This window comes from Drosophila pseudoobscura, chromosome 2 (assembly GCF_009870125.1).
Source record: "Drosophila pseudoobscura strain MV-25-SWS-2005 chromosome 2, UCI_Dpse_MV25, whole genome shotgun sequence".
In the NCBI taxonomy this organism is placed as follows: Eukaryota; Metazoa; Arthropoda; class Insecta; order Diptera; family Drosophilidae; genus Drosophila; species Drosophila pseudoobscura.
In genome coordinates this window covers 27,467,178-27,583,120 of record NC_046679.1, presented here as the reverse complement: position 1 = coordinate 27,583,120, position 115,943 = coordinate 27,467,178, and the positions used below count along the sequence as shown (strand labels likewise).

Here is a 115,943-nt window from a genome sequence, read left to right as displayed (position 1 = left end):
GTACAATTATATTCTCTTTTCTATTAATTTTCTATAATCTCACGCATCATGCGGCAGTGCCCCTCGGTCGCTTTTCTGTGGCTCTTCCGTTTTTAATGAGGTTTTTACGCCCAAATTTCCCCAGTAAAGTCCTTAAATTGCATTCATTTTTCCCTTCCATTTCTAAACCCCATCCCCATCCCCCTTTTAAGGCGCCCTTCAATCGCATTCGGCGCCCCCTCTCCCCCCTGCCCCCTATCAAACACAAAAACGAAAAACATTGAATATTGCAGCTAGAACCTTCCACTTTGAGCGGCAGTTAAGGCGATGAATGGTTGCACATATGAGAGTGTACACACAGATACAGATACAGATACAGGGATGGAAATTGAGAGTTTCTCAGCGACGGCTTCAAGCTGAAACACACCAAAGGATGGGGGCGGGGTGGGTGTGTCTTTGGCTTTAAAGGACGCAACGAAAATCCATTGAAAATAGATTTATTATGCAAATTTGCTTCCTCCACACAAAGCGTCTTTCCTTCTCTCTCAATAAAGCAAGGACTTACAGCTTAATTTCAAACGAAATATAAACGAATAAATGTCTGCTCTTGCATCCTGCAGTATCCTTTTCCATATGCGCAATAATTGAATCAAAACATTTCACAAACTGTAGTTTCCCCCCCCCCCCCGCTCCTTATCCCTCCCCCCCTCTGGCGTAAGATTCATTTGATTTTTATTAGCAATGACGAAAATCCAATTGAAAAACTCACAGAAAAAAGGGAAAATCTTTTGGCACTTAATCCCCCTTTTTTCCCTCTTTTTTTTGCATATGTGCTTGAAGAGTGGGCGTGGCTGGCCCCCTGCTGTGTTTAATTTATTAGCACGAAAAGTTTTCAGAGTTAAATTAAATAATAAAAGTCTTGCTTCCTTCTCGTTTCTCGAGGGAGAATTATCACTCTTAATGCTGCCAAAAAGGTCACGAGTCAGGGGCTTAAAGGGTGCCAACACTTCCCTACCCCCCTTGAGTTTTACCACCCCTCTAAGCTCGCTGGCAGGTTGATAATTTATGTTGGCAAAAATCTGTCGGAAATTGCTTTAGACGCTAATAAAAGTATTTTTGTAATTGGGCTTTAAAATCCACAAACATTTCACGTTTTTCCTTGATCTTCCAACGAAAGAAAATCTGTTCTAGGAAAAGCTTCATAAAGTGGAAAACTTTTCCGCAACATCCAGGGCTAATCCCAAACAAAATTGAGTTTCCAAAAAGAACACATTTCGTTGCAGAATTGGTGGAAAAAATTCGAATCGAAAAAAAAAATCCAGGAAAAATTTCCAGTAAAAAGTTGAGCCTTTTCTCTGTGTGGAAAACTTTCATAGAAATGAAATCGAAGTAGGAAAAACCCAGTATATTTTTATACCCGATACTCAAAATGAGTATTGGGGTATATTAGATTTGTGGTAAAAGTGGATGTGTGTAACGCCCAGAAGGAATCGTTTCCGACCCCATAAAGTATATATATTCTTGATCAGCATCAATAGCCGAGTCGATTGAGCCATGTCTGTCTGTCCGTCTGTCCGTCTGTCCGTCCCTTTCAGCGCCTAATGCTCAAAGACTATAAGAGCTAGAGCAACGATGTTTTGGATCCAGACTTCTGTGATATGTCACTGCTCCAAAAATATTTCAAAACTTTGCCCCGCCCACTTCCGCCCCCACAAAGGGCGAAAATCTGTGGCATCCACAATTTCGACGATAAGATAAAACAAAAAACGCAGAATCGTAGAGAATGACCATATCTTTTAGACTGCAGAATCTGAATTGGATCGTATTATTATTATAGCCAGCATCAAGAAAACAATTTCATTTTTTCTCGCCCTGTCTCTCTCTAACACACACGTAGCATAGGCGGCTTTGCTTAGGGTAAAACATTAGCGCCTAGATCTCAGAGACTATAAAAGCTAGAGCAACCAAATTTGGTATCCACACTCCTAATATATCGGACCGAGACGAGTTTGTTTCAAAATTTCGCCACACCCCCTTCCGCCCCCGCAAAGGATGCAAATCTGGGGATCTTCACATATCTCAGAGACTATTAAAGCTAGAGTAACCAAATTTGGTATCCGCACTTCTGTTAGATCTCACTATAAAACCTTTATCTCAAAATTTCGCCCCACCCCCTTCCGCCCACACAAAGGACGAAAATCTGTTGAATCCACAATATTGCAGATTCGAGAAAACTAAAAACGCAGAATCATAGAGAATGACCATATCTATCCGGTTGCTGAATCTGGATCAGATCAGATCACTTTTATAGCCAAAAGGAACAAATCAATTTGCAGTGGTTACGCAGCGCCCGACGTCACGCTCAGACTGATTTTCTGTCTCTCTCGCACGCACTCTTTGTCGTGTCGTTCAATATTAGCGGCGTCTGCCGGAGGAGAGCCATACTGACTTAGTATCGGGTATAACTCTAGAGTTGCGGTGTCCGCAGCAACTCACAACGTTCCCCCTCGTTTTTTTATAGTTTTTCTCATTTGTTAAAGTTTTTATTTTTTGTGGTCCTGCAATTAGTTTTTTTTTTAGTTTACTTTTTGACCTGCTGTTCTGTCTTCTCTCTTTCCCAGTGTGGCTTAGCGGCTAATTTAAATATTTATTAAATCTTTTTTTAAGGCCTTGCAAAAAAAGGAAAACTTTTTCGAGGAATAAAATAAAAGTTTATCCACTCTCCAGAGGGAAAACCCCCGTTTTTTTCTCTCATTAAAGCTTAATCCTGGATTCTTCCCATTACGAGTGCATAAATCCCCCACTAATTAGGCGCCCACTCGAAATCTATTCCATTATGGGAATTTTAATACCATTCATTCATTGTGGGGGAAATCATATTTTGAAACGCCTGAAAATGTGGGAGGGGGGGGGGGCATCAGTAGATGCGGGGGGGGAAATGGGGGTGCAGATAATATTGCACTAATATTTTTGGTCCAAAGCCATCAGCAGCAGCCCTTGTACGCTACAATCTCCAACTAACCTAGATTTCCCATACGATATAGATATGGGATACAGGGCAGGGGGAGGGGGGAGGGGGGGTTGGGGGGGGGGGAAAGACCATAATCTATCCATTCAGCCAAATCAAATCGAATCACAAATGCAACGGCAATGAAGAGGCAGCAGAAGGCAGCGGGGATTCGAGTGCAGCACTGAAGGAGCTTACATCCGATGCAGCAGCAGCAGCAGCACACGATTACAGGGGGGGAGCAGAAGGGGAAGGGGGCGGGAACAGTGAAGAGTAGGTCAGCCCTCTATCTATCTATCTATATATATCTCCCTCTCTCTCTCTGCCTCTCGTTCCCCCCTGCCTTTCTCTCGCTCTCCCTTGGTGGGTCACACTCGTTGGCTGTCAATGACGGCTGCTGCTGCCGCTGCTGCTGCTGCTGCAGCAAGGAAAGCCACGGCACTGAACTGCCCGACAAGTGTCGTATGTCGTCCTGTCTAATGTTAAGCTACTTTTCATGTATAACCCCCGTAACCTCTAACCTCCCCCACAGTGCCTGTGCTCCCCTCAACTGTGGGCAAACTTCGAACTTGCGCACGAACGCACATGGGGCGCCTGAAAAGGGGTCGAATCAAGGGATACCCTTTGCTAAAACGATACAAAAATCTAGTGGAAGCCAAAGAAGGCTAAAAGCTTCACGCGTCGTGCAGCAGTGCCCCTCGGTTTAGTGTTTTTTGAGTGGGAAACGATATAAACACATTTTAGAAGCGATTTTGAAGCCTAAAAAACATTTAAATATATCTCGCGTCATGCAGCAGTGCCACTCGGTTGAGACTTTTTGCCTGGGATGATGGCACATGGAATGGCAAAGCCTGGAAGCAGCAGAAACCACTAGAAACATTTTTGAAGCCTAAAGAGATAGGTCCCTCAGTTCTAAGCTTTTGCCTGGCAAACGGGGAACAACTCCCCTCCAAACCATCATACCCTCAGCAATCCAGGGTAGGCACAGCAAAGACACAAGCACTACGGAAGGATGGACCTACCTACTTCTCTGTTTCACATCTCAAGTCTCCAGAGCTTTCAACGCCCGTTAAGCATCGCAATTATTCATGTTTATGATGCGATGACGTTCGCCCAGCACACTGCCAACCCACCAACGCCCGCCCGCCCGCCCTCCAACCCACCCCATTTAGACGTTTTTCCACCTCAGCCATCCGCTTGGAGCCCCCCTTTTGACTTTTACACTTCCGAATCAAACAAGAATCCTATAGACAGGGAGAGACACAGAGAGAGAGAGAGAAATGATCGTTAAAGGTGCCCTTTGGGCCTCGCGTGTCATGCGGCAGGGCTCATCGGCTGAGTGGAAGCCAAGTCTCTATTTGGGCTCCACTACAAAGCCACTAATTAGTCAATGAGAGTCGTTATCGTTAACCAAAATGCATTATGCGTGTCCGTGTTCCAGAGTCGGCAATGGCAATGGATGGCATACAGTGCGTTTCATGGGTATAAAAGAGACCATTCCGAAAAGTTTCAAATGATTTTAAGACTCATTTTACGCGATGGATATACCTTTTCTATCTTTTATTCCATATAGGAAATCAGATATACCAGGATTAAACATGGAATAACATCCCAGAAATGTGAAATATCATCCTGAAACTATTTTGTATCCATTGTTCAGCTCTTAAATACTCCTATCATCCAATATCATCCACATTTCATGCATTAAACACTTCCCTCTGGAATTTTTTCTAAGAACCATGGCAAACACGCGTCATGCAGCAGCTTTTCTCGGTTAGTTATTGCCTTTATTCTGGAAACCCGCCTGTAACGAGCTTCCCCTGTGCCTGCCTTGGGCTCCATACACTTTTGTAACGCACTGTCTGCTCCTCCGTTAGGGACAAAACCACCTTTCAAATCCTCTCTGTCTCTCGAAAACCTAATCGTATGTTCGGTGCAAGATTATGAACATGAAATTAAATCGAATAACAAGAAACTTCAATTAGAGGCGAAACACTTTGATTAAGGGCATGGCCGCCCAAAAGGACGCTGGACAACACTCGTATTCGAAAGGGAGACAAAGTTTATCCCCTTGGAGGCCCAAAGTGCAATTCCGACAATAAAACAGGCGGAAAAACTCAGCAACGGCATAACTTTGGGGCCAATCAATTTATTTGAGGGAAAACTTAAGTGTAAAAATGGTTTGAAACAAAAAATAAAAAATGGTCTGTACGTTTAATGGAAAAAGTTTCTGGCGCCAATGGAGAAATGCTCCGCTAATTTGATTGTCATTAGAGGGCGAGAGGAATTCGTTCAACCTTCGTGTTCCCGGATATAATTTCTATATGGGGGAAAAGGTAATGCTCATAATTGAATATTCCAACTAAAAAACAGTAGAGAGAGAGCCAAGAGAGAGGCCTATCCATTCGACAAATGCTTTTGTTGCTAGATAAAGCGTTGAGAAGATTTACCAAGAGACAGAGAGAGAGAGAGAGAGAGCGGAGCGGATCGGGGAGAATGGAGAGCGAAATGGCGGCGAAATTAAAGTGAAATTGAAAAAGTTTTATGAGCTTTTTCCCCTTCATGCAGGCAGCGGCAAGTGGAACAAAGAAGGCAGCGAGAAAAAGAAAATGTGGCGGCGAAAAGCGCAAGGATACCCTTTGGATACCCTTAGAAAAATCTATGGAAAATATATACCCAGAGACAAAATTTCAGAAATTTTAATAATTACAAAACACTTAAATTTTATACAAAAAAAAAAAAAAATTATTTAAAAAATACTTATATTTTTATATAATTTGAAATAATAATTTATATAATTTTAAATAATAATTTAAATAATTTTAAATAATGTAAATAATTTTCAGATTTAAATTAAATATTTAAAAAAAAAAGAAATATAAGAAATATAAATTAAATGTTTTGTATCAACTAAATTTTTTGTAGAAATAATAATTTTATATAAAACAAATATTTTCATTACGAAATTAAATATTTAAAAAAATATAAATTACATTTTTTGTATAAATTATATTTTTATATAAATTATATTTTTTATATTTAAACTAAATATTTTCATATTTAAATTAAATATTTAAAAATATATAAATTACATTTTTTATATAAATTACATTTTTTATATAAATTAAATTTCATATATAAATTAAATATTTTCATATTCAGATGAAATATATTTCCTATCAATTTAAATTCGGAGATTTACTTAATTATTTTAATTGTGTTTTAATACATTTAATACATACAAATATATTTAGATTTTTATTTAATATCTAATAAAAACCGATGAGGGTCTTAGGGTAGAAAAATGGCTTCAATCTTTAATTTTCAATTTAAAAAAAATTGTTTTCAACCGATTTTGACTGAAAACTATTTGATATAAAGGTATTACCTCCTTTAAGACCCTTAAGAAGGACGATTCGGACGTATAAAGACCCTTTTTTGGGTCGAACTGAGCTTAAAAGTCATTATACCCTCTCCAAAGAGTATAATTATTACTCCGACAAGCCATAAAAAAGACAAAAAAGAGAAAGGAGAAAAGAGACAAAGTAAGAGAGACTGACTGTTCTACCGCTAAATTGCCTTCCTGCTGCCACGAGTGGGGGCACAACTTTATGCAGCAGGTTGCTTAGGTAACAGTTTTATGTAGTTATGCCTCCTGTCTCCTCCCCCCTCCCCCCTGTAATTGCATAATAATTGCAGAAGGAGCAGCAGCAACGGAGGCACTACCACCGGGCCACGGGGCAAGTGGCAGCATGGCAGTGGCATCGCGGCAATCCACACTCTGACAGCTCTGAATCAGCCACCGAGACGCGAGGAGAGGCGACGCGACGCGACGCGACGAGACGGCTCAGAGCCTTCGCTTAAACTAATTTTCCCATAGAATTACTTTCGGATGAGTTTGGTAATTAATGGCAGCGCCAAGCGGGAGAGGGGCCAACGGAAGAGCCGGGAGGAAGAGCCTCAGGAGGAGCCTTTCTCCATCCATCAAGCCAGACAGACAGACGCCCAGGTAACTTCTTTCATAAATATTTCAAGAAAGACAAAAAATACACCGTGAAAGCGATGATGGCATCAGGGGATACCCTTCCAGATTCCAGATTCACTCGAAAGGAAACATAAGGCAGCGCTTTCCAAAGATCTTTTGATCACTCATCCTCTCTCTCTACCCTCTCTCTCTTTCTCCCTCCAACGCTGCAGCCTTTCTATGCGCTTCTCATAAGCAATACTTAAGGGGTTTTAACAACATTTTTTATTAATTTTTTTGGGGATTTTAGGGTACATTTTGGGACACATTTATAAGACCTTCTTCCAGTAGATTCTTCTTACTTTCTTGATCACTTTTTTGAAATTTTGGGTACCAGAATGGATACAAAAATCGCCTCTCAACGGCGATTTAACTCGACATTTATCATTTCCTGCCTTTTTTTTAGTTTTTCTGTCCCCATTTTCTCCTCCAAATCTCCTCCAATTCGTATTTCCTCTCACATTTATGGCCCTTTTATTCCCTAATGAACAAAAATCTAAGAAAAATTAAATGGAATCGTTTCAAAGGCAGACGACGGCAGCAACCCATTGAGAAATCAAAGCAAAGTCTCATTGCAAATTAATTGAAAAATCAAACAATTTTCGGGGCAGCCTCCCTCTCTTTGCTTTTGCTCATTTTTGCAATGTAATTAAAGACACTAAGGGGCGGACCCGGAGGGACCTTGAGAGAGTGTGAAATACAAAACGAATCTAGGGATATTTTGTCAAACATTTTCTTGAGTGAAAGCATGTGAAGAAAAGCCGCAAGGAAAAGCCAGAGAGCACTAAGAGTCTTAGTAAAATCTACCTAAAAGCCAAGGCCACACTCGAGTGTCCTCCCCCTCTCTCTCTCTCGCTCTCTCCCCTTCTGAGAGGACAGCCAGCTGCTGCCATTAGCTACAAAAGGATTTGGACACATTCTTTTCCTCGGTTTGTGGCAGTCGGACATTCGAATTCGAATTTAAATCTGCAACTAATGCATTTCGCACTTCTCGTGACAAATAAAACCAAACAAAAGGCACAAATTGACTTTTTTCTCGCCTTAAATGGGGAAAATTCCAAAAGGAATTTGCCAGAAAAATTACTTCTTGGCTCTGGGCACTGCGCACAAAGGCATAAATAAACTGCATTGCGGCTATAAATCACACAAATACATTCTCACACCCGATAAAGGGGAATTTTTCAATTAAAATTATGAAAGAAAATTATTAAAAATGAACACAAATTTCCTTAGAAATGCACGAAAACACAAGGCAAGGACTTTTGGAGTTTTTATTTTTACAATTAATTTTTTTCTGTGAAATTTATTTAAATTATTATTTATTCTATATGAATTTATTATTTAAAAAAGGAAAAAAAAATGTTTGTCGTTCAAAAATTTACTTACATTGCAAAAAAAAAAATTATAAGAATTTTGGTAGAAAATTTGTATTGAAAATTTTTCTTTAAAATTTAAAAAAATAAAAACTAAAAACCGAAAGGATATTGTCAAACGAAAGAAAATGCAGAAACTGATGAAAAAATGCTAAGCTTTTTAACGGATTTTTAATGTTATTATATGTCATTGAATTATTTTTAAATTTTTAAAACAAAAAAAAACCTTTTCTTTGAGGCACAAAATAATTTCAATGATGATAATTTAATGATTAAAAAAAGAGAAAAAGTGCGCGAATGTTAATAAGCTATTCATCGAGATTTAGTTGTTGTAGATTAAATCTTTTGGATTTAAGATTTAAATTTTAAAGTAATAAAAAAAATAATAAAAAAATATAAAATTAAAAACATTTTAAATCCTTGAGTCTCTATTTTAATATTTATTTGAATCGTAGCCTCTAAATGCACTAAACTAAAATTTAAACAGAAAATAAAAACTAATAAATAAACACTAAATTTTTCTTAAAGATTTAAGCCCTTAAATATTTCGATAAATATTTGATGCAATGCAAAATTTCTACACCGCACTGTTTGCCATTTAATTATGTGTGCTGTGGGTTTTTCCTTCCTTCCGTATCTTTCACAGTTTTTCCCCAATCGACTCGACGCTTGATTTCACAATTTTCGCATTAGATTTCTATGCTCTCTGTGGCAATGTTTATTTTGTAATGTTTGTTTAATGTTAATTTAATATAATCAATTATGTGGGCTCCAGATACGCAATCCCTTCTGCTCCTCCTCTATTTTTTTGGTATTTTTTTTCGGTGTGGTTTATTGCAATGCAAACAATGCAAATTGTTTGATGCGATAATACAAAATAATAATATATATTTTATGTAGGAAAATGAGGGGATTATCGCCCGCTTTTTGTGTTGCAACAATGCAGATTTTCCTTCCTTCTGTGATACATTTTTAATTAAAGTTAACCGCGTGACTAGCATTTTTCAAAACCAAGTAGTTTTAGCCACCAAAAAAAAAAAACAACAACAATTAATTTTCATTGACTTTTGTTTGGCGGTTTTGCAGTTTTCCACTCGATTGATTGTAGCTATAGTTCCTCCCATAAGTATGCCACCGCCTGCCAGTTGCTATTATTTTTGATGTGGGGGAAAATGTTATAATACCCCGGACACACATTCGATGGATCGTTCGGATGCTTTTAATTAATGCAAAAAGCAGTAGGAGCCTCCCAACCAAACAACCAACCAACCAACCATTTTTAATGTGACATTTGAACATGTTTTTCCATGCAAAAAGGAAAATGCCCATCGATTGGGGAGTGCCATTTAATTGGCAATTGGAGAGAGGGAGTGGGGGCGGGGCAGAGTTGTCTTTAAGGATTGGGCCATATGGAATATGCAACGCATTTTGTTCCTTATTTTTCTGTTTGTTTTTGTGCATAAATTTTAATGCATCGCCTGACTAAATATTTATGCTATACACAACGCCCCATTGCACATTTCTCTCTCTCTCTCTGTGTGGGGGGGGGGGGGATTTTTCATTGGTTTCGCTTGCCTGGATCGTTGTTTCCCTCTGTCTCTCTCTCTCTCTCTCTCTCCGATGCCGTATAGTATTTATGCAATTTTCCACGAAAAAGCGGAAAACATTTTCGCGTAAAACCGAACGACCGTGCCTCAAAGCGACTTTCGAATGAGCTTTTAAGGGAAGGCTAATTGTTCGAAAGGGAAATATAATAACCCATGCTGGGGAAATAGTTACAAATTGGGTTTTATTATATAAAATAAAATATTTGCACAGATATGTGCCTAGACAAAATCGTTTTCAGGTACAAAAATACATCAGTTGATAGATTCCTTGACAAACCCCTTCTAAAAAGAAAAACCTCTAGTAACTTCCACAATAAAACCCTATTTTCCAGGTCTTTCATTGCCCTATGGATGGTCCTATATGCCCTACGCTCCAGTGGCGGAGTTTTCCTTCAACAAACCAGAATTTTCGCTGCTCCATTATTCAGTTGGGTTTGCTTTTACATATTTTCAAGTTAATGCTATTAAATGGTAATACTCACACGTTCCACGCATTGCTGGGGCTGGGGTGGGGGGCTCATTGACCTGTAAACCAGAGTCCTGCAAAGGAACTCCCCCCTCCCCCACCCCCCTTTGGCGCACAGGTGCTTTGGTCTGTGCTCTGCCCTCCTCCTCCCCCTTTTCCCCCGTTTTGTTTGCATTTAGTTGGGCGAAAATTGTGTCGTTAAAAATTTGTTTTTAGGTTTATATTATTTATGCCTTTTGGAAATTACAGTACGCGGAAATTCGCGTTGGTTTTCGGGGGCTAATGGAAAGGGATACAACTTCATTACCTGGCTATAATTATTCTGTATTTCTGTAACCTTCTGGGGGAAAACCACGCTGCAAAATGTTGGCATTCACTTGTAAACGTAAAAGGGGTCTATGTGAGTATCGCTGTGAATGGCAAATTTAAGCGACGACAAAAGCTTGCGTTTAAAATCCCATTCATGCGATATGAATTGTATCAACCGCTGTGAATGGCAAAATTAAACGACATTCAATCTTCGTCGGTGAAAAAGTTACCATTTAGCATCACTTTTTATTCTTTTTCTTTGTTCCGTTTTCATCTGTTCCTTGATACACCGACTGTTCATACATTCCCATTCCCCATGTGAATGGCAAAATTAAACGACGACAAAAGCTTGCATTAAAAATCCCATTCATACGTTATGGAATGTGTCGACCGATGTGAATGGCAAAATTAAACGACATTAAATCTTTGTCGGCCATCTAGCATCACTTTTAATCTCTTTCCATGTTCCGTTTTCATCTATTCCTTGATACACCGACTGTTCATGCATTCCCATTCCCCATGTGAATGGCAAAATTAAACGACGTTGAAGAATCATCGGTGGAAAAAGTTACCTTCTAGCATCACTTTTTATTCTCTTTCCTTGTTCCGTTTTACCTTGTTCTTCGTCCCCATGTGAATGGCAAAATTCCTGGCATCGGTGAAAAAGTTATGCCTTTCCATGACTCCTTTTTCGTGAAAATAATTATCCCCCACACTTTCGCATTTAGAAATTAGATAAAACGAAACAAAAACCACAACAACAAAAATTGAAAATGTTAAATAATAAAGTGTGGAATATGAATACAATACTTCTTTTCGACAAGCAAACAATAAAATTGCAATAAACCCTCTACACTCCCTCCCCCCCTTGGAAAAAACAACAACACAAAATGTTATTAACACAAATAGAAAATAAACAAAAACACTACAAAAAAAAGGACATAGAGGGGCTATTTTGGATTTCGTGTGTGTTTTTTTGTGGGTGGAAAAATAAGCAACAAAAAGGGAATTTGCATAATGAGGCCATTATAATTTCAATTAAAATTTCTCTTTGCCAGGTTTTTCCCTGCCCCACCCCCTGCCTAGGGTCCGGTGTCCTGTCCGATCCCTCACCAAATCGCTTTAATTACATTATAAAATATGCAAACAAAAAATACACACAAAGTTTTATAACAGAGTTGGGTTTTTTTTTTTTTTTGAGGAAGTGTGATTCAAAATTTTTGGAATGAATTTGATGGCTGGAATTTTCTCGCATGAAAGTGAAGCTGAAGGAAAAAACCTTTTCTTCTTTTAGTTCCATCTACAGATCAGATCTCCTCCTCTCTCCTCGGCTCGGGGGAACCGCAACATTTGCATAACGAAATGTTTGCCTTTCCCCCAAAGCCCCCCCAACTCCAAAAAAGGATACGACTGGTGCGTTCGAGGCCTGCTGCCAGTGTCAATGCAGGCAAATGTCATAAATTCTGCATGCCAGCCGCCAGACGACCAAGAAGATGCAGGACTCCCGGACTCCCTGCAACTCTGCAGCGCGGCATAAATTTGGTTCCAATAAATTTAAATTAGCAGAAATGTCATGCAAGAAGCGACAGGACAGCGCACTGTACACCGGAATGCAGTGCAGAGAGAGAGGGGGTGGGGGTGGGGGTGTGTGTAGGCTGGCTGCCAACTCGGTTGCACTCAGTATTTATGGCAGAGCAGCCAGAGAGGCAGCAGCCACAAGGAAGAGAGAGGTGGCGGTGGAGTAGAAGCGACAGAGCGAATGACACTGAAATGTGTGTGGTTGTGGGTGGCACCAGTGTGACCACACCTAAGCCCATTATACCGTTCCTAATTAGAGTTGTCTTCGGGCGGAGACCGAGTACAGTCTCGCCTCTAATTGGCAGCGGAAGAGCAGAAAAGAGCAGAGCGAATGAGTGGAAAATATACACAAATCTAAATCAACATTTATTTATTCATCAAAATGGATGTCAGATGCCAGTGGAAATTTGCAGATTGAAATTCGTGAGACAGAGAAAAAGGAAATGTGCCAGACAGCCAGACTTTAAATATTCATAAACAAAGGGAGTAATTTCAAAAATTAAAAAAATGATTTGCAAAATATCGCCAAGAAAAGTTTGGAGAAATATTTGGGGGTAAGGAAAAGTGACCCCCGTGATCAATCCAAAAGCCGCAGTACAACTAATGAACAGAACAGAACGAAATGTAGTCCCAAATGTCCATGGAGCGAGGCCACAGTGGCACACCAGTGGACCAGAACGCAGCACAGCAGTTTATCATTGTGGCCGAAAGGACGCTGCCCCGTCCATCTCCTACATCTTCCTATTTCTTTCCAGCAGCAGCAGAAGCAGCAGTAAAGGACGTAACGGATGTCAGCAACAGGAACAAAGGCCATTCCATTTATAAACCACCAAAATGAGACAATGACCAGAGAATGACTCAGAGGAAGAGTCTGCAAAAGAGAGACAGAGAGAGGGGGGCGATGGTGGAAACATCAGATAGATTCCGGCAAAAGCACAAGAAAAGACCACAAAACTGTTGGGGTCTTCGTGTCCTTGCATTCTGCAGGCAGGCTCCAGGCTCCAGCCGAAAAACAACACCAAGGAAGGAGGCCCCGACAGCCTGTCATCGTGCAGCAGAACCGAAAAGTATTCAAAGTCCACTGTGGCCCCCACATTTCGAAAGTAAAAGTTTGCCAGTCAATCCGTGTACTTGACAATTGTGCCACGCCCCTTTCTACTTGCTGCCCAAAATAAAACATAACTGAGGAGAGCATAATATGTGAAAATCTGCTGGAAAATGTTTACGGAATCTGGAAATTTATGTAGAAATGTTGGAAGTACAGCAAAATGAAGAATATTTTGTAGACTTACCCTTTTCACATATTCTCAAAAGCTGCTTGCTACTGATATTCCTCTCTTTCGCTCTTTCCGTACTGGTGCTTACGCTCTTTATATAGTTCATTTTATTCCTCTCTTTCGCTCTTTCCGTACTGGTGTTTACGCTCTTTGTATAGTTCTTTCGTTTCATTTTATTGTTTTTCGGACTTGCACTTGCACTGCATTCTCACTCGACGCACTTTCACTCACTTGCCGCTCCTTTTTATAGTTCTTGCGGTACATTTGATTCATCTTTTTGTTCACAATATCGCCTTCTACTGCTTGCCGCCTGGCACCCCTTGCCGTCTTATTGACCATCCACCACTTGCTCTCACAGAAAAAAAAAGAGAACACTTTCACTTACATTTTTGGCTTTGCACTTTTTGCCGCTCCTTTATATGTATAGTTCTTGCGGTACATTTTATTTCACTCACTTTTTGCTCATATCGTCGCAGTGCACTCCTTCTTCGCCTTTGCGCATTGCACTTTCACTCACTTTTTGCAAATATCGCCTTGTACTGCTTGCCGCCTGGAACCTCTCGCCATCCTGAACTCAATAGAAAAAAAAAACACTCATTTGGTGCTGTTACTTTTACTTTTCTGCCATGCATTAGGCTCAATATTGCCGCTCTTTATTTATTTCTTTCGCCTTGTACTGCTTGCCGCCTGGCACCCCTTGCCGTCTTATTGACTAACCACCACTTGCTCTCACAGAAAAAAATTAACACTTGATCTCACTTTAACACTTTCACTCATTTTTTGGCGTATAGCTTTGCACTTTTTGCCGCTCCTTTATATAGTTCTTGCGGTACATTTTATTTCACTGACTTTATGCACATATCGCCGCATTTGACTCCTTCCTCGCCTTTTACTCCCTTCCATCCTGCAGACACTGACGCACTTGATCGCAGCATTTTATTCTATTCTCACTCTCATAGAAAAGAAAACCAAACAAAAAACTCAAACGGCAAGCAGACTCGTGGCTTGGCTCCGTTGCTTTTGCTGTTCTTTCTTTCCATACATTCCCACCGCGTAAAACGTACACCAAAAACTGCAACGCAATAGAATTTTCGAACAGAAAAAAAAGCAATGAACACATGCAGCGATCATTTTTTACACTTTTCCGGCTTTTCACCATACAATTGGTCAATTTACCGGCTTTTCCCAACACTTTTTCGAAAGATTTTCCTTTTAAACACTGCTACACTTATTGCACGCGTTTTTGTATAGCATTCCGAACATATTCCGCTATTCTGGCAGATTAAATGGGACTTATGTATGCATGCATTTTGTTCTCTTCCGTCAACCACCGAATGCAGTGGAATCGAAGGCGGGGAGAGTTTTTAAGAGCGGATTTGTTTCAATCGTTTTGTGAGAGTATTTGAGAGCGGATTTGCTTGCATTGCACTGTGTGGGTGTATGTTTCGATCGTTGTGGTAGTGGAGTGGGTGTAGAACAAGAACTTAATGCGAGGTGAGGCTTTTTCGGCGTTTTGTTACACGAGCTTTCGATGCGATTCTCATGGGCAGCACCTGTTTACCCTGTTGTACCCTGATCTCGGGTCGTATCGAATTTATCACACACACACACATGCAATCACTGCGCCGCCTGCTGTTGTGTTTGCTTTTAGTGAAGCCCAGAAAAAAGCGCGTTGTGCGTGGGGGGGTGGACGAGAGAATGAGCCTAGCAAAAGGTGTATTAATTAAAGGTGAGGTCTTCTGAGTTGCGTATTTTCCGTAACTATTCGGCATTTAAGATTAAGTTTTCCACCATTTTCCCTTTCTGAACCTACAATAATTCCATTGTATTTCCCTTTTACCTTTCCTCTTTTATTTAATTGCCTAAAATCTGCATTCAAATCTACCTTTTGGGGATACATTTTCACTGAGAACACAGGCATAACGCAACAAAGCGTGAAATTTCAATTTAAAACATTAATAAACCCCACTGTTGGTAGAAAATTCCCAACGAATGCAATCAAGACACCGCCAGAAATGGGAGATGACACACACAGTGAAAAATACAGAGACAATAGTCAAAGGACGACGAGCGATAGAGAGAGAGAGAGCGAGAGAATGCGAGGATCCAAAAGTGTGGTTTAGTCAGGGGGCTATCTTTTGAGGCGGCCACAAAACAACTTTTGGACTATATTTCACAAAAGCCCAAACCAGCACAGAGAAAGCCAGAGCCACGCCCACAATTTAGACAAATTCACACAACAGAGAAAGGGGAGAGTGGCGTGGCGTGGGGGTTGGGGGTTAGGGGGGGGTTACACTTCCGTTTCCGCTGGCTTGCACTGATTGTTTTATATCCTGTCAGAGGACACGCCGTTGCCGTTGCCGTTGCCTCCGTTGCCGAAAATTTCACAAACTTGTTTTGCGCTTTCTTGGCGACTGACTAAAGGACCTCCCACTCCTGCTGCCACTGCTTGGGGGGTGGTCTGGACTCTCGTCATGGTCCCAGTGTCCCTTGACTGTCGTCGTTGCATTGTTGCGGCATTTGAATGCGGTCCTCGTCTGGCAGTCAGGCAGGCAGGCAGGCAGTCACAGTCAGTCCATAGAGCATCCCCTTGCATATTTAATCAAAGTGAATTACAAATGCCACCACAGACAATGACAGTGGAAACTTGGCAAATGACGACTATGCCAGAGCAGAGCTGTGGATGAAGATGGCGCTGGGGATGGCTATGCCGCTGGCTAGGGGGCATCCCCCGCAGTCAGGCTGCTTATCAAATTGAAAGTGTTATATATAACACCAAGTGGAGGACGACACTGGATAATGTTTCATTGTTGCTGGAGGGAGCCAGGGGGCAAGGGCAAGGGGGGGGGCACTGAATGCCGGGTGTCTTGTAGCTTGTAATTTGCCATCGTAAGATCAAAAAGCATTCACTTAATAATACAACGCGGAGGTAGTTCATTATTCAACCATTGATGGGGCACAAACTCCTTCAGCGGAGTCCATCTAAGAAATCCTCAACAAAAGTTAATTTCAACCTTTTCCACCTTTTCTTTTGGGTACTTTCTCTTCGCCCCCCCCCCCCACCCTCTCGAGGGCCCATCTTTACTTTGTAAAAACGGTTTTTCCATTTTCCTACTCGCTATATTAAAACCCTTCAGATGCAGGAGCCATTTTTTTCTAAGATTTTTCAATTGTTTTCGCATGAGGTTTCATTTTAGTTTAATTAAAAGACTTCAATGGAAGGGATTTCCCACCAAAAGGGGTACTTTTCCAATGGATCTTTGAAATGGTTTTCCAATCTACACAAATGTACAATCAAAAATACAATTTCCCCCAAAAAGCGGCATAATTTTTCTTTGACGCATACAAATTTGTCTGCATTTCAAATTCTCTAAATAGTTGAGAGGAAAGGGAGGGGGAGGGCAGGAAAGGGACATAGGGATATATTTTTATGGTCTAAGGGTAAATCCCAGGGGTTGCAATAAGCAAAATGGGGAAAAAACTTTATTTTTTATGGACTGCGGTGGGTCGGTGTCTCTCTGGGTCTCCGGTTTATGGACTTTGATTTTTATGACTACTGCATACACCCTGCCCCATGTGGGGGCTACCCCCCTGTCCCTCTCTACTCTCTCTCTCTGGGGTTACTCTCCTGTCGTGTCCTCCAGCTCCTGTGACTCCTCCAATTTCCTGGCACTTTCAATTAACCCTTTTGACATTGAATTCACTTGATACAGGAGCAGCAGCCTGTGCCTGATACTTGGCTTAAATCGAGATTAGGAGTGTTGGAAATTCAAGACCACATCCCACACCCCACGGCAAACCCCCCCGCCCCTCATCTCGCGAGTATAATTTAATAAGCTGCTGTGCCATGGAGCTTCTGGAGGAGAAGGAAGCCTTGTCTTGCCGTGCCTTTTCTTTTAAGCCTATAATTTACAATGTTTCGGCTCTCGCCTTGACTTTTCTTCTTTCAAAGGGATGGGGGGGGGGGGGGAGGCAACAAAAATTTACATTTTCTTTTTGGGTGGGCAATTTTTTTCTTAAATGGAAATTAAAGTGCGCGCAAGTGTAATTAAGTAGCTGTGGGTGGGGTGGGGTGGGGGTGGCTGTGGGGGGAATCCCTTTCTTTTCGGCCATTTCTCAACAGACCAGTCGACTGTAAATGGGTTAAACTCTGGGGGATTTATGACAATTTTTTAATTAGCTGAGGGCCCTCCCTACTCCCTCGCTTCCCGTTTTTTAGGGCCTTCCTCTTTGGGGAATTAATCAAAATCGTTTATGCGTAAATAAACTTTTTTTTGTACTTTTTTTTTGCCTATGAAGCAAAATCATAATTGCATATGGAAGATGTTTTTTTTGCCGCTTGTAAAAGTTATAGCTTTTGCCTTTTAATTTTGAATTGTTGAAAGTTTTCACGAGTTTTATATCCACTTTTTTATTGATTGAAAATTGTCCCAAAAATCAAATATAATTGAGGAAAAGTTTGAGGACTTTCGTTAATCGAATTTGGAGGGCAAACGAAATTTGCTGATGTGATCAAGAATTTTTGATTTGGGATTTCTAAAGCATAAAATATTCTACCTGCAGCACAGACACACCTTGGCTTGGTTGTGACGTCACGCAAGGCGCTCCCATGCACCATGGAAGAGAAGTCTTTTTGAGTGCAAGGTTTTAGATGTTTTCTAAATTTTTTACCACCAAGTTGACACCCAAGTCTCAGACTGATAGCAAAAATGATCCCCATAAAGAATAAACCAAAATTAATTACGTCTAATAAACAAAAGTCTATGTAAACAAAAAAGCACGGCACTGCCGCGACGCGTCGGCTTCAAGTCTTCCTTCAAGCCACAAAAATGCATATAATTACACAATTTGATCAGCATTCGATAAGAGACGGCAATGGCTGGAGTTTAGCATTGAATTTCCGCATCTTATTAAGAAAAAAAACTTTAGCAAGCCACTAAAAATACGTAAAAACCAAGGAGATCACCGCAAGGTGTGTGAGCTAGAGAGGATGTTTCAAAGAAAGAGTTGCATTTGCAGCGCCAACAGCTTGCGCAGGTGGACTTGCAAGCAGTGCACTGCCGCATGCAAGCAGTTCAGGCTAGTAGCGCGCGCAGCTTTCACTTTTGAACGTCGCAACATTCGCAGCATGTCAAGGGTTTCATTAAAGTAATAACAATACACTTTTGTGCGAGTGTCAATTATGGAATTACTGAATAAGCATCTCAGTAGCTTATGCCTGAACCTTGACTGCTGCTCGATCGTAAATGGAGGGGCTTCAGCTCCGACACTCTGCCAGATAAAAACCGACTTTGTACTACTCTGGGATCATTAAAAAGTAATTACAAATTGTACATGAAAACAGCTGGCACTGCTCTGCTTGTCTTCCAGAACAGAGCAACACCCGCTCTCTCTATATCTCTCTGTCTCCCTCCCTCTCTGTGGTGGCGTCTTATCAATCGAGGCATATTCTCCCCCCCAACAAGTGCCACCATATGTTTCGCTTGTACATTCGCGATAAGCGTCGGTCGGGCGTGATTAAACCCCACAAACTGAATTGAGGCTGCACTCTGAGCTACACTCAGACGTGTAGTCGCAGTCGAACTGATAGATTGGGATCGGACGGGTCTGGTCTGGTCTGGTTCTATCGTGGCAGTGTGTACTTTCAGTATTTCCTCGTTGATTGCAAGCGACGGAAGTTAAACCCTAAAATTACCACAAATTAATAACTAAATAAGTACGAAACGCACGCAAGATATGGAAATACGTGTGGGCGTAGGCGATCTGATGAAAATGGGCACCAAGTAGGTCAATCGGCTCCCCCCCTCCGGGGGTGGGGGCTCATCATCCCAGTCGATACACCAATTACACCCTCTGATTGCTTCGAGTGGATTTCGAAACGCGTGGAACCGGCGAAATTCCCTCTGAGTGATAAGATAAGAACCAAAAACACTCATTAATAAAAACCAAATTCTCTCTCTCTCTCTCTCGCTGCCTTAACCCTCTGCAGGCTGGTGGGCCACAAGATCGTACAATACCGGCTGGCCACCAAGCAGACGAGGGTCATCAGTACTAGGAACGGCCAGGTGAAAGGTCTGCGCCGGAAGACCCTCTACGACGAGGAGCTGTACTATGCCTTCGAGGGCATACCGTTTGCCCAGCCCCCGCTGGGGGAGCTGCGTTTCCGAGCCCCGGAGCCGGCAGAGCCCTGGCAGGGGATACGCGACTGCACGTATCCTCGGGCCAAGCCCATGCAGAAGCATTTCGTGCTGAGCATCGTCGAGGGTTCCGAGGATTGTCTGTATCTGAATGTTTACGCCAAGAAGTTGGACACGGAGCAGCCGCTGCCGGTTTTGGTGTGGATCTACGGCGGTGGCTTTCAGATCGGCGAAGCCTCCAGGGATTTCTACAGTCCGGATTACTTTATGAAGCAGGATGTGATCCTGGTCACGTTTAACTACCGCGTGGGTGCCTTAGGTGAGTCCAATTAGTCGAAAATCGAATTAGAAATCAATAATTGCGGATCTTTCAATGCAAATGCTGCCAACTTATTGCCGGGCTGCCAACGTGTCGAAAAACCAATATTTATTTTATTTTATTCATTTAAATAACATGAAATGGCTTTGCCCTAGGGACTTATCATATTTTATTTGCCTAATGTCAATTAATTTTTAAATGAAAACAACATAAATGTCCATTTGCCTTCTGCACCTGCAGCTTTTATGACGTCATGCCAATTAAGATTTCCATGTTCTCCCCCCGGCCGCCTTTTTGTGACGTCATGCCAGGGTCCACCCTCTAATTAATTGCAATGGCATGAGACATGCCAACTTAATTTCAAGCAAAAAGATTTCACAGTGCAGCAAGATTAATTGCATATTACGGGCACTATCTCAATCGAGCAGAAAGTACCGTTGATTATATATGTACATATATAGAGGCCACAAACGATTTTATAATCATTAAAACTGCTTGCGGCCATTGTTGCCGTCATAACAAGCAATTAATTTCCCCAAGTTGGCAGCCCGTCAAACAATAATTGTAAACAAAATGATTAGACTTCCCATTAACCTCTATTTATAGGTTTCCTGAGCCTTGCCGATCGCGATTTGGACGTGCCCGGCAATGCGGGACTCAAGGATCAGGTGTTGGCCCTGCGCTGGGTGCGGGAAAACATCTCGCAATTCAATGGCGATGCAAATAATATCACGCTGATGGGCGAGAGTGCTGGGGCCGCCTCCACGCACATGATGATGACCACGGAACAGACGCGCGGACTCTTCCACAAGGCCATCATGCAGTCGGGTTCCATGTACAGCGAGTGGGCCAGCGAGCCACGTGGGAACTGGGCCTATCGGCTCGCCTGCTCCATCGGGTATTCAGGCAGCGAGAATGAAAAGGAAGTCTTCCGGTACTTGCAACGCGCCTCCGCCAGTGACTTGGCGACGCACTGCATTGCTTTGATCACGCAGGAGGAGAAGCGCAACTATGTCCTGTTTGCCTTTACGCCCGTGGTGGAGCCTTATGTGACCAGCGCTTGTGTGATGCCCAAGCCACATCGCGAGATGGTCGCCGATGCCTGGGGCAATGATATCCCCCTGATCATTGGCGCCAACTCGTTTGAGGGTCTGTTCTCCTACCAGTCCACCATGCAGGACGCGGATCACATGCTCAGCGCCTTTGAGGCGCTGATACCACGGGAGGTCCGCCACCAGGTGACTCCCGCAGAGCTCAAGGATCTGATAAGGGAATTTAAGATCTCGAACTTCGATGATGCCACGCGCGGACGGATGGAGTTCAACGAGTGCCTCCACCTGCTGTCCATCAAGCACTTCTGGCATGGAATACACCGCACGGTGCTCTCCCGCCTGGCCCTGGCCCCCACCACGCCCACCTACCTGTACCGCTTCGACTTTGACTCCCCGCACTTTAATCACTTCCGAACGGTGATGTGTGGCCGCCATGTACGCGGCGTTAGCCATGGCGACGACGTCTCCTACCTGTTCTACTTGCTGCTGGCCACCAAGCTGGACAAGTCTTCGATGGAGTACCGCACCATTGAGCGGATGATTGGAATGTGGACAGCCTTTGCCGCGAATGATAATCCCAGTTGTCCGCAAATATCCCCCGTGATGTGGGATGCTTTGGACACCAATGGTCCACAGATGTGCCTCAACATTGGACACAATTTGGAGTTCTTTGAGCTGCCCGAAACGAAGCAGCTTCGTATGTGGGATAGACTTTACGATAAGCAGAACAATAATGAAATGTAATAATAAGTAGTTCTAAAAGTGGCCAGTGCCATTCGCGTGGATGTATCTCTGATGATTTGTGTGGATATTACGCTGGAATACATATCTTGTACAACGAAGTCTGTTTAACTTGTGAAAAATACAAGTTTTATTGCATTAAAAATTAGTCCAGACATCTAGATTGGTCCCACTGTAGTTAGCCTAGTCCCAGAACTGGTTTCGAATTCCGGGGGCTGGCGGCTCCGACAAGTAGTTTTCCATCGAGTCACCTTAAACTTGACACTCGCTTGTCGTGTGTGGAGGTCTGGCCTCCTGACCGCTGAAATGTCTATAATGTATAACTGGATGGGGGTAATTAAGTAAATAAATGTGGATTAATTAAGGCACGCAGTGAAAAATGTTTCATAAGCCAGAGAGTGGGGCACTGTCACTGGGAGGAGGAGGGGAAGGAAAAGCTTTTTGTAAAAAAATATATAAAATAAAGTGTTTAAATCTTATCGCCTTACAGTTCTTATATGAAAATCACTTTAATTCTTATTTACACTCGAAATACAAATATTTTTGTACACTAAAATTTTGGTAACAATCTTTGGGACTACAGGAAAACCTTATAATATACACACACTAAATTTATGAAGCCTAATAGAGCGCCTCTTTGGGATAGAAACTGTCCCACACGGCCAGTGCTTCCGCCTCGGGAAGCTCGATCATCTCCAGCTTTTGGCTGATGTTCAAGCAATGCTCTACACCGTTTTCGGTCCGCTCAACGGGCAGCCATTCGGCGGGGGCAATGGCCGGGCAATTGGGATCTCCGGTGGCTGCAAATGCCGTCCACATGCCCACCATACGTTCAATTGTATGGTATTCCTGCGAGGATTTGCTGATCTTTGGCGATATGATGTTGTAGAACATGTAGGAGAGCTCATCGGCATGGGACACACCACGGATTCGATCGCCGCAGACCAAGCGACGGAACTGGTTGAAGTGCGGCGAATCAAAGTCAAAGCGATAGAGGTAGGTGGGCTGTGTGGGGGCGTAGGCAAGGCGGGACATGACCACGCGATGCAGATCGTGCCAGATCTGGCGATGCGAGAATATGTTCAAGGCCTCAAAGAACCCCATTTTATCGCGCTTCTCGTCGTCGAAGTAGACCTTCTTGAGGCGTCGCACCAGCTCGTCGCGCTGCTCTTCGGTGGCCGCCTCGCTCACCTCGCGTGGAATGATGTTGTGGAAATGGCTCTGTGCCCAGGGATCGCCGCGCAGGAGCTGATACGAGAAGAGGCCCTCGAAAGAGTTGCCTCCCACAATCACGGGAATGTCATTGCTCCAGGCATGGGGCAGCATGTCCTTGTGCCTGACCGGCACCACACAATGTGACGTCTCGTACGGCTCCACCACTGGCCCAAAGGCGAACAGCAAGAAACTGCGTATCTCCTCCCTGGTGATGATGTCCTGGTCCGTGTTTGCTATCTGGCGGGCCGATATTTTGGTCAGATATTTCAGGACATCCGCATCCTTTTCGCCGCCCTTGTAGCCCATCTGCTGGGCCAACCGATACGCCCACTGGTGGTCGGGGCTCTCCACCCATTCGCTCAGAGCACAGCCCGACTGAAGGATGGCCTTGTGGAAGAGGCCACGCGTCTGTTCGGTGGTCATCATGATGTGCGTGGAGGCGGCCCCAGCACTCTCGCCCATTAGTGTGATGTTGTCGGGGTCGCCATTGAAGTGTGCAATGTTGTCGCTGATCCAGCGCAGGGCCATCACCTGATCCTTGAGCCCTGCATTGCCGGGCACATTCAGTTTGGGGTCCTTAAGGCTAAGAAAACCTACAAAATATAAAATTTCTTTAGTGGAACTGCGAAAAAAGGATTCATTCGACGGGTTACCCAAAGCTCCAAGCCTGTAGTTGATGCAAACAAAGACTACTGGCTGCTTCATGAAATAGTCAGGGCTGTAGATGTCCCTGGAGGCCTCGCCCTTCTGAAAACCACCGCCATAGATCCACACGATGACGGGCAGTGGCTGCTCCGACTGCAGCGTCTTTGCATACACATTCAAATGCAGGCAGTCCTCGGAACCCTCGATTATCCCCATCACCATATTCCTTTGCATGGGCTTCGATCGATAGGTGGTGCAGTTGAGCACACCCTTCCAGGGCTCTGCCGGCTCGGGGGCACGGAAACGCAGCTCTCCAATGGGTGCCTTTGCATACGGTATGCCCTCGAAGGCATAGTACAGCTCCTCGTCGTAGAGGGTCTTGCGTTGCAGCCCCATCACCTGGCCATTTTCCGTGTCCAGCACGACGGTGTTGTTGGTGGCCAGCCTGTACTGCTGGTACTTGTGCCCAACGAGCCTATTGGGGGGTTGGAGAAGGACTGTGATTAGTGATTAGACGGCGACTGACACGATGGCAAAGGTGATATTGTAAGCGATAAGGAAACTGGATGATAGCCCCCACATTGCCCAGTCGGGTGCAGGTCGCGCGAGGTGCAAAGTCTCCCACGCGACCCTGACCTTCGCAATGGACTTGTGGACTCCTGGCCGCCGGTCGCCCGCTGCACTCTTGTACTCACTTGGCCCCCATTTTGAGCAATTTCTGCCAGCCTACTTGGACTTCCATCTTTTCGTGTTGCTGCGAATTTTGTTGTGTACGGAATGATGTTCTCCAAAATACGGTATTGGATTTTCCAATTCTATGAGGTAAAGGCGCGGACCGCTGGATCCAATAAGGCTGGCTGGCCAGATGCGACTGAAATCGCATAGGTTTGGATGGGATCCGTGATGCGACTGCGATTGCCGGCGCATTTTGGCGCTCCGGGTAAGATAGACGTCTCGCGACGTAGTCAGCCAGCCGGTCCGGCCGCGGCAGCGCACGTGAATACATTCACACGACCCAGCTGTTTGGTGATCTCTACGTGTGCATGCGTGTACATAATTATGCATGTATTCAGCACCGCTACGATTTTGCGTCATTGTATTTAAGCGAAATGCGCAATAAAAATAGAATTGCGCTCAAACGGTGCCCTGCTCTGACATTCGCACTATAATAAACCTAATTTTAGCACTGAAAACGCTTATATTTAGATGCAGCAAAGCTCTCACTTTGTTTCTTTCAGTGTAGTAACGTATGTTTGTTTGTTTTGACAATGCAGGGCTGCAGTACAATACCAAGAAAGCCAACTAGAAATGTGTTTTTGTTTCCAATTAAATGTAATTTAAAAATTTGTTGATAATTTTTCCACAAAAAACTAATTAAAGTTTTTGGAAATTGACAAAGACTACTGTTGCAGGCTCCCTGGTATGGCCAGCACAAAGCAGCACAGCAAGAGAGACTGCTGATAACGGCCGAATTTTTGTTTTAGCGAAAAGCTGTACCAGGGCTGGCACATCAATGAAATGTATAAAATGTATCAATGTATTTTAAATTGGTTCAGGACTATCAAATCTCCTAATAAAAGTATTTATAAGAGTTCTAGTTATAAATATTTAAAACACATAAAAATATTCCCGTGTCACTGCAGCCCTCACCAAGAAACGCATTTCGCAGCGCTGTCATGAGCGACTTGTTGTTGTTGGAGCGCTGTGATAACTCTGTTAATTGCAGCAAAGCCCATGTTAATTACGAGGGCTGCAGTATTAAAAAAAAAAAACTAATACAAGTAGCTTGGCAAAACATTTTGAAAATACAGATTTTCTTTTAAATTATATGTAAACAAAGTGAGGTGCAAAGTGGAAACAATCATATGCATTTTATGGTACAATTGTTGATCACAGAATCTCTACAGAAGGCGTGGTTTGTAACTGCTGACCAGGCAGCACCGCACCGAAGTCTACAGCTCGGGTTTTTCGGGCAGAAAAATTTAAAACAAAGCGTCAACCGTCGTGCTTAACGAAATGAATAAAATGAAATACAATAGTGCTTTTATTCCGCCCATTCAGGTGCAGACAGAGAGTGGCCCTGTGGTGGGCCGACGCCGCACAGCCGTCTATGGCGACGAGTATGTGAGCTTCGAAAGAATTCCCTATGCCCTTCCGCCAGTGGGGTGTTTACGTTTCATGGCGCCGTTGCCGGTGACACCCTGGACGGAGCCCTTGGATTGCACGGAGAAGGGCCCGAAGCCGTTGCAAATGCATGAAAAGAAGTTTATAGAGGGTGCTGAGGATTGCCTGTATTTGAATGTGTATGCCAGGAAGGTGTGTACATAGGTCACGGAGCTGATTGATCATGATTATCCTTGTTGCAGCTCCATTCACCGAAACCACTGCCGCTGCTCGTCTACTTCTTTGGAGGCGGCTTTGAAATCGGCGATGCCACGACCGACGTGAACGGTCCCGACTACTTTATGATGCGCGATGTGGTTGTGGTCACGATATCCTATCGAGTCGGGGCCTTGGGCTTTCTCAGTCTCAATGATCCCGCCGTGGGCGTGCCCGGCAATGCTGGGCTCAAGGATCAGCTACTGGGCCTCCAATGGATCTCCGCGAATGCGGCCAGTTTCAATGCAGATCCCAATAATGTGACGGCGTTTGGCGATAGTGCCGGGGCAGCCTCTGTCCATTATCTGATGCTGAACCCCAAGGCGGAGGGACTGTTCCATAAGGCCATTCTGCAGTCGGGCAATGCGCTATGTCCGTGGGCTGTTTGTCCGAAAGCAACCCAAATGGCGAGGCGGCTGGCCGACCAGCTGGGAATGGACAATGTGGATGCCGCCACCGATGCCATGATCTTGGACTATTTGCAAGTCCAGCCGGGCCATAGGCTGATGGAGAACCGTCAGATAAATGTTTCTGAGCTCCTGGATGGTTTTATAATCCAGTTGGGGCCAACTGTGGAGCCCTACGAAACTGATCACTGTGTGCTGGCCAAGAATCCCTCTGATCTGCTGGCCACTGCCTGGGGCAACAAGATTCCCGTTCTTATGGGTGGCACCTCCTTCGAGGGTCTAATGGTATTCGGCGTAATGATCTCGAAAGACTTGAAAAGCGTATTGAAAATTCTTAAAAATCAGCCTCAGCGTTTGCTGCCGTTTGATCTCCAGCGGGTCCTGCCACGTGTCACGGCCCGAAAGTTGGGCCTGTCCGTGCAGGCGATGTATTTCGGGACGACCGCACCGATGGAGTCGATGGAGGGAGAGGTGAACTTCTGCGAAGTAAGAATTGCCCTCATTCCTGTTTGTTAGCCAAGATCTCTCAACTATCTCTATGTATCTGTATAGTACATCAGCGACAAGCACTTCTGGTTACCCATTATGGATGTAGTCCGGTCACGCCAAGACCCTAGCCTGGCCCCCACGTATCTCTATTGCTTCGACTATGACTCGCCGACGTTTAATCATGTACGTATCAAGTGTTGCGGGAAAGACTCGGTTGGCACATGCCATTACGACGACCATTCGTATCTGTGGTTTGGCAACTTCTCATGGAAGCTGCAAAAAGATATGCCTGAATATCTGACCATCGAACGCATGATTGATATTGTGACCACCTTCGCCGAGACCTCTGATCCCAACTGCCAGAGTGTCCTCACGCAGCTTCATCCTACGATAAAATGGAAGCCTATAGTGGATGATTTCGAGTGCCTCAACATTTCGGACACTATTAAAGTGATGGAGGTGCCGAATTTGAAAAAGCTGAAGATGTGGGAGAAGATCATCAAGACGAAATATTTATTGTAAAGTGCAAATGTAAGGGCATTGAAGTGTTTAATTTATATATTTATATATAGTTAGCCGAAAGAGAATGATTATAAAATAAATTATATGTTTTGTATTTTCTTCTGTCTGCTTGCCAGGGCTGCAGTATTACAAAAATGGTAAAACATTATAATTATATTGTAAGTAGTTATTCTTGTATTATTTAATGGTTCTTGAATCCAAGATTTATGTACAATAATTTTGTATTTTTTAAAATAATAATACAAATAGTATAACAGTAGCCCTGGCTTAGGCCTGCCAGCCCATCAATCCACCTCGCAGTTGGCAGCTCTGTTTATAACGGCACCGGTCGTCAGCGTCCGCGTCGCAGTCGCTGGCCGCTCGCTCAACAAAATAATAAACAAATACTATGAAAACAGCCGTAAAAGTATAGTATTAGTATATGTACAAAGCTTTTGTGAGAAAGCAAGCAAAGCAAAACTGAAATATCAGCTGTCTCAGTGAATTCGTGCGGTCATCGTTCATGTTGTTGTTTTCCTAACCAGCCCTCTCTCGCATTGCGCGATAAAACGAAGTGCCATAAATGTGTGCATTTTGTTAGATAAAAAGCGCTAAAGTGTAAAGTTTTTTATTCAACCGCCAGACATGGAGAGGTGAGTACTATTCCACTAGTTCTCTTCCGATTGAACAGCCGTTTATATCTAGATCTGATGATAGCATTCAGGTGCAGACACAGAGCGGCCCTGTGGTGGGGCGACGCTGCACGGGCGTCTATGGCGACGAGTACGTGAGTTTCGAGGGCATTCCGTATGCCCAGCCGCCGGTGGGACGTCTACGTTTCATGGCCCCGTTGCCGGTGATACCCTGGACGGAGCCCCTGGATTGCAGGGAGAAGGGCCCGAAACCGCTGCAGTTCAATCACTACAGCAAGCAGCTGGAGGGCGTCGAGGATTCCCTGCATTTGAATGTGTATGCCAAAGAGGTAGGGCTATACTTTATACTCTATACTTTTGCTGTAGATAATGAGTCACTCTTATTGCAGCTCCATTCAGCGAATCCACTGCCGATGATTGTATTCTTTTTTGGCGGCGGCTTTGAGAAGGGTGACCCCACCACTGACCTGCACAGTCCCGACTATTTTATGATGCGCGATGTGGTTGTGGTCACAATCTCCTATCGAGTTGGGCCCTTGGGCTTTCTCAGTCTGAACGATCCCGCCGTGGGCGTGCCCGGCAATGCTGGTCTCAAGGACCAACTGCTGGGCCTCCAATGGATCACGGCGAATGCGGCCCACTTCAATGCGGATCCCAATAATGTGACGGCGTTTGGGGAGAGTGCCGGGGCGGCCTCTGTCCATTATCTGATGTTGAATCCCAAGGCGGACGGACTGTTCCAGAAGGCCATTCTGCAGTCGGGAAATGTGCTGTGCACGTGGGCCCAATTTCCGATAACCGACATGCCGCAGCGGCTGGCTGAAAATCTGGGAATGGAGAATGCGCATGCCGCCACCGATGCCATGATCCTGGACTATCTGCAAGCCATGCCGGGGGAGAAGCTGGTGAAGCCGTATCTCCTGAGTCAGGCCGAGCACATGGACGACTGTGTGTTCCAGTTCGGGCCCATGGTGGAGCCCTACAAAACGGATCACTGTGTGCTGCCCAAGCAGCCCGCTGAACTGCTGGCCACTGCCTGGGGCAACAAGATTCCCCTGCTGATGGGTGGCACCTCGTTTGAGGGGCTCCTGATGTATGCTCGCGTGTTTGTGGCACCCTATCTGCTGACCAGCCTGAAGGATCAGCCGGAGCATATGCTGCCGCTGGATGTGAAGCGTGCCCTGCCACAGGCTCTCGCCCGAAGCTTGGGCCAGCGTCTGCAGGCGACGCATTTCGGAGAGAACGCTCTAGCCATGTCGCCAGAGGGTGTTTTGGCCTACTGCGAGGTAAGGGAGTCTCTTATATTGTTGATCTCTCAACTATTCCCATATATTGTTGTAGTACGCCAGCTACAAGGTCTTCTGGCTGCCCATTGTGAGGCTGCTCCGTTCACGTCTGCGCCACAGTACGGCCCCTACCTACCTGTACCGCTTTGATTTCGATTCGCCGACATTTAATCATCAGCGCATCAAGTATGTGGGGGACAAGCTGCGGGGCGTGGCCCATGTGGATGATCATTCGTATCTGTGGTTCGGCAACTTCGCCTGGAAACTGGACAAACATACGCCAGAATTTCTAACCATAGAACGGATGATTGATATTTTCACAAGCTTCGCTCGTAGCTCGAATCCCAATTGCCCGAAAGTCGCAGAGCAGCTGCCGCGAACCAAACAATGGATGCCCTTGGACAACCGACAATTGACCGTGGAGTGCCTTAATATTTCGGAAAGCATCAAACTGATTGAGTTGCCGGAACTACAGAAGGTGCGGGTGTGGGAGAATGTTTGCAAAATCAAGGACTAGCACTTCAAAAAAATGCCTTTTCAATGTTTTGTCGAAATTCCAAGTGCATTAAAAAATTTCCAAATAGTGGGCACCCACGATAGCCTCTTGTCTCTGCTTTGTTTGTGCTGTTTTGAGATACGACAGAGAGAACGATCAGTATATTTTAAGGTTGATAAGCTGCTGCTATCTCAATCCGTTTGCTCGATAATGTTATGGACGCTGAAGAGGGGGTTTCAGTCTATGTTTGAGGCTGTTGGCGTACAGATACGATGGCCGACTAGTGAGTATATTCATTAGCCATCGAATTGTTCTGCTAGTTGCACTTTTCTTTCCACTTTTGCAGCAGTGAAGCCACCTCCCCAGTGGTGGAGACAACGCATGGCCGAGTGCGTGGTGTGCTGCTAAAAACCCTATACGATGAGGAGTTTTATGGTTTCGATGGCATACCATATGCTGTTCCCCCGTTGGGTACACTACGATTTAAGGAGCCTCATGCTCTGAAGCCCTGGCATGGGATACGGGACTGCAGCAAGCCGCAGGACAAGTGCATCCAAGTGAGCAGCTATACGAAGCAAGTGGAGGGCTCCGAGGATTGTCTTTATCTGAATATCTCTATGAAAACGGTGAGAAATTTTGGGTTTAACATGAGACGATTCTGTTTTACGGATTTCTTTCTTTAGTTGAAAAGCGAAGAGCCCTTGCCGCTGATGGTCTACGTCCATGGTGGAGGCTTCAAGGGCGGCGATGCTTCACGGCGCGCCTGGGGACCGGATTATTTCATGCGCGAGAATGTCATTCACATAAGCATTGGCCACCGATTGGGTCCTTTGGGTGAGTGGAGCTTGAAGAGGGGGCATCTCTTATATCTCTTATTTCTTAGGCTTCCTTTCCTTTGCGGATCCATCGCTGGAGATTCCCGGAAATGCTGGCCTCAAGGACCTCATTCTAGCCCTCAAATGGATCAAGGCCAATGCCCGGAATTTCAATGGCGATCCCGAAAGGATCACCCTATTTGGGCACAGCTCTGGCAGCATGGCCGTGCAACTGCTGCTGGTCACACCCCAAACAGAGGATCTCTTCCACAAGGCCGTGCTCATGGCTGGCGTCTCCCCAGAGCTGAATCGTCTGCCCGATATGGAATATCGTCTGGCTAAGCACTTGGGCTACGAGGGCGAGAATATTGACACGAATGTGTTTGAGTTCATAGCTGCCGCTGATCCAAAACTGTTGGTCTCTGCAGATTTCTGGACGCCCCTAGAAAAAGAGCTGGGTCGTATGATGCCCTTTGTGCCGTCAGTGGAGAGTTATGTGACGCCCCAGGCGGTGCTGTTGTCGGAACCCATTGTCCTGCAGCGTACGGCTTGGAGTAATCGCATACCCGTGATTATAGGCGCCAATAGCGGCGAAGGACTGACCTTTAATCCGATTTTAAGGAATGCTACAGCCCTGCAGCAGATACAAAAGCATCCAGAGTGTGTCCTGCCGCAGACGCTACTCAATCGCTGCGACCCCGGCCAGCGGCGACAGCTGGGCCAGTCGCTGCTCGATTATTTCTGTCAGGCACACGGTCATCGATTGGTCATGGAGCACACGGATGGATTGACAGATCTCTGGACCCACAACATGATGCACTCGCAGGAGCGTTTTATAATGGCACGATTGTCGTATGGACAGGCACCCACCTACGTCTATCGCTTCGACTTTGATTCCCCGGACTTTAATCTGTATCGCATTCGTTTTTTTGGTAAGGAGCAGCGCGGCGTGAGCCATGTGGATGAACTGGGCTACATCTATGTGATCCCCGCCACCTTTAAGCTGGAGAAATCCCGACCGGAATACGTCACCATCTGTCGCATGGTTGCGATGCTCGTGAGCTTTGCCGCCACCTCTGATCCCAATGCAGAGCTAACCAAACCTTTGGTGCAATGGAAGCCCGTCACACGATTCGGACCACGCATGATCCTCAATATAAATGAAGAACTGAAGTTCATAGCACAGCCAGAGCGACAGAAATTAATGTTCTACCAACGCCTGTACGAACAGGCGGGCGTGGCTCTGTTTTAAGTATAGCCTGGCACCCAATAAACCCCAAATCTAATCTGATGACCATCGATTGCTTATCAATCTTGTGTGCTTGTCTGGAAAGTTTTCAAAATCCAAATCATTGGGATTGACTCTTGAGCTTCTTTATAATTTGTCAAAGATAAGAGCTTTAGTTAGGTTTGGGGTTAGCTTTAAGAGATGCCAGATATTTGAGGTGTTTTTTCGAAAGATTTTATTAGCTTGTCTAAAAGATTATCTCTACTTTTTTGGTTTATATCCAACACTTTATGCATTGCGCAAGGCCTTAGACTTACTTTTTGATGTATAAAATTTGATGGATAAGATAGGAATACACGATTCAAAACTATTTTTGTACTCCGGTACTCACGTAGTACAGGGAAAGACAATATTATAGTCAAATACGTAACGCGCAGTGCTTCTGACATAAATTCATTAAAAGATACTTAGTAGCGGATATCTTGAAAAAAATTGTTCCCAGTAAATAGTTTTAATGTTTAGTTTATAGCTCCTTAAAAACTCTTTAATTTCACTTCAAACGTGTTCGGCGACATGCTGCAGCGCCCCTCGGTTGCGTTTCTGCAAATAAAAAGCTTTGGCTTGGAGTTTTTGATGCACACATATTCCGAAATTTGTAGCATTTAAAAGTTTATTGAATCGTTATAATTTCGAACATGTACGCGTAATGCAGCAGTGCCCCTCAGTCGGTTTTGCCTTCTGCCGTCAAACCTTCAAAGTTTAAGGAAATAGCCGCCTAATCTTTTTTTAACATTTAATTTAATACGATTTATAATTTAATTTGTATAAAACCCAGCATTATCTCCTGAACAACAACAAACCTATGTTAATTAACCCCTTAGCTTGATAAGAGATCTTCCATAGAACCATAACTAATTCCAGATAACTCTACAAACGGGAAAGCTCTATCAGTGGACATGTTTTACGCGACCCCTGTGTAGCTTTTTTTCAGTTTCAGTTGACAGAAAACACGCGCGGCGAACAGACCGTCACACCAGAGCTATGACTAAAGCGTGAGTGGCTTATGGAAATGAATTTGTGCTTTTCATTTGAGTAAATGTGATTTCCCCATTAGCAGAGCAGACGAATGTGTAATTACGTTGCCGCTGGGCAAGATCAAGGGCGTGAAGCGTGAAAGCCTGTACGATGATACGTACTACAGCTACGAGCGGCTGCCCTTTGCCAAGCCCCCGATTGGCGAGCTGCGTTTCAGGGCCCCCGTGTCCGTAGAGCCGTGGACTGGTGTGCTGGACTGCAGCCACTATGCGGAGAAGCCAGTGCAAAAGAATTTCATGACACAGGTGATCGAGGGCAACGAGGACTGCCTGTATCTGAATGTCTATGCCAAGCCGGTGAGAGCGATAGAGAGAGAGACCTACAATCAATCGGATTGATTATGATAATTGATGTTTTTGATTGTTTTCTTTTTGTAGAGCGAAAAACCTCTGCCGGTCATGGTCTACATTTACGGCGGGGCCTTCACCGTGGGCGAGGCCACACGCGAATTGTATGCTCCTGACTATTTTATGGCCAAAGATGTTCTGTTGGTGACTTTCAATTATCGTGTGGACTGCTTGGGTGAGTGAGTGGGTATCTTATCAATGATTAATGTTATCGTTAGGGTTCAAACTCTCACGCTGTTGTACGATTATGATATGATAGTGCAATATTTTTCATGATTGCTAATCAAAATTCGCAAGCCCCATCCATTCTACGGCAGAGAAAGGATCTTTTGCACACCAGAAGACGTAAACCGTAATATTCCTCTCAAAATTCTCTTTACAGGTTTTCTGTCCCTCACGGATCCCAGTCTCAAAGTTCCAGGCAATGCGGGGCTTAAGGATATGGTACTGGCTCTGCGATGGGTTAAGAAATACATTTCCCACTTTAATGGTGATGCCGAAAATATAACGGTCTTCGGCGAGAGTGCCGGCGGATGCTCCACACATTTCATGATGTGCACAGAGCAGACGCGAGGACTCTACCACAAAGCCATACCGATGTCGGGGACCGTCCACAACTACTGGTCGAATACCCCGAGGTCGGACTTTGCCTATCGTTTGGCCAAACACCATGGCTACACGGGTGAGAATGTGGATGCACAGGTGCTCGAGCATTTGCGAGGGGTGCCGGCATTGGAGCTAGTTCGCCACAGTTTGTTAACGCCCGAGGATCGCCGGAATGGTATGCTCTTCCCCTTTGGACCCACGATAGAGTCGTATGTGGGTGAGGACTGCGTGGTGCCCAAATCGCCAGTGGAAATGGCCCGCGAGGCGTGGACCAACGATCTGCCTGCAATGCTGGGTGGCACATCGTTTGAGGGTCTCTTTATGTATCCCGCTGTGGCGGCTAATCTCAAGGGTTTGGATACCTTAAGCCAGGATCCCCTGAAAATGGTCCCCCATGATGTGCGTTTGATTAGTACGGAGAAGGAGAATCTGGAGTACAGCGAGAGAATGCTCAAGATGACCTTTGGCGATGCTACACCAAGCTCTGAGCTTTTTATGAATATGCTGGATGTAAGTACAAATATTTCAGATATTTGTATCTTTATTAAACTTGTATCTATCTCCCCATTTAGTACTATTCCTATAAGGTCTTCTGGCATGGCTTGAATCGCACTTTGCAGGCCAGATTCGCCTATGCCCGTGCCCCAACATATTTCTATCGCTTTGACTTTGATTCCCCGAACTTTAATTTCTATCGTAAGAAATTCTGCGGCGACAACATACAGAAAGGCGTTGCCCATGCCGATGACCTGAGCTATTTGTTCCGTAACTCTGAATCCTGGAAACTGGAGAAAACATCAGGGGAATATCGAACCATTCAGAGAATGATTGGCATTTGGACGGCATTTGCTGCCAATTCCAACCCGAATTGTGCCGAAATTAGCGAAGTGGACTGGCAGCCAGCGAAAAAGTCGGCGCCCAAGCGTGTGGTCAACATAAGTGAGGATGTTAAGATTGTGGATCTGCCGGAGTATGCGAAACTTCTAGTGTGGGATAGCATTTATAAGCCAGAGAATTTAATCTAGGAATTCACAGTCCATTCATATTCTAGGGATCCATAAACAAAAACGGAAATTCTGTGAAAGTTGTTTTAAACAAAACAAATAGTGTTAAAAACGTTTGAAAATTCTATTTTCTAACTACTTTTGTGCATGTACGGGATGGTTTCGGTTACACTTTTACCGCGTCATGTGGTAACGCCCCTCTGTTGCCTGGCAATCGGGATATCGATAGACAGTCACACCATTATAGATCTAGTAAGCTTTGGATCATAAATCTATTAATTTTGAGTCACATACAATATCATTTTTTGGTTTTGGTTTCAAAATCAATAGTTGGCCTTGCAAAAATAGTTTTCCCTGAATACTAAAAGAATTCGTAGAACTTGAACGAGTGCGCTTTCTTTTTTCTCTGATTAATAAGAAATTTTACGAAATGGCTACGCAAAACGCTGTTGGCATTAATCCACGTCCTCTGGAGGATCAAGGCACTGGACAGCTGCTGATGGAACTGAAGAACCTGGTACTGTGGCGCAACTTTCTGCGAACACTGTTTGTTTTTACGATCATTCTGATCCTGTTGGTGGACACAATAAGCCATTCGGCAATCAGTGTGGTGAGCATGTTGGCCATCACCATCATCCTTGGCGCCATGGGGTATCGCTTCTTCGTGGAGGTCATGGAATTGTGGAACAGAAGGAACAACAATGAGGAATACTATTCGTATCGGTTCCATGTTTTGATGACATGCAACATACCAGAAGAGGAGACAATGCGTCTGGCCGGAGTGGCTGTCGTGAAGTTGAATGCATTCATTAACAAAATGATTGGGCTGCTGCTTGTGGAGGATCTGCAAGAATCGTTGAAGATGTTGGCCGGACTGTGTTTAATTAATATGCTTGGGGATTACTTGAATTTCATGAATCTGCTGTTGATGGGTGAGTTTTTTCCATCTCTATTTTATAGATTTTAAATCAGGATTCCATTCTTTTTTTTAAGGTCATATTTTGGTATTTACTTTGCCAAAGTTGTACGATCTAAAGAAGACAGACTTAGATAAGTTGCTGATCAAAATAGGAGTTATTCAAAGCCAAAAAGAAGATGAAGATGAAGTCCACTTCCAGGACGCTGAACCCCCGACTTGTGAATCCAACAAGCAAAACATTGAAGAACCTAAAGAGGACACCATTAAGGAACAAAATACAACTGCAAATTTTGAAAATATTCCACAGAAAGAACATGATTTGAAGCTCTTTGCGATGTTTGAGGAGGGGCATGACCCTGACTGCAGCTGTGCCGAGTGTAACGTCTTGGATGTGACACTGGTGGCCAACCAAGACATAGCCCCTAAGAAACAGAAGAAAGAAAAGAATGTGGACTTCTTGGATCATACCTACAGCCCTGACTGTAGCTGCGCCGACTGTGACGTCCTAAATGTGACACCGATTCCCAAACAAATGTAGTTCTTATTTGTTGTATTGAGATCGAAATCTTTACATTATAATTATAAGCAATACTGATCTCAGTTGGCCATCAAAAAAGGTTTAAGACTTCGTTCAAATGTTTCGATAAATTAGATTATATTATGTGGAAACCTTATGTGCCAGGTTGTAGCCACAAAAAGTATCTGCAGTTGGTGTGCAGGTCTCTCCGTCTTACTCCCAGACGTAGTTATGCTGAAACAAAGATCGTGGATCTGCCCATGGGCCGTGTGAAGGGTCGCCGACAGTGTGGCATTTATGGCGATCCGTTCTTCAGTTTTGAGGGCATTCCCTTTGGCAAACCACCGCTGGCTGATCTTCGTTTTGTGGCCCCAGAGCCTGCAGATCCATGGGAGGGTCAGGAGCTAGATGCCCAACAGGAAAGGGACATACCCCTGCAGATGGAGTTACTTGGAGGCAGCACCATTGGCAGTGAGGATTGCCTTTACCTGAATGTCTACACCAAGCACGTGAGTGAAGGATCAGGAGATCAAGTGGCGTCTTCAAATACTTATTTCTTTCTTTCAGTTTGATAAAACAAAGCCTCCTCTTCCCGTCATGGTCTATATCTATGGTGGTGCCTTTCGCACTGGCGGTGCCACGCGGAAGAAGTACGGCCCGGATTATTTGATGTCCAAGGACATTGTGTACGTGATCTTCAACTATCGGCTGTGCGCTCTCGGATTTCTCAGTTTGCCCAGCATCGAATCGAATGTCCCCGGCAATGCGGGACTGCACGATCAACTGCTGGCTCTCAAGTGGATCAAACAGCATATTCAGCACTTCAATGGCGATCCGGAGAACATCACGCTTTTCGGCGAGAGCGCAGGGGCTGTGGGGGTGCATTTCATGATGTGCCTGCCGCAGGCCAAGTGCCTCTTCCATAAGGCCATTATGATGTCTGGCTCGATGCTGAACCCGTGGGCACAGATCCCGGGTGGAGCCAGTTTGTACTGCCAATTGGCACTGGCTGCTGGCTATGTGGGACCACGCAGGGAGAAGGATATGCTGCGGTACCTTCGCTGGGTGGAGGCCAAGAAATTGGTGGAGTACGCTCTTAATGCCTACACCTTTCACGATCGATGCTCTGGCTTTCTCTATCCGTTTGTGCCGGGCGTGGAAGAGGCCAAGTGTGAGAGGGGTTTGGTCCAGCAGCCATATCTGGACATGATGAGGGATGCCTGGTCCACAGAGGTTCCCCTGCTGCTGGGCGGCACCTCCTTCGAAGGATTGGTCTTCTATCCCTTCTGCAAGCTGAGCAATGGCATTATGCTGGATTACCTCAAACAGGAACCATCAATGGTGCTGCCCTATGAACTGTTTCTCACGATGTCCGAAGAGGTGCGCAAGGCTAGTGCTAAGGAACTAGTCAAATATCACTATGGACCCCAAGGGATAACCAAAAAGAATGTGATGCAGACTCTGGATGTGAGTAGCCAATCATCTCTGGTTTAGATTTTCTAATAATTCCCCTTTTTTGTAGCTCTTCAGCTACAAACTCTTCTGGCATGGTATACATCGCGTTGTACGATCTCGATTGGCCCATGCCCAGGCCCCCACCTATCTGTACCGCTTCGACTTTGATTCCTCGAGTTTTAATCTAATGCGAAATCGTTTATGCGGCGATGACATTAAGCGGGGTGTCTGTCATGCCGATGACATGGGCTATGTGTTTCACAAGAAGGGCGTACAGAAACTGCCCTTGGACTCTGCTGAATATCTCACTATACAAAGGATGGTGGGCATTCTGACAGCCTTTGCGAAGACTGGAGATCCTAATTGTGCCGAAACGAAGTCGGAGCCCTGGTCACCCCTCACCGAAAAGATGCCCTACAAGGCTATGAATATAGGATATCAGCTAGAGTTTATAACGCAGTACGAAAAGGATGGCCTGGAGGTGTGGAATCGTCTATATGATAATAAGGCTAAACTTTATGGTGCCTAAAAACCCGAAATGAATAAATGTGTTCCTAAAAGTATTCTACTTCTGAGAGGCAATGCGGGCCACAATTTACCAACAATTTGTGCTGATATTCGTACTAACAAATTTCTGTGAAATGATCTATCAAAATTTCTTCATTTTAAAACCCATTCTATACGATTTCTAGATTATTTTTTATATACCATACACTTGCAGGCCATAACTGCTTTACAAGCTTTGGCTGTAAAGCTTATTCCAAAGCTGTGCAACAGCTTTTGCCCCTCTCCACATCTCCGAGCTTTTGTCCAAGCGATGCGTAAAACTGCCCGTAAAATTGTTTCGTTTTGTTTACAGTGTTTTTTTTTCGCAGGCACGATCACAGTGGTGTTTGGTGCTTAGTGCTGACGTCGACGTTGACCCACTCTTCGATAACCGGCTTTTCGCCTGACCTAAGCTAAGACTTGAGAACTTTGTCTACAGTGCTAAAAAAGGCTTCGCTTATAAAGATTTCATTTTGCGCAGTGTCGATTTATTATGCATTCGCCTAAGGCGCGTCTAAAGAGGTGTTGTGCGCTGCTCCAAAGCCCCCACAAAAACCAAAAGCTCTCTACACAGCCCACACGCTTCTCCATCTTCTCTACGTTCTCCACGGCTCAATGATCGGTTGTTGTTACTGTGATTTTTGTATACACTCATTAGCAGAGGTTATACTTGTTTTGGGAAGATATTTGCTACTCATTCGAGGAAATCATTTTTGGTTCTAAGAAATATATAATGTGCATACTCTTTGCTTTTGTAAAAATCTAATAAATTCTACTACTTTGAGATCCATTTAATTTCTTTGTTAAGTACACCATCAACTTTCACTGAGTGCCAACTTTTTTTGTTAATAAAACCAAACACAACAAACTTTATGGATAAACTCATAGAAATTTTGAACCTATCTTATTTATAAATTATTCATGTTTATCTCATAAAGCCAATCTAGTATATGTCAGGTTATCAAAGACTTTGACTGTCAGCTCTGTTCCACTTAAAAAAACTAGTATCCTACATTTTCACATACATCAAAGCCAAAGGTGACTCAACCATCTTGTATATGGTAGAGTATCTAAATATTCGACTCTGTGCTGTCTTCTTTTTCCAGTTCTGGTTTCTGTTGCTGCTGTTTTCTGTTTATCTCTCTGGCTCCGCACTTGGAAATACAATATCTGCTTTCTGCCATACATATTCCTCTCCTCTCTTTCTCCGCTCGCTAACCGCTGTCTTTCTCCCCTCTTTCTTCTGTGTGTGTGTGTTTTTTTTTTGTTTAATTTGTATTCCGATATTTGTGTTAATGTAGTATATTTTTAAATTTTTTTTTGCCACTTGTTTTCGCCTATTCTGCCTGCTGGCTCGCTCTCGTCGGCCGCCGGCTGGAATTCCATATGAAAAAGTTTGTTTTTAATTTCAGTTTCAGTTTGCCGCTGGAACGCAACGGAACGCATTTTGGAGATCGTGGGACATCTAATTATAGAAAAAATACTGATCGGTTCGTTTATGGTTAACTAGACCGTCCGTCCGTCGTCGAACATGAACAAGAACCTCGGCTTTGTGGAGCGCCTCCGATGGCGCCTCAAGTGAGTAGCAAATGTTTGACCTTAATCCAAATAACTTATTACTATATTTAATTATTCTTTATTAATGTCGGGAGAGTGTACATTTCACGTACTATTGTTGCGGTTAGCTTTTGTCAATTTTTTTTGTGCGGCTTCGTGTTCTTTTGTCCGATCGGCGCTTTTTAACAGTTTTCGTTATTCATTATTTGTCAGGCATGACTAACGCTGTAGGGTGGCAGGAATTAATAATATTTTAGTGATCTAATTGAGGTTTTTTTGTGCGGTTTTGAAAGATTAAACGTTGAAGCATGACGCAAACTTGGGAGCATATCGAATATAGAAAGTGACTTAGGTCATCATTTAGTATCATTTTATGGCTGGAAACATCAGTTAGATTTCGTTTACAAAAATGTTTGATTCAGTCTAAACATTTATTTTGTACGGAAAATACAAGAAACTGAATTTTTAATAAATAATGGTCCAGCAAACATCTAGGAAAGTTCACTTTGTCAAACAATTGTAAACAAATTTTGCCTGTAATATTCATTTTTATTCCCAAAATCATTCAGCAATAAATCCAAACCAATTCAATCCATAAATCCCACCATTTCAATATTATACGAAAACTTTCTCCAATAAATGCGAAAAAGTTTTTATGTCTACGGCTGTTAAAATGTCACATATTAGCATTAATTCACAAAATTGTTTTACTTATTGCCGGAATCAGAATAACGTGTAAGTTTTATGGCCATAAGGTCTTAACGTTAATTGCGCAACTGTTTCTATAATCGATATAGTAATGACTTTGCATAAACAAATGGGCTTATTATGTTCTATTTTTGGTTACTTTGTTTTGTAACTGAAGATGTTGTTTATCTGTAAATAGAATATCATTATAGGCTGCACCCAGAAAAATGGGTACTGTAGCCAAGTACAAAGCAAACATTTGATAACATGGTGAAATTAAAATGAATTCCAGTTTATTTTCCAGTGATTATTATTCAATTCTTCCAAACTTATCACAGTCCTACAGTCTTCTAAGTACAGCTCTTATCATTCTGTGACCTTGATATTGCAGTCGATTATCGCATTTGGAACATGTTTCCTCTCCCCCACCCACCATTTCGTTTGCCAATTAATTGGCAAATTAAAATTATATCACATTGACAGCTAAAAAGGTGTGATTTTATTTTGTAATGTAATTAACTCTGTCTGACGTGCGTATAATTATAAACTATTTTTCATAATATAATTTGTGTGCTGGGGACTAATAATTTGCAATTAATGTTTATTTTTATACATCACCCGGACCTCTGCACAGTACATTCGGATGATTGCAATTTTATATACGTGTTTTTTAAATTAAAAGTAAAGCAATTAAGTCTACTTAAGAGCTCTCTCTCTCTTTCTCTGTCCTTGTGGAGTGATAACACTGACAGCTGCTGATAAGAGAGTAGGAACAATGGCTTATGGCTATAATATATTCCCAAGATTACAGATTATTTTCTGGTGTGGTGTGGAGTCCAAAAGGATGGGCAGCATCTCCCGCAGAATGATTTAGGAACTCTGGAACTTCTCGGGCTTTAAATTTTGGGGCGAAACTAGTCAGCAGAAGAGAGTGTCTGTTAATTTATCACTGACAGACGTGCCTGGGTTAGCAGGTGGACCACAACACACACACAGTCGACTGAAACAGAGGCTGGGGAGCTGCTACTGTATCTGTAGCTGCCACTGGATCTGTGTATCTGTGTGTCTGAGGGATGGGCAGACAGGCAAAACAATTTAAATTTAATGCAATGCATGCAGTCTGTACCGACAGACAGAGAGACAGCCCCTGGAATGTGGGGCTTTGAGAACGAATTAAAATAATTGACTCTGTGACAAAAATATCAAATTATCTTCCCACCGGATCCAATATTGTTATGCTAATTATAGTACAACTCTGTCGTACATTTTGCAGAACCATCGAGCATAAAGTCCAGCAGTATCGCCAGACCACCAATGAGACCATTGTTGCCGACACCGAGTACGGCAAAGTGAGGGGTCTGAAGCGTCTGTCCATGTACGATGTGCCCTACTTCAGCTTCGAGGGCATCCCCTATGCCCAGCCACCCGTTGGCGAGCTGCGCTTCAGGGCCCCCCAGCGACCCACCCCGTGGGAGGGGGAAAGGGACTGTAGTCAGGCGAGGGATAAGTCCGTCCAGGTGCAATTCGTTCTCGATAAGGTAGAGGGCTCTGAGGATTGCCTCTATTTGAATGTCTATACCAATAATGTGAGTAGAAATTAATATTTGATTGGGTTTCCATGATTATTGCCCCACAAACAACTCACATACATGTATGTCTATGTGTATTTTTCTATCCCCTTAAGGTGACCCCCGATAAGCCACGCCCTGTTATGGTTTGGATACACGGCGGTGGCTTCATCGTTGGCGAAGCCAATAGGGATTGGTATGGACCGGACTACTTTATCAAGGAAGACGTTGTTCTGGTGACCATTCAATATCGCCTGGGAGCCTTAGGTAAGCGAAAACCAACTCCAAAGAGGATTTTAGGTAACTTTTCTGTATCCTTTTTCAGGTTTCCTTAGCTTAAAGTCCCCCGAGCTGAATGTCCCTGGCAATGCGGGCCTCAAGGATCAGGTGATGGCTCTCAAATGGATCAAAAACAATTGCGCCAACTTCGGTGGCGATCCCAATTGCATCACAGTGTTCGGCGAGAGTGCCGGAGCTGCCTCCACCCACTACATGATGATCACTGACCAAACGCAGGGTCTCTTCCATCGCGGCATCCTGCAGTCGGGCAGTGCCATCGCACCTTGGGCCTACAATGGAGACATCACCCATAACCCCTATAGAATAGCCAAACTGGCTGGCTACAAGGGCGAGGACAAAGACAAGGATGTGCTGGAGTTTTTGCAGAATGTAAAGGCCAAAGATCTGATACGTGTCGAGGAGAATGTTCTAACTTTGGAGGATCGCACGAATAAGATAATGTTTGCCTTTGGCCCATCGCTGGAGCCCTATACCACCCCCGATTGTGTGGTGCCTAAGGCCCCCATCGAAATGATGAAGACCGCCTGGAGCAATACCATACCCATGCTGATAGGAAATACATCGTACGAGGGTCTACTGTGGCTGCCAGGTAGGGATACTCTCTAAAGAGTTTACTTCTGGGAAATCTGTAATTTGTTTGCCATTTTTTATTTAGAGATAAAAATGCTGCCACAAACGGTGAAGCAGGTGGATGCTGGCACTCCTTTCATACCACGTGAATTGCTTGCCACGGAGCCCTCAAAGGAAGCGATAGAACTGTGGGGCTCGAAAATACGCGATGCACATCGTACCGGGGATGCCGCCACCGCCGATAACTATATGGATGTAAGTTTTTTTCCTATTTATATATCTGAATATTGATTAATTTCTCTCTTTTCCAGGTTTGTTCACTATTTTACTTTGTTTTTCCTGCATTGCGTGTGGTGCACTCTCGTCATGCCCATGCCGCTGGCGCCCCTGTGTACTTCTATCGGTATGATTTCGATTCCGAAGAGATTATATACCCTTATAGACTTATGCGCTTTGGTCGCGGGGTCAAGGGTGTGAGCCATGCCGACGATTTGGGCTATCAGTTCAGCAGCCTACTGGCCCGTCGTCTGCCCAAGGACAGCAGGGAATACCGGAACATCGAGAGAACCATCGGCATATGGACACAGTTCGCGGCCACGGGCAATCCGTATAGCGAAAAGATCAATGGAATGGATACGCTGACATGGGACCCAGTACGCAAATCCGATGAGGTCTTCAAGTGTCTGAATATTAGCGATGAGCTGAAGCATATTGAATTGCCCGAATGGCCTAAATTGAAGGTCTGGCAGAGTCTTTACGCGGATAATAAGCAGCTACTCTTCTGAGGAGCTGGAACTGGGAGGCGAGGGTATATCTTATAGCACTTCAGTATCTGATATAGACAGATATAATAAAGATAGTTAAATGGAATGTTTAATTTCCTTAAATTCACAACTTCTTTAAGATGAACACTGGATTTTCTGTCAGAAATCACAGCTATATTTCAGTCTCCGCCCAGTTCTGATTTATTCTCGGACTGGCAAACATCGTTTCGTTTTTTTTCGACTTTAGAAATTCTAAACTTTATTCCCTACAAACATTTTTTACCCTTGGAAAAATGAGTGCCACACGGCGTTTAACTCGGGAGCTCGCCGATCTGCTTGGATCTGTCGAAAAGAAGACTTGGTGCAACATTCAGGCCAGCGATGAATCGATTATGGTGTGGAAGATCCTGCTGGTGCCAGAGCGTCCACCCTACAACAAGGGTGCCTTTCGCATTGAGGTGACCTTCCCCGACGTGTATCCCTTCCAGCCACCCAAGGTCATGTTTAAAACGAAGATCTATCATCCCAACATCGATGAAACTGGTCTGGTGTGTCTGCCCATCATTAGCTCGGACAACTGGAAGCCCACAACCAGCACAGAAAAGGTACTGGAGGCTCTTGTGGGCATCCTTCATGAACCGGAGCCCGAACACTCGTTGCGGGCCGATGTGGCCGAGGAGTTTGTCACCAATCGCAAGAAGTTCATGAAGAATGCCGAGGAGTTTACCAAAAAGAATGCCGAGAAGCGCCCACACTAGGAGGGGGGGAAACAAAATCGTATTTGTTTTATTAAAATTCTAGAAGTTTTAAAAACCATTCTGTTGATCGTTTTGACCGCATCAGAAATCTACTAATCTTAAAGTCAAATATATGACTTTAAAGTACAGTTCACATTAATATCTTTTAATGCTGATTATCTTGCATCGGAGTGGTTTATTTACGAGTACCTACAGAGTGCATGCACATTGTTCTGCTGTCTGTTCTGGTAGGTTGCTTATTCCATAATTTATGACCGGCCTGGACACAGGTCTCGGGTCTCCACTCTCTTACTGCCACTGGCATTTGGGCCTATCATTTAACATTTAATGTCCTTGGCTGCCTCTGGCTGTTCCATGTGCAACTTATCTAATTGAAAATTCATTAAAATCAGGTGATGAGCCCTTAGGAGGAGCCCAAGAGCAGTGCCTATGAAGCTCTTAATAAATTATCAACGAAACAAGCCACCGGAAGGGTTCTGGACAGCAGGGCAATTCGATCGACTGCTAGACGAGTAATTGACCAATTAAGTACCTTATATACAAAAAAAAGGTTGCAATATATGTATATAGGAATATATAGTAAATATTGTTAGGTGATTATACTGTTAACTTGATTCAAACACGTTAGATCGCGTGGCAAAACCGGGAAATGGCGCAGTGACTATACATATATTTATGTCTATCTATAAAACTATATTATAATTTAGAAAATTCTTTACCAGTGATACTTTTTATTAAGTTGAGGTTCTAGCTGTTTGTCGAGTGTTTTTCCTCATGAATATAGATTAGAATACTGTTTTTCTAATTTTATTTTGCTTTAAGGTTGGTTGAGGGGCCTTGAATATTTTTTCTTTATTCCAAAACTAGTTCCAAAGACTTTTTTTAGGACTAATAGGAATATTACTTTTTAAAAAAACGCATTTATATTTTTCTAAAGACTATAATTTAGGGAAATTTCTTCTATCGATATTTCCACTAGTTTGAGCCCCCAATATTTTGTGGTCTATTCTGTGTTGGTCAACGCATTTTCCTCTATCCTGTTCGTATAATCCTATGGCCTATGACTATTAAACTCATTGACAATATCGGCAGTTACTTAGTTAATTGCATTATATATCAGTCGTGGAAATCCATCATGGTCAAGCTTAAGGGCAATCTATTTGTATCCTCAATGGCACTCAATGAAATAATTGTAATGGTCGAGTAATCTAGTTTAATTAAAGCCATGGAAACTATGCCTTTTGAGCTACAATATAGAATTCTTTGTTGCCAGCTGAGAAGTTCTGAATTCCCGCAAACATAAACACACAAGCAATTCGAAATTCGAGTAGAGCAAACAGACTAGCGAATAACAATAATTATAACAATAGCAGGCAATGCTGATAGGCAGGGACCGGCACCAGTGCATATGCTATAAACAATAAACAAAACCAGCAGCAACAAAAACGATAACGCTTAAACAAAAACACGGCGCCCAGCACGGACAGCAGGCGAATCCACTCGACCAGACACCAGGCATTCATTCTGAGTGCAAACACAGACATCGTCAGCGCCAGCGACAGCGACACACATGCAAAAGCCCTCACACATACCCTTGGAAAACCCTCACACATTCACACAGACACAATGCCAATGTGCACGCACACAAAGGCCAGAGCTAGAGCGCGAATATCACTCATACGACCCCATAGCCGGCATGAAATGAGCAAATGAGTGGAAAAATCATCAACAACAACAGCGACAGCGCGACTGCGGCGACGAAACACTAAACTTAGCCGGCGCTTACTTGAAATTGTTCAGTTGCCGACCAGCCCCTGAACAAAACGCAACGAAAGCCTTAGGCTACTCCCAGAGCTGGAATATACAAATTTTCAAGCCAGCCCCCAAGCCCAACGTCAATATGTGGCTGAGTTTTTCAATTAAAAAGAATAACTGAAAGTGGACCAACAACAACAACAAAAAACTCAACAAGTGATGTGACATTGTGCGTTTCTCTGTGTGTGTACGTGAAAAATAGAAACAAAAATTCTAAAACATAAAAAGTAAAATCAAAAAAGCATTTCGCGCCAAGGCATTCCTGTTGCGTGTTGTCCAGTCCTTTGCTTTATTGGGTTTTTTATTTATTTTTGCCCTGCGTTTATTTTCACTGGGATTTCCAACAGCTTGCGGATTGTATTTTATAGTTTGGCACGCTTTTACAAACAGATAGACATACATATACTATAAAATAGATATACCTACAATATACCCAGAAGGGAAATCGATTGGATATAGAGCAGCGTGAGACCACAGCAAGATGTCATTCGATATAGCCGTGGCCGATCAGATGCGCATTGCCCTGAAGTAAGTTGTTTTTAATTGAATTCCTATGTACGAGTACAGTCTCTCATACATTTCCTGATTTACCAGTTATAGATGCGAATAGATTTATGCATACCCATGTAAGCCAATCATCTGTTGTCATTGATTGAGTCAATCTATAAGTCGCGCTTCCCTTTCCACAGTCCATGACCATATGTACGTGGCTCAAGTAGAAACACACACTTTTTTTTGTTTGATAAGCCACCAAGTCCGGCCCTGCCGATGGAGCAATTTCTTATCAAGAGATTACAGGCTACTGCTTCTCTAGGCAGATGTACCGTCGACTGGGAGTCGAAAATCCGGTTCATCATTAGGGGTCTTATAAATAGGCAGCCATAAAGCTGTTGATAAGAGTTTTCATTTCAAATACCGTCATACTAATTCATTTTAATTATCCGCTTCTTCGGCTGCCTCTCAAAACGTCATTGCTTCAAAGTCTAGACGAGCTGATTGCCAAAAAAAAGAAAGAAATCTCAGAATGATCAGTAGACATTTGGTCGGGAAATGGACCTTGCACTTTGAGTGACCAAATCACCTCATTACACATCGATTTTAGATGTCAGCGACGGGCTCTTGAAGAGCTACCTAAACACGCTGATAGCTATGTATAAATTATCAGTATCAGACATTGAGGATCGATAAGATTTTAAACAGCCCTGGCTTAACATTTAAGTGACTTTCCGGGTGCGCCAGTCCATTGGGCTTGTTTAGCTGTTTTACCGTTTTACTGCCCAGTGATATAATCATTAGGTTAGGCCTTGCTGCTGCTGCTGACTTTATCAGCTACATTATTTGTGAAATTGAATAATTTTGTGTACATGTCCCACAAGTACTTGATGATAAAATATCATGGGGAAACTCTGGCGAAATTCTTTGCGGGCCAGAATCACGTTTTGGTAAATGTCAAGGCAATAATCACGAATTTTTGCAGACTCTGCAGAATAGTTGAATAATAAACAAAATATTTGGAAGAAGTCGAAATGAAGAAGTCAAAAGAAAAATGTATATAAAATGAAGAAGCAGAAATCTTAAGCAGAGAATTTCAGAGTTACTTCTTTAATACAATTTTGAAATATTTTTAAAAATAGTTTTTCTAATCGAAAAACTTCCACTCCTAAATTTTAGGATTTTCCTACCTGTTTTTCCCCTCTAAAAATATATTTAATTCCTCAATAACCCCAAACAATTACCAGAGTACTCGACTAGAAATGTTGTACAAATATTTTACTCAATTTTCAAAGAGTTTTATAAATAATCAAAATAAGTTTTTCGGCAGAAAAGAGATATCCCATGATACGAAAAATAAATAAACTACGAGTATACAGTGTGTGCTCTCTCGTATGTATTCGAACATGAATGGACGGCTATAATTTCTGCTGCTGCTCTTCTGCATCTCCTTACACATGGATGCATGAATTTGATAAATGGAAAAATATTGAATGTTATATTTTCTTGGTTTCTGTGATGCCGTGTTGGGAAAATACGAAATATTATATTGAATATATTGAATGCACTCAAGCAAAATGCCATTGACCTGCGCAACCCAAAAAGATGCCATGATGCATTGAGATATTGATTGATTTGCCGAATATTTCCATTTCCATTTCGATTTTCCTTTCAAATGGATTTTTATTTGTAAATATTTTGGGTATTCCACAGTGTACAGTTCCGCTGTTTGTTTTCCTAAATGTCTATAAAATGGTTCCAGAATTGTTTTAAGATTTCCTTAATATGTTAATTGTGATTCCGAAACAATTCCTGCTCTGACAAATTGCTTCTGTTATACGACCAGTCTCTCGTATGAAATGTATAATTTAATTCAATTCACAAACAAGAAAACTGGTTCTCAAGCTTCTAGAATTATGTGCCTATTACTCAACAACTGGAATCTTAGGGCTCGACCTCGATCAGCTTGGAAGCTTACAATTAGCACTGGATATCTAATAATTCACACCAATTGCAGTTCGTACACGTTGCCTGGAATTCCCCCTCAAGGTTGGCCCCCACAGACCACAGAAAATAGTCAGAAGACGCCGGGCAGCTGTTAATTAATTGTTTGGCCTCCCATGATTTGTGGTCATCACATAGGACGCGTCCACGTCCGCGTCTTCTTTTTAGAGATCTTCTAACATACAAAATATATTGTATTGTACATATTTTGTGGGCAACGTGAATTTTGTTGGTCTGTTGTGGATCGGCTCACGCGTCGTTCCGAGCGCACGTTTCTAAATGGAAACGCACTTGAAATTTAAATGGGGCACGCCTCCATTGGGAATACTTATGGTATTTTCTGATTTTACTTCCAATACCCATTAAGAATGGTGTTCCAATGGGGAGTGATGGTTTTTTGAAAGAAGATGGGTTGGCATCCCTTAAATGGGAACTATGCTAAGAATTCTTAAGGGGAAACGCCAGCTTTGACCATTATAAAATTGAAGTAAAACTTACTCGAAGATAGAAAAATGTCATTTACGATGCAGTTCTCCTAGTAATTTTGTAAGATTTCCTACCGCTTATAGAGCATTCCGGAAGTCCATAGCCTTTCCTAGGCCTTTCTATTTTCATTATTTGGCTATTTATATTTGGTTTTGTTTACGCGCTAATTGAAAATTCGCAAAAAATACTAGAAAATGTTCAAGTACTCGTATTTGTTTATAAACAAAAAAATAATATAAGGGATTCGAGACCCCGAAAGCACTTAGTATATATTCAACGAGAGTGTGAGAGGTGTTTCTGGGTATTAAAGTATCTGCGTGTGTTTATTTCCCCCACTTTCGTTGCAGCTATGTGAAGTTCAAGACGAACCAACAGCGCCTTCGCAGCAATGACAAGGTGATAGCCGACACGCTCTATGGCAAGGTGAAGGGCGTCAAGTGGCAGTCGATTTATGGAAACAATTACTACAGCTTCGAGGGAATACCGTTTGCCAAGCCCCCGGTGGGGGAGCTGCGATTCAAGGCACCCGTTGATCCTGACCATTGGACGGAGGTGAAGCGATGCACGCGGGTACGCTCCAAGCCGTGTCAGGTGAACATTGTGATGAAGTTGGTCCAAGGAAGCGAGGATTGTCTTTACCTAAATGTGTACACCAGAGAGGTAGGTGCAGATAATCGATATCTAAGCGATAAAATATCAAATTAACGCATCTTTTCCTTCTTCAGTTGCATCCAAATAAACCTGTGCCTGTGCTCGTTTGGATCTATGGCGGGGGCTTTCAAATGGGTGAAGCCTCCAGGGATCTGTACAGTCCCGACTACATCATGATGGAACATGTGGTCCTGGTTGTCATATCCTATCGCCTTGGAGCCCTGGGATTTCTTAGTCTCGACGATAAAGAGCTGGATGTGCCCGGCAATGCGGGCCTCAAGGACCAAGTGATGGCCCTGCGATGGGTCAAGCGGAATTGTCTGTTCTTTGGCGGTGATCCAGAGAATATCACAGTCTTTGGTGAGAGTGCAGGTGGAGCGTCCACCCACTACATGATGCTGACGGAACAGACCCGCAATCTCTTCCACAAGACTGTGATCATGTCGGGTGTGGCTTTGGCGCCGTGGGCCCAGACCCCAACGCACATCAATTGGACCTATCGTTTGGCCCAGGCCACGGGCTATTCGGGAGAGCTAAACGATCGGCAGGTGTTTGCTCATCTAAAGAAATGCAAGGCCAGCAGCCTGCTGAAGGTCGCCGACGATATCATTACCATGGAGGAGCGTCACCAGCGCCTGACCATGTTCTGCTTTGGCCCTACCATTGAACCCTACGAAACAGATCACTGTGTGATACCCAAGTCGCCGCTGGAGATGATGCGCAACTGTTGGGGCAACAGCATACCCATGGTGATTGGCGGCAACTCCTTTGAGGGTCTGCTGATGTTCCCCGAGGTGAACAAGTGGCCGGAGTTGCTGTGCCAGCTGGGAGATTGCGAGCATTTGGCTCCCAGGGATGCGCACTTGGACAAGGAGCAGCAGCGGGCCTTCGGCAAGCAGCTGAGGGAAGCCTATTTCGGCGATAGGAAGCCCAGTCGTGAGACTATTCTGGAGTACAGCGATGTAAGAATAATTACTGCACTTCAGCGATAAACTTCAATAATAATCTCCCCCTCCCTGTTTTGCAGCTCTTTTCGTACAAATATTTCTGGCATGGCATCCAAAGGACATTGCTATCGCGTGCCCACTACGCTCCAGAGGCGCCCACGTATCTGTATCGTTTTGACTTTGACTCGAAGCACTTCAACATCATGAGGATTATCACCTGTGGCCGCAAGGTGCGAGGCACATGTCATGCCGATGATTTGTCGTATTTGTTCTACAATGCGGCAGCAAAGAAACTAAAGCGCCGCACGGCCGAATTCAAGACGATAAAACGTCTGGTGTCCATGGTGGTGCAGTTTGCCATATCCGGGGATCCCAATATACCGCTGGTCACGCACGACGAGAAGCATCAGCCACAGGGCACAGGAACGGGCACACCCACATCCACCTGGTTGCCCATTTCACGTGAGGATGCGGTGTTCAAGTGCCTGAATATCTCGCATGATGTGCAAGTGATTGATTTGCCAGAGGCCGAAAAGTTGCGGCTCTGGGATAGCTGCTATGACAGACGACTCCTGTACTGAACACACACATTTTGGTTGGTTCCTGTCCCAGCACCACTCCCCTCAATCTCTCAGCGACTTTGCCGCTTATTTACCCTTAGCAATCCGTAGGCCTTAGCCAGTAGTCACAGCCGTAGCAGTAGCCCCTAAGCCCCGGCCCTGAGGCGGCCTTAAAAGCACATCAAATGTACACATGTAAATAGCGATTTTTTATAGCTTAGCCTTAAGGTAAATACACAAAAAGAAACAGAAAAGGAAAATAACAAGATTAGGCAAATATTTTGTTTGGCTACAAATTTTGCTGCATCAAAAGTGTTTTGGTAAGCGAAATATTAAAAACTCTATTTGGGCTGAAAAACTTTGTGAAAGAAAATTATTATGTTAAGGACTGATTTGATAGAAGCAAAACATGTGTTGAATGTATTTTTTAAATGGTAGTAATATTAATAAACTTTTTTGATAAATATTATATGGTGCTAAGCGTTTGATTTCGTCTGCTTTCAACTCAATAAATTAAAGATAATATGGATATATATTTTTAGTATTTTTCATATCGAAGAACTAAACCGATTACACCACTCAACGCTTTGGCCCAACAAAGGCAAACATTGATCTGATTATGCAGGGGGAGTATATACTCGAATACTCTTGCCAATACACGTGTAGGCCCTGCCCTGGTCTAATCACGCTTGTGTGAGTTTTTGGGTTAAGCCCGGGCCCCACCAAAGCCCCCGCCATAAAGTATGCAACGCGTTATGATATTAAAAATACTTAAATGCTCAAACATGACAATATTAACACCTGTCCCAACACACACACACACACACACACAATAGATACACACACAGGAGTGCTGTCAAGCGACAAAACCAAAAGCCTGGGAACACACCTGTCCCCCTTACTCTTGTCATACTGTATCGTGGATTTTGTGAGCTTGTGTCTATGGCAACTTCAAAGACCGCTAAAAACACACACACACACACACACACACACGCAGAGTCCACCTGCTCTCTCGCATCCCCCCCCTCCAACTTTGTCAACCATTAATTGTAATTAAAAACTTACACGTGCTTCACATTTAGGGAGCCACGCAGCAGCAGCTTGGTTGCGTTGGTTTCCGCTGACCTTTGGGCCCCAAACATGGCTTTTTTTTTTTTTAATTTTGTGTGGGTTTTTTTTGTTTTGTCATTTTATTTATGTTTTGTAATACGGTAATTATTATTTACAGGTGCTTAGCAAATTTGCTGGAAATTTGTGTTTTACTTGGCTGCTGTTTGCTTGTCGAGGCGGCGTTTCGGGGGATGACTGTATATTCAATTTCGAATTTCAGGGGCAGCCGCAAGGTATGCAACGGTTTTTGGTAAATATTTTGTGTGCGGTTAAAGATGGAAAATCCCTTCGACAAACAGGTTTTATGGAAAAGTTTTGTGAGTGCTTAATGCATTTTAAAGTAATTAATAATTAATGGTTGTCCAAAACATATAAATATGTGGAGAGTATAAGAAGAAATGGCAGTAATGTTAATGTTGCTCTTCCTAAACGAATAAAACACATTTCTTTCTGGATGTATCTGCTCACAAAGCAATGATCTATAAAAGTCATGCACTTGGAAAGGATTCAGAATATTTCCAGCTTTAAGTGGGTCTAAATGGTTCCAATCCCCAACTAAAGTGTTCTACACTTATAAACTCATGCAAGTTGTTCAAAAAAGTTAGCATTAAGCCTTTTCAGACCCCATTTTTCATATCAATACCCTTAAAAACAATACATTCTTCTGTGAGCCTTGTGTGTGTCAAAAGTTTCTTTTTTGTTTGTATTTCTAAAATCACAGACAAAAGTAGTTCTGTGTGTCACGTGCAGGAGTCAATGGAATGAGAATGGGGCTTTGATAGCCCCGTGAACTCTATATATGGGGAAAAATCCACCCCCAATTATCCCCAGGAAAACAACAACAGCGAGAACAACGAAAAGGAACAGGAGAAATGGCGGAGGCAACAACAAGGACGCATGTAATCAAGTCACGAAATGGCATGGAAAAGTCACGCGAGGAGCCGGAAAATTATGACTTCTTGCCAAAGGAGCGAACAGCGAACAGCGGAGGAGGAGTGTGGGGTGTGGGGTGTGTGGTGCGGGCATCCTGATGAGTATGGGGTGTGGCAGGCGTCCGTTTGATTTGATTTGCCTTTGAAAAATTCATGAGGCAATTGTTGCGCGCGCGGCGCGAAATGCTTATGATTATCATGTGCGCGCCTCGAAAGCCACCGAACAGGCACGGCTGGTTGTTCCTGTTACTGGTTTTCGGACATTTGATATTCCATTTACATTTTCTTAGACATGGTCCTTGGAGGTCCCTTGTTGTTGTTGTGGTGGAGAAAACGCAAGTTGTAAGAGTAACGGAAATGAATTTTTAATTTATCTGAATTGCTGATTTTTCGGGAAAAACATTTACTCACTGGCCCCAATTTTCCAGGGAATCAGATTGAAGCACGCAAATCTCGGACCCACAAAATATAAATTAGTTAAAGTTAAACAGTGGAAATGTTTTCGGGGGAAATTCGTGAAAAACTCACATGCCACCATATGGCAAAATGTAAATACATAAAACAATATTCTGAATTTGCAAAAATTTCTGTTATTATTAAAACGTTTTCTTTTGTGTGTTGGTTTTGCCGCTCGCTGATTGAAATCATTTTGGTTTAATCAAAATCATTTAATGCCTAACAATTGTGCGACTGAAATAGTCGCAATCGTCGCAGAAAAAGAACTCTATCTAAATTGATTTAAATGAATTAGAGGAACGTAAAGCAGAAAAACGTGCCAGAAGAGCCACCAGAGCACGCGATCGTGTGCGAGAGCAAGAGAGATCAAAAAAGCACATCCGAAATGAGAGCCGAAGCTCTCTCACTGAAAAGCGCATGGCAACATAAGCGCCCAAAGTCACGAGAGGGTAGACTAGTATTACCCCCCGGCCAAGGTTATTTATTTAATGTATCATAAATAAAAACAAAACTGTCCCGCCATACACAGCATTCGTTGGGTATAAACCATTCACACATACTCATATAATCGTATATTCGCATACTCACATACTCGTAGTTTCGCATTAAGTCCAATCAACTTTGATTCCAGATGCCAGACTAATCCAAACCGAACCAGAACTGACCATAACTTATGGTAATTACTTGGGGAAGAACAAAACTTAACATAAAACAAATCAAAATAAACGTTCGACTGCTAAAAGCTTGTTAAAAGCTATGGCAAAAGCTAGTGCTGGCTGAGCTTTGGCTCAGCGGAAAGCTTTTCAATAGCAACAGGAGGAAGCAGAAACAACAACAACAGCGGCAGCAGCTCCTTCCAATCAGCTGTGACTGTGCGTTGTGTTGACTTTCCTTTATTACTTTCCCTTATTTTGCTTTTTCCGCTTGATTTTGTTTGCTTTGCCTCAAGGGACCATTGGGCGCGTGTGGCAGCCGGAGACAAGCACAACAACATGCCCCACATATAATGAATGACTTTATCTGAGGTGATACAAAAATTTCCTGGTATACAGAAGGTCTAGAGTGGGAGACAGCAAGGCTAACTCGTGCGATGAAGTCATAAGAAGTTTCGGGCTTAAAATGAAAGAACTATGAGAGAAATCTAAGAACTTAAAGTAACAACAACGTGGGGTTTGTTTTTCCATTTTATAGAAATACAAACCACTTCTTATATAGAACTTCTCAATAGTCTATTGAAGTGCCCAAACGGTGCTTTCCCGCTTACTGAAAGTAGTTTCAAGCTTTAAGTGCAAGAAATATAAAGTAAATGTGTATTAAAAGTGTAAGAAAACACTCTTGCCATACAACATCTTGATTATTCCACCAAATTGCTGCCCCATCGAGTATTAGACACTACTTGTGGTATCGCGCCCCCGCACGAGTGGGTACTTTCCCGATTACCGAAGATCGATGGCAGACAGCTTCCTAGAAGTACACCCCTCCGGCAAATACAATAAACTGACTCATTCGCAAAATTGGTTCGAACCATTCTTATCACACGATGAGTGGGCCATAAAGATTACACATACGCCACATGTCACCCAACGTCGTCAAACAAAATATGAAGAAGACACGGCGATACATGGAATTTTAGTGTCGAATCAGCAAAATCACAACTTGGTACCCTCCCGCCATAGCGTATCAATACTGTTTTCTTATCTACTATTTATTTATTTTTTTTGTTGAGGCTCTGATAAAGCTCATATGAGGAGTGCCGCTCAATAATAAATGCCACAGGACAAAGTCAAAAGTAATTTTTTGCCATGTAATTGCGAGAGTGACTCAGTATTCAATAGAAGAATGCCTCAATAAACATAATTGTGAGGCTACTGAATTATAGATAACGTTGATAGATACCCCACCCACCCAGCAGCTCTCACACACGCATCGCATCGCATGCTTTTATGTTCAGGTCTCTGTCTCGGTCTCTGTCTCGGTATCGGTCTCAGTGGGAAAAGCTTTTTCGGTGTGGTGTTTCGTTTAGAACTTTTATAGCGCGTGCTTTTGCGGACAGTTGATGAGCTGCCTTCACGCCAATCGGACGCGTAACGGCAACAAAAGCTGAACTGAACAATCCGGACACACACACACACCTTTCCACCGTGTTCCATCATCAACAAAAGCAACAAAACTATATATACTACAAAAAAAACCGAGTAATAGTTGTGCGGCAGTATTCAAAGAATTTCAACAAAAATCTGATTGTTTTTCGCGTGTTATGTGATAAATGCTTGCTTGGGAATCTGTGCTTTTTTCGACGTGTAAATTATCCTGCGTGTACCACAAGAGCGCGTGTGTGTTTTTCCTGCTGTGCGGGAACGGGCTTCGTCCTGTGGGTGTTCTTGTGTCTGTGTTTGTGCGCAGGACAGGAAAGCTCCTTATCAGTAGCAAAGCTACAGCGACAGAGACTGTATTTTTGTTGATACACAACGCATAGTCCTTGCAAGGCCAACCAAAAAAACAAAAAAAAAAAAAAAAACAAAAACCGAAAACACAACAACAGCTGTTAGTTGTTCAACACACATTTTGATACAAAATAAAAAGTAATTTTTGTAATATTTATAAGAGAAGAAACCAAAGAAACACGAAAATTTATAAATATATAATAATAATAACAAAAAGGAAAGGAAAGTAGAGCCATATACAATCTTTTGATTAAATTTGAACCGAAGAACATAAGAGAACACCAAAATGTCTTCCATGGCGGCATTTGATCAGTTCAAAATTGGACTCAAGTAAGTTGAAAATTATATAGCAAGCGATATAGAAGACTATATACATTTTTAAATAGATATTTGAAACTGCTGTCATGTTGTAAATTTACCATTAAATGACTTGCCATAAAGTTTACCCAATTTAGGCAAGTCTCTCATCATGACATCAGCCACAATGCTGTCATCCAATCTAAGGCGCACAACTATATATATAATTAAGTTGCACACCTCATGTAGGCCATATACATACAGTTCTCTTCACGATGATTTATACCCAGATCTATCCACTAGAAACCCACTTTGACGGCAATTGATGATCATTGCTGATCAGGCAATAGCGAATTTTTTTGAATTAGTTCGGGCTGATTGATGATTCGGAAAGTACCGCAAAAGAAAGCGCCAAAAGCGGTGTTCTCCAAAGTGTACCGATAAGAAATTATATATGTAATTGTATATGTTTTCGGCCTGACGTTTCGCGCAGCTGGAAACAATTAAATTGCCTCCAATATTAAAGGAACAGCTGCTGCTGCTGCGGCAATGTCCTACCCCCTAGAGATGGCTCGTCCTTGGGGTCCTACATGAGCATACATATATACATACACGTAATTATGTAAACAATAAACCTGCGACGGTATCCTTACCGGGGGGTTGCTTGCTTGAAACGCAGGCGTTTCTAATGACGGCGTGTCCCCTTTCATTTGCATTCTATTGATTCTAGGAAATTCTAGTTCTCGTCTCCATAATGAGCAAACACAGATACACACAAACACAGGAACGTATCCCACACACACACACACACACACAACAGCTGTCTGTTATATGAGTCCGGTCTAGGGGTCTTTGGCTTTTTCTGTGCCGACACTTAAACTGCGCAAATAATTAGGTAGCAAACTAGTGCACCGCCATCGCCCCCTGCTCTCCCTCCATCTCCATCCCTCTGTTTGTCGGTGCGGGATGTACGACTATGTAAATTATTGTATTGTGTAAAAACTATAGTAAACCCAGCAGTAGCAACAGCCGTGCTGATTCACAAATTGCAAAAAGTCAGAGAAATAAACCAAACTGAAAAAAAGAGACGGGTAGAATGTTGTATGAGATCAGAGGCGACGGCTTTGTGTGCCTCTAACTGGTTTGGTTTTCGTTACCCGAGGGGCCCATCGATACAATACATCGACGATTTCATTAGTCGATTGAAGGGAAAAGAAAACTTAAGATTAATAAAAATGGTTAGCAAAGCTTCTGCGATAGTTCTGCTCTTTGAAAATAAATGTATTATATCATACATGATTTTTTCCTGTGCATTTGCCATTCTGCATTCATTTTCATATTTAAATTATTCCTATTTCTTTTTTTTTGCTTTGTGACAGCTTGAAATGGCATTTGCAAGCCCACATTCAATCAAATTTTTTGGCATAAATAAATTGCCAATTCTTATACAATGTAGCAGCGTTTTCCATATTCATTGGCTAAATTGCCACCTCACAAAACAATCTCGTTTGGGAGGGCATCTAAAATTATAATTTCGAATTGACCAAATGGACTTTTTATTTATTGAATGAATTCAATTTTGATATCTGTGAATCCCAATTGACACAGCGAATTTATCTGTGGGAAACCAATTAACCTTCAATTTGAGACAATTTTCTGCTATCATTTAGAAGTCTTCTGTGGCGGCACGTGCAAATATTTCTGGTGCATTCTTTGGCGACCGACGAATCTCTGTAGAATTCCGCACCAAATCTGAATCTGTAAACTATTTTTCTGATTTGGAAAATATCTCTTATCCTAGCAGCCTTTTCTCTCCCATTCAATCGTTTAATCAAGTAACAAAAACACCATCAAACAGGCAAGAAAATATTTGTAGCCTTGCAAAATCACACACAAAAATTAGTTGATAATCTAGAAAAATGCTGTTGGCTCGCTTAAATCACGTCCTGCCAGGACGTTCGTTGTGTCTCTTGGGGCAGGTCACCAGTCAGCGACTATGGCAATCGACCAAGGCCATGCCGCTGCTGAAGAAGAATCCCCTGACATGGCCATCAATGGGCCAGGGCAAGTCCTTGATACCAAAGAAGGATCTACAGAATATGCTGCGTCGGGACTATTCACGTGAGTCCAACCGTAACCGTTCGCATCTGGAGAGCCGTACGCGTGGACCCTCGCTCAAGGATCGGATGATGGGACCACCCAGCGAGAATGCCTACTCCATGGGCAAGGGTGCGGCAGCAGGAGCTGCCCTCATGGGTCTCGTGGGACTCTGCTACTACGGACTGGGCCTGTCCAAGCAAACCAGTGTCTACGATCAATCGTTGCTGTGGCCGCAGTATGTGAGGGATCGCATTCATGCCACCTATGCCTACTTTGGGGCATCCTGTGGCATTACAGCTGCTGCAGCGGCTGCCTTTTTCCAGTCCGAGACCGCCATGAGCCTGATGACTCGCTCCGGTATAGTTGCCGGGCTCATAACCCTGGGCCTGGTGATGGGCACTGGGGTCATGGCCCAGTCAATCGAATACAAAGAAGGATTCGGGGCCAAGCAGCTGGCCTGGCTGGCACACTGCACCGTTCTGGGAGCCGTGCTGGCGCCCATGTGCTTCCTGGGAGGTCCGATTCTGACCAGGGCCATGCTCTACACGGGCGGCATTGTGGGCGCCCTCTCCACGGTGGCCGCCTGTGCCCCAAGCGATAAATTTCTCTACATGGGCGGTCCGTTGGCCATTGGATTGGGCGTGGTCTTTGCCTCATCTCTGGCTGGTATGTGGCTGCCCCCCACAACGGCCTTGGGAGCTGGCCTCGCAAGTATGTCAGTCTACGGTGGATTGATCTTGTTCAGCGGATTCCTGCTCTACGACACGCAGCGGATTGTGCGCGTGGCCGAGTTGCATCCACAGCACGGCATTCCCAAATTCGATCCCATCAATATGGCTCTGGCCATATATATGGATGCCCTGAATATCTTCATACGCATTGCCATGATTCTTGCCAGCGATAATCAGCGCAAGAAGTAGACGAAATCGAACAATCGGTATTGGGTGTAGGTTTAAGAAAATCATACAAACATTCATTGGAAAGGGGGAGGAATCAAAATTGAAACACAGTGCATTGTCAAACTAATGAATAAGAAAGAAATAAATCACAATAGAAGTCCGTTTTGTAACTATTTTTAACAGTTTCAGTGTTGGCTAGCAAGATAAGCAGTGTGGGAAAGTGCAGGAAATACCTCCACCTGTTCATAATTTATTCCCTTCACATTTCGTTGATTTATCTGCATTCCTTCTGCTGCTCGTATTTTGTGGGCATGTATGTATTTCTGACATTGCCCATACGACGGGTATAACTGCGGCATACAATTTTCGCTTATATTCTATGCAATTTTTTGTCGCTAGCTATTCGTGCTCTCCACCTAAACGCCCACACATGCACACCACAAACCACACACATAAACTAACACAAAAGCAAGCATGTCAATTTCATTTAATTTTGCCGCATTTTCTTCTGTCTATTATTTCTTTTTTTTTGTGTAAAAAGCTTTTGTGTGGCAGCAAAAAAAATGTTTTAAATGAATAAAGAATGAAAGAATTGCCGCAACAAGAGCAAACATACAGATAAGAATATTATATATACATATATATTATATACATATACGATATATTCGCAGATACGTATACGTATTTTATGGGTTATTCCATGAATGAGTTGAAATTTTTAGCGAATTTTTATCAAATTAAGCCGTCTGAAAAGTTTGTTTTTAATATTTTTAGATCATTAGGGTTAATCAAATTGAATTTTATGATTAAATTATAATAAAGAGTTGCTTGGTTTGGCCTTCGGCTTCACTCCTTGACCTGCTCTCCATCTCTGGGCATTCCATTCAGAACCTTCTCGCAGTCGGTCTGTCAGATATCCTTGTGAGCTTTCGGCATCGCGCATTTCATTCATGGGGCGCAACGGAAAGCTTTCATTGAGTTGGAGCTTTTGCAGCCTTGCCAAGGTCAGAGTCATGTCCGCCGCACACTTTCATGTAAAATGTCTACAAATAGAAGACAATGTTGATGGCTCTACTCTGCAACGGAAATTAAATTCTATGATGTGGTTCTCTGTGCCTGTGCCTGTTCGTGTTCGTGTTCTTTGTTATTCCTCATAATCATATTTTAACGTTCTCTTTGGCAAAAACTAACTTGACCATGACTTGTTGACTGTACCTCTGTTGCTCAGTCTGTCCGTCTATCTGTCTGTCTGTTTGTCTATCTGTCTGTCAGTTAGTCATTCCAACAATATGTGATGTTTGCCTAGATTATAAGGGTAATCGCGTGGCGGGATTTGTCCCATGTCTAGCTGATAGCAGAGAGGAGTGTGGCAGATTAGGCCGTGGGATGTGGGATGTGGTGTATGGAAAATTAATTGATTCACTTATGACATAAGCCGAGCTTATCTCTGGTGCTTCCAGTGGCATACAAACACTAACCTGCTGCAATTGCTCCTCAAGCTGCGATGAATAAATATTTCCAATACCATGCCTGATAATAGTCTGTTCTCTGGGGGTTCTACATGCCCGACATGATGCCAAGCGAAGCCTATGCTTGTTGGGTTTTATTTCATAATTCTATGATTGTTTTCATGGGGTTTTTTTTTATTTGAATGAAATGAGATGACTTGTAATTACCGCACCCCGAGAGATTATGAGTTTTATGAAAGTAGAACACATAATATTTCACTGGAAACTTAAAGAAGACAGTTCTAGGTATAGTTTTTTTTAGTGTTTTTCGAGTCATTTGGAGTCCCATAACTATAGTTTAATTTGTTTACTATTATATATACCACCTATTCACAGAAATACAGAACTTTAAAGTACAAATGTTATCGAGTTTTTTGATTGGAAGTAAACAAAATTTTTGTTAAATACCAAAAGGTAGTCAAAGAGCAAAGTTTGGAAATAAAGATTGTTTACTTTCATTATTTAGTAATTTTGAATTTTGTAGGATCCTTAATATCCGTCCCTGATTGGAGTTCTATGGTTCTTTTATTTGCTACACAAAATCCCAAGTTATACGAATACATTCCACCATATGACTTCCACATTTCCCATACGAACTGTTGCCTCAATTATTTTTACAGTTTAACGAATTCGGAAATAATAAAACTCAAGCCTTATATCGTTTCTGTTCCGTATTTTTGCACCAAAGTTTATTTGCCTCTGGGTCTCTGGGTATTTTCTACCCCGGCCTGGCGGCGTTTGCTGTCGTCACTTCATGCTCATAAGCAGCTGAATATTTGCCTTCTTAGTGTGAGCAAAAAAGATCTCTCCCTTGTATATTTTCATTCAAAATTTATCGCTTGAGATTTTTTGTACGGCGGCCAAAAATAACACATAAATCAGTGAGGGACACACAAGATCGTTTAGCAGTACGATTTTCAACACGATCTATGAAAGATGAAAATAAGAAAAGAATCAGGAAAGGAAAATCAAAAACTAAGCAGCCAGCAAATGGAATACAAACAATTGAAGTGCTTACATCAACATTTGATGGAATGTTTCATAAGATTTCATCGTTCTTTGATGATCCAACATACTGTATAATGTGTGGGACCAAGAGCTCAAAGTATTAACTATCATCAACTAATTTGTGTAGGTTCCTTTGGGCATTCTGCGTTTTACAACTGACCCTAAAACCCAATGGGCAGTCCCCAGGAACCCATCTAGGTGTGTTTTGAGGTATTGCACTCTTACACGCAAGCCTGGCATTAGGACATAATCTTTTATGACCCCAGTTAACAGACCCCCTCCGTCATAAACATTATTTATATTGACTTTCTTTTTATAGGTGCCGACCATTAGCTTAAGCGTCCTATTCCCTGTCACTCTCCCCCAAAACAATTTCCCTTTTGCCTTAAGTTCAAGGCCAAGGTCCACGATAGACCAACCAATTTCTACGGATGTATTATTCACATCATGCGTTTTGGGGGACTTTCGTCTTCAATCTGAGTCGAAAAATGGGCAACAGCTCGTTCCGGCTATTAATAAACATAAATTTTAATATATATTGTACGTATTTTTTCGGTTACCCTTGGCTTTTGCTGATGACATTTCTCGAACAAAAGAAAACAATGTCCGGGACGGGCAGACAGACAGAGATCACTCGGCGTTTTGGCTGAGTTCATTCTTTATTTCCTTTCGGGTTTACGACATGTGTGTGTATGCGTGGGGGAAGTCATAAAATGCATAATTCAAATTTGAAACACGTTTCATTTGGTTTGCATCATGGCATCAAAAAATAGGAAAATACCATGACGGAATAAGTTTTATTTTTTGTACCTGATGAAACCATTAAGGGCAATCGATAAACAAAAGCCGCCCCTATATGGCAGAGGCTCTATGCCGAATAAATTCCTATTTAAACATTCATAAAAATCAAGATTTAAGTGCTAAAACTAAGCAAAAACTGAGAGTATTCGGTACACATTATCAATCAAAGAAAACCTTGAGGTCTCCATAGATTTTAATATAATTTTTTTTGTCTATTTTTGGCAAAACATAAAAGGTCTCTCCTCAGAATTAAGTACAAAAATTGTACACCTTATCAATAAAAAAAAACCTTGAGGTATAAATATATTTATAATTTTTATAGGGAAGAACATTAACAACAATTTTCTTGAATTAGCGTGTAGCCTTGGGGTCTTTTTAGTGTATGGATTAACCCAATTCTCCAAAGAACATAAAAACTCTCTCGGTTTACGGGGTAACAGAATGTACCCCTCAATATATGTACAATTTCAATGGCCTTTTGCCCTTGATTTCCGTTTGCTTCCAAGTTGAATGACTTGCTTCTACTCAAACGAAAATAATAGGAAATATGTTTGCTTTCTTACTTTTGTATATCTTTTGATACCAAAAGCGAGACGAATGATACCAGACCAAAGTGGATTTTGTTTATTCAAAATAAATACAAAAAAAAAACAAAAACATTTCTTACCGATTTAATATGGTTCGTTCTGGTATGGGGTTCTGCCGGCCCTGATAAATGGCGCACACCTGGGGCTCGAAAAAAAGGCTGATAAAAAATTAACCTTATCAGCAAAAAAAGTTAAACGGCAAAGACAGTCGCATCAATATCAGCAAAGCTGACGTCGTTTATTGTAACTGATTAATGGTAACATTTCGTTTCATTTTACGCTGATTACATTTTTAAGTCTCTCTCTAAATTGTGTGTTGTTTTTTCTCTAACCTCTTTGCAGAATGGTGGACTTCAAAGTGCAACAGCGTCGCTATAAGACCAGCGAAAAGACTGTCGTTGGCACTACCTATGGACCCATCAAGGGTGTGAAACGAAAGTCCATCTATGGCCAGCTATATTTCAGTTTCGAGCGGATACCCTTTGCCAAGCCGCCGCTGGGAGAGCTGCGCTACAAGGCCCCGCAACCGCCAGAGATCTGGACAGAGGTCCGCAGTTGTACATCACAGGGTCCAAAGCCACTGCAGAAGCATTTTGTATTCGACATGACAGACGGCTCCGAGGATTGCCTGTACCTCAATGTCTACACAAAGAATGTGAGTGGTGATGATGATCAATATTGGGATATGCTTTTCTGACTAATAGGTTATCTGACTTATCTCACATAGTTATATCCCACCAAACCGATGCCAGTGATGGTCTGGATCTATGGCGGCGGCTTTCAATTTGGCGAGGCCTCACGCGAGTGCTACAGTCCCGACTATTTGCTGCGCGAAGATGTGGTCGTAATATCCATCAACTATCGATTGGGTCCATTAGGTAAGTACTTTACTGAGTCCTTGAAAATGAGGGATAACAAACTTAAGCCAATTTTGGAACTCCTTTCCATTAGGTTTCCTTTGCTTAGATGACCCTGAGCTTGATGTACCCGGCAATGCTGGGCTTAAGGATCAGGTCCTGGCCCTCCGTTGGGTCAAGGCCAATTGTTCTCGCTTTGGCGGTGACTCGGGGAACATAACTATTTTTGGTGATAGCGCTGGCAGCGCCTCCGTGCACTACATGATGATCACAGAGCAGACCCGTGGCCTCTTCCACAAGGCCATCTGCATGTCGGGCAACACACTCTCCCCCTGGGCGGTGACGCCGCAGAGGAATTGGCCATATCGTCTAGCCGTCCAGGCGGGCTACACGGGTGAGAATAACACCCGCGATATCTGGGAGTTTCTCAACAATGCCAAAGGATCCGACATTATCAAAGCCAACGGCGAACTGTGCATCGAAGCGGAGAAGAAGGAGCGAATTGGTTTCTCCTTTGGACCCGTCATCGAACCCTTTGTCACCAGCCATTGTGTGGTCCCCAAGAAGCCCATCGAAATGATGCGCACCGCCTGGAGCAACAGTATACCCCTCATCTTGGGCGGCGTCTCCAACGAGGGTCTACTCCTGTATTCGGAGACCAAGGCCAAACCCAATTGTCTGAACGAGTTGGATGATTGCCGGTTTGTGGTGCCCATTGAACTGAACATGGATCGGGACAGTGCTCTGTGCAAAGACTATGGCGAACAGTTGAGGGAGTGCTACTATGGCGATAAAACGCCGAGTCTGGACACTCTCCACGAGTACCTCCAGGTGGGTTTTACATACCTATAGTCGTCCTTTCTTTTACTAAAGTATTGAACTTTCTTTCTTTGTGTAGATGGTCTCCCATGAGTACTTCTGGTTCCCCATCTATCGCACAGTATTGTCCCGCCTGGAGTATGCCAGGAGTGCACCCACCTATTTGTATCGCTTCGACTTTGACTCGAAGCACTTCAATCACCTGCGTATCCTGAGCTGCGGCAAGAAGGTGCGTGGCACCTGCCACGGCGACGATCTCTCCTATCTGTTCTACAATTCACTTGCCCGCAAACTGAAGAATCATACGCGTGAATACAAGTGCATTGAGCGTCTGGTGGGTCTCTGGACCCAATTTGCCGCCTCTGGCAATCCCAACTTCGATCCGGAACAGTCGGATCTGTGGCAGCCAGTGTCCGCGGCGTCCTTGGAGAAGCGTCAGCTAAAGTGCCTTAATATATCCGACGAGCTGAAGATAATCGATGTGCCCGATCTGCGTAAGCTGATGGTCTGGGAGAGTTTCTTTAGACGCGACGAACTGCTTTGAGGTGGGGAGAAGCAGCGATTGCGACTTGCGACTTGCGATTGGTATGGAATGGAATGTGTGGAGTATCTCCACTTAGATGTACATAGATCTGTAGCTTTATCTGTACGATTCTAAACAGCTTTATGTTTGAAAGCCTCTGTTCAAAACAATGCAAAAGCATAGCTTTAGACCTTAAAAAAAAAACAACCCCCTCTACTGTTGTTAAGTTTTGCCAATATCGAAAGATTCTATTTAAGTGTGTTAAAGTTTTAGCAGCTATATGTATGTATCTATCTGGAATAGGTCTGAAATATATCGGCATGTTATGAGTATCGAAACCAAGTCGCAACTGAAAGTACCTTCTATGAGAAACTACCAAAAAACCAAACAAACAAAACGGAAAACGGAAAACAGAAAACAAAGACAGCCAACAAATCTGAGCTAAGCGAAATGCTATATAAATCTATTTAATGTTCCTTCAATGAGCCCATTTAACATAAAAACATATATCAAGTATATTTTCTATCGATATAAGTTGAATGTACTGTCCTCCGAAACGCACACACGTAAATTTTAGTTAGGATTTCAATTAAATATATTTTCTTCCAATTAGCAAAAGCCGCGCACAATCTTACAACCACCCGCCCCCCAGAAAAATGCCAATCATTTTCCATTTGTGTTTTAAAGAAAAACATATACATATATATATATATATTTAACCCGAAAATTTATTTATATTTGTAGACTAAGTCTTTTGGATATTTACCTGTTTTATATGCATACGTTTTTTTGAACAAAAAAAAAACAAAAAAAAAACAACAAGAAAAACCTGTCCAAGTTTTACATCATTTTTTAGAATATGTTTATAGGAAGACAACAAAAAAAAATAATAAATAACTTAACAAAACAACAAAAACTGAAAAAACTGATAACTTGAGAATTGTTTTTAGGAATGTGCACACGAAGATTAAATGTTTAAATCATATGTTTCAAAACTATATTCCTTAAGAAAGAAAGAAAAACTTCTCTGAATGTATTTGAGTCCGTTTTTTGTCAAAAGCTTCAAAGTCATGTGATGCAAAAGAAAAGGTATATATAAATCCATATTTTAATAAAAAAAAAACTAAAAAAATCTCAAATGTATTTGAAACCCAAAAAAAGGAACGAAATAAATACTTTGATTTAGTTATCAAATATTGAAAAATGAGAAAATTATTGACTGCTGTGAAAAGTTTCAGTTGCCGCCGAAACAGCGATGCTCCACGAATCATTACCAACTGGGATTTTATACAAAAGTGAGTAGGAATCAGCCGGAAACCTTGAACCATTGCCATGTGACTGCATAGACATTATCATGCTAATATAACTTCGGTTTGGTATGGCATAAATCCGAAACAACTGACGTCATAGATAGCGTCTGGCTGAACAAAAACCTGCCCCCCTTGAAAAAAGTGCTGCAAATTATCGCGTATGACCAAAAATTAATACTCAAAGATAAATAAACCGTAGGATAAAATACAGTGTGACTAATTCGCTGCTAATTGGTTAGCATTAAAAATAGTATTGTCACAGTGATTGGCGGTTATAATTATTGTATAATTAGAGAGCACATTAACCTTATTTTTTGGATAATGCAAGCGACTGTCGGAATCAGCTGCTAAGTGCTAATCATTAGAGTAAATCATTTCTATTAACTGGCATCGTTTCGCCAGAACTAATCTTAGATGATTTCCTCAGTTCAGTTCGATTCGTGACAGCCAGCGATATACAACAAAATGTCTACATTCTACTTGTTGCTCGGGTAGGATATATTGTACCTATTGCGATGCCAATTCATATTAAATTTCCTTTCTATTAGTTTTCTTTTAGTAATCTGCCTACAATTCATACTTTGTGATGATGTACCATCCGCAGAGGCCGATACAGTTATTACACAAAGTGAGCCAGCCCACACAACGCCCGATGACTTTCATCTATAATGGATATGTTCAATAAAAATCCACTCTCAATAGAGAAATCAGTCCGTCAGCAGTTTTTACTGAATCGAATCGAGTGGGCACTGACTACTTGTCAATTGCATAATTATCAGACCAAAGTCAAGTTCACAGTCACATTCGCCTTTGCATTGTTGTAAAACCTATTAATGTCTGCGTGAATATGCACTAGTTAGTGGGCCACAGACAGCACTATACTATGCACTCATTAAGTGGTGCTTCGGAAAAAGCTTTTGAAAGCGTTTGGCCGGTCTGGTCTGGTCTGCCTGCTGCTTTGTTAATCAGCCTAGGTTTAGGTTCACTTTCAAGGTGGTTTGGCTGTCGGACGTGCTATTCGCAAGCAGCTGGTTTTTTGTGGGTTAACACACTTTTAATGTATGTAGTTCCGTAACAAGTATTTATGTGATTCAAAGGCGATCTGCGATCGATCCCCTGCTAACATTTTCAGATCAAAGCTTTGGCCTCTAACATTGATCTTACTTAACATACTGTTAAAATATACACAAGCTTTGAATTGAGCTTTCAGAGCTTATGCGCAAACCAAATGAATATACCGGTATTCGGAATGCCGAGTGAACGAGAGAGAGACAGAGTGTCGCTGGCGAGAGAAGGTAAACAATCAGCTGTTAAACTCATTCTCTGAGAAAATAATCAGTGGGAGAGACCGGGACGGAGCAACTGGTGGCTGTGCTTAGTATATGGCTACCCCACGATCGCCCCGACTCTAGTCAGTCCCCGCCGCACTCTCGCGTGGAGCGTTTTATTCCATCGGCAACTTTCTTGCGTACTCCCCACGGCACGCCGACTCGCGTTAACTGGAGTTTAGACATTGTGACACTTTCTCTGTGGCTCTCCGCCTGCAGTCCATGCCACGCTCCCATAGCAGCGAATTTTAAAGCACTAGTAAAACATTCAATTTGATTTGTGTTGTGTGTTCATGAAAAGTGTGATAAAAGTGTAAAGTAAAAGGAAAAGATGGCCACACGCTTCATTGATATGCTGAAGCTGACCTTTAAGTGAGTTCGAGTGTTTCCTACTTGCATTTTCTTCGTTTTTCCTCTTTTTCTTGAAGCGTTAAATGATTTTCTGGGTTTGAGGTCTCTCGCCGTAGTGTTTGGCCTAGGGAGGGGGTTTTCAATACAGACAGCCATTAAAATATGCGTACACATGATATCGTATCGTATATGTTGTGTGTTGGTGAAATTGTTGCGCAAACTTTTGCTGCTGCTGGTTGGTTTTTTTTTGTGGATTTTTGGTTGTTTTTGTTGTTGTTTTGCATAAACTTAATGATGCTGCTTCTTCTTTTTCGTCTTGTTCCTCTTTTGCCGATTGTTTTTTTCGTCCCCCCCCCCCCCCCCCCTTCTCTGATTCATGCGCGATGCTTCCATTGTTGCGGCGGCATTCGTTAGTGATTTTTTGTTGTTTTGTTTTACCGTTGTTCCATTTGTTTGCTTATTTTTTGCACGTTTTCCGCAGGTCTATTAGCAATTTTGCGGATGGTTAGTATTTTTAACATAAATTATTGCAAAGCCATGCAATTGTGTTAATTGCAAATATATATATTTATTAAAGTGCGGGCTGCTACGCGTATATTTTAAAAAGCATAAAAGGAAAGGTGGGTGGGGGTTTTGTGGAGTCTATAGTGGATAACCTAGCAGATCAAGTGGTGGTAAAATATGTAAAAGTGTGTAATGGGTCAGCCAGAAAAAGATAATATTTTTAGTTGAATTTAAATATATTACAATACATTGTAAAAGTAATATGAAAATATTTATTATTTAAATATATTCATATTTATATTTACAAAAAGTATCAAAAGAGTATTAAAAAATGTTCAAAGAAGCAATAGACTTGTGTTTGTACCACTGTTGGCTTTATTGTCAGTATTATTATGTTCATTTCATTTTTTAAACATTATTATCTCAATTATTTCTCTAAATTATAATTGTTTAACCATAAAGGCACGCAATTAACGAGGAGGATACCTCTATATCTATCTCCTCGTATCTCTTTTTGGGGGATGTATCTAATGCTACAAATTATAATTAATAGCGCCACATCTCTTTAATAATTTCTTTGAATACCCGTTTATATCTTTTATCTGACAACGGCTTCCATAACGAGTTTTATATAAGTGCTATTTGTATAATTTCCAGACAACTTAAATGTTTTTTATACATATAAATAAATGTATGTGGAAACCATACTGATAAGTCTCTAGGGTACAGGGTTCGTTTCACTTTCAGGTGATAGGTGATACGATTTCTGCTCCACGGGCATGACACGACAGGTTTTTAGCAACAGCGAAAAATTATATAAGCTTTTTCTGTGTGTTTTTCGATAGGGAAAAAAGTTTGAAATGAGTTTATGGCTATGGGAAATAAATGGGATTAGTCAGTGATTTGTTTTTTGGATCTGTTTTTTTTTGACCATAATTGAGTAATCCTCAAACTGTAATTTGAACGAGGAAAAACACTCATTATCGTATTGATTTGTTGTAGAATGTATTGCGCTATACTTACCGATAAGATATAGTGTTTCACACTTGAACTTGTGCCCATTCAAAGTAGTTGTCAAATGAATGGAACAAAGTACTCGTAAAACTGGAATTTATTTCCTTAATTTGTTGTGCATTGTTAGTTTTGCTCTCAGATGCCTTTGTTAATGGCAACTGAATGTAGATTATTTCTGTAATTTCTATAAGTATTAGCTTTCTCAGCCTTATTGCAGTCACGTACTTCCCCAGTCCAATCTTTGCCGCTCCGATCTCTGTTGCCTTTCTTTGTGTATCTCCCACTCTGTTGATGCCAATTTGTAATTACCGATTTGTATGCGTTCGTGTACCATTAATGGTGAGCGAATTGTGTCAGTGCATTTGCAGAATGCCAGTTAAATATAAAATGTTTCTTTATACCGAAGGTGCGCAGTGGAAATAGTATAAAAATAAACCATAAAATGCAAAAATCATGCCTCATGCCCACCCACAAATTACCTATAAAAATACAAAATCCAAAAATACAACAGAAAAAAATAGGAGACTGCTTGTGCATGTTAAGCGAATTGGGCGTTGCGTTGAGGTTGGTCAAAAGCCTGTTGACAATTCGTAAGACTTTCAAAACAACAAAGAGACAGACCCCAAACGACATTGAAATTGCCTCGCCTGGTGGCATGGCCCCAATGCGTGACTGCCTTTCAATGGGTTAGATTCACAAATCAAGTAGAAGAGTGTGGAAGAGTGTGCTTTTGGATCGAATATGGGAATGGAAGTCAGGCCATTAATAGAAAACTCTAATCCAAAACAACTCCTTGCATCGTTTTCAGGGTCCTCAGTTTCAAATACGAGCAGCGTAAGCTTGCCACAGCCATATATTCTGTGGTCAAGACAAATCTGGGCCCCGTGCGCGGTGTAAAGCGGAATACCATTTGGGGAGGAAGCTATTTTAGCTTCGAGAAGATACCATTCGCCAAGCCCCCCGTGGGAGAGCTGCGTTTCAAGGCACCTGAGCCAGTGGAGCCATGGGATCGAGAGCTGGATTGCACTTCGGCCGCCGACAAACCCCTGCAGACACACATGTTTTTTAAGAAGTTCGCCGGCTCCGAGGATTGCCTGTATCTGAATGTGTATGCCAAGGATGTGAGTACCGAAAGGAGAAAAGAAACCATCTGATATTAATCTTTGGAATATTGTTTTTCATAGCTACAACCGAATAAACTGCGTCCAGTGATGGTTTGGATCTATGGCGGTGGCTTTCAGGTGGGCGAAGCCTCGCGGGACATGTACAGTCCGGACTTTTTCATGTCCAAGGATGTGGTGCTGGTCTCAGTGGCCTATCGACTGGGGGCCTTGGGCTTCCTAAGTCTCGACGATCCGCAGTTGAATGTGCCAGGAAATGCAGGACTCAAGGATCAGATAATGGGCCTTCGATGGGTGCAGCAGAACATCGAAGCATTCGGTGGGGATCCCAAGAATGTGACGCTCTTTGGCGAAAGTGCTGGCGGAGCATCGACCCACTTCCTCACGTTGAGTTCTCAGACAGAGGGATTGATCCACAAGGCCATCGTTATGTCGGGCAGTGTATTGTGTCCTTGGGCGCAGCCCCCCAGGAATGATTGGCCCTATCGTCTGGCCCAGAAACTGGGTTACACTGGGGATAACAAGGACAAGCCTATCTTTGAGTTCTTGAGATCTGCAAATGGGGGAGAAATAGTCAAGGCCTCGGCCACAGTCTTGAGCAAGGATGAGAAGCACAATCGAATTTTATTTGCATTTGGACCTGTTGTGGAGCCCTACAGCACAGAGCACACGGTGATCGATAAGCCACCCCATGAGCTAATGCAGAACAGCTGGAGCAACAGGGTGCCCATCATGTTCGGAGGCACCAGCTTCGAGGGATTGCTCTTTTATCCAGGTGAGTTTTGCTCTCTCTTCGAAAGGAACTCTCATTCACGAATTTCCTCTATTCCCCAGAGGTATCCCGTCGTCCGGCCACCTTGGATGAGGTGGGAAACTGCAAGAACTTACTGCCCAACGATATAAGCAACAACCTGGACCCCAAGCTGAGGGAAAACTATGGCCTGCAGCTGAAGCGCGCCTACTTCGCCGACGAGCCCTGCAATCAGGCCAGCATGATGAAGTTCCTCGAACTCAGCTCCTATCGGGAGTTCTGGCATCCCATCTATCGTGCCGCCTTGGCTCGAGTGCGCCAGGACAGTGCCCCCACCTATCTGTACCGCTTCGACTATGACTCAAAGCTCTGCAATGCCATTCGAATTGTGCTCTGCGGCCATCAAATGCGTGGCGTCTGCCACGGCGACGACCTGTGCTACATCTTCCACAGTATGCTCTCCCATCAGTCGGCCCCGGACTCGCCCGAGCACAAGGTCATCATGGGCATGATCGACATCTGGACGAGTTTCGCTGCCAATGGAGATCCCAACTGTGAGAGCATCAAGTCGGTCAAGTTTGCACCCCTCGAGAATGAAACGAATTTCAAATGCCTAAACATTGGCGGTGAATTTGAGTACAAAACACTACCAGAGCTGCAGAAGATTGAGCCAGTGTGGAACAGTTTCTATTCTCCGGATAAACTGTAGTCTTTCTTTCAAACGGGGGTTCCATAGCTTTAGATCTGCCTCAATTGTTGGAGTCTCTGCAATTGTGTAAATATGTTGTACATATATTCTGGTTATTGATTATTTTTTACATATTTTGTATTTAGTTTTACCCTGACAAGAACATTTTAGATACTATAAGATGAGTTTTAAAAGGACAAAATACAATTCTTGATAAAAGAAAGAAACCTAAAGAAACTTAATAATATTCTGGCATACAAAAAACCCATTTTAAAGCTTTAGTTCAATGCCAGTTAAGACAGCACTTCACTAAACCTGTCGGATATTTTTCTAAACCTTTATTTTTGATCCCCTGCCTGACTGCCACTCTGCCCATTCCATTATTCGTGTTCCTATATGCTGATGTGACGTTTATGTGTGTAAGCCGACGCTTGACAATCAAAGGGGACAACAATTTCCGCAATGCCACCGCCACCGCCAGCGCCACCGCCAACAACGACAGCCAGGATGACACCCAGCAACCGGAGCGGGGCATAGCAGAAGGGAGTGGCAGATTGAGAGCGTGGAAATAGGGGAAAAAAATTCCATTAAAATTTTTGCAAGTTTTTAATTTGTTTTTTTTTTTTTTCTGTGTTCAGCCTTTGCCGGGACACACCGAAAATGTTTGTGTGGTAAATTCAGAAAGGGGTTCGGCGGTGGATGCGTATGTGTTCTCTGTCTCTCTCTCTCTATGGGTCTCTGGGATCGGATCGCCTCTCATCAGTAACGTGAAAATTTCATTTGTCGACGACAGACAGGGGCCAAGGCGCAGCGAGTTGGGCAATTTTTCGTTAAATTTTTCCTCTGAATATAGTATAACCATTTTTTTTTGTTGAATGTAGGATTTTTAGACTGTGTTATGGTCATGGCTGGTGGAATGCAACCGGGCGTGACCATGAGCTGGGTGGTGGAGGGATGGCTAAATCCTGTTCATGTGCAGAGGGTGTAAAAATGGGCGTTAACTCAATAAATTAGAATTTTTTCCATTGCACAAAATTGTTTGAGAATGCGATTTCTCGTTTTATAAAATGTGCTCCGCTCGTTTCTCTGTGTGTCTGTGTCCCGGGGCATTTAATTAAATATTTTTTTCAATTTTGGTTGTAATGAAACTCGCCGCTTAAAGTCGGGGTTTTTAGTTAATAAATTTAGTAACTAAATTAAATTAAAATGCAGTCTGCACACCACACCCTTGGGGTAAATGTTAACTTAATTTCATAAATTTATTTTTAAGCACACACTTAATTTAATATATTTCATAGTTGTATGTTTTTTTGTTTTGTTTTTTTACTATTTAACTTTGTTTTTTGTTGGGCCACGAGACTTAGTGGATTTTTCAGCCACCGCAGAAAAGTATGCAACATTTTTATGATTTTTTTAGCTTAACGTTTTTTGATATTTGCGCGTGTCAACGCGTCTGTGTGCGTGTGTGAGAGAGAGTGAGAGCTGTGTCTGTGTAGGTAAGAGCTGTGCTGCCAGTATGCGTGAGAGGTGTGTCAGTGTGTACATTTGCTTGCATAAGCCGTATTCATCCGCCGTGTTGCCACTCTTTCTGACTGGGGCTTTCACTTTTTGTTTTTGTTTTTTTTTTTGTTTTTTTTTTGGCTGTTGCTTATTGCCGTCACTCGTCGGATGTCTGATCATATTTGCTTGCGGTCTGCACTGTGGTGGCCGCTCAGCAAAAACTGGTCAACACTCACACACACACAGTTACAGAGCCAGACGAGACCACAATTATAATGGCCGACGACCATGGGCAACTTTGGCGCTTATTGAAGTTCAACTTTTTATCAAATTAAATTTTCCGGATTACAGGTATTTAGAGCTGAACAGAGTCTGCGGTCGCGCGGGACTTCAGCCCAATACAAGTGGCATTAGCGGTTGTAATTGAATTTCAGCCATGTGGCATGGACTCCACTATTTTTCCCGCGTGTGAGTGTGTGTGTATGCGTGGCCTTGTTGTTTTTAACTGTGGCCTAGTTGAATTTTCTGCACATTTAAATAATAAAATAGCAGCATCATACAATTGGGCGGCTTGTTAGAAAGGGATAACTCCCCAAATCCATTTGTTGTACAGTTTTTTTTGGGGTTTGGAACATTGAAATGACTTTGACAGGCCTTGTTGAAAAAATTGTTACACATTTTTCTAATTTTCAAATTGAATAACTGCTGACGATGGAAACTGAATCGAGGTATACAAATTTTTCCATTTGTAGTCAGGCATGTAATAAAATATATCAAAGTGTATGCGGTTTCTATTAAAGTTCACATATGCTTAAAATATTAAAATACATGCGAAGATGAGGTGTAGAGAGTATTGCATTCATTCTTCAATAAATAAGCCTTCTCCATTGAACTCCATTAACCTCCATTGACATTTCCATTAAATCAAGACTGTTTTTCATATCTTGTTTTACTCGAAACATGCCACAAATTTCTTTTAGTTCTTCTACTTTGTTGATATTTTTGGTGCATCTTACTTTGCTGGAGGGCTTAAGTGCTGCTTGAGCCATAGCCTGAGCCAGTGGCAGCTGCAACTCAATTATGTTGCAAGCATAAATTATTCACTTAAGTGTCTCAAATTATGTGAAAAAGGTTGCCAAGTAGGAGCCGGAGCTTGAGCCGGAGCCTGAGCCCGAGCCCGAGGAAAAACACTTCGACGCACACGAAACGCAACTCAATTTGAGCATAAATTTCATTTGGTCCAGGTGGAAAACAACAACAGGCGAACAGAAGAACCAATGGAGAATCAGGAGCAAAATCAGAGGCTCTTCCAGGACCTGAAGCACCAGGAGGAGCCCCGTACAGACTTTAATAACAAACACAATTTAAGTGCACATAAAACGAGTGGCAAGGCAACTGAAAGCTCTGCTCTTGCCACGGGGGCGCGCGCAAGGAGTTATGCACTCGAAGGATATGCTTCGCATTTTATGCACTCCAAGGCAAAGTTATTGAGTAATCAGCTTTAAAATTCTACCCAACCCCCAACTTTTAGCTGAAGCTTTTCCATACCTCCACCCATTTCTGGCCATTTGTTTGTTCTTGTTTTTGGCCAAAGTAGCCCGCCAGCTGCAGCTGCAGGCAAAGCATCAGTCGAAGGCGAAGCAGTTGGAGGTTGCAGTCTGAGTCTAGGAGTCCAACCCCCCCATAAAATGCACAAAATGTATGCCGCGGCACGTGGCAGCTGAAAATGATTGCGCGACATGCTTGGTTTATGCATTTTGGGTGCCACAATTTATGTGTCCAGCGGAGTCGAGAGTGCTGTGTGGTTTGGGCAGTGAGCTGCTACTCGAGGCGCCTCTAGATGCTTAGGATTGCACTCACCCGCAGACAACGTGACGTATGAGTGTTAATAGGTTTGTTTTTCTATGTCAGGACGTAACTAATCAAGACCAGAAGCAACAATGGTGCAGACGAGCCATCTATTTCATTTGGTTGTTGGTGAAAAGTAAGTGAAAAGTGTGGGGAAATATGGACTAAGTGGTATCCTGGATGGGGAAGATGCATTTGTTTCAAATGAAGAATAATTCTTAGATTTCAAATAAGAAAGAAAGTAAGCTAAGGAAGCCTACCAAATATTAAAAAAAAACTCCATTTCTTTCTTTCCAGCCAATCCACCCAATGATACCCTATCGCCTAAGCGTCGGTCCACGCCGCAAGAACTATTATTTATTGGGTCCTGGCTGACCAGAAGAGCAGCCACATAAATTAGAGGCAGACAATGAACAATGTAGTTTGCGCCTGTTTGCATGCTACACATTTTTTCACTTTCTCGCCATCTTTCGCTCTTTCCAACTGCTCCTTCTCTTCAGTCTTTCTTTGGTGTTACTGTCTCTTTTTTCAGTATCTCTCTTCATTTTGTCTCTCCACTTTTCTCTAGAGTGTGTGTGTGTGTGTGAGCGCGTTCTTGTGCAGTTGGCCGACTCATTAAGCCCAGTAATGACACTTTAACGCTGTGAGCACGTTCTAAGCTCCCCCAGCAATATTTCATGCCCCCTCGGAATGATTTGTAGAGCACCCTAAAAAGGGAGAACGAGCGGCCAGAGAAGACCGAGTCTCTGTCTCTCAATATGGGCCAGGCGGCGCCATCGAAGTTCGGCCTTCGTTGAAGTGTGAACATAATTTGTTTGGCATATTTTAAGTAAACCTCAACGCAGCATCTGCTCTCCAGAAACACAGACGATGGCAAATTATTAGATATTTTTGTCGGCTACACTTTTTCCTACCTGGCCGTTCAGGCGCCTGAGGCTACTGTTAATTTATAGCGTCTCTTTTTTGTTGTTGTATTTTTAATGGAACGGATGCAATAATTTAAATGGCAACCGGATGTTTGCAGTTGGCCATATCGCCCCGAGAGAGTTTGCTAAAGAGCAAGAGAGCGGAGAGTGTGTGAAAAAAGTGGCCACGTGTCGGTTAAACTGCCGATAGGCAATTCATGTTATGCTCGTCACTTCCGACCAGCTGACGGGAATATCTGAAATTAACTTAAATTGTATGCAACACCGCAACAAAAAAGTGATGCTTATTTAAATATACAAAATGTGGCGAATAAAGTAGCGCGAGCATGGGGGAAAGAGTTGCATGGGAATCGGTATAATGTGGCAAAAATGGTAGCCAAAAATGTAGCTACTGGAACTCTCGAAATGTATGCCAAAAAACAGTAAAGGAAACTTTAATACAGATACAGAAAGAGCAGCGAGAAAGAGAAATGTTATAGCCGATAGTGCAAACATTTATATGCACGAGGTTATTTGCATATATGCATGATGTGGTCGGCACTAAGAAAGGATAGACCCCATGGACACAGTGCAGCAAACCGCAGCAAACTAATAATAACCAGTAAAGCCACATGGCCAGCCAAAAAAACGGGCCAAGAGGGATGGTAGGAGGGACAGAGCATGGCGTTGTCCCGGGAATGTGTTAAGTGCGCCAAGTGGTGGAGAAGTGGAGGAGGAAACTGTGATGGCCACACACAGCACAGCAAACATAATTGCAGCCACGAAATTTACAAATAGCTTTTAGTGTCAGTGCAAAATACATAACAGTCCAAAAACACCCAAACAAACATACACGACACACACAGAGATACACAACACTCCCTCACGTACTCTCCCACTCTCTCTACATCCACTCCACACATATACAACATACATATGCAACTAATGCACTCAATGCATATCAGCCAAAGGGCATCGCCAGCTGCCAGCACAGGACCAAATGCGGAAATATCGTTAAACAAATGCACAGCACAGCCAAGCAATTGGTTTGAAGGAAGCGGTAGGTCCTAGGGTCCAAGGACTACATAGTGTAGTAATAACTTCGCCACTTTGGACACTCCAGAGAGCACGTCCAATTTGTCATGCCAGCAGGAGCAAAGCTATGGCGAAACAGAAACTACGAAAGCTACGAGAAAAAAAATGTTTAATGTAAAACGCAAAAGTTGAAAGCCCAGCGAACTGCAGGATTCCATGTCCATGTCCTTGGCCACTAATTAATGCGGCTTGTTTGGCTCGCTGGGCCAGCGATGGCTGACTATTTTGGCAAGTCTCTGGTAGCACTTGTAACTGTCGTGGGGCACCTCCTACTCCACCCAACATGACATTAGGCGTTGCTATGCTTCGAACATTTTTTGGGGCTGCATGGCAGTTGGCGGGAAAATAATTTTTGCATTGCAGCAGTGAGAGCTTTCCAATGGTCTGCCCTTCCCTCTCTCTCACTTTTGGAGTGCCCGCATTGGTTTAACCCTCCCGGTTAACGCCTACAGTGCGTATTCGTAATGAAATATTCGTTGTTTGGGTGGATTTCGAGCTGTGGTACAAGAGCTTTATGGCCATGGCCCTGTGACCGTATTGGAACAGTATTTACTATGTTAAAATTTGCTGGGGAATAAGAAAAGTACAAATGAGGAGCAGGATACGTTCTGCTAATGGAGTTTAAGGGTTTAAAGCGACATTTGGCATCCTGGAAGGAAAAAAAATACATTTTTTACACAAAATATAAATGATTTTTGTATAATATTAAAAACCAAAATGCAATATAAACAAAGATGACCCGACCCGACACACAGACAGACAGACAACATTTGTGGAATGCCAAAAACTTTTCTCATTACGAAAGCGTTGGAATAACAACAACAGGAACAACAACGAAAAAAATGGCTTGGAACCCCCTCGCTTCGAATGCAACAAGCAAACATTCTGGGAACAAAAGTAAAACAATGCTCAATAGTTTGTTTACCCACCCATTCATTTGTACTTGGACAAACTTTTGCGAACAATAAAAGTGCATGAAAAATATTTGCCATATGATAAAAGTTAAAGCGTCCTTGGGCTCAAGAGAAAGTGCAATAAAAGCTATGGCTAAATGGATATAAAAAGCAAACACACATCTTTATCAAATTAGCTAAATTATAAATCGTTTTCCTTTCTTTTTCCCAGGCAGGCTCCAGAGGATCCAGAGGCGCCCTGCACAAAAAAGGAAAGTTGCGCCGACAGCAATTTCCGCTGCCTCAACTGCCAAAAATGGAAGGAAGACATATGCAAAAATGTTGGCAACACCTTGTCAGCAGCAACCCTGGTAGCCTAAGGACACACACCCAGGCACACACACACACAGCCCAGAGGATGAGGCAGCAGTTACTGGTGCAACTTTATTTTAGCCTGCAACTTTTTGCTAATTATCTACTTCGTGTCGGGGGAATGGCTGCAAGTGTTGCACGTAGCTGTGTTTTGTTGCGGGCACAAATTGCTCGAAACATTTACATTTCCGTTACGTAATTAATAGTTGAACTTCTGCCCTGCTGCCACCCCGCTGACAAGCGTGTTTATCGCCTGACAACACATCAGCAGCTCTCGAGACGACTCCGGCTCAGTTTTCGACTGCATGCGCATATAAATTATAAAAGTTTCTAGTTTTTGTCTTCAAGGAAATTAATTATAGAGCAGCCGAAACCTTTGACGAGTCGAAATATGTATCGTATGTGCTGCTTTCCTTTCAAATGAATTTCATTTATAATTCTACAAAACTTTTCCACAATAGAAAATTGTGTGCAGTAGAAAGTCTTGAAGAGAAACAAAGTAATTACTGAAATATTTGTTGTTTGTCTGGGGGTTCACTTCTACAAATTAGAAAGCAAACTTAAATAAAGCCAAATTTCTTTGGCACATGGCAAGTGTCTGCGTTTTTCAATGTTTTAATGCAACAAATAAAAACTAAGCAACATGCCATGATTTCGATTATCTGGTAAACACATTAAATGGTGTGGCAGACAATGGCAGACGGACACCAGCGGACAGAGAACCCGAGACCAGGGCCGAAACAGAAACATCTCCACGCAAACAGAGAGTGCACAACAAAATAAGAAAGGACCTCTCTCGCGTGCGCCAAAAAATATTTATTTGCCTCGAGCGAAGCCTTGGCAGCGTTAAAATAGAAATCACAGTGCCCGGGTCCTGCGGCTCCTCCTTCTCCAGAAGGGAAAGGAAAATTCCAAAGAAATGGCGGAAATACAAAGTTGAGGTATCAGACCAGGAAGTGCATATCGCGTAGAGGAAATGCTCCAGCAACAACAGCAGTAAGGAATTGCAAGAAATCGTAAATAAAATGCCATACAAATGCAGGATGCCAGAGTGCAAACAAACTGAAGCTGAAATGCTACCAAATCACTGACAGGCCCCAAAACAGTAATAATTGACTAAGTGCAACCCAGAGAAAAAGACTGAGAAATTAAATCTTAAGACTGTTTAGAAAAATGTACCCTATGTGATTGAAAATTTCTCCACTGCAAGGAAATATTCTGTTCGATTCAATTAAGTGAATATTGAATGTTTCCAGCATTTTGGAGCGACTTTAGATATAGAATTCCCCAAGTGAATAACCGCTGTAGTCATGTATAAAATACGCAACTCGACTGGCAAATAAAATTGCCGAGCAGGAAAGAAAAAAATCAAATGGCAGCCGACATTTGCCGTGTGGACAACCGCATTTCTGTCTGTGTGCTCGGTATTCGCCTTGATATGCCACACAAAAGAGTGAAACAGCGTGCGCGGCAGAGAGCGGTTACTCTATTTTTCGGCTCTGGGGAAATTGGAAAATTGCAAATCACGTAGTGCAAAGAAATAGAAATTCGCGTTTTGCGTGCCACACACACTCACTCTCTCTTTTCCTCTTACGCTACTTTTTTGATAAGCAACTCGTTGGCAAACGAATAAATCTCGAAGCCAAATAAAGAATGCATTTTTATGGCCCTTGCTGGCATATGAAAACGTTAAAATTGGCTCAAACTTAACACCAAGATCCGCAGAACCCTTGCCATCCATCAGCTCATTTGGTAAGCAATAAAAAACTTGTTGCCAGGCCAAGACCACCAAACATTGTTTGTCTTTTGTGCCTTTCTCACCTCGATCTAAGGCAACCTCTTTCATGGCTTCTTTACTTTGTTGTTTCTGCACAAGTCAGGCTTGGGTCTCGGTTGGTGGAGGGGGAAAATTTAAATTTTCCAAATCAAAATACTTCTGACACGGCAAACACCACGCCCTGTGGTTCGCATTATTGCACGCCTTGCATGTGTCAACAATCGAGGGGCCAGGGCCCAGAGCTTGAAAGTATGCACTGTTTGTTTAGGTGTCCGGGATAAACATTTCGCCCGTTTCCAGTCATTGTAGTAGTACCCTTCCAAATGGCAGAGCATAGGTGAAGAGCCCCTTTGCAGAGGGTCTCATGACTACAGAAATACGTTTGCCATCCAGATGGATATAAAGTACTAGCGTTCTCGAGGGCCTACCCCGGCTCCCTCGCTTCGTTCGCTGCCGCTGATCTGAGTAAAAAATCGCAAGACGGCGACCCACAAATTTTGTTTTATAATACAAAGATGATGTTTGTGATTCCAATCAAACTCTGGAAAGTAATGAACCTTGTTCTCAGATTTTCTTCAATATCGTTTCACTATATATCATAGCTTCTATATAAAATAAGTACCTACAAGGGTATCCCAAACATCGTCATCTGAATCCCGCTGTTGTGCTGTTTTTTTCGGTTGGTTGTAGCATGGCTCTTTCGAGCAAAAGTTTACGAGTATTGCACACTGTGTGTGTCTCCGTCTCCCCTTTCGGTATTGTGTGCTCTATGTGGGCGTGATAGGGGTTTAAGTTTTCCCGCAGGCTTTAGTTGTTCATCCAAGTACAAGCAATAAAGGTTTCTACTTTATGACAGTGTTAGGATGCCGGGGAATGGGATGAGAATCCAAATCCTACACGGTATAAATGCGATTTTTGGCTTTATAATTATATGGGGACTGTTGAAAATCACTGCATAGAACCACAAAACCGATTTTTACAGATCACTAAACCTTCACACAAATTTGCAAGTTATTTTCTAATAATGAACAAAATTCGCATCGAATTTTAGCCATTTTACATACTACATTTGCATTAAAATTAATTAATGTGTCAATGGGAAAAGTCACCAAAGCATTTCGCACCATTTTACACGATTTTATTAAATTAGCAGCCAAACGCATTCAATGTGCAATGAAATTAATTATCATCCGCATTCGGGTAGATGGCATAAAAAATACCAAATAAAAAAGATAGAATCGTTTATGGATTAGCTTTGGCTGTTGGTAAATGAGAAATGACACTTTGTTTCCCTTAATAAGTATTAGTGCATTCAACATTGAAAATCAAATTAAATGCGAATTATTTTGCACAATTTTCTGCGCTGGTCAGTTTGTCACTTACGTTTCAGAGTTTTCCAAAAGCCGTTGACAATGAATGTGGGATACAAAAAACTAGGGCTAACCACCGCCAAACACTGATGACAGGTGATTCGGCAATTAAATATAATTTAGCGTGACAGGGAACCGCAATCAAATATGCTATCAATCGATGCAAACTAAAAAACTTTCTTTTTTTTTGTTACATAAAAAAAGGGGATGTTTGATATTTGAATATGATTTTGTATATACGAGTAAGAGGAATATAGAATTTTTTGTAGCATTAGTTTTATATTTATACATTTATACATTCTCCATTTTATTTCATTCTCAAGCAGTGCTTCAACCTGATCAAGGAGAGCCTTTGCAATGATGCGATCAAGACGTGGCAGAAGAATAAATACAATACCATCACACGCTCATTCAGATCAAGGAGCGCAAGGGTATGGGGGTTATACATTCAAGAAGGTCCAGAAACCGAGGACCAAGCTGCACGCCAAGGTTGACCATCACTCGGCCTGCAAGATAGATCATTCTTGGCTTCCCAAAGGGGAAAATCATTGGTTTCTTGGTTGGGAAAACTCAAGCTAATCAACATCCAAAATGATTTCAACATATGCCCCTTTTTAACACTGATGACAGGAGACATATAATCCAATAAAATACTGATAATATTTTGTGCCTTTTCCTTTCGTATTGGTACCTATTGACCCGACTATTTGGGTTTCTTTCACTAAACATATGGGAAATTATTGTACAAAAGTTTTAAGGGGCTTACATAATCATGAATACCTTATATTAACATTGAGAAACCAAATACTTGTTGTAGAAGAAGAGTGAGAGGACATCAGCAAAGTCTTAGGAACGTCGTATCCTTAGAAACTATATTTTAGATATAGTTATTAAATATTACGTTTCTAGGTTGTAAAATGATTTAAATAAATATAATTTCATCCCTCCACACCAGGCCATGAAAACAGTTTCCTTTTTGAAATTTATCAACAAATTTGTAAAATTTTGTTGGTATGGATGGAGGACTACATGGCATCAATGAGTCCACCATCACCTTCATCATCGACTTTATCATTACAATCAGACGATGATATGTCTTCAGAATATAGATCCTCATTGCTGACGCGTTCGCAGCGGTTTAATCTGAAGCTTCTCGTGCTTTATTCGAAACACAAATGCCTGTGGAACTTCAATCACGTCGACTTCTTTAACACCGCCATGCACAAGAGCATCTGGGCGGACATCGTCCGACAGCTGGACACGAAGCGTACGATTACCTGGCAGTTCTGTCGCCGTCGCATCATGGAGCTGCGCCACTACAAGAACCAATATCGATTGCAGCAATTACGCTTGGACAGCAACCTCCCAAATGAGTGGTACCATGTTAGGGATGTTCCAATGTCGTTACCACTTGACGGGACTCGAGGGCTGGAGCTGCTGCCGAAGGAGAGCTATAAGCATTGTTTCTATTTTTTAAATTCCCTCGAAGCTCCTTCCTTTAGTCCAGCCAAGCTATGATCTTCTTGAACTCTTAACGTAAACGTACTTGCTTTTTGGTTATGTGCGGAAAACTAAAGCTAATCAACTTTTAAAATGGTAGCAAGATGGTGTGCAGCACTTTACACTTTTTTACAACTATTAGTCCTGGCAGCGGGAGGAGCTCTCTTAACAATTAAGCTTACCCCATTGTCCTTGGCCTTGTTGACGACGCTGGCTGCAGTTAATGTCATACAGAATTCTCTTGTCTAAGAACTCCCTTTCCGTCGGAAACTTTTTTTTGCGTATTTTTGCATATTTTGGGGGCACGTTCTGCACTCTGTTTTTGTGTAATGCCAAGTCATAATTTCTTTATATTACTGTCCTTGGCCCCCTTTCATGATTTTTTTTTGTTGCGTGCTCTCGTGCTCGTCTTTGGGTGGCAGTGCAACATTTGCTTTGTGCAACATTTTAATTACGCATTCAGTTGGCGCAGACTCGCAAGAATTATGGCCCAGAAGGCAGCGGCAGCAGTAGCAGGAGAAGGACGGACGCAGGTCTGGGCAGGATGCGTCCTGCTGCCGCGGCAGGAGTCAGCTGCTTGAGGGCTGTGTGCCACTCCCACTTTGTTTAACATTTCGCGCTATTTATGCATAATTTAACCATTTTATTTTATTATTTGTGCACTCCGGCTGCTTGTTCCTGCCTCTTGTTGCAAATAAATGGCTGCAAATATGCAAAAATAATGTACAGGTCCCCTCACTCGCCCCGAAAAACATTGTTGCAATGCTAAAACTTTTGATGGGCGCGCAAAGGCAGAGGTTTTTGGCAACAGCAACAGCTTGAATAAATGTTTGATCGGGTTAACTTCGGCTGGGCCGTCACATTTAATGGGCCCCGAAGTGAGCATAAAATCTTAGCAATTCCCAAATTTATCATAAAAACTAGTTAGTGGCCTTGTACGGCCTTAAGGGTTCCGTTTCGGGTACAAGTAAAGCATTTTAAGTTTAATGGCAATTAACCTTCGCGCTAGGAGGAAATTAAAATCATGAGCCCGAAATAACCCGCGTATGTGGCTCTACATAAATCTACAACCCCTCTGGCTACAAGGGGAACTGGAGGTTGGGTTGGCTTCGGCCCTGGTAAGTGGAGGAACAAGGACTGAGGCAGACATGACACGTATTTATAGCACGCCAACGACCTCCACTTGGGCCTCCACATTGCTAATACGCCATGTTGGCTGATGCTCAGTTTTCTGCCTGCTCTTTGTTTTATGTGCGCCCACATTCACACCCTCTCACAGACAGCAGAAACTTATATATTTCGAGTGCAAGTCAAGTCTCTCGCTCTCTTCCGCTGGCTCTATCTCTGGCTGCTTCCATGCTGCACTTCTTGCTCGTAGACCTCTTGGCACGCCCCCCCACACGCCTTGGCATTTGTATTAGCTGATTGTGTGGGGGCGACTGTGGCTCGGTTGCCGCATACAAGCTCGTAAATTGAATAAAAGTTCAAATGTTGGCAATTAATATAACGAAAAAGTTAATGCCAAGGATTGGGGGCGCTGCATCCACAACCAACTGTGGCTGTGGCTCGTGCTCGGGCTCGGCCTGGAGCTCCGGCTGGAGCTCGAAATTGCAGCTGGAGTTGAGCAACTGCCTTGGTTAACCCCCAGGGCGCCCAGTACATAAAGTACAAGATTGCCAAGACTCGAAAATATTTGATAACTTTATACAATTTTTCTATGTAAAGAATTTATAGTTTAAATCCCGGGGAAAGTTTCGAGCTGGATACAAATCTCTTTTTGCCTTTGCCCCTTCTCTTCCTGGGGATTCAATTAATGAAGTATGTTGTATTTTTACAACATTCCTCTGCACAGAATCCTCTGCAGCGTCTCTATGTGTGCACATATATGTATGTACTTCCATGTCTGTCGGGCAATTAATTTTGTTAAAATTGTCTGTGTCCGTGTCTGGGCTCTTGGGTGTCTGCATCAAGCTCTGGCATTTACCTCTTCCTTTTAGCCTTTTGCCGAGATTGTGGCTCACGCTAATTGCTCGAAACGGTTGCAACCTCTTACCATTACCCCCCAGCAATCCACTCCATTCCACCGTCAATTTCTGCCCCTAATTCCTGGAGTAGGAAGCCCTTATGTACCATTGTAATGAAGTCGTGCAGCATTTGGAAATCATTGCACTGAGAGAGAGAGCTCTAAAAACAATGCCGTGCACCGGGCTCCTATGTTCTGTTCAGTAATTTTTGCGCAAAAACCTATTGCACATTTTCTGCAGTTAACACTTGTTGTGTTTTCCTATGTGTGTGTATGTGCCCCAGTTCTTGTGCCTCATTGTTCTTGTAATTTAATTGCTGTTCAAGTTGTGGCAGCCACAATACCCAGAGGGACCTGTGACCATTTCTGTTGTTTCTAAAACCAAAATCGCCACGAATTCGCCGCGGAGCCTAGCCTATTGGTACTATAATTGTGTAGAAGTTTACTAGAGTAATCCAAAATGAGAACAACCTGCCTCAGCAAATTGAAACATTTTCTTTTAGCAGCTGCTTTGGCCATTTGCTTGATCATAAGCTTGATATTAGGGCAAATTGTTTGAAGCCAACTTTAAATTGTTGTTTTGTGGGTTTTGGCAATGATTTGTGGCTCAAAACACACACACACACACCAACACAACATTGTAATGGCTGTTAATGCGTTTTATGATGCCCCTAATGTGCAGCGCTTGCTTTTTAATTATTTAAGGCCGAATACGCGGCGTATGCTTGATATTTAATAAATGACAGCCATTTGCAGAGAGACTTGGTTCCGCTTTTGGAGAGGAAATTTCCATCATCTTTATCTGACTCGCACTCGCAGTCGCACACGTTTCTAAATTCCCCGATGGCTGGCCTACGACGACTCCTGTTGATATTTGTTTTGCCTATCATTCTGGAGCAAGCGGCGCAAACAAGGCGAAAGGCAAATCTAATTTCTGGAGCACAATTCGGAAAAGATTACGCAACAAAAAAATGGCCGCCAGAGAGACAGAGAAAAAACAGCTAAAGCCAAAGAAAAATCAAGAAACATCTGACAGCCCCCCCGCCCATTCCCTGAAACGTATGCAATGCATGTGTGTGGCATAAATCAAAGCTAGACAATTTTGGCTGGGGGATAACATGAGGAGCGAAATAGCAAAAACAAGAAGGGAATGCTGGGATTGAGAGCCGAAGCTTTGGATACTCTATGGGTATAGTTAATATTCCGCTCATCCGAAAGTGCTGATTGATTATATGGACAACGTATGTCCGTATTGTCATGCGTTCAAGTTCAAGCATGAGTCAGAAATCGAGTCCCAATTGCTCATCTGCACGGATCCCGATCCCTCGTTTGGAGCAACAGAAATACTACACAATACTGCGGAATATAGTTTGCCGGGTCAGCTAGTCTACCTATAAAATGCATATAAATATAGGACACCCCTATTGATGCATATAGTAATGGTTTCTTCTCTGCCTCTGCACCACAGAGGCACCTTCTTGCTTGTGAAGGGTATTCCAAACAACAACAATAGGTGGCAGCGGGGCCCGAAAAGGGAAGAAATCAAAAGTAAGTGACAAGCAGACAGGCAGACGCACACAAAACACATGTGCACCACAAACAAACAGGATGTTGTATGGGGCTGAATGTGTGGTGTCCGTGCTGCTATGAGGATGGTTCGGCTTGACAAGTTGCTCTTTGAATATTTAGAAAGCCCCATACGGCACCCCCTCGAAACGTTTAAGTACTTTAATTGTTCTGTGTCGAGCTGTTGACAAGAGCGAACGGAACGTGTGAGTGTGAGGCCTCTCACAAAAAACTCCAGAGAGCTGGAAGATAAATGTTTCGTTGTCAGGGCAAGTGGTGTACATACGGGAGTACCTTTATGGAGATATGTTTTATTGTATAATCTTTACACTTTAAATAAGTACTTGTATTCTTGATTAATGCCTCCCTCTCTATCACTCTGTAGCTAAGCCTTATATTTATACCCGATACTCAAAATGAGTATTGGGGTATATTAGATTTGTGGTAAAAGTGGATGTGTGTAACGTCCAGAAGGAATCGTTTCCGACCCTATAAAGTATATATATTCTTGATCAGCATCAATAGCCGAGTCGATTGAGCCCTGTCTGTCTGTCCGTCCGTCCGTCTGTCCGTCTGTCCGTCTGTCCGTCTGTCCGTCCCCTTCAGCGCCTAATGCTCAAAGACTATAAGAGCTAGAGTAACGATGTTTTGGATCCAGACTTCTGTGATATGTCACTGCTCCAAAAATATTTCAAAACTTTGCCCCGCCCACTTCCGCCCCCACAAAGGGCGAAAGTCTGTGGCATCCACAATTTTAAAGATACGAGAAAACTAAAAACGCAGAATCGTAGAAGATGACTATATCTTACAGAGTGCAAAATCTGAACCAGATCGTATAATTATTATAGCCAGAATCACGAAAACAATTTCACTCTTTCTCGCTCTGTCTCACTCTAACACACAGGTTTCATGGTCGGTTTTGCCAATTGCAAAATATGAGTTCAAGGATCTCAGAACCTATAAAAGCCAGAGCAACCAAATTTGGTATCCACACTCCTGTGATATCGGACCTTGACCGTTTCCTGTCCAAATTTCGCCACACCCCCTTCCGCCCCCGCAAAGGACGAAAATCTGAGGCAACCACAAATCTCAGAGACTATTAAGGCTAGAGTAACCAAATTTGGTACACACACTCCTTTAAGATGTCACTATAAAACGTATATCTCAGAATTTCGCCCCACCCCCATCCGCCCCCACAAAGGACGAAAATCTGTTGCATCCACAATATTGCAGATTTGAGAAAACTAAAAACGCAGAATCATAGATAATGACCATGTCGATTAGATTGCTGAATCTGGATCAGATCAGAGCATTTTTATAGCCAAAAGGAACAAATCAATTTGCAGTGGCTACGCAGCGCCCGACGTCACGCTCAGACTGATTTTCTGTCTCTCTCGCACGCACTCTTTGTCGTGTCGTTTAATATTAGCGGCCTCTGCCGGAGGAGAGCCATACTGACTTAGTATCGGGTATAACTCTAGAGTTGCGGTGTCCGCAGCAACTCACAACGTTCCCCCTCGTTTTTTTCTGTAACTTTGTGGAAAACTGTTTTCAATTATTTTTCCCATTTACCATTTTCCCGTTGCAGACACACACAAACACAACTCAGTTCTTATCAGAGCTCAATAAATTGCTGTCTCGACATGAAACGCACACCTGTGTGTAGGGACCAGAGGATCAGGGGCTGTCAGCCAACTGTGAGAGTTGCTTAACCTCTCCCTCTCTCTCGGGCTAGAGAATGGCAGCCAGTCCCCCCAGTCTCTATATACTTTTTCCATTTATTTTCTGTTTTTTTTTAATCACTCCGGACCTCGACTCTACCAGACAGTTGGGTACACAAAATATGTCAGCAAAGTCGAGGGGGCAACAAAAAAGAAAGGAAACATCTACCCAATGTTGCCTTAGACACTGGCCAGACAATGGACCCTCTCGCTTCATGTCAGGCGCATTTCTGTCTGCCTGTCAGAGGAACTGAACTTCACTTTAGCAGGGATTCGCTATATTTTTGCCGAAAACCGCACTGACAACTGCGTTGATTTGAAGCGGCGAGGCATTCATGGCCAGGGAATGAATTCAATGGATTTTGGCCAGCAACAAAGGCAACAGCCTCGAATCGAACAGCAATTATGTGTGGATTGATGAATGGCCAACAATTGCATTATAAACTTGGTTAATGTTGAATGCAAATCATCTGAATTTTCGCTTTGTGGGTGCGTGTGGGTGCGTGTGGGTTGGTGCTCTATATAATTGATTGGGCCTCTGCCTCAGCCTGAAAGTATTGACTCCTTTCGGTTTGCTTTTGTGATACACATGCGGATAGAGGAAACCGCAGGAACCGCAAGGGATTACTACATCAGAATATAACCGCAAAAGAGGTTAATGCACACTGTTACACACATGGAAACATCCACTTTCGATGGGTTTTGGGCAGCAGCATTCAAAGGCCCTGACTGTCAAACTCATATGTGTTTTCCATTTAATATTTATTAATGGAAAACAAAAATGTGGGTAAAACCAAACCAAAAATTGAATGCATCAGCGAACCAGTTCATATTAAATTGCCGCTTCAATAAGCAAGAGAAAAATTTGATTGAACAACAAATTCTATATACTAGAGAAGGGGAAAACTATGCGAAGATTGAGCTCGAGGCGTGCCTCCTTCAAAACAAAAAAAAAAAACATCAAACGCTTCATAAACGCGAAACATAACCCAACAAAATAAAGGAGGAAAAACTTATGACTCCCAAGGGAGACACTTGAGTGACTACAAAAAGGGGGTAACTAAAGATTAAGAGAGGGAGGGAGGGAGGGCTTTGGCGTAGGTATGTATGTATGTATGTAAGAAACCGAAACTATTTCTTTGCGCAACGTTGTGGAAAATTAAAAACGCTCATTCCACTGGTTCCTGCTAAGCCTAACTTCAGAGACGAGACCGACCGCCTACTGCGGCAGACTCTTCTGGATAGTAGTGGCACCTCTGATGATGCCTCTTCTGCTGTTGCTGCTGCTGCTGCTTATTAATAACTGCGGCAGCAGCAAAACAGTTATTAGACTTAACATACTCAGTGCCAGGCATAACCCAGATATGGCCCAGAGAGCGGCCATTGAACTGCCTGAGTCTGAGGGCTGCTCCTCTTTCAATTGGAATCAGTGAGAGGAGAGGCCTCTGCCTGTCTGTCTAATCAGCACTCACATTACGTATACGTATGCGTACAACCAGACTGTCATAAATTCGCCTTTATTGATTTATTAGAACGGAATATTTGTTTAGCCCAAATGCGTATGACAGGCCCGATAAGCGACATATTTTGGCCTGGTTTTTAGCATTTGCATAAATTACATTCCATTGACAGCGCGGCGTATGAGTGATTCTAATTTTCGAAATTAGTTTGTTTGGTTAGCACATGGAATATATAATACGTAATCCAGCCAAAGGCTTATCTCCCATCAGAGACCTGTAATAACTATTATTCCAGGCTGCCTTTAGCCTTGTGGCGGCGCATTGATTAAAGTCGAATCCAAGGCAGAAAACTAGCGAAAGAATGCAATTGTACTTAAAAAACAAACCCAGGGAAAAAATGCCGTATAATAAAGGGTGGTGGTTCAATAGGGCAGGAGGGGGGACTCGTCGGATAAGCTGCTGCGAACATCATTTATAAAAATGGCTCGGAATGTGGATGCGGCCGTGCGGTGAAACCAGCGCGAAACCAAAACGCATTCAGGCAAACAATTGCAATTGTAATTGAGCCGAGACTCCTCCTCGGTGTCTCTCTGTATGTGTGTGTGTGTATCTGTGCTTGAGTTTCTGTGTGTATGTGTGTGCGGGGTAGAATTGTCTTGGGGTGAGACAGAGCGAGTCTGTTTGCATTGTTATTCCGACAGCGGTGGGTCGGTCGATGGGTTTGCCTCGTTCTCGTTCGTTCGGTCGCTTAGTGGCAATAAAAAGAATGCTCATTCCATAGGGAAATTATGAAAGCGGATTTCTTTTGTTTAGAATCGTTTCTAGATTGCATGCAGCGAAGCGGCGTGCCCATACACACATGTCTGAGAGTTGTGTGTGTGTGTCTGTGTGTGTGTGTGTGAGTGTGTGTGAGAGCGCAGCTTTATAGCCATTTCCGCTTATTGCTAATGCGACTGCTGCTGCTGCTGCGATTACACGAACGCCTCGCACCATTCGAGTCTAATGTTGATTGCAGCATCAGATATTTATTAATTTCCAAGGATGCATAACCCCTTAGCATTCAGATAGTATGAACGAAAGAGCTGAAGTGCTTTCTCCGGGGATTTTCTGGGGATTATAGAGAGGTCAAGGTATAGTTACGCAAAAGTTTCATTAGCTTAAAAGTTTAAATATAAATTGAGAATGGTATAACCTTTGCTTGAGGGATATTCGATGGCTGTTTTTAAATGTAAATGATTTTTCATCTCTCCCTAAGGGCATCCATCCTTCGGTTTTCCCATTTGAAGATGGAATTTGAAGAAGTTTCTAAGCATTTCCATATCGTATTATATGCATGCATAAAAAGCAATAACTGTAATTAAGGCGGTGCTTTATAGCATATAAAAATTCTTTACAAATGATTGCTTCCCTTTCAGAGTTCAACTTTTTCTTCCTTTTTAGAGCTCGCAATGCAATGCAATGATTCCTTGAGTCAAGAAAAGTATGTGCCATACGAAAATCAAATTTTTTTATGATTGAGCAGCCAAGGAGCATGAAAACGCCATTGCCAACCCCACTCTCCGCACTATCCGCACATTTGAATGGCTTGCTATTTTGTATCATCATGCAGTTCTCTCATGACCAGAGAACGCACTCTGCTCTCTGACTTTATGCCAATTTCAGTAAGGACAGAGCTGCTTGCTGATTTCATTTCCTCTTTAAGCGCCAGCGCGTATAATATTTGCATTCAGCTGCGGATACGATACGAGTGCTGTATTCCTCTTGGTATAAGGTCATTGGGGGAAATGGAAGTTTTATCAAGTGTATCAATTTGCGTTGAACTTGCGACATGCGCGGACAATGAACTGGTGATGGCTGATTGATCGGTGGCTCTCAATAAATGATAATGGAGCTGTCAGCGCCTCTGGCAGCTTGTTAGCAGCAACAGATTTGTCATTTTTTTGAAAGAGTGGCATCCAAAGAGTGTGGAATTATTTCATACACTCTTTTATTCAAGGAATCTATAGATTCTTGCAGCTTAAGCAGCTCCATTTCGATTTCCAATTTCCATTTGAATGCAACAAAGCAAAAAGGACTTAAGACAAATATTTTCACACGCGACATTGTCACTGCTAATGAAGTTTTGCTTTCAACTAAATTAATATCTGTCTATGTCTCTCAGTAGAAGTAGGAGAAGCAAAAGCAAAAGCAGCAGCAGCAGAAGACAATAAAAGCAACAATGACAGCAAAATAAAATTAAATAATACAAGCACTTTTAGGTTAATTAAACTTGAATAGCAACAAACGATGGCACCCAGGCTAAGCTCCAAAATAAAGTGAGAATGAGGCGAAAGGCACTCCAAGAGTAGCCTGTAGCCGGTAGCCGGTAGCTAGTCTCTGCCAGGGCATGTCCATGTAATTGTTATTGCAATTCTTGTCCTTTTTGGGGCTGTATTGTCTGGCTGTCTCGGTTCTGCACTTTCTATATAGTAATTGTGTGTGCCAACCAAGACTTTTGTTGCCGAATGCATTTGCAGCCAGTGCATGCCAAAAAGTAACTTGCAAAAGGCGCAGCCATCCAACAATTGTCCTTCTGGAATGCATTTTCGTTTAGAATTCAAAATTTCTCAGATTTCCTCGTACTTCTTAGCATATTTGTGTCTCTTACATTTGCTTGAAATCACAATGAAATCGTTTGGAAGAACGCCCTCAACTGTTTCCGGATCTCTGTTGCTGCTGCTTTTGAAATGTGCAAAAGCAAACAAAAGTGTTGCCAACTTGCCGGAGAGACAAATACAACCAGAAGAACAAGAATCCTACAACCAGGATACGTTCACCAACTTGCTCTTCCCCTTTCTATGTGTGCGTGTTTGAGCCAAGTGCAACAACAAGTTCCTTCTGCCGGTTTGCCTTGCCTTATTATAATTGCCTGCGTTTTTCCACCTTCCTCTGGGATGTTGTTGTTCCTGTTCCAAGATTTTCGGGGACGGGACTGCTGTGTCCTGCTGCTACAAATGTAAGCAATGACATTGATGTTGTTTTTGGTGCATTTTTTTGGGGAAGAGAGAGTGCATACACACTCGTATTTATTTTGTATCTTCAAGTTTGTCGGTCTCGAAATTGTTATTATTTGTATTGTGATTGTTGGCAACTTCCACCAGAGCCTTCTGTCTCGTAGCCAAAGTGCAGCTGAAGCAAAACCAGAACCCAGTCAACATTGTGGTCAACAAATTGGAATGGAATTGGATTTGAATTGTCTTCGTTTTTAGGACTAAAAATACACGAGAATTATACGTAGAGGTGGAAAATACAATAGATTCTTGGTATTGGTAGATATATGGAGATTTATGTGGGATGGAATATATAGAAGACGAACTCTTATTGGAGTAGAACAAAGGGAAATGGAAGATAAGCTGCAGAAAATAAATTAGAAAATGTAATTAGAAATCAAAAATCAACAATGAAGTAGGTTTGTTTCTTGGAATAGATACTGGATGCGTATCTGAATATACGTTTTGAATTTTGCCATCAGCAAATGTTTCTTGGGTAATAGATTATGACTGGGAAAATGTTTATGCACTCATATGTTTGATATTCCTATCCGAAAACTGCCTGCAGATTGTGCCAGTTGTGGTTCGGTTTTCGGTTTTCGGTTGTCGCCATAATGCCATTTGTAGCGCATACAATTGCTAATTGCTTTAAATGCATTTTAGCCGGAAGTGGCTTTACTTAAGCCTTTGGCATATGCAAAGACATACAGCCAGACAAACAGCCACACAGACAGACAGACGGACAGCCGGAGAGCAGGACGGAGAGCTGGCAAAGCCGGAGAGCTCTGCTAGAGATCTGTGTCCTGTATTATTTGTACTCTGTATTATGTACTGCATATTGGCCAGCATTATCCTGGCACTTGCTCTGCTTCTCGTGTTGCTTTTATTCTATTCCATTTTATTGTGTCTGTTTTTTTTGAAATTTTATTTATTTAAAGCTATTAGCCGGGCTTAGTCTTTGCTTTGGCTTTTGCTTTTGCTTTTGCGTCCCCATGTTGCAGTCGAAGAGAGACCGTAGTGCATTGGGGTATGGGGCATGTGGGGCGTATGCGTAATGTGATTCACCAATAAGCCAGTTACTTTTACTCCCAGGCTTGACAAACAGTACACAGCATACAAAACCAACAAAAAATAAAAGAGAGTATGGGGCATATGTAAATATTTAGTTTTATTATTTGTACAGGCATTGGAATACCCATAAACCCCATCGAGCCATCCATCCATTCGACTTGTCATCGCCCTGTCTCTCTGGTAGGTTGGGGGTATATTTAATTGAAATCTACAAGTTTATGATTGTTTTGTATGCAATTTCAATATGCAATTAAATATGCAACGGCATGCATTCATTGTCTGCCCTGCCTATACGAGTATTGTCTGATGCCTTGCCCTTGGTCGTAGGCCACCCCTCCGCCCCTGCACTTCCGGTTCCTGTTTGTTATGGCCCTCTGCTCTTTTGTATTGTGGCTTAATGAATTTTGTGGCCTGCATAAATAAGAAACAGACACAAGCCATTATTTGCTCGGACCTTGCATTTGTCAATATTTAATATTGATTGAAGCTCGGCAGTGGCAGTGGCCTGCCAATTTGAATACTGTTCGAATATTGTCTGTCCAAACTTTAATTAAATAAAATCCAGATTAAACTCTTTTAGCTAATGCAGTTTTATCTGGTTCTGTCCTGGTTTATGCCCGCTAGCTGAGTATGGAATTTATTTCGACTAATAAAATTGATTGTGTTTTAAAATCCCAACGCCCATACCCAGGCCACACCATAAAAGAATCTAACACTTTAAAAGTGTGGCTCAGTCGGGTAGAGAGGGCTCTGTTTGGGGGTTATGCGTTGACATTTTTATGGGAATTTTATGTGAATCAAGTGAATATGGGAAAGACAAAGCTAAGCTTCTTTCGAATCGATAAAAATGCAAATTAAACAGCGTGAGGGTGCCATATGTGCAGGGGATGAACTCAAAAAAGGGAGGAGAAACCAGGAGGAGTGAAAGCTCGTTAAAAAGGAAATCCAGGCGAAATTCAAGTGCCGGAAAATGGCTTTTGTTTAGAAGGAAAACTCCGTAAGGCTCTTTGTATCTCCATTTTACTGATATGGTACTCGAATATAAATATGAAATATATTCAGCAAAATGTCAAACGGAAACAAGTTGCCAAGTCAACTTGCATGATGGAGCACACATGTCCTGGCCACACAGGACTCCCAGACTCCGCTCAGTCGAGCGAGAAATGAAAATTGCAAAAATGATCGGAAATGACCAATTTGAAATAAAAATGTAACCAACTGTGAGTGTGGGGGTGTGGCATTGAGACTGTTAAATGCAGGCCAGAGCGACGGCATGTCTAAGTGTGTCTGTGTGTCCCACTATGTGTGTGAGAGCGGAAGTCAAGCGCTTGACATGCACCAACACCAACAATTGGAGAACGAGAACAGGAAGCACACAGAGCATCTCACACGGAAAACTGCAGTCGGACTCTTGCGAGTCTCCCAGCCATATATGAGAGTCAAGTGCAGGATCAAATCAGATATCGCCAAAGTTGACAAATTAGAAAATTTGTCTCTGACTTTATCGCGATCAGAGCAGAGCATGGAGCAAAGGCCGGACTTGCCCTGTTATCCCACACATCCGATTCGGTAGAGAGTTTATTGACCCACGTGGCCCCCCCCATCGACAGACGACAGGCTCATAACTCACGGATGTCGTATTATGCATGCATTTAAAAACAATAACTGGAAAACGCCCATACGCACATGAGCATTCACACGCACAAACTCTCCCTCTGCAGACATTCTCCCCTCTCTCGCTTTTTCTGTGAAGTAATAAATCAAGACGGAAACAGCCAGAGGAAGCGAGCTGTGCAAAAACCCTTTTCAACGATTTCTATGCAAAGTAATTCATCAAAAATAATAAAACAAGACAGAAAATTGAGAAAAAAATAAAATACAAGACGAACAGCAGGACAGCCAAGAAATATGTATATGAAATGGTTAAAATTGCAAACGAAAGAAACAAATTTGTTCTTTTAAATTGCAAAAATTGCAATTGTGCGTATATGAGTAAAGGACTTTTGTATGAAACGACTGGGCGACAACATGGATCGGAGGCATCTTTTGCGAGTATGGGCGTCTATCTTTGAAATAGTTTTTATACGTCTTCTAAAGAAGAAACATCGTCAAATGGTTTTGAAGTAAGGTTTATTTGGATTTGCAGAAGGAATGATGGGGTTTTCCTGTGAATTAATCATGTAATTCCATGGATCTCAGTGAAGCTCTATAACAAATATAAAAGCCAAAAGAATTTAACAAAAGAGTCTCCTTTTGTAGAAAAAGGAGACTCCCATAAGTGTGCTTATATTGCATCAACTCCAATCTACGAGTATTCTCCCAACTCTAACATTCGTTTAAGCTCAACTTTTTCTGAATGTAAGCAAATTTTATTTGGTATTCCTTTGTAGCCTGTTCAGCACTTTGCAGCAGAGTTTGTGCTGATATTCTGTCTTCTATTTACGTGAACTCTTCTTTGGTCAAATGTGTCAACAACATTGCTGTGCAATTAGGTGAGAACTGGAAGGGAAGGTATTTTACAGTGTTTTATGCTGCCTCCTTTATGCTGCCCTTAAACAGAGCTGATACGGAGGGATAAAGCGACCTTAAAGCGCAGGTTAATCGTAGATGAAGGACTATCCCCTTAAGAGGGGTTGAATAGGGAAATTACTACCTTTAAACATCGCTTAATCAGCAGCCACTAACCGAAAGCACAAGGACGAGAGTAAAGGAAAGCAATTAATAGAGCTACACATGTTGAACAGCCACCCATCCCACATACTCGTTTCTACATCTGTTTTTTTAGCTCTAGCTTTCTCTCATGTGTTATTTAATTTTTTCCTGTGGCGTGTGTGTGTGTTTTATTAAGTTTTTAATTAATGTATGAGCAGTTTAAACTTGTAAAAGTCCTGTCATGATAAACTAAAACAATATTTCTCACTTGGGGGCCAACGACGACAGCTCTCCGGCAGTTCGCTGTCCGGCAGGCAGACGGTCCGCTGCCCCGCCAGGCAACCAAATTGCCCAAAGGAAAGCTTTTCAAAATAAATGAAGTTACGACCAAAGGATGGTCCGTCTCTAGTGTGTGTGCGTATCTATGTGTTGGGTTAAGCATAGATGAGTGTGTGTATGTGTGTGCGAACAGGTCCCATTAAAATATTTGCATCTCATTATTTAGTTTTTGGGCGAAAATTTCCGGTTTGAACAGCTTTCGAGCATATACTATGGTTGAAGATATAGAATGATATAATGGAAATCCAGAAAAGGATATTCTTTTATTTTTTTGTGAGGAATATTATGGTAATTGACCTTTGGCTATTTCTCCTTACCTTTTTTCTTTTCCTTTTCCTTATAGTTTGCTTTTGCTGGGCTAACTTTTGTTTCGTTTCATTTTTGTGTGCTCATGCTCTTTACTATCTTATCAGGCAAATTGAATTTGTGGTCAGGACCCAATGAGTGTGCTAAACCATTTGGCAAACAGACATCAAGGAGCTCTCCCTCTCCCTCTCTTTTTACCTTTATCTTTCTCCGTCTCTCTGGTAGTTATTTTCCAGTAGTAGTCGAGCAATCTGCTTTGCAGGACTGTGTGTGTGTGTGTGTGTGCGTATCTAATCCTTTATGCATTTGGTATCCCAGACGTAGACTGTGACCCCATTTGCAAAATTCTCTCCACCATCTATCAAAGCACACACCCATAGAGGGAGAGGATGAGACAGGCCCACACAATGCACAGGACATTCACACGACATGGTCAAAAACTTTGCACAATTAAAGTTTAAGTGTTGCACAAACTTGTGTCATGTGCTCAAGCCAGAGAAGGGAGAAAGGACGAGTGCGAGCGACTCTAGATGGATGCATAAATTTCATTCTGTTATTATAGAACGATTTCCAGGGACTGCAGCTGCAGCTGTAGCTGCAGCAGAGTGTTTGCCCATCATGGTGGTGCTGGTGTGGCTGGAATAACACCTTTTTCCGAAGGAGAAAAGTTGCATATGCAGTAACAAAGTGTAATTAAAAAGTTTGACTATGCTTGCAAAAATAATGAAATCGATTATGAGCCAGCACTTGAATAGCACTTGAGACCCAGGATCTCGCAGTCCTACGTCGTCTCTCCGATGGCAAAGCGACACTCAATGAAATTAAAAAGATATTTTTTTTGCAGACATTTGCAGCAGTGGGGAGTCTGCTGCACCTACTGCCAATTGCACTTCAACCCCCACTATAGCCTCTATCTGGGCCATTGTTTTCGTCTGTCAAATGCAGGCACTTTTCTTTTCGTATTCATTGCCCGAGCAGTGGCAACAACAAAGCGGAAAAGCTCTTGGAAAACTGTCAATAAGTGCTTTTTTATGCATTCAATACGCTCACATTTTTCCTATCAGCTGAAAGAATTGCAAAAAAGTCAAACTTTGGAAAATGTTAATGCAATTTAATTTAATTTCCTCCCCGCCCTCAAAAGAAGGAAGAAAAACTGTCTCATTAAAGATTGCCGAGATATCGTTTTGAGGATGGCATAAAATTTACTCGATAATTAGCTAAATGGCGGAGCGGAAGAGCCCATGATACCGGAATGGATTATCCACTTTGATGCCAACAATTAATGGAAAACTACATATATGGCGAAATGTCGCCGTTAATTAAGCCCAGCAAATGCCACATTTTGTATTTTTTAATACTTACGGAATGTAAAAGGATTCCCGGTGTGTTATTGATTAATCGTATATAAGGTTAATCGTATATATTTAAATTTGCATAAACTGTTATTAATAAAGCTGATTAAAAGGCCAACGTCGGGATGGAATCGCGAAATTAATATAAATTCCAAATGCGGAAGGCTTATGGAAAGGAATCATGTTCATATTTCTTATATATAGGTTTATACTGTAGGTTTATACATATGTACATGCATCTTGCTGATATGTTTATTTCCCCACTCGGCGGTTATATTTTAATGTATTTTTAATCCGATATAATTAATACTGTCCCCCGTTGGTGCTTGCTGTCGCTTATTAATTATTTTATTGCGTAAAAAATATTAACAAGTCCCCGCAAAGTCATAAATAAATCTACGAAAGCATCGAACAAACGCCTATAAATAATATTTAGTGCGTATGTCTTCATGGCAGAAACAAAAAAAAATGTATTTTAATTATGCCAACGCAGAAAATACACCAAACGGGCCGCAAAATGGCTTTAAGTCCGATGCAAGGATAAGCAAATTATGTGTGAAAATTAATTGACAGAATATAAGTAAAACACACGTAAGAAACGCAGAAACAAGACCCCTCTTAAAGGCTTAGTGAGTTTAAAAAATTCCGGTTCAAACGAGCGAAAAATCAGACAATTATTTCCATGTGCTGTCCATTCAGTTGTTCGCACTTGGCTTTAGCCTTTCATCGGCAATTTAAAAACAATTTTAAGGCCTGTTCTATAGTTTTGTCAACATTCTGTAGGGGAGATACAGAGCCTTATCCACCCCGCAACCATGTGGGGGGCTGTAGCCTGTTTGTTGTGGTCGGTTCTGCTGAAAAGCTGGCAAAACGAATCCTGAGGTTTTTGTCCGGACCGGCAGAGAGAGACGGATCCTCATTTGAATGGTTGTTGTAACACTTGCACTCACACCTCAGGACCAGGACACTGCCTGGGTCAAGTTGTTCTCTCACACGGCAGGTAAGCCCATCTTTTTCATGCTCTGCTCTGTTCTTTTTTCTGTCCTGGGTTTTTCCTGGCTGGTTGCTGCTCTAATCCAAAACAAACACCTGCGTCATAAACTTTAAGTCCTGGTACAGGTAAAAGTTTCAGTTTCGGTGAGCGCTCAGAGGAGGCCAACCCACAACCGAATTGGATTCATTGGAGCGTACTTAAGGTTTATGTTGTGTTTGGGGTTGGGGTTGGGTTTTCGGTTTAAATGAAAACTTTTCGATTTGTCAAATGGTATTTAGGGGTGAAAGAATTTTTACAAGTATTTCCCTTTATTGTATGCATCTTCTTCATCTTTATCATCATTTTATGCGAGTTATTATCATTAATTTATTAAAGCCTTAGTACATTGTTTGACATGACAGTCACAATTCAAATAGATATATATATTTTCCCCCTCTTCTAAGCCGAATTTAATGTCATTTTGGGATGGAGCTGCTTCTCTAGTACTAGGACATTTCTGGTGACACTCATTTCGTGAGCGGCGGACGGACGGAACGTCTTCATCTTCACAGCTTAGTGGCGGACAAATTCCAAGTCTTTGGTCACGCTCTCCCTACCCCTCCAGACTTGTTTGGCACATTTAGCTGGTTATTGTTTTAACATTTGCCCTCATACCACGGAACCGCAGCAAATGTCTGTCTGAGCTCCGTCTTATCTTATCGTTATTAACGTTTATTTTATTGTCATGCTGCTTAGCCACAGTGGCATTGGGGCAGTGGCAGTGGCAGTGGCAGCTTCTGTCTGCTAGTTGCCATCCTGTTTGGTATACTCTTGTAGAGGGTATTGTTATTTTTAATGGGGGTTTTGTAACGAAAAAAAGCAGAGGCAACAATTAGATTATTTAATATTGTGTTTGTGGTTGAACGGGTCCTTCAAAACGGGTCGGTTCTTTTGATTTCTAAGAGTATCTAATACTTCGATGTCGTATCGAACCTTCCTTCCTTTCTGTATATTTTAGCAGTCGTTTTTATTATGTCATTATTGTCATTTACTCCGGCTATCCCTACTAGTACTCGTCCTCTCTTTTCATCTCATCACTGCTGTTGCCTGCATTATTCCGATTATTTGTGAGGACATTACGCTCAGCGACTCCTTGCGCGATTCTTTTTGATTTTTCGATGGCAGATTTCATTTACAGTTCCATTTGAATCCAGTCACTTTAATGGCCATTCACTGTTGATATTTTCGGTTCTTATTAATGTGATTAACGTTCCCATAAAAGTAGCTTTGATGAAACGAAAATCCCTTGGCAAAAGCCACGCTTGATTTGTTTTATAAGAAGTACGATTTATGCATTCGAAATGTTTGTTGACCCATAAATTCTGATTGGCCAGGAATTTTCGGCTGCTACCAAAGGCAAGAGGATAAATAAAATACAAGGCTCATGAATTGATTACAATATCAATTGCTGAACTTTTGACTTTTAATTAAAGGGTGCACTGGAAAAAAGGAAAGGAAGAGGAGAGCTCGAGTATACATACTCGTATATGTGTGTGGATGATTCGAAACGCTGATGCAAGTTGTGGCTGTTACCAATTTGGCGTTAAAATTCATACAAACACGAGGGGCCGCTGAAAATGCATACATTTGCGCTGTAAAGAATGTTTTTCCAAGCATTTGTGCGGGGGCCGCGGCCACTCTTTGGGTAGCCATAGCCTCGGTTGGAGGCTTCGGTTGGAGCGTAAAAATGCGAATTAAAAAATGCCAAATGAACGGGAACAGGACGCACGGTTCGTGGAGGAGTGTTGGCAATGGCAACGGCAACGGGCAACGGCAACAGGAAGAGTTAAAATGCGACTCTCAGAGAAATTATAAATCAATTTAACGTTGCCCCATCCCAAAAACGAGGCCGGACAAAAGTCCGAGAGCCATCCAAGAGCTATAGCCGTGCTGCATGCCGCATAGTAAGTAAATGTGCGGCGGCGGTGGCAAAGTTTATCCATTTTACAAGCAGCGCCAGCGAAAATTGTATAAATTGCCAACTCAAACGGAAACGCAATGACACCGGACGCCATTGACCAGACTCTTCTCTTCGCCCTCTCCGCGTGACCCCAGTGGATCCCAGTGTATCCTGAAACCCGATTCCCGGTCCTGGTCCGGTTACCCCTTGGTTGTTGTTGTTGCTATATTCTTTTTTGTTTTTTGCTTTGGGATCCTCGAGACGCATGCGCGGCTTGCCGTGGCCTCATCATCCGGCTTTTCCATGCCGCCACGGATGTACGCGCTTTAATCTGTAAGCCACAAACTACGGCATCAGATACAGATACAGCACTGGGAGAAGGAGAGTCGGGTGGGGGGTGGGACTGCATATTGGGGCAACAGCTCCAGCAGCTGCATTTCAAGTCAAGCAGTTGAACAACTGTTTGTAATTGCAGCAGCCCTGGCATTGTGGTAATGGCTCTTTGGGGTTGACTTGGGGTTGCGCCGCCTTCCGCTTTCCCCGCTGGAATCTCTCACAGTTGAATGCTGCGAAAAGTCCTTGTTACCGGATGTTGTGCAATAAAAATGCAAAGTATGCAAAAGTTGCAACCCAATGCCAAGACCACTCGTACCAGCAGCAAGCTGATACAGTAAATAAATGTGAATTAATGTTTTTTCGGTGATAGCGGGTGGAGTGCAAACGATGAAAGTGGATAAGCGAGGAGGAATGGTGGTTTTGTGGAATTACTGCGGGATATTTGTGGTGATTAGTTTGGAATAATAGCATGGTATTTTAAAGACGGTGCTTACTTCTCTAACATCTAGGGATGAACAAATAATCAGCCATGGTTTTTCTATGGACATCCTAAAAAGATCACACATATTACAAAAGGTCTCCAATGCATTCTCTCGAATTATTTCTGCCTCGATATCTGAGAAAAAAATAAAATAAATTACACTGTTCAGCCGTCATTTTGTCTACCAAAGATTTGGTTGTATAAATCTTTCTCAAACTTAGTATTTTTTGTTTGTTTATGGCATTCTCCTATTTTTACGTTAGTTGGCCTGATTGAACATAAAATAAATACTCTAAAAAAGAAAAAAAGTCTTGTTCCCGCCCGGGTTCGAACCGGGGACCTTGTGCGTGTGAAGCACACGTGATAACCGCTACACTACGGAAACAACTGAAGCGAGGACGCACCAAGTACAACCTCTACGGATAGTAGCGATAAGATTATCATCATGTGATATAAATAACCTTAGGAATATACGTACATATTTAATTGTCAGCCCTCCCAAAAATTGCCAGTATTTACTCCCTTGCGATAACCCCACAGTTAACATACATAGCAATCGTTTAAATGCACAAAAGAGCTAAATGTGAATGCATTTAACGAGATGAGATGCAATGAAGACCTCCCATCGCTACGCTTTCATTATGAAGCTTAAGAACTTAACGATATGTGAAAATCACAAATTAAATTACTTATTTAAATGTGATTATGTGCATTATTTATGGGTAGAGTGTTGCCGTTGGCTGAGTAGCGGGTTTGGGTATGGGGATGGGATGTGATGGGACGATAAATGCAGTGCCACAAAAACGTGTGTTGCATTTTAAAGGACAATGTGCTTGCAAAAAGGGGAGACGGAACCGAACCGAACCGAACCATTACGTATACGCTGCGTATGACATTGAGCTAACGCTCTCGCTTATCGCATGCACGTCGCAGCTGCTCGGGCGCATGGAATGGAGCCACGTTTGGCATAATGAGCGCCATCCACCCACAATGCTCATCCACCCACCCATCCCACTTGGAGCTGCAGCTTCTAACTCCCCCTTTTTCTCACACCCACTACCAATAAGCCAATGGCCCAAGCAGGGCATTAGTGTCAGTAGACGGGGAGCGAGAGTGGGTGTGTTGCAGATGAAGATAGTCGAGGTTGCAGCAGGGTGCTGGATGAAGATGGTGGCTGGGCTGATGGTGGGTGGGCCACTGAAATCCGACGTACGATGGCGCGCGCAAAACGTCAAATGGCAAATAGCACCTTGCACCTGAAATGCATTAAATAAACATCATTATCGCTAAGACTGGAAACAAGGCAGAGTCCCACACAAACGTACACAGGAAGCAATGCATTGTTCACATACACACACACACAGAAGAAAATCTACACACACACACACACTTAGATACGAACGTAGATGAGAGCACAGAACGCCGAGCATATTTGGCAAACAAAAGGATTTTGCGGTTGAATTGTGTAAACATGGAGGGAAAACGTACGAACGCATTTGGATTTTCACTTGTCGGATATTCGTATGGGGCAAAGAGGCTGAAACATTTTTGGGGCTTGGAATGCACAATGAAGAAACACCGCCTCTCCCTGCCTCAAAAAACGACTGCAACTACTCGAAACATTTTCACTTTTGTAACCAAAGGCAAAGCTCTTAGCATTTCTAATGATGTTATCAGGCAGTGGGTTTTCCTATTGATTTTGGTTTGTAAGGTGATTAGGTGGATCCTTGAAATAACTAAATTTTGAATGAAGTAAAATTTTACTTTCAAGAAAATTCTAATAGATTTTCCATTACAAACAGCAGGGTACAGGGATTGTGTTAATATCATTTAACTCGATGTAATCATGGTGAATATTTAAGTGCCTTTGAGCTTAAGCAGAAACGGTTTTTTGTGTGTGTGTGTGTGTGTGTGGGGAAAAGGCCAAAGTGTTTTGCATTCATGGGAATCGTTTAATCGTTGTCTTTAATTTTGCTTAAATTTAACTTAAGACTTGGTTTGTTTCTTGCAAACAAGTATCCAAAAATTATTTGATTCTATTTATTCTCACACATTATGCTCTCTCTTATGCTCGTTCCATTTCTCTTTCGCTCTTTTTACGTACACACACAAGAAAAAAATCCCCAGCATGGCCATTTATCATTTTCGCCCTATTGAAGTTTGGGTTCGCGCGACGGCGGCAACATAAAGCAGCGACAGGCAGCGGGAGCCTCTGCTCTAGAAGGCGTGCCAGCCCTAAGCAGCAGATGAAGATGCTCGGCCAAGCTGCCGAAGAAACGGCCAAGACACAAAACAGCAGGGTTGCCAAAACATCCGAAAAAAAGAGAAGCCCCCCCCGCCAAAAAAAAAACCCGTCGCACCAAAAAGAGACGTGCAAGTAGTTCAAAAACTTTGGCCTAAAAGCAAACCGAAGGCTACCAGAAAGAAATATATAGATGGGCCACGGGTAGGATATTTTCTGGGTGGAATTGTGGCCTGGGTTGCCTTAAGGGGCGTGGCAAACATTGGCTGGCATTTTGGGCGAGCGTATGACATTATTTATGGTTTGTTATTTTTGTGCAAAAAGTATGCAAGAAAATATGCTGCGACTCTTTCATAATTTTCCTCTCCTTCGGGGGCTGGAGGCATATGAAACAAAAGTTTTTTTTTTTTGCGGGAAGAGGCACACACTTTAAGTGTGAAATTAAAGCTGATGATGCGACAAGGATGTGGCAGAGACATGGCCTATGGCAGGGCATTAATTAAAATCGTAAACTCAAATCGACAGGCGGGAGAATTTTTTCATAATTTATACATATATATATTTTTTTGGGGAAAAATCACACGCAACAAAAATGCGCATAAATTATAAGGACTCATTAAACATTTTCCATATTAAATAGAAAGGAGCCGATGCTTCAGCTTAATGACCATAAATCGAAATTAATGACGTTGCCAAAGAGCGGACAGGGGCTGATAACGGAGGAGAGTAGAGAGTGAAGGCTGACTACGGTCCTGCGGACTTTGGCCTTCGTTTATGCCACGGCCACAAATGGAAGCACCTGCTGCTACTACTACGGCTCCATCTGCACATTCTCCAACGGTGGCTACTGCTATTCGGCCATGGCTACTGCTGGCAGTAAAGTGCTGCCAACGTTAATGACACCTGCGAGACAATTTCAATAACCGATATGTGCCGTTTTCGGTTTTGTGGATCGTTGTCCGTTGGCCATTTCGCCACCAGCACCAACACCAGCACCAACACCAACCATTACCACCATTACTGACGGATGTCTTGTGGTGGTGCCATTGAGCGCCATCGATTTCTGTTCTGGCTTTTATTTATATTCAAGCCAGAGCAGTTCCCTCATCGCTATGATATTTATGGATGCTTCGTGGATCGAAATATAAGGCAAGGAAATGAAATGGGACCATCAAGTCGGACGTCTCTTTTATACCAGATCTACTACACAATACTGCACACTGATTTAATGGAGTCGCAAACCCAGCGGGGAATCAAATTTAGCTTTGAAATTAATCAAATCTGGGGCAAGCTTCACCCTAGGATACCTCTTCAATCCCAACCGTCGTTAATCTGGGTCATCATGAGCAATTACTTGTCAAGATGCGGGAGATAAGCACTGGCTCAGAATGTTCTCAGAGATCTGAAGAGGGAACACGGGTTACCTTGGCTTATCTTATGCTGACCCAAATAAAAAGGAAAGCCGTAATTTCTGTTCAAGTGGCGTCTTGTGAGCTTTAGTTGGTGGCGGAATTTTACGGCTGTTTATTTAAAACTTGCCTACAAATTATGCTAATATGTTACGCAGTCGATTTTTATCAGCAACAACCGCAGCACAGCGGCAGCAAGAGTACCCACTTTTAAAAACTTCAGAATGAGGTGTCAAAACAAAGAGAATTCTTTATTTTCTCCCTCCATTCAGAATACAATATAATGCTGACTCGACGGTATTCTTGGGGGGAGACTTCACAGACTCTCGGAGCGCGTCTGCAGCTGTTTACTTTGTTAATGGTCTTTTTCAGCTAAGCTCGTCAGTCGCACGCGTCCACTCCCATTCTCCGACACCCAACAGTCCTACTTCCAGTCCCCATTGTAGTCCCAGTTTCGGTGTCAGAACCCAGGGATACATCCCTTGCCTCCTGCCATTGATTTTTTTTCATTTTTTGACCTCCAAGCAACACAACGTGGCATTGAAAAGCTTTGGTGTTTTGATTTAAGACTGCCGCAGCGAGAGGCAGTTTGCTTTTTTTATTTTTTGTTCTTGTTTTTTCTGTATTTTGTGTCTGCGATGCGGAAAATAATTTATACAAAAGGCTCTGTCTTGGATTTCATTTGCTCTCATTTCACGGAGTGGTCAAGGTGGGGGGTGAAAATGGACTTCTTTGTTGATTTTGTTAAATACTTTTCACTTTTCTTGTGCCATTGTAGTGAAGGGACTTTTAGATGTGATTAATTTTAGTAGAGTAAATATTCAAAAATAGAAGTCGGCAATTAACAAATGAAATAAAATTATGGCCCTGTGAAAGTGTTACTTTATATAAAATTCACTTTTCATTTACCAAACAAACAAAAACTAAATTTTGGGCCCTTTTGGCATTCATTTTCACGACCATGGCCCAAGTACTTGAAACAATTTCATTTAATTGGCTTTGTGAACGAAAGGAAAGCAAAGGTCTCAAAGTTTTTAATGAGAGAAGTATACGGGAAACTGAATTGAATCACAAGAGTTAAGGTCATGGCATTAAATAAATTGCCATTTGGCTGGAGAACTTAACCAGGCGCAAAACTCGGTAATGAAATTAATTTTCTCACCTCCCCCAAGGCCGTGAAGGTTGGGGGGGAGTGTTACGTTTGCAAATATTTTCAGGAATACCCCAAGACCAGGGCATTCGTCTGTAATTTTTGTCATTGATTTGGACCCGGCGGCAACAGTTTGTCAAGCACTCACATTTGACCCGCTCTCCAGGAGCCCATCCCGGGGCCGCACAGCTGTCGACCCTTGACACACACACAAACAGACACGGACAGGGACAGGGACCGGCTGGGGATCAGCTTCGTCCCAGGTCCCAACCTCCACGTCTTTCGAAATTTATTACATTTTCAAGTATTTTTCCGGTTTTGTTGCCCCGGAAATTGCCGAAACGTGTGGCCGGCGTGCAAAATCCCAGAAATGTGCTAAAATAAATTATTAATAATTTCTATGAGCACCCCAGCCCCGGCCCCAGCCCCAGCCCCATCACGCTCTAGAGTCTGAGAATTAACACGGGTTTGTTGTTTAATGAAATGAATTATTTATTTTAATGTCAAATATATCTGCTCCTCCGGTCAATTACTGTATTTGTTTGCAGGATTCTCTGCTCTGTCCTGACTCGACTTCAGGCTCAACTCATTTTTTGTTGCAGGGACGTGCTGGGTGTTGATTTTTGTCCATTTTCATATTCTTGTTTTTCCAGTGATAATCTATTTTGTCATTTTCTTCAATTTGTTTGTCGGCCGGTGCCTCGGCCTGAGCTCGAAACAAATTGTAATCAAAGTTCATGATTGACGGATGCCCAGAGTATTCATTATTCATGCGTAGTTCCATTTTGTTCCATTTTGTCTGGAAACGTTAAGCGAATAAGAAATGATTTGTTTTTTTGCCATTCGGTTTTGCATTTTGAATTTCCAGCAAAAATCATGAATTTTCCCAGATATTCTTTAGAGATATGAGAGAGTAAAATGGTTGAGTGGAGGCAGCAGCTGGCACTGCCTTGGATTATTTATATTTTCTTTGCTGCAGATACAAAATAATTATCTGATGTAGGGACGTTGCATTATCTTTAACCCCAATAAACTTCAAAGAATCTTTGATTTTTTAATGGAAATACATTTTCTGACAGCTCAAAACATTTTCCAGAATTTATTTAATGCATTTCTGCACAGCTGTCTTGGGAATTTGTATATTTATAAAAAATTTCTGGGGCACAAGAAAAAATATTACATACAAATGTGCTCTCGATTCCAGCATCAAAATTTAATTGCAAATACCAAAAATCAAGGTCTTCGTTCAATGGGGGGAGAAAAAAAAAACCGAAAGAAATCAGAGGATAAAAAGAAAATAATATATAATTCAATGGACTTGTGGATTTCACTTTTCAATTAAAGCCAGAAAAAGTTATGAATCAAAAGAAATGCCAGATGCCGAATGAGAAGTGAGTCAAGGTTTTGCATTTCGATTTCAATCAATTCTGAAGAAGATGCAGACACAGAAACAGATACAGATACATCTGTGGTAGTGGCAGTGGCAGTGGCAGGAGCAGTGGCAGGGGCACAGAAGCAACTTGAACTGTCTGCCATTTATCAGAGAGCAAATATGAAATGAAATTTAATGATATTATTGTATATCAATATTCCTCACATGGTTTGTTGGTTTGTGTATCTGTCTCGCTGTCGCTGTTTCGGTCTTTTCTGTGTGGATGTACTGCTGTTGCTGTTGTCAACGTCAATGACATGCAATTATTTCCACATTAAAACTCATTTCCGTTATTGTAACTGAAGCGAGACATTAACGGTTGGGTGAAACATCTATGGGTCTGCTCCCTGCTATGGGTAGCTCCCGGCTAATGGGCAGATCAACGTTGGCAACGTTGACGCTACATTGATTCGACAATCAATACTTCAATCGGTTTGCTCTTTATGTAAATTTGGCCCAATCCACCCGAACCTTAACCCTGGAAATACACGAGTACAACCCATCCTTCGTTGGGGTCTGTCTCTTTTTATCTTCATCTGATGGTAAAGTGTAATTAAAGGGATATGTGGGTAGCCAGCTGGATGATAACCTCATCATCGTCCACACACATCCCACATTTCACATCCCTCTTGGTTGACGGCCTGCAACATGGCCATATTAAAAATTATTATTGTATGCCGCGGGGCCCGAAATGAGAAAAGTTGGCGCCAAAAGTGCATTTAAAGCAGGATCCAGCAGGATGCACGGCACCCATGAATCTGCGAGCAAACTTTAATATTTACTATCAATTTAAAATTTGCGCAAACATTTACAGCAGTACGCAGCAGCAGCAGCAACAGCAGTATTGTGGCAGGAAGTTATTGTCCTTTCGACCATCCACTTGAGGTCATTAATTCATTCAGCGACAGCTGCGAAAAGTGAAAATCGTCTTTCTCCGCTCTCTGGCTCTGAAAATAAAATTAACATACCGTGGAAGCAAGTAGCAAAAATTTAATTAAATTGGCGTAAAAAATGATTGTTAAATGGGTGTCTGCTTGACTCTCATTTGCATCCAGTATAAATAACAGTCCGATCTTATTAACCATGAAAATAACCTACTTGGACACTCGAAGAGTCCACACTCGAAAATGGGTGGTATATTATAATTTAGTTGTTATTTCTACTCTCTTGTATTATTATTATGTGAATGGTTTATTGTTTGTTTTAATGTGGCCGTGTCTAGACACTTTTAATATATCTAAATACTTGTTCTCTGCTGCGAGGATGCAGTGGGGTGTGGTGGATGGGGAACGAGGCCACTCTTCAGGCTGCGTGTTAAAGTTGAAAATACTTTGCAACGCTCATACCCAGCGTTGGCCACATAAATCTTTCTCTGAACCCAACGCACCCCCAACACCCCTCCCAAGGATCCACCACTATATGTGCGAGTATGTGTGCACATTAAAAGTTTGCCTAAGAGCTTATGGCACCATTTGTTAAAAGCGATTTTTAATGCTGCCACGATATATCCACACATACAGACACACAGACACTCATGACAATCCTGCATATGTGTGTGTGTCTGTGTGTCGTGAGGGTGTGGAAAGCCCCCCTCCAATGCCAGGGCCAACATCTAATGGCTTTCCACGCATCAGACGCAAAACTTTTTTAATGAGAGCGCATCAGGCCGATACCCTTTCGAGAGGAATATGAAAACTTTCGGCTTCGAATTTGTTATTAATAATGTAATAAATGATTAGAAAAGAGAGAAAAAACTATCTTAAAAACCTCGCTTTGAGTGGATTTCCATCAGCACATCATTTAGAAAAACTTCATTTTGAGAAAAGAATGATTAAATGCTTAAATAGATGAGAGCCAGTTTGAGCGAATTATGAGAAACATAATACTATTAAAATCGCATTAACTATAGATAGGACTTCTTCGAAAGTGGATTATCATCAGCAACCAATTGAAATCCAATTAAAAAAGTGTGATATACGATAAGGAAGACTTGAGGTTGCATTAGGTAAGATAGGGTTCCATCAAAGCATCTGACAGACCGCCCCTCTATTGGATTACCATTAGCATAGCATTCAGAGCTCATTAAGCGTACACAGAGTTCGTTCTGGCGTTGGAAATTCCCACCATTCGAATCGCCTTTCGGCATCGCTTAGTGTCATTTAAATCGTTGCTTGGCTTGGCAGCTCCCGGCCACAGCTGGAAGGGGACAACAGACTACTACTACGACGAGTATCAGCCAGATTGTTGCCACTGGCAGTAATTAGTTGAAGCGCATTAAATCGCTATGATTTTGTCACGGCCTGACATTGAGGGGCTTCGGTTTCAGTTTCTGTTTCAGTTTTGTTTAAATTACGTTTTAGAATAGAAGGAGAATCGGCTTATAAAGTTGTCATGGCAATTGAAAAGCGTTTTATCAATTTCACACTAAATTGAGATGAACGAATTTTGGGCTTCGGGTTTTTTGGCAAATATTTTTCTGTCCTGTTGGACATTTTAATTGAAAACGTATCTGAAATGAAATCATAAATAATGTTGATATACAGTATAAATTGCTCTTTTCATTTCGTTCCAAATGCAGAAGAAATTGCATTGCAAAATCAACACTAAGAATATTTCCATCTTTCATCCAAAAATATGAGATATATGAGTACCATATTTAATTTTAACAAAAATAAACAGATCTCTGAAAGCTTAATGCCCCTCCATTTGCTTATCAACATTAACAAACTGTAATAAAACATGAAATTGTGTAAGCAAAACGAAACGATTCATCAATGAAATGCAAGGGAATGTCCCCCATCCAACAAAAAATATAATTGCTTAAAACATTTATCAAAAGCATTCATTATATGGCTTTTTAAACTTATGTTAATATCATTAATCAATGGAAAATATTTGTTACGCATCTGCGAATGGCCAGATATCAATTTGAATAAGCTGTTGCATCAAGATCGCCAGTGGCAGGGGCATCCTCTTCACCCTCTACACGGGCGAACGCATTAATGTCAATCAGCCGTATAATTAACGCGGACAGACAAATGGACAGACAACGAAACAATATCAATGTCGAGTGACAAACGGGAGCCATAAATATGGCTAATCGGTACGGCAATGATTTGATTTGATTAGATCGCCCAAACTATGCGATTACCACTGCAACAGGGCTCCCGTCCCCTTGTCCGGGCACCGGCTTTGGGAGCTCTGTTCGAATGCGACAAATATCTGACGGCGCGGCGGCCCCGAGTGCCGGCAACATCATCAACGCCAAGTCGTCGAGGGCCGTAATTAGCATTTAGCAGGTTGAACGACTGTCAAGAGACGCGTTGGGGACGGGTTCAGTGCGGGTTTGGGGGTTCGGGATTCGAGATTCGAGAGGGCGCCATAATATGTATATTAGCCGGGGGCTAAGAGCGTTTGTAGCTATTTGGCAGCTGACAGCGGCTTTCAGTGTCAGATTCAGTTTCGGTTTCAGTTTCGGTGGCGCCAAGTTATTTGCACGTTGCTGGCAATTAATTAAATGCCGTTGATGAATTTGCTTTCCGCTTTTGTGGTATACACGCATTAGAGTGTGTCAGCCAGTACAAAGGAGTAGAGGGATAGAGAGAGAGGCTAAATATATGTAATTGCGCACAAGATACTTGTGCATTGTGCAGAAGGAAGCTGACACCTTGCCTTGCATATTATACATTTTGAAATGAAGCTGTCAACTCTTTGACAGCTCTCTTCTCCAATTCCTTTTGAAATTTGGCCTTCATTTGATGTTTCTTGAGATGACAGCTCTTTTCTATTCATATGTACATCTATTACCCTACAATTTGCTTTCTGTGATGTTTTCCATTCCATTTTGTATGCTCAATCGTTTTTGTTTCTGTTTTTAATTTATGTATATTTTTCAGAATTCACATAATTCACTTGTGGCGCTTAAAACTGTCGTTTATAAATAATACAGAATATTTTCCACTCATTCACTCTGTTTTCCGTTCAGTTTGTATTGTGCTTAATTAATTTTATGTTTGTTGTTTACTTTGCTTTTGATTTACTTCTTATCTAAATTAATTAATTGGATTTCTACTTCTTGATGTGCCGTGGAAAGGGCGTCAGTGTGGGCAGGGGACCACGCCGTGGCCGCGGGGTGCTCGTGAGGAAGTAGTTTGAGAATCGAGAGGTATAGCTTCCCCCAATGGAGGCCTGTGTGGGATGTATCGCCGGGGAGGCAATGCGTGCATACTGTGGCTTCAGAACAGCCTGCGGAGGAGGAGCGACTTTGGCCACATGTTGGGGCTTCAGTACTGCCAGTGGAGTGGGAGCCAGTTTGGCCACAGATTTGGGCTCACTCGCGGCCACTACTTTGGCTACTTCTTGGGGCTTTGATTGCTCGGGCTTGGCCTCATCCTCGAAGGGTGGCAGCAGATCCAGCGAGAGGAGCTGTATGGTCTGCTTTCCAGAGCTGGGCTTGACCTTATCGTCCTTGTTGAGCTGAGCGGGCTTCTGGTAATACGATTTCTTTGTGGGTTTCGTTATGGCTGCCGTGGGAGGAGGAGGTGCCACTGTAGTTGTGGTAGATGTTGTGCTGGTGCTTGTGGTTGAGCTTGTGGTTGGGCTTATGGTTGATTCGTCCAGCAGTGGCGGCAACAAATCATTGAATGGCACTAGAAAATCGATTTTTTGGTCGTTTATTTCCGACACATCACCATGGCACACGCCGATCAGCACTGCAGTGGCAATTAATAACTGGAAAAACAGTGGGAAAATTAGTTGAAGCTATGGCATAACCTTATCCAGTGATCCAGTTTTGATTTGTAGACCACTTTTTGTCAAGATGCTCCTAAGTTATGGCCCTATTGTTCGACTTTGGTCATAGCCACTAGTCCAAAAAGCTTTGTTCCAGTTTTAAAATTTGGCCAAAAATTTAGCTCTGGAAGTGTGGGTGCTCGAAAGGTATTTTAAGCTGATTCGTTTCGACCTCCAAAAATAGCAAAAACCTTGCATTGTTTGGCGTCTTTTTTGGAACTGAAACTAGATACGTTTGGTCGCCCATTCTATTCGCTTGGCGATGCTAACGGAAGCTTGCTGCCTTTTCCCTCTGGGGAGAAAGGTCATTAGACCCGGATTAACATATGCATTATAATGAAACTAATAGAGCTTGAAATGTATGCAAATTTGTGTCGATGAAAAGAAAGAAGTTATCTGTCATCTTATGCTCATGGTTCGCAGATTCACACCTCAGATAATAAAGTAATTTATTTAGTCATAAATATAGGTAAATACCATGGTTGATGTCACCACAGACGAGTCTTTTATAAATATTTAATAGCTGATATATTTTCAAAATCAATTTTAATTCACCAAACAAATGATATTAATATGGAAATATCTGATCTTTCTTGCCGTCAGAACCAATTGCATAATCTTTTACGTCACTATAAATGATTTTGAGTTGCTCAAACTGGATTTTGTTCACTAATTTATTCGTATGCAAATTCACAATTAGAACAAATTTGTTGCATTATTTAATACATTTTATGTCCAGAAAGACCAGAAACGAAACCTTACCGAAAACACTTTCATTTATAGCCTGCGGCAATTTAGAACTGTCTAATTAATGCAACAGCATTCCATTCCAAAACTTACGTATTTCAGAGACATGTCTGCTAGATATTATATCGTTTATGGTATAGGGGTGTATTCCAGTCCCAACCGAACGGTTTGATATTTTTGAATGAACTAAAAGCGTTGCTGAGCATGCGCAGCATTTTTATAGTCGTTCAAAAGCCATTTCATTTAACAAAATAATACAAAATAAAATGAGAAAGGAGGGGGAACTTACACGCAACCTGGTTGGACAGTGTAAAGTTTAATAACCGGATTAAGCCGCGCCGTCCAGCAACGGGGTATTTTATTTGTATTATTTCGACAGACGTTTTTTCGGCTCCCATCTGAAAATTTGTCTGCTCCGTTGTCTTTCTGGTCAGTTAAGTTGTTCCGTCAACATATTTTATAAATCATCATGTTGTTTGCTGAATGCAGCATCAGTATCAGCATCAGAAAACAGCATAGTCTTAGGTTTCGGCCTGAGAAACAGCTGATTACCTGAGGCATTTCGCTGAACTCTTGCCACTTGGTTCACGGTCGTTCACATGGT

The 115,943-nt window shown here is 42.5% G+C and overlaps 14 protein-coding genes and 1 non-coding gene across 17 annotated transcripts; 12 read left to right on the top strand and 3 right to left on the bottom strand.

Moving 5' to 3' along the window:
- The first annotated feature begins 18,921 nt into the window (after positions 1 to 18,921).
- LOC6897865 (uncharacterized) lies at positions 18,922 to 28,023 on the top strand. The gene is made up of 10 exons (XM_033376787.1): positions 18,922 to 18,937; positions 18,991 to 19,403; positions 19,610 to 20,076; positions 20,683 to 21,869; positions 22,516 to 22,699; positions 22,759 to 22,865; positions 23,182 to 23,340; positions 25,719 to 26,045; positions 26,096 to 27,001; positions 27,068 to 28,023. Exons 2-10 carry the CDS (start codon positions 19,357 to 19,359, stop codon positions 27,524 to 27,526), a joined length of 3,843 nt encoding a protein of 1,280 aa, XP_033232678.1. The 5' UTR covers positions 18,922 to 18,937; positions 18,991 to 19,356; the 3' UTR covers positions 27,527 to 28,023.
- Positions 22,349 to 24,689, bottom strand: alpha-Est2 (alpha-Esterase-2). The gene is made up of 3 exons (XM_001359740.4): positions 24,425 to 24,689; positions 23,738 to 24,204; positions 22,349 to 23,677 (listed from the first exon to the last, which is right to left on the bottom strand). The coding sequence occupies exons 1-3, from the start codon at positions 24,610 to 24,612 to the stop codon at positions 22,491 to 22,493; spliced, it is 1,842 nt and encodes a 613-aa protein (XP_001359777.4). The 5' UTR covers positions 24,613 to 24,689; the 3' UTR covers positions 22,349 to 22,490.
- On the top strand, positions 27,890 to 30,043 carry alpha-Est3 (alpha-Esterase-3). 2 transcript variants are annotated; one of them, XM_015182721.2, is made up of 4 exons: positions 27,890 to 28,158; positions 28,223 to 28,487; positions 28,548 to 29,444; positions 29,500 to 30,043. In XM_015182721.2, exons 1-4 carry the CDS (start codon positions 28,151 to 28,153, stop codon positions 29,959 to 29,961), a joined length of 1,632 nt encoding a protein of 543 aa, XP_015038207.2. In that variant the 5' UTR covers positions 27,890 to 28,150; the 3' UTR covers positions 29,962 to 30,043. The 2 variants fall into 2 exon arrangements, with proteins under 2 accessions (XP_015038207.2, XP_001359775.3); XM_001359738.4 differs by having other exon boundaries at positions 28,211 to 28,487.
- Positions 30,044 to 30,081: 38 nt separating this feature from the next.
- alpha-Est4 (alpha-Esterase-4) lies at positions 30,082 to 32,049 on the top strand. Its single transcript, XM_001359737.4, has 4 exons — positions 30,082 to 30,223; positions 30,287 to 30,566; positions 30,624 to 30,774; positions 30,824 to 32,049. The coding sequence occupies exons 1-4, from the start codon at positions 30,213 to 30,215 to the stop codon at positions 32,005 to 32,007; spliced, it is 1,626 nt and encodes a 541-aa protein (XP_001359774.3). The 5' UTR covers positions 30,082 to 30,212; the 3' UTR covers positions 32,008 to 32,049.
- Positions 32,050 to 32,516: 467 nt separating this feature from the next.
- Positions 32,517 to 38,520, top strand: LOC6897864 (uncharacterized). Its single transcript, XM_033376777.1, has 10 exons — positions 32,517 to 33,035; positions 33,098 to 33,374; positions 33,456 to 33,600; positions 33,808 to 34,541; positions 34,604 to 35,053; positions 35,454 to 35,967; positions 36,029 to 36,465; positions 36,540 to 36,980; positions 37,039 to 37,938; positions 37,994 to 38,520. The coding sequence occupies exons 1-10, from the start codon at positions 33,025 to 33,027 to the stop codon at positions 38,453 to 38,455; spliced, it is 4,371 nt and encodes a 1,456-aa protein (XP_033232668.1). The 5' UTR covers positions 32,517 to 33,024; the 3' UTR covers positions 38,456 to 38,520.
- On the top strand, positions 35,110 to 36,574 carry Rtnl2. Its single transcript, XM_003736823.3, has 2 exons — positions 35,110 to 35,967; positions 36,029 to 36,574. Exons 1-2 carry the CDS (start codon positions 35,466 to 35,468, stop codon positions 36,490 to 36,492), a joined length of 966 nt encoding a protein of 321 aa, XP_003736871.2. The 5' UTR covers positions 35,110 to 35,465; the 3' UTR covers positions 36,493 to 36,574.
- A 1,364-nt stretch (positions 38,521 to 39,884) lies between the features above and the next one.
- On the top strand, positions 39,885 to 44,031 carry alpha-Est7 (alpha-Esterase-7). Its single transcript, XM_001359734.4, has 6 exons — positions 39,885 to 40,050; positions 41,990 to 42,302; positions 42,401 to 42,551; positions 42,610 to 43,173; positions 43,240 to 43,409; positions 43,466 to 44,031. Exons 1-6 carry the CDS (start codon positions 40,004 to 40,006, stop codon positions 43,937 to 43,939), a joined length of 1,719 nt encoding a protein of 572 aa, XP_001359771.3. The 5' UTR covers positions 39,885 to 40,003; the 3' UTR covers positions 43,940 to 44,031.
- An 83-nt stretch (positions 44,032 to 44,114) lies between these two features.
- On the top strand, positions 44,115 to 44,734 carry Ubc84D (Ubiquitin conjugating enzyme 84D). The gene has a single exon (XM_002137929.3). The coding sequence runs from the start codon at positions 44,212 to 44,214 to the stop codon at positions 44,674 to 44,676; it is 465 nt and encodes a 154-aa protein (XP_002137965.2). The 5' UTR covers positions 44,115 to 44,211; the 3' UTR covers positions 44,677 to 44,734.
- A 1,732-nt stretch (positions 44,735 to 46,466) lies between these two features.
- alpha-Est8 (alpha-Esterase-8) lies at positions 46,467 to 52,093 on the top strand. The gene is made up of 4 exons (XM_001359731.4): positions 46,467 to 47,019; positions 49,821 to 50,133; positions 50,199 to 51,086; positions 51,152 to 52,093. The coding sequence occupies exons 1-4, from the start codon at positions 46,973 to 46,975 to the stop codon at positions 51,650 to 51,652; spliced, it is 1,749 nt and encodes a 582-aa protein (XP_001359768.2). The 5' UTR covers positions 46,467 to 46,972; the 3' UTR covers positions 51,653 to 52,093.
- A 4,076-nt stretch (positions 52,094 to 56,169) lies between these two features.
- Positions 56,170 to 66,581, top strand: alpha-Est9 (alpha-Esterase-9). Its single transcript, XM_001359732.4, has 5 exons — positions 56,170 to 56,903; positions 64,116 to 64,428; positions 64,501 to 64,651; positions 64,725 to 65,461; positions 65,529 to 66,581. The coding sequence occupies exons 1-5, from the start codon at positions 56,860 to 56,862 to the stop codon at positions 65,991 to 65,993; spliced, it is 1,710 nt and encodes a 569-aa protein (XP_001359769.4). The 5' UTR covers positions 56,170 to 56,859; the 3' UTR covers positions 65,994 to 66,581.
- On the top strand, positions 58,688 to 60,042 carry Mics1 (Mitochondrial morphology and cristae structure 1). The gene has a single exon (XM_001359735.3). It carries the CDS (start codon positions 58,790 to 58,792, stop codon positions 59,888 to 59,890), a length of 1,101 nt encoding a protein of 366 aa, XP_001359772.1. The 5' UTR covers positions 58,688 to 58,789; the 3' UTR covers positions 59,891 to 60,042.
- Positions 66,582 to 67,147: 566 nt separating the features above from the next.
- Positions 67,148 to 73,278, top strand: alpha-Est10 (alpha-Esterase-10). Of its 2 annotated transcripts, none has more exons than XM_015182719.2 (4): positions 67,148 to 67,267; positions 71,288 to 71,600; positions 71,664 to 72,375; positions 72,435 to 73,278. In XM_015182719.2, exons 1-4 carry the CDS (start codon positions 67,176 to 67,178, stop codon positions 73,058 to 73,060), a joined length of 1,743 nt encoding a protein of 580 aa, XP_015038205.2. In that variant the 5' UTR covers positions 67,148 to 67,175; the 3' UTR covers positions 73,061 to 73,278. The 2 variants fall into 2 exon arrangements, with proteins under 2 accessions (XP_015038205.2, XP_001359770.3); XM_001359733.4 differs by lacking the exon at positions 67,148 to 67,267 and adding an exon at positions 68,685 to 68,982.
- Positions 73,279 to 83,762: 10,484 nt separating this feature from the next.
- On the top strand, positions 83,763 to 84,572 carry LOC117183308 (uncharacterized). Its single transcript, XM_033376749.1, has one exon. The coding sequence runs from the start codon at positions 83,817 to 83,819 to the stop codon at positions 84,315 to 84,317; it is 501 nt and encodes a 166-aa protein (XP_033232640.1). The 5' UTR covers positions 83,763 to 83,816; the 3' UTR covers positions 84,318 to 84,572.
- A 19,308-nt stretch (positions 84,573 to 103,880) lies between these two features.
- TRNAV-CAC (transfer RNA valine (anticodon CAC)) lies at positions 103,881 to 103,953 on the bottom strand. The gene has a single exon. It is a non-coding gene; the product is annotated as a tRNA-Val (tRNA).
- A 9,707-nt stretch (positions 103,954 to 113,660) lies between these two features.
- LOC4802954 (GATA zinc finger domain-containing protein 17) lies at positions 113,661 to 115,539 on the bottom strand. Its single transcript, XM_001359730.3, has 2 exons — positions 115,433 to 115,539; positions 113,661 to 114,532 (listed from the first exon to the last, which is right to left on the bottom strand). Exons 1-2 carry the CDS (start codon positions 115,445 to 115,447, stop codon positions 113,870 to 113,872), a joined length of 678 nt encoding a protein of 225 aa, XP_001359767.2. The 5' UTR covers positions 115,448 to 115,539; the 3' UTR covers positions 113,661 to 113,869.
- Positions 115,540 to 115,943: the final 404 nt, after the last annotated feature.

What these genes read in the sequence shown, in the direction of transcription:
- LOC6897865 (XM_033376787.1), top strand. Translation starts at nt 19,357, where the DNA reads ATGGAAATACGTGTGGGCGTAGGCGATCTGATGAAAATGGGCACCAA. An exon ending in CTACCGCGTGGGTGCCTTAG is followed by an intron (nt 20,077 to 20,682) that starts GTGAGTCCAATT and finishes CTCTATTTATAG; the next exon opens with GTTTCCTGAGCCTTGCCGAT. An exon ending in TCAAAGTCAAAGCGATAGAG is followed by an intron (nt 22,866 to 23,181) that starts GTAGGTGGGCTG and finishes TCATTGCTCCAG; the next exon opens with GCATGGGGCAGCATGTCCTT.
- alpha-Est2 (XM_001359740.4), bottom strand. Translation starts at nt 24,612, where the DNA reads ATGCGATTTCAGTCGCATCTGGCCAGCCAGCCTTATTGGATCCAGCGG. An exon ending in TTGCTCAAAATGGGGGCCAA is followed by an intron (nt 24,205 to 24,424) that starts GTGAGTACAAGA and finishes ACCCCCCAATAG; the next exon opens with GCTCGTTGGGCACAAGTACC. An exon ending in CTACAGGCTTGGAGCTTTGG is followed by an intron (nt 23,678 to 23,737) that starts GTAACCCGTCGA and finishes TATATTTTGTAG; the next exon opens with GTTTTCTTAGCCTTAAGGAC.
- alpha-Est3 (XM_001359738.4), top strand. An exon ending in TGAATGTGTATGCCAAAGAG is followed by an intron (nt 28,488 to 28,547) that starts GTAGGGCTATAC and finishes CTCTTATTGCAG; the next exon opens with CTCCATTCAGCGAATCCACT. An exon ending in GTGTTTTGGCCTACTGCGAG is followed by an intron (nt 29,445 to 29,499) that starts GTAAGGGAGTCT and finishes ATATTGTTGTAG; the next exon opens with TACGCCAGCTACAAGGTCTT.
- alpha-Est4 (XM_001359737.4), top strand. An exon ending in TGAATATCTCTATGAAAACG is followed by an intron (nt 30,567 to 30,623) that starts GTGAGAAATTTT and finishes TTCTTTCTTTAG; the next exon opens with TTGAAAAGCGAAGAGCCCTT. An exon ending in CCACCGATTGGGTCCTTTGG is followed by an intron (nt 30,775 to 30,823) that starts GTGAGTGGAGCT and finishes CTTATTTCTTAG; the next exon opens with GCTTCCTTTCCTTTGCGGAT.
- LOC6897864 (XM_033376777.1), top strand. An exon ending in TTATCGTGTGGACTGCTTGG is followed by an intron (nt 33,601 to 33,807) that starts GTGAGTGAGTGG and finishes TTCTCTTTACAG; the next exon opens with GTTTTCTGTCCCTCACGGAT. An exon ending in TGAATGTCTACACCAAGCAC is followed by an intron (nt 36,981 to 37,038) that starts GTGAGTGAAGGA and finishes TCTTTCTTTCAG; the next exon opens with TTTGATAAAACAAAGCCTCC.
- Rtnl2 (XM_003736823.3), top strand. Translation starts at nt 35,466, where the DNA reads ATGGCTACGCAAAACGCTGTTGGCATTAATCCACGTCCTCTGGAGGAT. An exon ending in CATGAATCTGCTGTTGATGG is followed by an intron (nt 35,968 to 36,028) that starts GTGAGTTTTTTC and finishes CTTTTTTTTAAG; the next exon opens with GTCATATTTTGGTATTTACT.
- alpha-Est7 (XM_001359734.4), top strand. Translation starts at nt 40,004, where the DNA reads ATGAACAAGAACCTCGGCTTTGTGGAGCGCCTCCGATGGCGCCTCAA. An exon ending in CGCCTCCGATGGCGCCTCAA is followed by an intron (nt 40,051 to 41,989) that starts GTGAGTAGCAAA and finishes TACATTTTGCAG; the next exon opens with AACCATCGAGCATAAAGTCC. An exon ending in GGGTCTACTGTGGCTGCCAG is followed by an intron (nt 43,174 to 43,239) that starts GTAGGGATACTC and finishes TTTTTTATTTAG; the next exon opens with AGATAAAAATGCTGCCACAA.
- Ubc84D (XM_002137929.3), top strand. Translation starts at nt 44,212, where the DNA reads ATGAGTGCCACACGGCGTTTAACTCGGGAGCTCGCCGATCTGCTTGGA.
- alpha-Est8 (XM_001359731.4), top strand. Translation starts at nt 46,973, where the DNA reads ATGTCATTCGATATAGCCGTGGCCGATCAGATGCGCATTGCCCTGAA. An exon ending in TAAATGTGTACACCAGAGAG is followed by an intron (nt 50,134 to 50,198) that starts GTAGGTGCAGAT and finishes TTCCTTCTTCAG; the next exon opens with TTGCATCCAAATAAACCTGT. An exon ending in CTATTCTGGAGTACAGCGAT is followed by an intron (nt 51,087 to 51,151) that starts GTAAGAATAATT and finishes CCTGTTTTGCAG; the next exon opens with CTCTTTTCGTACAAATATTT.
- alpha-Est9 (XM_001359732.4), top strand. Translation starts at nt 56,860, where the DNA reads ATGTCTTCCATGGCGGCATTTGATCAGTTCAAAATTGGACTCAA. An exon ending in CAGTTCAAAATTGGACTCAA is followed by an intron (nt 56,904 to 64,115) that starts GTAAGTTGAAAA and finishes ACCTCTTTGCAG; the next exon opens with AATGGTGGACTTCAAAGTGC. An exon ending in CTCTCCACGAGTACCTCCAG is followed by an intron (nt 65,462 to 65,528) that starts GTGGGTTTTACA and finishes TTCTTTGTGTAG; the next exon opens with ATGGTCTCCCATGAGTACTT.
- Mics1 (XM_001359735.3), top strand. Translation starts at nt 58,790, where the DNA reads ATGCTGTTGGCTCGCTTAAATCACGTCCTGCCAGGACGTTCGTTGTGT.
- alpha-Est10 (XM_015182719.2), top strand. Translation starts at nt 67,176, where the DNA reads ATGAGAAAATTATTGACTGCTGTGAAAAGTTTCAGTTGCCGCCGAAAC. An exon ending in AACTGGGATTTTATACAAAA is followed by an intron (nt 67,268 to 71,287) that starts GTGAGTAGGAAT and finishes CATCGTTTTCAG; the next exon opens with GGTCCTCAGTTTCAAATACG. An exon ending in TGAATGTGTATGCCAAGGAT is followed by an intron (nt 71,601 to 71,663) that starts GTGAGTACCGAA and finishes TGTTTTTCATAG; the next exon opens with CTACAACCGAATAAACTGCG.
- LOC117183308 (XM_033376749.1), top strand. Translation starts at nt 83,817, where the DNA reads ATGGAGGACTACATGGCATCAATGAGTCCACCATCACCTTCATCATCG.